The following is a 142884-nucleotide window of genomic DNA, read 5'->3' on the forward strand; positions in this document are numbered from 1 at the left end:
CAGAAACTAATGAACAAACGAACACTAACAGATGGACCCGACACATTAACAAACGGACCGTACCGGACGTTAACGAATACTATTGAACGTGTGCGGCCTCTTTCCGTGTTCATCCGTTAAGCTTGTCGAACGAAATTTTTTGTTCATGTCTGGTTTGTTTATTAAACGAATGAACATAAACGAACTTCTCGCCGAACGGATGGCCGGTTCACTTACAATCCTAGGTTTGGGGCAAACGAAACTGTTTTTTTTTTTCAAATCGGGTAAGGTCTTAAACTGGTTTGAGTCTCCGAAGTTTGAACTGGTATACAATCCGTCGCTCCGTGTCGGGTTGGAAACTGGTTTGGGTTTCCAATGAGGTGGTTTAGGAGCCTGTTTCCAACCGGAGTATGTTTGTAAAATTTAATATTTGATTTACATATTGTAATCAGCATATAACTCTTTATTGCAATGTCACTATGCTATTTTTAGTTAGACTTAATGTTATAACTTATAACCCATTTCATTTTGTTTGTATTGGTTTTACTCTTTTCGTTTTTGAGTCTTATGATTTTCTTATTAGTTGTTAATTTTGTGGTTGTGGTTGCAAATTGTGTTATTATTGTTAACCAAACCAGCCTATTAACAAATGTTATTGTTTTTCATTTGGTCTTGACTTTTGAATTATTACTTGTGTGATCTAAACTGATTAGTTTCATTTATTATTCAAACGTTCGTTAAACAACCGGCTTACATCAATCATCACTCACTTTCCCTTCATCACCCTCCTTACATACCATCAACAATCACAACCAAACGAATACGATGGAATGTGTTTGCTATTTAAATAATAATAAAATTGAAGCCATGCAATGCATCATAGGTAAAGTTTAAAGCTTTTATTGTCAATTCATATGATAACATTGCATAACTGTCAAAATGGACCAGTTGCCTATGCACTTGGATATTTAGTTACGTTTGTACTTGTAAACAATAATAAAATGGCACGTTAATTGCTGCTTCAAAATAAAACATGTGTCACGATCACTATAGTTCATAAAATACGAATTGGAAGTTGGAACAAAGTTATGGTCATTGGGATCCTATTCACTTTTTGACTTCATCTTGCAAATTAATCCATTCAATTTTGTTTCTGACACAAAAAATATATATATTCATTTCATTTGTAAATATGCTTATTCGGTCCCATATCTTGTCCAAATATAGAACGAAACTTTTTTCACTTAAAACACTAAACAAACCTTTTTTTTAGATGATGGCATAATAATATAAATAAAGATACCCATTAATAAATGAGTGTTTCCAGAATATAAACGTTTAGACAAACTAAAATTAACAAAAATATAGTTTTTGTTAGGATCATTTTACTGGCAACCTCTTCTTAAGCACTTAAGCCAATGTAAGGTTAACTATTGTTTTGTTCTATAATCTCTACATGGAATTGATCAACCCGAAAAACAAACCATATTTTTATTCGTGTCAAATATATCAACTTTAATCCGCACACACCTAAGATCATGTAATCCCAACACAACCAATTTAACTCATTTATTTAAACGTGTCATGTGGGCTGAAGAGTAATAATCAAGCTATAAATGTGCCAATCGAGTTGGCGAGTTGCAAAAGAAAAAGAAAGTTGAACGGTGGGTCGACCATTTTAATTAAACTATGTCAATCCCAAAGTATCCCTATTAATTAAACTTGTCAACCCGAACATAATCAGTTTTTTAGAAAAGTTAGATATGTTAACGCAAGACCTATGTTAGTTTGTGCAGTATTTGTTACTCCGTTTTTTTCAACTGCTTGTTAACCAGGATTAACTCAATTGATATAGGAATATCACCAAGCTTATATGCTAGAACATATATCTATATTTTATTAAAAAAAAGGAGTAGATTATACTTGGTAAGTTTATAAATAGATTAAGATAAAAGAGTACATATTTTATACATTAACACCTTTATGATGAAAAGTGAGAATATATCAACTTATTATATAGAAAAACAAAACTTGACCTATACATATATATCATTGGCAAGACCTAAGAATATTTATTTTTAGACAAATAAAATTCTTGATACGACATTACTACATCAAATTAATTGTAACATCATGAGAGCACAATGGCCTGTCTATCAAAAGATTTTCTATTAAAAAAATTTCCTGATTAATCTCATAAAATTATTTTAAATAAGTTTCCCTGAAAGTAAGTAAATTGTTGTGGACGAAAAGAAAATTAAAAAAAGACAATACAGGGAATAATTAGGTACATGTCTAAAAATAATAAAAGGCATCTTCAATGGTTGTGGTTCAAAGATGGAGACTTGAGAGTGCACAAATGATGTCGTGAAGAGTGATATGGCCTTTTAAGTTTTAATTAATATTAATTTTCACTTGCCATTATCTCTAGTCAAACGGTCATAAATTATATTTTATTATTTACATACAAAAACGTATTACGTAGTTCATACAATTAGACAAGTACTAAATATAATCTTAGCCATTACACTTGTGATTTTGTTAGGAAATTATTTAACTATTTTACTGTATTATAGTAGTTGTTTAAAACCATATTTAGTTGTATTGTTAAAAATATGTAATTAAAATATGAAACATGATTGTTTGCGCATAGTTTGGCTTATACATTTTTTTTAAGTCTTTTGTATATGCTTGGGCTTAATGCAAGTTAGCATGGGTTTGAGCAAAAGTTTATCGTTAATTATATTGAAGAGATCCTAACAACATGAAAGAAAGAGTAATTGACAACGGGGTTAAAGGTGTATATCTTAGTTCGCCTTATTCGTCATAATGTTTTTTCTTGTCCGTTTCTATCAGATTTCTTCTGGTAAAGATAGGGTTTGATTTTTATTTATACATATTTGATATTAAGATCAACTTGTATATATGATCTTAAGGGTACTTTGTATGTTTATATTGTTCTACATCATCTTAACGCGAAAGCAGTTGAATATGTATAAACAATTTGGGTTTAATAATTTGGTTTGGGTATTTCATGCGTAAATCCATGACCGATGAAGGGTATATCCTCTTTTATATGGGAAAGTTATCTAATAATAACTAAGTTTTTCAACTTTTTACTAAAATTATAGGTTGCATTAAAGTAGTTATTTTATATATAAATATAAAGTTTTAATTACAAAATTTGGTAACTATCAACAAATTAGGCTAATATCAAAGAAGTTTGTTCTTTTTTTTAGGATTTTCAATTAATTTTTTTCCCCTCAAAATCTCATATTTTTAGAACCATAAACTCATGAATCTTAATCCATGAATCTTATTGGCTCCTTTTATATTTCATAGAAACATCCAAACGATTTACAATGAAGTGGTAGGTAAGCGGGCAACAAGCTGCGCCGCAACCCCCTTTTGGATAGCAAACTCAATCCGACTAAAAACAAAGTTTTGATTCTTATGGGCTGATACGTTACTATACACAACTTTCTGAACCCTATTCAAAAGGTCCACCGCATCCGGAGCTAAGAAACCAAAAGTGTCAAAGGCGAAGGGGATAAACACGTGTTGATTCTCCAAACAAGCTCTCTCGTGTTTAGCAACCTTGCCCAATGCCGCCTTCAATGCTGCCTGGCCTGCTACAAATCCAGTGTCCCTAATCCCAACAAGAGGGGACACTCATGTGAGGTGGACACAAGCGTGTTTTCCCCCTACCCACCCAAAAACAAGTATATCGGTCGATCGTAATGTAGATCTTCCTTCTTGAGGATCCGTAAGAAAATTTACGGGGGCTTCCTTTTTAGCCGAAATTCCGGCTCGTTTAAGAACATCGCATAGAACATCCCTCACCAAATAATGCATGTACTTAAACCCAGGCAACTCTTTGCAGTGAACCGCATGCTCGCCAAAAGAATCCGAACAAACCTTACGGCAAACCGGGCACGGCTCATCTACCAGAAACAAATGGATCATTAACCGATACTTCAGGATGGCCCGGTACTCCAAAGCCGACATATGTTGGCCCAATCATTCAATAGGGAGAACACTTAAGAAATCTTGAGCCCGAGGAGCCCGAAGACACTCAAACACCGCTTTCTGACGAGGGGATAAATCAAACTTCATTCCCATACTCTTGATGATTCCACTATAAAGGACACTCGCCAAAGCATGTTGGGCTTTAGGGGGGCGTTGTCTTTATTAGAGAAACCGCTAATGTCAAAATCGGGAAGTGAAATGTGCAACCGATCTATCGCACTCCTATAATCGAAGTCAAACCCATCAATACCACAACCTCGAAGAATGTGGTCTTGTAATTCCCAAGATTGCTCCCTCGAGGCCACAAACGCATAAGTAGAAACGTCTGAAGCTGAACATAAACCCAAACCTCCAAAACGAGTCGGAAGTGATGCCAACCTCCATTGAAAATCTCCAAAGAAGGGACCACCACAAACCACTATGTCCTCAATCGCCCCCCGAAGGCCATTGTCAAACACAGAAACTGCTTCCCCTATATACACAGGTTGGCATGTTCTGAGACCAAACAACAACTTTCCAACTCCCATACATGAGCGGAGCAAAAGGAGCTCGCATTGAGGGTCCCGCAAATGCGGGAGATAGCTCATCAACTCCACAGCTCGCGAAGCCCTTTTCATAGCAAGTTCACTGATGACCCCGGCATCCCGGCTAACGGCTCCCCCGAGGAGTTTCACACCTAGCACCGGTCTTCCAATCTCACAGGGAAACACCCCCTCCTGCACCTTAACCCCATTGCACGACGGCCAAAATACTTCGGTTTTCTTAATATTAAGTTCAAGGCCCAGGCGGGGACCCTCCGACCTGATAATATTTAAAGCTTTGGCAACCTCTTTAGAGTCCCCAATAATTGTACCATCATCTAGGTACCAAGCATGAAAGAGAAGATTACAGGAACTCTGGACTAGATGAATAAGTGGGTGCAGAACTAAGGCGAAAAGAAGAGGTCCCAAAGGGTCCCCCTGCTGAACCCCAGTGGTGGACCAAATGTGGCCATCCCCCAGATATAGCCTGGCCGGTTGCCCATATAAAAAGTTCACCCATAAGGAAATAGATGGGCATCGGGCCCGAACCTCATTCAGAAGGGCAGTCCTATCCACCAAGTTGAAGTCATTACAAAAATCAATAGTAAGCATAGCCAATGACCTATCAGAATGGAACTTACTTAAAAACCTGTTCGCGCTATGAAGAACGGCCTCTGCACCACTAGGGACTCCCACCCCAAACTGAAAGTCGCACAGGTATTTAGTAATGTCTTTCCCAACACCCCTCATAGCCACCTTAGAGATCAATCTTCTCCAAATGGCACCTACGGCAATGGGTCTAATCCCATTGTCCGGTTTGAGCAACGGTGTGAGAGGAGCCGACGCAATGAACTCTGCCAAAACCCTTGGGCATCTCCCCCCCCCCCACCAAACATAAATTAACCATCGCAGTAGTAGCCTTTAGTAACCCAACAGCGATCGGCGACCCCTCTCCACAAAATGCATCCAAAATATGTTGTGCCCTCAATCCATCTCGTCCGCATGACGTCCCTTTAGGGAAGGATTTAATGCATCCAAGCACACAATCCTCATCAACAGCAAGAGGAGGCTCAGAAAGCAATGAAGCAGGCATAACCGGCGGGGGCAAATTGGGATGCTTAGCCACTAACGCTTTCAAAGTGTCATTGTCGAAAGGTGCAACCCCTGAAGAGCATAATACTTTAATGGCGGCAGTAAAATGCCCGTCCGCCACTTTTCGTAAACATTGTTTCACATTGGCGCATACCGCAACATCATCGTGCTTAGCGAGAGGCTCCCCATGACTCGAGTTCACCCCTATAGGTGTGGCAAAAAGGGATAAAATAAGCGCATCAAAACCATCCTTAGCACCCCAACTTGCTAGTGCTTGTTGAATACTCTGACATTGCAAAGACTTTCTATTACCAGACCTGCGCTCCTGACGTTTAGAAGGTCTGAAAACACGCAGCGTGCACCGCGATAACAAGAAAAGTTTCACCCATGCCTCAACAGAGTCTGGCATAGCAACCAACTTACCCAGAGCCGCAGTTAACGCTTGAGCAAATGCCATACGAAAACTATGAGGGATGCTCTTAACAGTTGTGATAGGAAGAGAGAAGACGCGGTCAAGGAGAACCTCATCCACCACTATCCCTCCCAAGAGAGCAACATCCCTCATAACATGTGGTTTATCAATCCCCACAATAAACTCCTCCACAGCTCCCACGCCCTCGTTGTATTTGGTGACTCCATCAGCATGATGACACGTCCGTTTAAGAGCATTTGGATGTATACACACCCCACATAGCCACTGGTCCGAGGCCTTAAAAGCCTCCCCAACCGAAATAAATAAATCACAATCCGTGAAAATGGCGTCCCGTAGGGTCCCTTTCCGCTCATCCGACGACAAATGAAGTCATTTGATATGCGCCATTAACCGAGAGATCCCCCTTGACCCCGCCCGTCCGTCCGGGCAACAATGGAACCCCCTAAAAGGACATGGCCAAACACCCACCGAACCCACACTATTTTCTAGGGTCTTAGACATAGCACCCTCATTAATTAATCCACCACGAGAAATGATGTCGAACCGACAACCATGTCCACCTCCCGTGCCCACCTCCCCCAATGGGGCTCCTTTGACAATCCGAGCCCTTGTCATAACCCCTCACGACAAAAAGGCCAACAAACAAACTCGAGCTGAGTTTTGGGAGTAAAAACCCGAACTAAGAGGAGAAAGGAAAGCAACCGCCAATTGCTCTCCCCTCCGTAAACCCAAAAAAACCGATTAACTCATTGAGACATTTTATCGAACACCTGGCGGGCAGATCCAAAACCGAGGATTAAAGGCAAAATTGAAATAGCAGTAGGGGTGGTGGTGAGGAGATGACGATGATATGACGAGGAGATGATGCTTGTTACTGATGTGTGACGGCAAGTTGTTCTTTAGGCGAAGGTGTAGCAATGGTGGTGGTAGTGGAAATCTGTTTGGGGGTTGGCTCAAAAAGTTGAACAGTTGATTATGACGAGAAGGTGTAGCAACGGTGATGGTGGAAATCTGTTTGGGGTCGACTCAAAACTTGACATGACACTTTGGAGATAATATACATGTTCCCATGAACGACAAAATTAAAATCAAAACATTAAGCTGTCTTGTTTTATCAAATTTAATTGAAAATCAGAAATGTTCTGATTTTCAATTAAATTTGATAAAACAAGACAGCTAAATGTTTTGATTTTAATTTTATCGTTCATGGGAACATGTATATTATCTCCAAAGTGTCATGTCAAGTTTATAAGCTCGTCCTTCTATTCAACATGTGTATTATTGAATATGTTTGTGGATTCAGAAAGGTCATTCATGTGATCATTATATACATATATTATAAAAAAAAGTTATAAACGTTAAATTATAATAAATGTCATGTTCATTCGTTCTAGTATGTGTCAAGAGGTCGATTAAATGTGACTTTTTTTTAATTAAATAGAATTATAGTTGAAAGTGACCACCAACAAATTTAAACATTTATTTAATCTATTTTTTATGAATACTTATATAATATGATAACTATGTTGTTTTAAAACATAAAAATAATTTCGATCCAAACTCTCAACTTCTTTTCATCTTTTGACTCAATCACCCAAAATCCAAATCTTCCTAAAATATTTAGATACTCTAAAACACTTTAGCGTGATGGTTAAGTTTTAGTATTTTTGAGCTCTTAAATTTGAAACCTGATTCAATGGGTTTTCTTACAGTGATGAGTTTCCTTATTGATGATATTTCTACGTGAGTTATGACTGAAGCATACTCACTCGAGTATTAGAGATACTTTCAAATGCCGTTAAAAAAGAAAAATATCATAAAAATCTTACGTTTTGCCAGGTTTTGGGGGCATTTAAGAATATAGTGCGGGTACGGATCAATTTTGTCAATTATCCTATTTTTCAATCTATTGGGACATGGATATCTTGAAACTTGAATGGACTAGTTTCAACTAAGTGTTGTATATTACTTTTCTACACAAAATGATATTCAAGATTTGTATATAGTTTACTTTATGTGATGGTCAAGTTTCAAAAGTAGGTGTAGATGTGAAATTTAATGTTGTACCTTTTTTCCCCTAGTTAACTACATTTGTTAAGTAGTTTTTTTTACCCTTAACAATTCGGTATAATATAAGTTGTGCATGGAGTTATCAGTTATGTTCAAAATAAAGTATTTTTTTATATTATAAGTTATACGGGTGTCGCACTGTACCGATAGCGTGACGAACTGAAATGATTCTAACCTCACAACATCAGTACTTTTTGAACCATCTGTGTTTTTTTTTCTTGGGCTGACACCAGTACCATGACAAAGCGAATCAATTGCAACCGAACAAAGTCAATACCAGTATCACTATTATCAAAACTAGTATTGGCTATAGTTTTCGTAGTTGTGAGTAATCATTGTTATTTCTAAAAATAAAGTGTTTTTTTTTGTTATCGGAAATTAAACCGGTGTCGATACCAAAACTGAAACCGTTTTTTACCCAAGTCAAATTAAACTAGTGCCGTTACCAAAACTGAAACTAGTGCCACCACCTTATTAAAAGCATAAAATGATGTTATAATATACTATGATTTTGAAAAAAAAATATAACTGTTACTATTTATATAATAGCACTAAATCACATCCAATTTTGCAACAATTATACATTTTTACATCCTTGTCAACATATTTGAACCAATCAATATATAACTTTAATTAAGATAAAAATGATGTCATATCTATATATATGTTTATGGGTTTTGAAGGACAAGTCTAATGTTGAAAACAAAGGAGATTAAATATGATTGAGACCCTGATAGAGGAAGGAGCATTTAACTTTAGGATGATAAATGCATTTGATGGTGAATCATCTTGTTCATTACCATAACTACATTTCACTTATGGACCCAACTGCCCACCCATACGTCATCCACCAATTTTTTTCTATTCTAAATTATTAAAAACAAATACACACATAAGATAGTAAATTACAATGTAAATTCTAGTCTAGCTTCTTTTTAGTCTAGTTATTTATTTATCTACTTCAATAAAATTAGCTTTTAAAAAAAGTAATAGAAATTACAAATTCCGTCATGAGGTATTGGGTACGGTACAATTTTAATTTTACAACTCAAATTAGACATGATCAATCGATCATAATAACCATGTTTGCAAAGACCAAAGATGGTTATATGGGTGGATAGATAGAACTCATCTGTCCTTACCTTAGACCGGAATTGTGCTCCCTCCATCCTGCTGCTATCATTCCGAATTCCTTTATCGGGCAACTAATTTCTTCTTTGTTTTTATCGGGTAACTAATTTTTATAACTTAATTTTTAACAATTTTTTTCCTAAACTTAATAAGTAATTACATGTTCTTAAATATTCTTGAGTTTAAAAAAACAAGCCACTCATATTGATGGGTTAAAAGAATATATAAAGAAATGTTTGTTTTTTACTTTCACAATTCACGTCTTCCATTCTAACCAGTCACTACAATGCACTTGTGGTGTTAAGACGGTCCCATGCACAATTATTTATAATCAAATTCAATTCAAATTCAATCCAAATTCACTCCAAATGCACCCAAGCATTATAAATAAGACTCTATATGATCATCACATAGTTTCAATTCATTACATGACTTAAGTTTATTAAGTTATAATAAGTATATATATATATATATATATCTTGTTATGATCCATGGTGAAAGCTCGGACACTTACCATCAGCCGGAGCGAACGCTTCTTCGGCACCCGCCACGTGGAACAAAACGATGGTGGCGAGTTCGGAGAAGACGAGGTGTGGTCTATGGTTGATGACATGGTCAACGGTGGTGGTCATGATTGGGCCTCACGTGCCACACTAGAAGGCAGCGCGAGGACTCGTACCCGCCGTCGTGCCGGAGGAGTATTACCCTCGGCATCCACGGGCGGGTTGTCAGTCGCGTTTGATGATCATCAGCCTTTAAAGACGATCATAACATCATCGCAGAGGATTGTTCATCAATCCCGAGGTGACAGCATGGTGTCCCCACGTGAACGTCATGTTACTACCTCTGCACCGGTCAACGTGCCTGATTGGTCAAAGATTTACCGAGTTGACTCGGTTGAGTCTATGCATGACTCAGATGATGGGACTGAGGATCAGGAGTTGGACATGGTCCCACCACATGAGTACCTAGCACGTAGCCACAGATCGGCTGCCAAGTCAGTTTTCGAGGGGGTTGGTCGGACGCTTAAAGGCCGAGACATGAGCCGGGTTCGTGACGCGGTTTGGAGCCAAACCGGATTCGACGGGTAGTACGAATATATTAAAATGGAAATTTTTCTATATTTTTCATTATTAATTTAGATAAAAATATATTTTGATTTTAATCTTTTAAAATGTGTTGTTAACTTGTTATGGAGTTATAAATTTTTATAAAAGATGATATTTTAGACATTTTCAATATGAGATGAAATAAAACAAAATAAAATGTGAAGTGGAGACAAAGTAAAAGGTCAGCATCAATATTTAATTAAAGTTTTTGTACTTGAATGAATTAAAAAGAAAGGTGAATGTAATCCGTTCATCTTCACAAAAAAGGTTTTAAGAATCATAAAAGACACAATTAAATTATTTTCACTTTAGGAAAATGATTTCCTTTAACAATAAAGGAAGGCATTAGTTTAGTTTAGTATATCAAAACGAATATGGTCTATAAAGACAAGACCGAATAAGGAATAGGATTCATCGAATAGAGGCTACAAGTCGATGTTTTAAGCTAATACGAGTGTTGGTATATCTAAGATTGAGCATAGCGGTTCAACTAAAATTGAATAACGCCTAGTGACGTCACTACTACTTAAGCATGTGGGTTCTCACAAACTTTTCCTTTAAAAATGCATGACAGTATAACTAAAAAACAATTGTTTTGTCATCATTTTAATACATGAATTGTGAATGAAAGTGTGCGATTGGTTAGAAATGGAGGTAGCCCATAAGATCCCTCACGTCAGCTAATGTCTTGACGATCCTACTCCTTGATGCCCTCTATTTTTATGTAACGTTGTTTAATGTTCTTTTATGATGAAATGACATGGGGCGCCACCTACTACGTCTAGTCTTAAGTAAATAGGAATCAATATTTGAAACTTACCTCCTACTACTACTATTATTATTATTATTATTATTGTTATTATTATTATTTAATGACTAAAACATACTAACTGAAATGATTTATATTGAAATAAATATGACATTGACAACCACTTGTTGAAGTTAAATAGAATGGAAAGAAAATGGAGTTATAGGAGAGTCTTAATTGGTCATAATTGGTCAAGAAAGTGACACCTTTGGTGTTTTCTAATTGGTATAACAAATAAAAGCAAAACAAATCCATGAATATAATTATAACCATGAATTAAATCCCCAAAGATCAGATTTTTAGAGTGCTTTCTTTTCAAGTGTTAAATCACTCGGTTAGATGCCTCTGAATATAATAATATCAAATATGTGCCCGTGCGTTACCCAAACATTTTCCTATATCATCAACATCATGGTGAGAGATGTATTATGCTCTTATTAATGGGAATTTTTTAGGGACTTTTCCTTGTACAATAAAAAAGACACATGAATGCTATTTAATTAAAAGTTTGATAATTTTAATCTTATGAATGATTATATTCAATCAAAACTTGTCATTTGTATAAAGAATGCTCAAATAATGTGCTTTATGATACATTTGTGCTAATGAAACAAGACATAACAAGTTTTTTTTAGCATCCATGATACGTATCCATGTGTTATTGGTTGTCGGTCTAATATACAATAGTTGTAAGAATCTATGTCATTATGTCAATGTCTAATCGTTGAATGAAAATTAATCACATATCAAATATTGATTCCGTTATCTATTGTTAGAAGTGCATAACTTAGAATTAATAAATTAGAAATGTTAATGACTTGTTTGGTAACATATTTGGTTAAAATGATTATTCTTGTGATTTTTATTAAAAGATACAGTTGATTGTAGTATTTTTCATACGATTGCATATTTTTAAATTTATATTGCATAGCTTAAGCATCAAGAAATCATGAGTGATTGATATGACTTTGTCTTAATCAAAGTACAGAGAGGCCAATGTTTATTATGCCAAATAAATTATTTGTCCGATCACGTTTTCCAGACCACCTCATGATTCTAACACCTTCCCGGTTTTAACTAACTAAACAAGTAACCTCGAATTACATATATAAATTTTAGCCATAAAGGTATATTTTTATTAAATTATAAAAAATTATGTTTATGAAAAATAAACGTTATTGTTAAACGTTTGTGTTTTAAGTTGGAAGTAAACACTGTGGATACAATGCTATCGAATAAGACTGAAGTACAAGTACTGGACTGGTAAAAGATTGGGCCTTGGTTACTGAAAAAGGAAAGCCTTTTTACTGCTATTTTAATTATTGAAGCCCAATGGATCAGCAGTTCAGGGCCCAACAAGGTGTCCACCTCCTAAACCAAACTCATATAAATACAGGGATGTTGGGTTGGCGGGTTAAACTGTTTAATGAAATAAGCATGACCTATCTTTTTATTAGTGTTCAAACATCATCCCTAACTTACACATGTAAAAAACTGTACCCAAACATGATTTGTTTAACCCAGTTATCTAAACGTATAAATATGAGCGAAGTTGACAAGTAATAATGAAGTTGTAAATATGCTAATTGGGGTTGATGGTACACACATATCAAAGCCATAGGGTACATTTAAAAATAAATAAAGAAAACATCAAATCAACTCACCCTCACACCCTCCATATATATTCTTAGTCATGGATTCCACCATTAAAAATGAACGTCCACAGACGAGCCTGGGGAATAACTAAGCCGTGGGAATAATCCATCCTTCCATCGCCATGTCCACCGCGTATGAAGGTCAAGGTCTCACGGATGCTTCACTAAAGACTATGTCAATAAAGTTAGTTTAGATTGCCATTTTTTTTTGGGTCCGGAACTTTTATTTTTTTTTAAAATTATATAGAAACATAGATATTACTTTTTTTATTTTATTTTTAAGGTAATTCCTAGAATTAGAATTGAAGTAACTTGAATAATAAACAAGTTATTTTAATGACGATAATAAATAACCAAATCATCATCTCCAAATTAATCATATACTTACGTAGAATCACTTCCTTATAAAACAAGTGATGCATTAAAAATCCAAAAATGCAATAACAGAAAAACTTTACGGTGAAGAAAAAAAAGTGTTAAATCTTTATAACTTTATACATTAATTATGCCAAGACAATGACACATACTGACATACCCTAAAAAATGTTACGTAACATTCATGTATATATAATAAATAATAGAAAAAAACATTATAAGGAATTCCAATATATTATAACATTTTTCTAAAATATATTTTGCTTAGTTTTATCTAAACATTTACTAGACAACTGTAGTATAATATATACACACACGCGTATATGTATCAGATTGTAACGATGTCTAGCTTTCGTTCTTCTATAGGCCGGGTACTGCTTTAAAGTTATTGTCTAATTAAAAGACAACAAGACTACAAGAGGCCGGGTACGTACTAGCAATAAATGTTGCTCATGTGATAATAATTTCAAGGAAGACGAATGTTGCAAATGAAGCCAACAAGTCATTTTTATAAAAACCCTGTCTTTTTCTTTTCTTTCTTTGTTAGTTTTTTTTGTGTAGACTTTGAATAAGCAATGAGCTGTTATTGTATAGTTTTTTGTTATATTGCAATGCGTGGTATACAATGGTTGGTTTTTATAGAGCGAGAAATGTTTTAACTCAATTGAGTTGTCGTCATGTTGAACTAATTGTAATATCTGACATGCTAATACGTTAGTTGCTAAAAGTGATTCTACTGCTTTGAAAACACGCCTGCTTAGATTAACAACGCGACGGGGTCTTAAAACTAGTTACTTACGAGTATGTTACATTTTTGGAACGTGAGCTCTCTTGAGATTTGAGAATAGGTAGTAAGAAGCTAATTATTGAACAATACACAAAAGCAACAAAATAAACAGAAGTACGATTAATAAGACCAAGAATTGAAGAGAGACAGATTAAGCCTACAAGTTTTAACTTTATTAGACAAATAATGTTTGGATTGCAATCTGATCGAAAATATATATATATATGTAACCACAAAAAGTTGGCTACAGCTGGTTGTTAATGACACTCACATTGGCTTAATTTCATGGGACACAATTAACAAAGATTAGAATATGAAAAATGTGTTACCTAGTCAATCACTGCTACGCTAGAAAGGACGTTGATGTAATAAACAACTTGTTTAAGTATACAACATATATAATCCTATATATGCAAAGTAAGTATAAATGTATACAACATAATCAAAACCCAATCATGCTAAGCAAACTACACATAAAGTTTTAGAAACTGAGTTGTACGGATAAATGCATGGAGAAGTTTACTATGTATATATTGTAACCAACTGCCCATTAAAGTCATTTATGCATTTTTTAAGTGACTAATTAGTTTTAATATGGTGTCCGGTTTTGTATATAATTTGAAAAAAATCATCACTATAATTCATATAAAATTCTGAATTTATAAATCTTAAAAACACTGGAACATCTAATTACAAATGTTAAGTTACTTTAAACTAAAATTTTATTGAGTGATTTTAGTATAAAGAAAGAAAAAAAACCATCATTGTATAAACTTCACTATTTTGACATTTAAAACATGAATATGATATATTTCTTTTTGGGTTGTATATTTTGGTTTTAAAATTAAAATAATACTCATAAAATAACTAAATACCATAAAATAAATGAATCAAAATATTGCTCATAAAAAATAATTTAAAACTTGATATTTTAAATATAAAGAAGAAACAAAGCTAGAACTACCAACAACCTCATTTTATGAATCTAATTCAAAACTAAAATTGAAACTGACATAAATATTCCAAAAATATATATTATATGTTACTTTCTCTATATATACTATACAGAGATAACAAATGAAAGCAAGCCAGCCAACCAATATTACAAAAAAATGGAGTCTCAAACAAATGATCTTCATCAACCTCTAATTATAGAACCAGTTGAAGGCCATGGTGGCAGCATAGAGCTAGAGAGAGTGCTTTCCGACACCGAAACACCCTTGATGAAGCGGCTTACAGCCGCGTCTAGGATAGAACTTAATCTACTCTACAAGCTGGCTGCACCTGCAGTCATGGTTTACTTGATCAACAACTCCATGTCTATGTCCACTAGAATCTTTTCGGGCCAACTTGGTAACATGGAACTCGCAGCCGCCTCCCTTGGTAACCAAGGGATTCAACTCTTTGCTTATGGCCTCATGGTGAGTAAGGGTGTAAACAGGCCGAGCTTGAGTTGTGTTTTCAAGCTCAGGGCTTGACTTGCTTGTTATTTATTAAGTAACTTATATACGTTTTTATTTATTTATCTATTTATTAATTTTACGTATTTTGAGGAAAACGTTAAATGAGTTTAAACTCGGCTTGAGTTCGACTATGCAATGTGAAATGATACTTTGAAGTTTAAAATTGGTAAAAACTAAATACACAAAAGTACTCGTTATGGCTTGATAAAATCAACTTGTTTCAAGTAGCTAGTAAGCGGCTCTACTCGATACATAGTTTTAAGTTTATAAAACACAGACAATGATCAGATAAATTTAATGACATGTTATTTGTATATGAATAATGTAAACCAAATTAGCCTTGTTGATAAAGAAAACTATAAATTTGGAGGTTGACTTTTTTTATTTATTTATCAAAGTACTCATTGACTCAATAAAAGCTTGTGCACATATGACACAGTTTCTTGCGCCAAATTCACACGATCTTGCAATGACGTGGCATCTGTTTGTCTTCACATGTCTTGGTCTAGGTCTTTTCAAATAGGTTTGAATAAATTTATGTTTATAAACATTAAAAAAAAACAAGTTGTTATACATTTTATGTAGATAAAATAGTTTTAACTAATTTTACAAGTTAGCTTTTAATTAACTTATAAGTTTGTAAATACCTTTAACAAAAACAAGTTTCTTTTATATATTTTCTAAATATAAATTTTTACATATTTCTTTAAAGGTAAACTTTTAATAACTTAAAGCTTTTGTATATTTAACAATAGTTAAGTTTCAAATATTTTTAAAACAATTAATATTAAATGACTTTTAGTTTTCAAAATGTTTTTATATAATTAAGTTTATATACATTTTTGTCAAATTTTCTGGTTTTTAGAAGTATATTTTAACTAAAAATTGGCACTTTTTAATGAAACTACTAGTTGGATAGTGTCTAGTAACATATCCAACTGTTGATATGATCTAACACTATACCATATACACATGTGATCAAATACAGCTCGGAATGGGTAGCGCGGTGGATACATTATGTGGTCAAGCATTTGGAGCACAAAAATTTGACATGCTCGGAGTATACCTTCAACGGTCCGCAATTGTTCTCCTAGTAACAGCTATCCCGGTCACAATAGTCTATATTTTTTCTAAACCAATTTTAATATTACTCGGCCAGTCACCATCAACGGCATCTGCAGCAGCGCTATTCGTGTATGGCCTCATACCTCAAGTATTCGCGTATGCTATCAACTTTCCTATACAAAAGTTCCTTCAAGCTCAAAGTGTGCTTATATTTCAGCCGGGACACTAGTTGTGCACCTGTTCCTTTCGTGGATCATGGTGTATAAGTTCGGGTTGGAGTTGTTAGGTGCTTCGTTGACACTAAGTTTCTCATGGTGGATTATCGTCGTTGGTCAGTTTGTTTACATCTTGACGAGTGACCGATGTAAGGCCACATGGACCGGGTTCAACTCAAGGGCTTTTGGTGGGATATGGGAGTTTGTAAAACTGTCAAGTGGATCAGCTGTGATGCTGTGTTTGGAGACATGGTATTTTCAGATATTAGTGTTGATTGCAGGATTGCTCGAGAATCCTGAGTTGTCGCTTGACGCGTTATCAGTTTGGTAAGTGTCACATTCATGGCCTTTTTAGATCCCGGTTCTTAATTTCCACATGCGCAGTACAAATAGGCCAAGTGTCTTGTGGTTACTCATTAAATTCCAATTTCCAACTACCCGATCGTATTTATTTCGACCCGATTCATGTCATATTTATTGCACTGACAAGATTTTAGTTTAATATCAAGACTTTATTTTTAATTAAATTTTATGCATGCAGCTCAAGTGTCAATGGGTTGTTGTTCATGGTCTCAGTTGGGTTCAATGCAGCTGCTAGGTAAATTTAACTGTTCACGCCTTAGATTAGAACGATAGTTACATACATTTTCGGTTAATAAAACTTTTGTTAAGGTTAAGTGTTTGGTTAATATATTTTCCATAATTAAAGATATGAAGTTATCACTCAACATATGTAGAATAATGAAAACAGTGTAAGGGTTGGAAACGAGCTTGGAGCAGGCAACGCAAAAGCCGCAGCCTTTTCTGTGTTGACAGTTACTAGCATCTCATTCCTCATTGCTGTAGTTGAAGCGATAATTATATTGTCGGTGCGTGATGTTCTTAGCTACGCATTCACTAGTGGTGAAACTGTTGCACATGCAGTCTCTGATCTTTGTCCACTATTAGCCATAACCATCACTCTAAATGGCATACAGCCAGTTTTATCAGGTACATATATGTATATATGTACATGTAAAACAATCACATGCATGCAGGCTCATGAATATATGTTAATTGTTATGAATGAATTGACGTGATTATGATATGACATGACATGACGAATGAATTAATAATCAAAGGTGTGGCTGTTGGTTGCGGATGGCAAGCATATGTAGCGTATGTGAATGTCTGATACTATTACATTGTGGGCATCCCCCTCGGATTTCTTCTTGGTTTCCATTTCAACCTCGGAGTTAAGGTACCACTAAGGCACTAATTAATACTTATACAACTATAAACTTTTTATAGTATCAAATAAAGAATCATTGCATCTTAATACTAATAGGGATTATGGGCGGGAATAATTGGAGGAACAGCGATGCAAACCGTCATCTTATTATGGTCAACGTTTCGTACGGATTGGAATAAAGAGGTATTGTAAAAAAAATAAAAATATGGGCCTTTTTTAATATTACAAATTTTATAAACTAATTACAGTTTTTATAAAACCAGGTGGAAAAAACCAACAAACGTTTGGATAAATGGGAAGCAAATAAAGAAACTCTTTTGAATGAATGAAAACGAGTCAATGAATCATTTGGATTTATCAGTGACTGAATCATATTTTGTATTTGTTATGTTAATGTCCTCAATAAATATGAAACATTTGATGTTATATATCTCATGTTTTACCTCAAAACAAATGCATTCAATTCAAATTTCAAAATAAGCACCGTATAATACGGAATACTTGGCAAGAAAACAGAAAATAAAGATCATGGAAGCAAAAAGTTACCAGTTATGAAAACAACCTGTGTTTGTTTGGTTCCATCAATCTAAGAAGATTTAGCTTCGGACTTAGATGGCATGGTGTTGCTCACAATCTGGTTCGAGTCCAAGGGCTGCTCGTTTCCGTCTGAGTCAACAGGTTCGTCATTTTGGTCTGAGTCAACGGTCTGGTCACTTTGGTCTGAGTCAACAGGTTGGTCATTTTGGTCTGAGTCAACGGGTTGGTCATTTTGGTCTGAGTCAACGCGCTGGTCACTTTGGTCTGAGTCAACGGGTCGGCCCCTTTGGTCCGAATCCACAAGCTGGTTGGAGTCTACTGGTTCATCATGTCTTGGGACTGAAGGTTTGGATTTCATCTTGTCTTTGCAAATGCTGAAGAAAAACATGGCATAAGTGTCAGGTAATGTGAAAAGCCAATAATTTGCAGTTTCTAACGTCGCTAGTTATCAACCAGAAGTGATTTTTGACCTTTCTTATTATATAGACAACGAAAAAGACCAAAATTATTCGGTTATTGAAGATAACTTACCTCTCAAAAAGTTTTATGGCATGATTATAGTGATCTGACAAACTCGTTGGCGATAAATGCTGATCAAGATTAAGATTGTTAAGCCACCGCTCAGCTCTAGTACATTCATGTTTAACCTGCAAGAAAGAATGCGAGTTACTTTGGCGGTAAGAAACCAATTTCATAATTATTACTCGAAACAGAAGGGAAATAAGCAAGATTATAGTTCTACCATCTCTTTGTTGCTAGCTGGCAGTGAATCAGCCAGCAAACGATATTTTGCAATACAATCTCGCAGAGCTTTTTCCGCTTTTGCTCTGATATTTTCCTGGTATTTGTATTCAACTGACTCTAATAACTATAAAAAAACAAACAAACATGATTAAATGTATGCACAATGTTACATAAAGAGATTAGCAGCTAAAAAATAACCTTTTTGAGATCTTTAAGTTTTCCAGTATAGTCTTGTTCAGACCCATCATCACTGTCTTCATATAGCCAGTCTTCGGTCTCTTTCAGACTGTTAATAATTACCTCCTTCTCTGAATCTGTGGCAAAGGTCTTGTAGGCACCCGAAAGCTAAATCAAACACACTATGTCAGTTTATATGCAACCCAAGAACAAAAACGACAACTTTACGAGGTTACTTATAACAAAACAATTACCTTGCTACGAGAGTCATAGACAAATGACTCGAGTGTGTTTCTTTGGTCCTTAATTTGCTCCACCTTTAAATCTTGCTCCGCCAGAATCTTTTCTTTCTTTCGAGCTTCACATAGCTCATCACGTGTTGTCGTGACGTATAAATTGTCAGAAAATGGAAGATTCAACGAGCGACTGTTGGCCATCATCTTCCCTAGGTAAGTATTAGATTCTAACATCTGAACACACAAACAAGTAAGAACAACATCATAATGCTTTAAGTTAATACTTGACACTTACTTTTACACGGCGGATTTGAACAATTCCATGGCTGTTTAGCATCAGTGTACATTCGACCTCCACATCTTCTGCACCAGCGGGTTCAGACCGACCAAACTGAAAAGATAATTAACAGTTATCTCAAGATATGAATGGACAAAGAATAGCTACTGCAACTTACCCCGAAACTACCAACTACAGGTGATATTCCTGCAGAGAATTCCGTCTCGTTGCTGTATTTGACATCAAAATAAGATATATTGCTTCCGGTTTTTGTGACAATCTTCTCATTCGGAAATGGAATGCCTTTCGGAAACAGAACGACGTCGTCACAGTTTGGTAAAGGGAGTACTATCGAGTAAGGAAACGAATCCTCAACCTGCAAACAATACAAAAAATACATTACACAAATCCTTAACATCATGACGAAACACGGATTGATCAACCTTATATTCACGAACTTGAAGACTCGGGCTCATCATTGCACACATAAGAGCACATCCTCTAGCAACACATTCACTAGCGTTTAACGTCCTCGACGGTTCTTTCTGGAAAACCGAGGCTAAAACTCTAGTTATAGCCGGTATCCGTGATCCAGAACCAACAAGCTCAACTGTATCCACCATATCAACACTCAAACCACAGTCTTTCAAAGCCATAAAACAAGGAATAGTAACTCTATCCAACAGTTTCGACGACAGATTCTCGAACTCATCCCTCGTTATTACCCCCCTAACATCCGTATCCCCAATCAGACACTCGATACTAATCACCGCTTCCGAATTAGCACTCAAAACCCTCTTCACCTTCTCACACGACGCCCGAAGCCTCACACAAGCACGCGTATTAGAACAAACATCGATTTTATACTTCTCATCAAACTCTTTCACAAAATGCCTAAACAAAACCTCATCAAAATCTCTACCGCCTAAATCCGGATCAAACGAATTCGCCAACACCTTCATGTTCCCTTCTTGAAAAGCCGCAACGGTCACCTGCGTGTCACAATGCCCGATATCCACGAACGTCACAACCGTCGGTCGGCTGCCAAAATCAGTAATGTACATCCCATACCCTAAGGCTATTGCAGTACCATCATGCAACAACTTCAAAGGGTTTAATCCGGCTATACACGCCGCGTCAAGGTACTCACGCCTCTGCGTGTTAGTAAAGTACGCCGGAATCCCAATCACGCAGTCATTAACATCAGCTTCTAAACTCTTCTCGGTTATTAACTTCAAATGCTTAAATACCATGGCCAAAATCTCAACAGGAGTAAACGTCCATTTAGTTTTTAAATAATTTAACTCGATTAATATACTGCCACGTGGACCTTCGGTGGTGGTGAATGGTAGTGAGTTAAGGTGTTGTGTTACTTGTTTGTATTGTTTACCGATTAAGTGTTTGATATTAGCAACGGTTGATTTAGGATTTGATGTGGCAAATGCGGCGGCTGTGGCGCCTGTAAAGCGTTGGTTGTCGCCGAATGAGACCACGGCTGGTGTCTCTCGCTTGGACTCGTGGTTTAATATTACGTCGATGCCGCCGTGCTTGGCGACGGCGATGACGCAGCTTTCGTTTCCGATGTCGAATCCGATCACACTCATAATGATAATGAAGAAGCTAGCTAGATGAGTTAGTTAGTTAGTTATGAATGAATATATGTATATTATTATTATAGGTAAGGTAAACTTATATAGAATGCATATGAAGAAGATAACATGCAAATTTAGGTTTATCGTTTAAAACGGTTGAAGGCGAAGAGTACGTGGTTTTTAAACTTAATTAAGATATTATTGTGATCTTTCATTTTCTTTCATAAATATTTGATTGCTTGAAGCAAAAAATAAAAAAAATCTTTTATAAATATAAAAAATTTTGTACTTAATTTATTCAGTTGATTTTATTTACATATTGAATTTGTTTTCAATTCAGAATTACAATCTGATAATCATTTATTTGAATGAAGGGAGACTGAGAGACTCTATGCAAAACAAACTTTGTTACAAAATTTATTTATCTACTTTTTGAAATCCGAAATTATTCGTCTATTAAGTAAACTTACACGTGTGCATGGTATTTGTAGGTTATATTACTTGTACATTACGCATTAGCATTTGTATATAAGTAAAAATATTTATAAAAGCATGAGCCTTTGATATAAAAAATTTAACGGTTTAGTTTTAGTTTAATATTTTCACAATAACTAGATATTCTGATTATGATGCCGGAGTAAAAAAAATGTCTTTCAACATGAAAACCGGGCATATCGCATTATTTTTTTAGAACTGACACTCATTTAACCTACTCGATAATCCGCAACAGGACTCGAAAGAATCTCAACCTCCAGAGAGGGAGCACCTTATATAACACACCAAAGTAAAAAAGATATCCTGATTGTGACATTTAAATACAGCCAAGTCGCTACATAACATGACAAGTAGCATCAGGAACATCTCAGCAGAAAAACAAAAATTCAGAATAAAACAAAGCAGCAGATAATTTACTCAATAATTTTAAGAAGTCTTCATTCGCAGGATCCGGTACAGCTCAGTCTCCCATTCAATGCCATATCACTGCACACCCAAACCTCACTTTTAGTTGAACATTAAGTAAATACGGAAATCGTCACCTCAAAGATTAAAACTGTGTGTTAATCTTACCTATGGCTGTGGTTGCTGTGGTTGTAGCTGCTGTTGTGCCTGTGGGAAGCCACCGTATCCTGCTGCATAGCCTCCATAGTACATACTAGGATCTTGAGCAACCGGTGCGTAGCCATAAGTTTCATATCCCTGTCCATACCCATAGTATCCACCATTGTACTGACTTTGTTCTACCTGAGGCTGAACAAATTCACACACATGAATCACAATTTCTCAGGAAGCAAATATCTGCGCATCATAAAGTTTCAAACAAAACCTGCTTGTTGGAAGGACTACGGCCCCATGAAAGTCTCACGGTTTGTCCACCAAATTGAGTTCCTTGCAGCACTCTTAGTGCTTCCTCAGCACAGCTTCTGAAAATATATACGCATGGAAATAGAAAAGATTTAACAGCAAGAAATAGATTTGTGTTCCTGAATTGAAAGAAGCCTGAATATATCACACACCTATCAACAAATTGAACGAACCCACACCGCTTGCCCACAGGGATCTTCACATGGACTAACTGTCCATATTGGCTGAAAACCTGCTTAAGGTGTTTGTCGCTAACATTAGGATCCAACCCACCAACAAATATCTGCAATGCATATTATTTAAACATTCAGTTGTATAATTTGGATCCAACCCACCGACAATAATGAAAGAAATTACTAACAGTTGTATTATTTGGATCATCATCATTCTGTGTTGCTTGAGTGTTTGGGTAGGAAGCTGCAAATAAAGAAAACATAAATGAAAGATGTTCAAAGGGCAGTAAAATGTTGTAGCCCCCAGTTTAATGTCACATAATCCCGGAGATCAGTAAGTGCAGAGATGGAGGCAGGAATCCAAGAGATTGTGAATGAGATCAAGAAATTGTAATATGCGGATACAAAACCATAAACCCCGATTCAGAATAGGGTTAAAATATCCTATAGCAAGAAGGACCATTCTTTGCAAATGCGTAAGGAATGGGTAGACACAACCAAAACATAGTATTGTATTTTAATTAACTAAAACATAAAGGCAAACAGAACGAGCAATCAGATTAAACCATGCATGATTCCTTCAAGTCAGCTAATAAAGATCAATGTTGTAACTTGTAACTAGCATGCCTTTAAAAAACAAAAAATTACTTGCACCAACTCAGTTCCTTGCATAGTGAACTCCAACTTACTAGTGCTTTTAAGTCTACATGGGAATTTAAAAATGAAAACCTCATCTATCTTGTTAATGAAACTGCCAGAGATGTTTACTTCCCCATATACAAATGTTAGCATTTACTAAAAACTGCCAGGCGCCAACGAAAGATTCCACATGCCCTTCTTTTGGGTTGATCAAACTTTGTCAAGCATCAAATTACATAAAGCTAGAATCAGGCCTTACGTAGACCAAAGATTAGATTTCTTAATTCTAAGACCATGTGAAACACATGCTAGCTATGTCGTCTGGCATGATATTATATATCCAAATAAGAAGCTTAAGTACAGATCATGGAAATTAATTACTCACAAGCTCATCATCATGATAAACTTATATACTATACAGCTTAAAGAGTAATCTAAATATGGTATCGGTGAATTTTAATTGAAAGAAAAGAAAGTAAGCATTAAAGCTAAGGAAGAGGGGTACAGATCCAAGTAAGAAAGTAAAAGAAAGAACGTTTAACAGAATAAAAATTAATTTTATATTGGCTGTTAAAAGAAATAACAACAAATGCGTTGAATGACAATGAATAAAGTAACTTGACTGAAAGGAAAGCTCAATATTAAAAGAACTTGAGAAAAAGAAAGCAACACAACATAACTTTGCGTTGAGGAACTTAAATAAACGGCAGGGGAAATTAATGACATAAAATGAAAAACTGACCTAAGGGTAACAATTTCTGCTGAAATCATTGCCAGACCCTTATATGATAGAACCTCTCGATGCCCTGCTTTGAGACAATAGGAGTTTTATAAGTTTTTGCATGCACAATGTGTTAATAGCATTAATGCCGGTAATTCTCAAAGCACGGGAAAGTAATTACGACGTTAAGCTGGTGTTAATCTACAAGAACCGACCAAAATCGCGAATGGATAAATCATAAGAAGCTTCGTAAGAAAACCAAACATAAAATATCTGATAACAAGATTCCAAGAAATGAATTAAACAAACAGATACAAGAATCATTTCACAGGCAACTATAATCCAAGCAGATAAAATGAGCAAACGGCATTTTGACAGCCAGTAAAAGCAAAAGCATGTACCTTTTGGATATTGTTGACCACCAACATTCTTTTTGTTAGCAGCTGGTCCAATTCGCATAGGTCTGCTTGAGCAAAATCTTCCATTCATTTCAGTCATGGCACGCACTTGCTCACTCTCATCTCCAAATTTCACAAAACCATAACCTTTGGTACGTCCTGTTAGCCTATCAGTTACAACCTTAGCACCCTTAACAGATTGATAATGAGCCCTTAACGTCTCCTGCAAGGTATAGTCCGTAACATCAGCTGCCAAATCCCCAACAAATATAGTGTAATCGGGTGTATCATCTTGTTTTCGTTCACCAGCACCAAAGGAGGGCCAGTTTAGCCTGAAAAGCTGCTCAACATTGGGCATCAAAGTACCATTATATGCCTGCAGATGCCTTTCTGCAGCAGCTCGGTTAACAAACTCAATGAATCCATAACCCTCAGATTGCCCAGATTGCTTGTTACGTATGACTTTAGCAGAAACCACCTGCAAACACAAAGATATTTTATATAACTTCACCATAACAAGCAACAACACACTCCAGTTTCACATAGATATATACAACCAAACTAGTCAGCACGATAATCATTAAACGATATTAACATATTCCTATTATACTATATAAGCAGCAACCAACTGCAAGAACCTAGCAAAGTTGGATTAGCACATTGCAACACTTTACTACTTTGAATTCATCATATATACAATTCTAGTTCTTCTCAAGAAAAGTGTCACAGCCAAGTTACACTCAAGGCTAGCTTTGAGGGCGACTGTCCCTGGTCCGATCACCTCGGTAGGCCCAAAAATCTTTTAAAAATTTATATACTTTTTTTAAAAATATATAACAATATATATAAATTCTTAATGTTTAAACTCAATTACTCTATTCATTAAATCCCATTATTACTAAAAAAATTTGCACAACCCAAATCACTACCAATAAGCCAATTTAGAAATTTAATTGTTTAAGCCCAATAAAAAAAACTGTTTTTACTAAAGGCCCAAACTTTTTGTCGGCATTCGGCCCAAAAAATTTGAACAATTCTCAGGAAAAGCCCTGGTTACATTTATACATATACATAAGTGTTCAATTTGTGAAGTAGTAAAACTTTTCCATAAAGTAACAGGTTGTGAAAAAAATACAATTAAAAAGCAGTTTCCTTTTTAAGGAACTAGTGATTACAGAGAAATTCATGTCATGTCTGCAATTTAGATCAATAAAAATGACACGATACAAAACAAATATCACACGCATTGCAGCAATTAAACACAGACTCAATTATGAATACTCCATCACTGTAATTTCTATAATTACCAGAATGCAACAAATAAAAGTGTAACAAAATAACATAATTCAATTACAAATACATGAAAACAATAATGATAATGAATAAAACACCTCTCCGGTCTGAGCAAAAGAGGTAAGGAGATAGTGTTCATCCATCCAATACTGCAGATCTCCGATCCACAGAGTACGGATCTCATCAGCTGCAGCCGGTGGCTGCTGGTGGTTGTTATTAGTATTATTATTATAAGTATACATTTGCTGCTGTAACTGCTGCTGCTGTTGTTGATTCATCGCCATCCATTGTTGCTGCTGCTGCTGAGGGTCCATTGTTGCAGGTTGCATTACGTAATTTTAACAAAATAGATTATTAATCGGATTGAATTTGGGGATGAAAACGGAACCCTAATTTAACCACAACGGAATATCAATCTGAATCTGAATATAATATTAATATCAATATGAATATGATTGAATGATAGTCAGTCGTTCAAAAAATATGGATGATGTCTATTATTATTATTTTACGTATTGACCCTAGTTAAATCATGTATTTGTTGATCCGTTCATCTAACTATAACGCACACCCCCGTCTATTTTCTCCACTCACAAAAACAACTGAAAAGACGTCTATGTGCTTTGCATGCATGCAGTTTGCGTCCCTCGTTTATCTTCCTTCATTTTTGGCATCTCCGTCGGTGACGGCAATCGAAAACACAACCCGCCAACACCACCGCCGTTGTTCTCCAATTCATTCACATCACTCGTCATATATGGCTCTTTACAAATGGATACAGAGCATCAAACTAACAATTTCTACACATATCCAGATCGTCTCGTTAATAATTCGCGTATCTACCAAACAAAGATAGCATCGGTGCCAATGGAGGTTTGTTATGCTACACACACGTCACATCGGGGCTTATTGAAAGATTAGATCGACTGGCTTTAAACGACTTATTTGACACCATACTTAACAAAATTCGCTAGGATCTATAGCACAGTTGGATAGCAAACAAAGTGTGAACACACGAATTTGAGTACGAATTTGTTCAATTAAAGTTGAAAATCAACAAATTTTGATAGAATCAACGACGATTCCACTTAGAAGAACTAGCTAGTTTGAAGAACAAGGGTAGATGGAAGAAGAAGAAGAAGATAGTGTTTTTATGTACATGTGAAAAGATAACATTGCTCTATTTTAACAGAATAACAATCTGAAAAAATCCACAAATAACACGTGTCAACTCCTGGTTGATTAAAAAATAAGACTTTTTTTTATCAAATTTAAAGCTCAAAAAGAAACAGCTAAGACTTAGCATCTTTAACCGGCTGGTCTAACCCTTGGCACTAAAAAAATGTTTGTAGCTATTTCTTCTCTAAAAAAATGAATGTTTTTTTAACCCAAAATCCGACCAAAGTATGTTGTCCTTAAAACACTTTATTATTATAGATTTATAGTACTACCAACAGAACAGAACAGAACAGAACAGAACAGAACATTAGTCTCTCTGTCTGTCTTGCATTTGAACCCAATAATATTATTGTGTCGGTCGGATCTGTCTTAAACACCACCCCCATAACATTCAAGCAGATCTACATTCATCAAACAACTAAACTACTGTACACCTATCTCTTTATCTTTATAAATATAACTTCATGTTTCATACAATTCTATTGTTCTTGTTTCAAATTCTTAATTATTATTATTATTATTATGTTAAAAGTGTTATGCAATTGGCTCTATGTTCATAACTCTGCTGCCACATTATATATTAATAATTCATGTTTTAGGGTTTTAGATTCACTACATTACATTATTATAACTTTTTTGCCCATTTTTAGGTTTTCGACAACATATATGGATACCCATCTGAAGAAACTATTCATAAGATACCGCCAACAGTTCGGTTCCGGTCCCGGACTTGGTCCGGGATCCGGAGCTTGTTTAACAAATGTCGAAACCATTTCGGTTTCTATTATAAAGTCTCTTTATAGTGCTGCAGCTGCTCTGTATAGGACTGATCCCTGGAAACGAATAAGACCGAATCATCTTTTTGGGCTTAAAGTCGGGAAAGATTCGGATTGGACCGGAAAGAAGCAGCCTTTCCCGTGTGCGCAGTTTGTTGGTGGAGACGGCGGAGATGTTGCGTTGTACATGTTTAGATCGGAAAATGATGCGAAGAAAATGATGGGGTCGAGAGAGACGGTTCGTGCTCCGAACGTTGAGGTTTTGAGGGTCACGTATGAGGTGGAATCGTTGATGTTTATTTTACATAAGAAAATGATTAAGTCTTTGTCGTTGGAGGTCTCGGGTGCTGATCGGTTTCCTGTTTTTGACGTGTGTCGGTGTAACTCGTCTGGTGAGCTCAGGTGTAGAAATCCTACGGTCGAAGAGCTTAGGTTTGTGTATGGTGTCATGAAAGCTGTTACTTTAGTCCACCCGCTGCTTCAAGAGAATTACGATAGTCCGAGACGGTCAAAGTTCGTTTCGTTTGACCCGTTTATTGAAACCGTTGATGTGCAGTGGCCTGCTGAAATGTCAAAAGGCAATGATCTTGTTGCTGTTACATTCTCACATCCGCCTGGTCAAGGATATACCGAAAAAGTCAACTCGAGTGCCTCGTCAACCCCTACTAAAGTTTCGGACTTCAAAAAGGACGAAACTTTTTTTGATTTAAAATCAGTCAGTCTACGACAATGTGCTAAATGTGATAAACAAGTGTTTGGAGAAAATATTGTATTTTGTGACAATTGTAACGGTATAATCTATTGCAGCGCTTTGTGCCAAAAACAACATTGGAAAGAGTCGCATAAAGGCGTTTGTGGGCTTTATAAAGCAATGATGGAGCGTGAAGACGAGTTAGCGATTAGTATCTTTACATTCCCTTGTTCCAACGAGCATCCGTGTAAATATCTTGAAATGAATGGTGTTCATAAAAAGGGTATGTGGAGACGAAAATGCCCTTGTTATTCTCACTGTCCGTTCGGTTTACTCCCTACAACCGACAAATTATCTGAATCTTGGGGTGGTTTAGATGATGATGAATTCCCACACGAGTTTGTCATGCAGAAAAATGGGCTTTCAAACCCGACCCTTCTTGCCAGCTGGACCGAATACTACAACCTTAGATCACTACCCTTGTCTAGCCCGGTTGCCGACATCCTCTCACACCCGTTAACCGTTTATTACATCCTAACGACACTCAGCGTCGTTTCCAAGAATCTTTTACTCAAGGGTAAAGAAGTCATTCTACACTACATTGGACCCGAAGAGGAGCTAGATTGGATGCCAGCATTCGCAGAGATAAGTCATATACTTAATGGGAAGGGAAACGTGCAAATAGTGATGGTGGGTCCCGGGGTCCCGACAAACTTATCCGGTTCGACTTTGGGAATTGGTAGCCGAGTGCGTGTGAACATTGTAAGGGGGATTTACCAAGAGGAAGCACCTTATTTGCCTCCTCCACATGTTGTTGTCGGTTTCAACTGTAAATTTGACAGTTATTCTAGTTGGAATGGAGCTCTTGAGTTGATTAAGTCAAAGGAATTCCCGGCTTTCTTTACTGAGAAATCGGAAATATTATGTGCAAAAGCGAAACAAGTTATTCGTGGTGCGGGATTGCATATTACACATCCTGTTACACCGAACCCTTTTCGTTCTCCAGTGAGGAATTACAGTTTATCTACCAATCTTCCTTCTTATAGCAATGGATTTGTGCTTGGAGTCAATACATAAAACTCAGATTCAGCAAATGGTGTTTCATTGTTTAATTTAAAATCGCTTTCGCATCTTTTTTGCATATTACATCTTTAAGCTTGTCAGTGTAAGCCATATTCGGGAATCGTTTTTATTCTATTTAAACTGGAGTTTGGATTATGTGAATATACAAGAATGAAGATTGTTATATAGCTGTTTTGTTATCTGCCACGACAAACGCAAGGTTTAAATGCTCATAACATTAAAATTTGATATTTTTCAAGGTTATTTTGTAACCTTAAAATCAACACATCAAATCTCCAATCTACACATTAATCAATCCAGAAAACACTAGAGCCTTAATCAACACCAATCATTTGGTTCATACAATCAAACTACATTTCTTGCAAGGAAACAGACTTCTTGAGAACTAAAAACACAAGTGCTTCCGAGCTGGAATCGATCTTAACCATTGGTTATCAGTTTCAAGATTTGAACAGCTTCTTTCAGTCTTCGGTCAGTCTGTTCCTTCAATCTTCGGTCAGTTTGTTCCTTTGGTGCTGCAGTTCGTTGATTCCTGCATATACAAAATGTTTCCATGAATGTGAAAATGCTGGTGTTTAGCAATTAAGAAATAATTAAAACATGATATTACTTATTCTTACCTCTTCTCATTGCCTGCTTTCCTTTTAAGATCTTCAACAAGATTATGCACTCTCTTCACTGAAGCATGTATATTACGCAGTCCTTCAACTCCTTTTTTGTTCAAACATATTTTTCTTAAAACATCAGCTGCAAGGAAGTACGCGTCTTCTTTGTTTCTGCATCCCATAAAAGTAAGAGAAATAAGATTATAACAGAACAAGAACCGCGACAAATGAACATGAAAAGTTGTCAAGAAACATCTTTACGAACCGTATGAATTCCCAAAGAATTATTTGACCCGATCCACTAGTGTCAATGAGTGCTTCAGTCAAATGGGGATAACGTGTGAGGTTTCTAAAAACAGAAAGTGTGTGTCTTAAAACCTCTTGATCAACAATGCTCCGACTAATTGAACGAATTAATTCAAGTAGTGTATTAATGGCCCCTGCTGCTACAAGCTTCTCACAGCATTTTTGAGAGTGTTTTGTAGCCATATCTGTATAAAACATTAACTGTAAATTAAAATATCCCAAAAGTAAACTTCTTAAATAACCAGAATAAGTAAACTAGCTCGTTACCAAGTGTTGCACAAGTATGAAGGATGCCAGTAACACTCTTCATGTTTTTCAGATCAGAAAGCGCTGCAATAAGCCTGTTTATAATTCTCATGCCATCATCCACATTTTCAGCAGCCTTTTGCACCCTTAACCGTATATCGGTTACTTTTTCTCTTGAATGTTTTCTCTCAATATATCCTTTCCAGTATGACTGTAAAAAACAAGTTATTACATTTATTCTGGTACATAATGAACTTAAGGATAAAAGTTTTGTTACTCACTTGGATCACTGCGACACGTTGTTTGTTCTGAGCTGCCCGTTTCCTAACGATCCATCCTCTAACGTTTGACTGAATCAAAACTGCTGATGCTGTTCTTTTCTGGGATTGGGTTAGTAACATACACCGCCACCACCTCTGCAACTTCAAAGCAGAACTCTCGTACAACTTAACTTCATGGTTGCAGCCTGATATTGCTCCACTTTCTATACAATCCAGTGAGTCGATGTCAGTAACATCAAGATAAGCATATATCTGACAGAAAGAACATGCGATGTGACGAGTAACACAAAACACGATTAGCCATTAAGACTTACCTAAAAGCCTCTTTCTAATAATCCACCCCTTGACAAATTTCTGAATTTTGGTAGCAGCATTTTTATGACAATTGAAATCCTTGAAGCATTTTAAACACCGAAAAGCACTTTGTATCCTCTTTGTAGCTTCCTTTTGCAACAAAAACTCCCTTCTCATCAACCGGCTATGCCAAAATCTCTGTTTCAAGAAAATCATCAAACTTATAATGAAAAAAGCAATATCAGAGGAATAGTATAACTAAAACAAATTAGCTATTCTGCATATTTTATTGACATACTTATACACTTAAAAAGTCGAACAATTATAAAGCTAACCTTGCATGAAGAATACGAATGGAGAATTGGCAAAATCTACACATTTATAAGTGTAGACTTATTTATACACTTTTTTATATGTTCTTAAGTCAGTGTGGCAAATACTATTTACGGTTTTCATAGTCAAAGGGATAATTTATACACTTTTCTAGTGCATAATAAAAAAATCTTACTTGGATCAACACGATGGAGCGCTTATAGTTACATGCTACTCTACAAGCAATCCATCTTCTTGTATGCGACTGAATGGTAATCGCTGCCTTGATTTCAAGTTTAGACTGCTTAAAGCTTCTCAAACACTTTATGGCCTTATATGACCTTTGTAGTTTTATAACTGCTTGCTTCTTTCTCAAAAAATTGTTTCTTGACAAACGTTGAATTTTTGTTGCTGCTTGCTTCTGATTCAAGAAACTCTTCCTCGATAGAAATCCACGAAAAGAACTTTGAATTTTTGTTGCTGCTTGCTTTTGATTCAAGAAACTCTCTCTCAATAGAAATCCACGATAACAACTCTGAATCTTTGTTACTGCTTGTTTCTGATTCAAGAAACTCTTCCTCAATAGAAATCCACGAATAGAACTTTGAATTTTAGTTGCTGCTTGTTTCTGATTCAAGTAACTCTTCCTCAATAGAAATCCCTGAAAAGAACTTTGAATTTTTGTTGCTGCTTGCTTCTGATTCAAGAAACTCTCTCTCAATAGAAATCCACGATAACAACTCTGAATCTTTGTTACTGCTTGTTTCTGATTCCAGAAACTCTTCCTCAATAGAAATCCACAAATAGAACTTTGAATTGTAGTTGCTGCTTGTTTCTGATTCAAGTAACTCTTCCTCAATAGAAATCCCTGAAAAGAACTTTGAATTTTTGTTGCTGCTTGCTTCTGATTCAAGAAACTCTCTCTCAATAGAAATCCACGGTAATAACTCTGAATCTTTGTTACTGCTTGTTTCTGATTCAAGAAACTCTTCCTCAATAGAAATCCACGAATAGAACTTTGAATTGTAGTTGCTGCTTGTTTCTGATTCAAGTAACTCTTCCTCAATAGAAATCCCTGAAAAGAACTTTGAATTTTTGTTGCTGCTTGCTTCTGATTCAAGAAACTCTTTCTCAATAGAAATCCACGATAATGACTTTGAATCTTCGTTGCTGCTTGTTTCTGATTTAAGAAATTCTTCCTAACTACCAATCCACAATAATAATTTTGAATTACTGTTGCTGCTTGCTTCTTATACAAGAAACTGTTCCTTGATTTGTGTCCACGATAATGACTTTGGATTTTTACTGCTGCTTGCTTCTGATGCAAGAAACTTTTCCTTAATATCCAACCACGATAACAAGCTTGAATTCTGGTTGCAGTTGATTGTTGAACATATGCAGACCTTGCTGCATGCCCACGAATGCATTTTTGAATAATAATCGCAGCATCAGTTTGATGCTTTTGGGCAATCCAATGCCGTATAGCACGTTGGATGGCTACTACAGAACGTTTGAGCTTGATAAAAGCATATCTGTCAATCAAATATCTAGAAAAACTTTTTGATGGTTTCCTTCCATCTGTAAGAAAACAAAAATGAAGAAATTAACAAAACATGAAATGATGCAAATAAAGAATATTAGCTTGATACCGTATGATTCTTCTTGAATCTTGATTGTATTGAATTTTGCAGTGGCTGATGTATTCTTCACCATTACCCAAACACGAATAACAGCTTGAAGAAAAGAAATTGTATTCATAATTCGTTTGAAGTTTCGGTATTTAACAAACAGCCTGAAATGAGATTGTATGATTGTTGCAGCATTCTCTGAAACAGACACGAAAGTATACATCAGACAGAAGAAACATCTAACAAATGCATAACATTAAACAAAGGTTACGATAATGTTATCAGGCAGCTAACGAAAAATATTATCAAGGTTACTAGATATAGAAAGTTTTAGACTGATAACCTCGCTGGTTATCGTTTGATTGTTTGCCAGGAAAACTATTTAAAACCGTGTAAACCGGATTCACATTAGCCTTGCTGTTGTGCTGAGCCATTTCTTTCCACCAAGCCATTATTGCCTTAAAATTTCTCCCATTATCTACATGAAAAAAATAATAATTAAATAAAATTTCTTGATAAGTACGGGAAACCAAAAGGTTCCAACTTGGAAAAGAAAAAATAAAGCAGTGCAAAGTGGAAACCTTCACTCTCATTCTGACAAGTTTCTACTTCATTTTCTTGAGACCCAATGAGCTGATCTCGCCTGATACATTTTATCTCGGGATTTTGATTATGACCCAAAAGTTTATGAAAATTAATTTGTCGCTGCCATACAAAAGAATAATGTACATTCATGTTAAAGACCATTAATAAAAATGTATTTCAAGTTACGCCTCATAAGGGTAGTTTGGTCATTAGTTCATTACCAAATTTCTCTTGACAACTAGCTGGGATGAGATGAAAACCAACATAATGATCACTCCCCGGTCACTGCAGGCTCCTTTATACTCAAGTATATCACTAACTTGTAAAACCTAAACATTGAGAATGTAAATTAGGACAACTATAAACCAATTTTAATATAACATGCAACTGAAGTTGTAATAATCACTTGTGATGGTGTCGAGTGTTTGGTGAAGTTCTTAATATCTGAAAAAGTAAAAAGATAAAATCAGGTTATATAGCAATAGCATACCTCTGGGAAATTCCCCAATAGTGTTGGTAACTTCTGTGACAACAAGAAGTTATGCACTGCATCAACATAATCTGAAGCTGACATGATCGACGTTCCATTTGTTTCTTTTGGATCCTTGAAGTTCATAAACATATAACAATGAACAACATGATCTTGAATCCAAATGAAACAACTTTACCAGGGTAAGAATGCATACCATGTTAGAACTAGCATCACAATGTTCTTTTTTGAAATAATAATCAAGCAAGCACCATATGGCTTTACCATCAACCAAGGATATGAAGTTCTCAACCTTCAAATCATAATTATCACAAATTGCCTGCATAGATGAGTAGCAGTAAGCATCATTGCATGATTCAACTTCACACGATACAACTATTTTATGCATGGATAATAATTAGAAACAAAATTACCTTAATCCACTCAAGAAGCATCTCCAATTGACTTGAGGTGTTTGGAAGCGACTGCTAAGATCAAGAGAGAAGAGTTATAGATTTAAAACAAATTTCTACTTTATAAAAGTCAAATTATCATTAGTAAATTGGCAATCATCTATACTAATTAATAAATAAAGGTTCATGTCATCACCATGTTAATCCTTACAAAATTTTCCCTCCTCTCTCTCATATTAAATACATTTCTCTTTTTAATATTTTGTTTTCAATTTTTAATAATTCCATCTTAATTTAAAAGAATTAATACCATCATAAATATGTTAATTTGTTTAATATAAAATATATTGCATTAGTTATTAATATTAGATTTTTATAAGTAATTAATACGAAACGGGTGGGTTTCTTTAACTGATTAAAGTATCAAACATTGGTCATGCCAAAACAATTTAAGATTAGAATGACTTTTGGTCCACGAGTTGGTTTAAAAAAGTAGTCATTTTCAACTAAATTTTGATATAGAAAATAACAAAGAAATAATTTATGATTTATGAATTTCTAACAACTTTTTATTTCCAAATTGCGAATGTGTAACTTTTTTACGGTATAATATTATCTTTATATATGTGATACATCTTTTTGTATTTTACATTATGTTATTATTTAAAAAAATTTTACTTATTTTAACCCGTGTGCTACACGGGTAACTAAGCTAGTGTTATATGTATGTGTAGAATGCATACCACTTCAGGTCCACGGATTTTAGTGATTTCATCAGATATAAGCTCATTGTTGATCAAAAGTGGCAACTGCAGATAAAGCACAAAAATCAGATTAATTATAAGGATCAAACATAAATCTTTGCTAAATTTATAAACCAACAATTTAACATGAGTAACATTTAGATTAAAGTATAAATATTCAACTAAACCTGTAGATGCACAAACATGTTCCATAGCAATGAGATTATGAGCTCCTTATCTCCATTAACAATATCTTCCGTTATTATCTCGGTTCCATCTTCGTCAATTAATGGAACTCCAATCTGCTTCAGATATTTTAGGGAAATCTCACAATTAACCAGATTTTTCTTTCGATCATCTGATGGAACAACCACTTTCTGCAAAACAAAGAAAATAATTATAATAACAGAAGGAAGCTTAAAGCACTTATTGACTATTGTTATGTAGTTTAATAGAAACCAGAATCTTTTAGAAGATTCATTTTTTAATAAGCCGACCTTAAGAATAGATGGGTCATGTTGTAAGAGTTGAATGACTCTACAGAGAAGAACTCCATCTTGTAAATCATTAAAAAGATCAGTCACCTTAAACACATACTTGACAAGAGGATTCTGCAATATGTAGCATGATCTTAATCATTGTATATAAGTACAATAAAGTGGCATAAAGTTATAAATTAAAGAAATTTCAACATACTTGGTGGTAAGAAAGCTTGTATCCAATAATTGTGAGTTGTGTAAGAAGATTACCAACTCCATGCATCACCTCAGGTGATAAAAAACCTAGAAAAAAAACGCAAGCATTAATTTGTGAACATTAAAGTTTCTTGAATAATAAAATATTGATAAGGATTCTTCTTTACCGGAAATCACATCAGAACTTGAGTTGATAGTAGCTTGAGATGTGAACAATAAAGGGGACCCACCATCAATCCCATCTATACCATAACAAATAGGCAAACTGCTCTGTGATTTAGCTCGATCAAGTATGAGTACTAGCAATAAAATTCTCTTCAATATAACATTCCCTAACTTTTCATAATAACCCGGTCTGTACAAACCATCAACCAGTTTGTTGTAAATGTAGGCTTTTGCTAGTCCAGAATGTGAGAAAAACAACTTTTCAGAAACCATTTTTAGAAAAGAAGACTCTTGCTCTGAATTTGTGTCTGTGTTTGGTTTTGGTAACAAGGATTCAACGCCAAATATGATGTAAAGCCCAATCCTTAGCCAAATAGGGTTATAGCTCATTAGAATCTTCAAGGCATTCTCCTTCATTCCAACATCAGTAACTATTGGACAGTGAGCCTTCATCTTTAGTCTTCCTTCATCAATATTCTGAAAAGTTAAATAATTAGAAACATTATTGTGAGTTTGTGACCATAGATTTAGACCTATAACTAACACAGGCCCACAAAACACAGAAAACAAACCTTTGTAACATGACTCATGACATCAAGAATCTCATGGCAACTAGTCTGGCTCAAGTAAACCGCCATTCTTTCTTTCAAGTCATCCAAGCTACAAACATCCTCAAGCGAAGCCTGCAACGGACTCAAGACTTTGTTTCTTGTTTTACCCTTATCAACCCACAAAATATCCTTCCTACGCTTGGGCCCACGCCACTCTCGATCAATGTCCACTCCACCATGAGACACACTTTCCCTCTTGGAACCCAAAAACACCACATCTGATGGCACATCAGACGATTCTTCACCCGTAAATCTTGATACATCAACTCCACAAGACCTAAAATTTTTAGAAAATGAGTCAAAACAAACTAATGCCGAAGAAAACAAAGTTTTTAGGGTAATCATGTGATACTGAATAATCATGATCAGCTCCGCTAATCACTTGCACTAACAGGTTATACATATAATAGTGCTTTAGATGTGCTTCTTACAGTTGTAAAAATCAATTCTGATAGAGATGAATCTTTGGAAAATTGAGGTTAAAATATGTAATGTAAAACTGATTATTTCATGCCTGTATGAAAATATACAACTAGCCAGAGTTTATTTAAATGTACCACATAAATCTATAAATATTAATACTACAAACTAAATTAACTAACCAGACTGTACAAAAATACAACATACATCTATAGAAATAAGTACTACAAACTAAATCAGCTAAGGAAACTAAATTAACTAACCAGAGTTTATTTAAAATTATCACATAGAAATTAGTATTACAAACTAAATTTACTAAGAAAACTAACTTAACTAACCAGAGTGTACATAAGAATACCATATAAATCAATAAAAATTAGTACTACAAACCGAATAAACTAAAGAAAAAAAACTAAATTAATTATTAGTACTACAAACTAAATTAACTGAAAACAAATGGCACAACCTAGGATTTTCAAACAGGAAATTGAGCCAAACAGTAAGCGACTTCGCCAACGACTTCAACAACTTCTCTTTATCCGTCTGCGTCTTCCTCGACGACTTCGAATGCTCTAACTCAACCGCTTTTAGTTTCTGAGCAGCAAGTGAAAACCGAGGGCGGTGGCGAACCACCGAGCATGTTGATGATGATTTAGGTGTTTGTTTAGAGGCCGTGAAGAATTGAGGACACGGTGATTCGAATTTGAAGCTAGGGTTTGGTTGAAACCGGCGTTGCGGTTTCGGTGTTTTGAAATTGGAAATGTCTCGGAGTAATGAAGAAGATGGAGATGACGGAATAATTGGATGCTTTTGCTGCTTTGATTCCATTGGAATCGGTGGTTGTGTGATCGGATCTATCTAGGGTTCCGGTGAGTTTGAAGTTGAATTGGGGGTAAAATGATTTGAATTTGAAATAATAAAGTGTAACGTTACATTCCTTTTTTGTCAACTAAATTTAAAATAGGCTTTCGCTGTTAAACCGAATGTTTGGCGGAAAGTTCGTTTAATTAATAAACGAACATGAACAAAAATGTTGTTTGATTAGTTAAACAAACGAACACGAACATAGCATTCGTTCGTTTAATTGTGTTCCTGAACGTTCGATAATGTGTTCATGAACATCTGTTCATGTTCGTTTGTATATGTTGTTCATGAAAGTTTTTTTGTACATTTATTTATACTACCTAAACATTTTATATTCTGTAATTTATTACTCCTAAGATAAAATAGAAAACCATATTCTCACATTGTTTTTGCATTGTTCTCATTTCCTTTTTTATTATTCACATGATGATACACCGATCTCAATCTCTAGGCTTCGCCGATTTTATATGTGTTCGTGAACACATTCATTTCCTGAATAAACGAACACAAACATAAAATCTCGTTCGTGAACACATTATTTTTCTTAACAAATGAACATGAACAAGGCATTGTTCATATTTGTTCGGTTCATTTATAGCCCTGTGTGCGACCTCACCTATATGAACCCTATATGTTCATGCAATCGCATAGATGATAGCTTTTGTGTTAGGGATTGTTGCCCACTTTATACGACATTGGCTTTACGAATCAACCTCATCCGAGTAGTATCTGGTTGTACAAGATCCAATTGAATTATACGACTCGACCACATTATACAAGTATTGGGTCACACGAGATCCATATTACCATATATATATTATACGGGTGGGCACCATACGAGAAGTATTGGTCCATACAAAATCCATTAAAATTTCAATTTGACACTATAACTACTTTAGTTAACCGGAGAAAACAATAGTTTAATGAATAAAATGAAAAGATGTATAGTGTTATATATATATGTTTCGTAGATTATATCATGTCAAATAATAAAGGATGAAATCTTGTTTTCTGTCTAATAATTATAGGATTCTATATCGTGTCAAATAATTGACGGAATACTATATGAATATGACTCTCTTTAACAAAAGTGAAGGATAATGATTTTGTAAATAAATATAAAGTTGCAAACCAGCCCCATCAAGATTGAACAACAAAGTTATACTATGAGCAGTTTAAGTAGGTCTAATATAGTATATATGTCAAAAAATTTCTTAACGTTAACATATGAGAATCTCGGTACAACCCAAATAATTATAATGTCTATGCAAGTCGTATGACTCTATACTACTTGTACAAACAAGTCGTATAGAAATGGTTGTTACAATGGCAGTGTACGAAAACTGATACAGCTCGTATAGCCTATACGTGTCATATAAATGGTGTATCATAAATTGAAGAGTGTGTATGATTATTGATTACCTTGGAATCTCACAAGCAAATTAAATTTTAAGCTTAAAGCTCAATTAAACAATATATCAAACAACATGCAAACAAGTAGAGGTAATATTTTTGAACTTCGGCCTTTAGTTGTCGAGGTTGTCACATATCACATATAGAGGAGTGCTGATTTCGATTAGATCGTTGTATTGTATTATATATAAAATATATAGTTGTATACGTGAATGTCTACACATTTGAACTTCTTTATGCATTTTGAACTTATTTATGCGATAATCTAACCTCCTGTCTAATAAAGGAATCAAATCCATAGACAATCATGCCGTTCTATTATTCTCCAGGGAATTCAGTTTTTTAGGGTTCCTATTCATTAAGATCCAAATTGACCGATTCTTATACCAATCTCATCCACCTAGCATTTCTTTCCTTTTTACATATATATAATATTAATGGGATCGATTAGTAAGGGAAATCATCAGAGATATTTTCAATAAACAAATCACCATCTAGCCATTTTTGTCTTTTCGATTTCTATTTCATATTAAGTATGATTTAATTTGTGTTTATCAATAGTATGAACCCTAAATCTCATCTCACTATCACGATTCGTGTTCATCCCCTGCATCGATTGTATTATATATTTTTCCTGTGAAGCTATTTGTTTCTCATTAATATGTTTCTTACTTCAGTAGGACCTACGATAGAACCAGTAAATATGTTTCTTACTAAGCTTTGTATGATTATTGCATAATGAAATTGTTAGTAATGTTTATTTCCAATGTTGTTTTGTTTGTGTTTCTAATTTATGTGTCAGATCATCGTCTGCTAGAATTAGAGTTATGAATTGCTTGGACTAATGGAACCGTACTCTTTGATTATGTGAATGCTCATGTTTTGAGAGTAGATTGCAAAAATTGACTTTGATTATTAGTTGAATAATGAAACCTTTAAATAATGTATAAACATTTGGTGGTTTGATGAAAGTGTTCTGCTTATTTGTTATTTGGTGGTTTGATGAAAGTGTATTGCTTAATTTTGATATTATTATTATTATTATTATTATTATTATTATTATCTTTGGCATTTGAGAATTTTTATATTGTCAACTTCAATTGCAAAATAAAGATTCAAAGTAGTTAAAATTGTCATGTTTTGGAATGTTTTTGAGTTAAATGTATGTGTAGTGTTATAAACTGGTAAGAAACAAAGATTAAATAATATAATTAATTAATAATGGTTCATATTACGTCTTCGACATATTTGTGTGTTGTGTGGTGTGTGCAGTCACTACTCAGTACAATGCAATGCATACATATGCAATCTTGAAGCTAGCTAACATTTTGCATACCAAGGAACTTGCTCAGAGACTTGAGGTAAGATTATGATTTTATATATTTTCACTTGATGAGTTGATGGTTATTAGTTATTTTACATTACTAATTAAGGTTTCATTTTTTGTTCTGTATAAATTTTCTTTTACCTATGGTAAGGGGTTCAAAAGAAGGACTATGCGATTAGGATCTGATGTGATCGTTTAATGTCGTGCATCTCGGAACAGGTCATGGTTTCATGTTGTTTAATTACATAATTGATTTATGGAAGTGACGATTATGCCCTTAGTGCTGGTCTTTTATTCTATATGTTTCTAAAAAAAGCTAATATGTAGCTGCTCTAGCAATGTATGGCATGCTTGAATGCAATAAGGTGGCCAAGTAAGTCTTTGACTTTTTCTTATGGGTCAAAAGGGTCAGAATTGGTAAACCCGGTGTTTCTGAAAAATATTATGTTTGCATTTAGATATGAATATCTGATGATATAAACAGTGCAGGCCACCGAAGGAGTATTCTAATTAATTAATAATTTTTTCATGGTCTTTTACAAATGTAGCATGATATTTTTAAGTTTAATAAATAATTTGTATGATTTGAGAATGAAAATTGTTATATTTGTTCAATAGTTTGATTCTTTTTAATTAATTGTAGACTGTTAGAAGGTGATATAGATTGACGAGTTGACTCAAACATAAACTAATACATCAAATTTAAAACTTAAATTTTAATTATAAAAGCTACCGTCAATTTCTGATTGAAAACTTTGAAGCACCCCAAAATAAGAAAATGTATTGGAATCACGTCAATAATAAGAGTTTAAATTCAGCACTTGATAAGAACAATTAAAAAGATAACATATTGAAAAATAAATGAGTTTTAACTTGATCACTAGGAAAAGTCTATTTACATAAGATTAATTATGTAACATGAGCGAAAATATCATTCTTTTATGTTCTCTTTTAGATTCTTAGTACTGAAAATATACGAAGTTAAAAATTGTGTGAATTTTAATTTTAACGTTAAGATTTTCCACCCCCACCTATGTAAAACAAGAGAAATAAAAATGGTGTCAACACTCTCACCAATTGTAAATTTATCTTATTATTATGTAATACTTTAATAGATTTATCAATTTTTTTATTATTTTTATTTGAATTTTTTCCAACCCGTGTATTACACGGGTATCGAACCTAGTTGAAAGTAATTGAGACGAGCAAAAAATATTGATATGTACAACTTAGCTATAAAAAAATTAATCAAGACTAATGGTTCACCACTTAAGCTATAAAACGATGACATGGATTGGTTTTTGTTGGTTTATGTCATCTCTTTTGTTGTTAAAACTTAAAAGGGAGGTATAAGTAATGAATGATTAGTGTCTTTTTATATATTTTAATTCGTACGTACTAATTAATGATGATACATATGATAGGGTGTTATAGAGTATGGTGCATATGGAAACACCTTTATTAAAAATGTTCGTCTCGTTTTACTTGTGCATATAGAAACCCCTATTTTGAGACTCTTAGTGGGTATAAAAAGAATTTACAATTCATCCAAATAAATTGGACCATATGAAACATGCATTTCAACACCCTTTTGAATTCGACGAGGGTAAACAAGACATAGAAAGGATATCGGCAAGAAAAGAACTTAATTCAATTCATAAACATCACACTTAATCGATTATAATTATTTAAAAATTTGGTAAAATTATTAATACTAATACTAATCACTCACATTATCTTTCTTTAAAATAAAAGAAAAGGACAATAAACTATGTCACCGTATATATACAAGTCGACCAAAAATTAACGTCACGCTGCAAACCAAAAACAATCATAAAATATTCTTAATCTAGAAAGATTAAAGATTAAAGGTAAACTTTTCACAAGTTTGTTAAGGTGAAACATGTATTTCCAACCCTTTTATTTCTATTGTAATGGTGGAAAAAAGGGAAATTATTTAGTTTATAAATATGTATTAGTTTTTTCCATTATATAAGTTTAATTGTTATGACTTTAATACTGGTATTAAAGGTTCGCTTATATTAGCATCTATATCAAATTCTTTTATGTCGGCCTCATCACCCCAATCATATTTCTCTAACCTAAATGCACATAGAAAATATAGGCAACTTTGTAACAATCGTATTAAAGTCATACCAAATCTATTTAAATTGAAGATAGACAAAACTAACATATTTATAAATTGAAATAATTTTTTTTCCCATGAATACTCACATTAAAAATAAAAGGGTTAGGAATACATGTTTCAGCGCGACGTTAACTTTTTGTCACCTAATTATTCGCGGTAGCATAACGTATCGTCTTTTTTTTTAGAATAAAGAAAGATGATGCGAGTGATAAGGTTGAGGGAAAGGAGATCAAAAAAGAATTTAATATATGCAAATTATGTGATATTAATATTAGTGATCTTATCAAATAATTGAATAACGATAATCGGCTACTATGATATTTTATAAATTTAAATAAGTTCCTTTGTAGCTGATTTCTTTTGAATGTCGCATTTACTCATATTAGATTCAAAATGATTAGAAATGCATGTTTAACATGCCCTAGTTAGTTTTCGATGAAAATACGTTAACGCAAATGTTTTTGGCTAAAATGTTAGCTTTCATCTTCCCCGTTTTAAGGTTTTTGATGTTCCTTGCCGATGGTAATTATTCTAGTGTCGTACACAGAAGGAAACAACCCCTCTTAAGAACATGTTATGATTGTTCTGCTTGCAGCTTAGAGCTAGCTTATTTGTCGACCGAGTTATTAACGTTATGCTAATTGTTTGTTATTGGTGGAATTTTACTAAGTATGATTGTTGTTTTATTGTTATTGTATATATATATATATAATTAACTCTTTATTAAAAAAAAACATACCCGGTATGGCTGGATATCCAAAATCAGCATGAGACTTGCCACTTGAGAAGCTTCAGACATGAGTCGGTCAAGAGAAAACAATGTCGTTAGCTAGCCACATGATATAGGGTATTTTGTGACCAACATCCGATGTGTGAATCAGTATTATGTGTGTTGAAAGTAACGTGTGAGTAATGAACGAGTCTGAACCTGGTTGTTGGAGTTGTATTTTCACCGTACAAATGTTGTCAAATTAACTAACCTTTAGGTACACCGGTTTTTAAAGTTGGGCATGGTTTTTATACACCAGCTGCGGGAAAAGACAAAAAAAATGCATATTAAACTCCCATTTACAATGTGCAAACCGCAACTTATACAACATATAATGTAAAGCGGAATAAGATAAAAATATTATAACCATAAATCATATCATCGTCTCGTAATAAAATTCTTATTACATATGCCAGTAGTATGCACGTGTAACAAAGTCAAAACTAAAATAATTCAAGCCAAACTAAGCGAGCCACCCTTGGCTCGGGTTACTCTTATAAACATAGCCAATTTAGGCGAGCTATGATCTAGGCGGGTTGTGTAAATTGCTTTAAGCAATCTTACCATGTATGTGTTTCTTAAAATCTTACAAGGTAAAACAATGTTATTGGGTATATCTTTTGGGGAAAGCACACTACATCTAACTAAGTGAAGATCACACAAGTACACGAGCTGAGCCTGTACCCCTTGTGAATCGAGATCATAACGTTAAAAACTCAAATCAGGGTGGGCTAACACTTTCTATCAAATATTGAAAGATAAGATAATTCGAGGATAAACTCGTGTAATTATTTCTTGATAGTTATGGTTTCAGTATTCCATGAATTAAGTGTTATATTCGTCACGATTTTAATAAAATTTATCTCTAAATAGTTATAAATAAACTATATATATAATAATGATACATGTAGCAGCATAGAATATTTATGATTATAACAACTCACGTTTGTCTTAACAATAATGCAATATACAATATTACCTTGGGGGTGTTGATCGAACAAGCGAAACCGAGTGAGCCACCCTATGACTACACAGTTATGATTCTTCGACTTGCCGTGAACAAGGAGACCCAAGAGAACTATAGAGACAAGGTGGTCTTTTATAGGCTTAAAAAAACCGACTATTGAAGGCCATAACTCATGATATTAAATCCATTTGATTTATTAAATTTACTTTGACCAAAACTAATTCATATATTTATATAAATGTCTATAAATGTCAAGTCAATTGCATTAAATTAAAAAGGTTACAAGTTACTTGACCTGGTTATAGTTTAAATTCATTTAGAAGGATGTAAATCACATATAAAAAAACGGGACGGAATTGATGAAGTCGTTGTGAAAGAAGCAATTAATTGCAATTACGAAACCTTGTAGCAGTCGTCGCCTTGGTAGAGCAAGACGTAGGAGATGGGCTGTGGAGAAAATGATCGATGAATTACATACACAAATAACTATTTAACTAGATTTCAATCAAAACTACACAGCATTGATGATTAAAATATTAATAAGACGTCACTGAATGAAACACAGTCCAAATCGGTACTTGCTTGGGAATTCAAGTGACAAGTTTTGAAAACATAAACATAATTAACAAAAACTTATAAAGGTGTTTATTCTTAAGAAACTCTTATACATTAATGCATGAGTAACTTGTATATTACAATTAACTTAAAAAGCAAGATAAAGGGCGTGGCTACGTTCTCGTTGTAGAGACCATAACCGAGCGTAGAGGTGGGCAAATAAACCGGTTAACCGAATCGCCCGAAAAACTGAAACGAAACCAAACGGGTTTGAATCCGATTATGTAGAAACCGGTTTGAAACTGTCTGTAATTTTCTCCCTCAAAACCAGTTAACCGAACCAAAGTTGGCCAAAACCAGTCAAGGTCAAAATCCGAACCGAAACCGATCGTAACCTGGTCAAGACGCTGATTTCAACCTGAACCGAACCGTCAACCCAAACCGGTTTGTGCACCTTTAACCAAGCGTGTGGTGCACAAGTTGCCATCAACACGGAATCAAATATGATAACGTGCCCTAAACCGACTCAACCTTGATCATTCTATTCTATAAATCGGCCTTCATATCCACACCTCTTTTCATTCATACCTTTCAATACAATACAATACAATCCTTCATTAAATTCTCTTTCAAGGTATTCATCTATCTAATATCTTCTGAGTATCAATTATTAGATCAATAGGTTTTCACGTACGATCGCTGCTTGCTGCTGTTATAAAATTAATTGTGAACGTTTTGATTAATAGATACATAGATAGATAGATCTGTGCGTCGGTTTATTCAATTATGAGATTACTAATTACATGTACGATCGTTGCTTGATTGATTCTGTTATGAAATTTGTTAGGTTGATTCGTATGTATTGATACGAGATTGGAAACGATTTGATTGCTTAATTGATATATCTGTGATTTGTAAAACAGTTAATACAAACTCTAGGTGTGATTTTAATGACCGGATAATAATTTGTTGTCTTCTGTTGTAGATCTGGTTAATTGTAGGTGTGTAGGTAACATTTTCTTTGTCAAAATTAGGTTATAGGTTTATGATTCAATGAAATTGGGCTACAAGTTTATGATTCAAATTCAATTTGCAGGCTTATTATTGAATTAATTAGGCTACAGGTTTTTGATTGTTGTCGTTTGTTTAAAAATGAATTAATTAGGCTGCAGGTTTATGGTTGTTGTTGTTTGTTTATGGTTGAGTGAATTTAGGTTGCAGGCTTATGATTGAATAAAATAGGCTACAGGTTTATGACTTATGATTGAATAAATTAGGCTACAGGTTAAGGATTGTTGTTTGTTAATAATTGAATAAAGGTTACAGGCTTGTTATTGAATAAAGTAGGTTTATGGTTAATGATTGATGCTTGTATATGATTGAATAAAACTAGGCTACAGGTTTACGATTGTTGTTTTATGATAAAATATATTATGTTACAGGTTTTTGATTGAATAAGATTGGGTTGCAGGTTTATGATTGAATGAAATAGGCTGCAATTTATGATTGAATAGAATTTTGTTGTATATTGTGGATTTGATAATTCTCTCTTCACGTCTTATTTAATTTGATCTTTGTTAGTTGGTAGTGAGTTTGTTGTTTTGATTATTAATTGTGTTTATTTTTGTGTATCTACAGATGCCAATGCAGATCTTTGTTAAGACACTCACTGGTAAGACCATCACTCTCGAGGTCGAGAGTTCTGACACAGTAGACAACGTTAAGGCCAAAATCCAAGACAAGGAAGGGATTCCTCCAGACCAGCAGAGATTGATCTTTGCTGGAAAACAACTTGAAGATGGCCGTACTTTGGCTGATTACAACATCCAGAAGGAATCCACCCTTCATCTAGTGCTTCGTCTCAGAGGTGGTATGCAGATCTTCGTCAAGACTCTCACTGGAAAGACCATTACTTTGGAAGTTGAGAGTTCCGACACAATAGACAACGTCAAGGCTAAAATCCAAGACAAGGAAGGGATTCCTCCAGATCAGCAAAGATTGATCTTTGCTGGTAAACAGCTAGAAGATGGCCGTACTTTGGCTGATTACAACATCCAGAAGGAATCCACCCTTCACTTGGTGCTCCGCCTCCGAGGCGGTATGCAGATCTTCATCAAGACTCTCACTGGCAAGTCCATCACTTTGGAAGTTGAGAGCTCTGATACGATTGACAACGTGAAAGCAAAGATCCAAGACAAAGAAGGGATTCCACCAGACCAGCAAAGATTGATCTTTGCCGGTAAACAGCTTGAAGATGGTCGTACTTTGGCCGATTACAACATTCAGAAAGAGTCAACTCTTCACTTGGTGCTTCGTCTCAGAGGTGGTATGCAGATTTTCGTCAAGACTCTCACCGGCAAGACCATCACTTTGGAAGTTGAGAGCTCTGACACAATCGACAATGTGAAAGCGAAAATCCAAGACAAGGAAGGGATTCCACCAGACCAGCAGAGGTTGATCTTTGCGGGAAAGCAGCTTGAGGACGGTCGCACTCTTGCAGACTATAACATCCAGAAAGAATCAACCCTTCATTTGGTGTTACGTTTGAGAGGTGGGATGCAGATCTTCGTGAAGACACTGACCGGTAAGACCATCACACTGGAAGTTGAGAGCTCTGACACCATTGACAACGTCAAGGCAAAGATCCAGAACAAGGAAGGCATCCCACCAGACCAGCAACGGTTAATCTTTGCAGGGAAACAGCTCGAGGATGGTCGCACCCTTGCAGACTATAATATTCAGAAGGAATCGACTCTCCATCTGGTGCTTCGTCTCAGAGGTGGTATGCAGATCTTCGTGAAGACTCTGACTGGCAAGACCATCACTTTGGAAGTTGAGAGTTCTGATACCATCGACAATGTCAAGGCCAAGATTCAGGACAAGGAAGGCATCCCACCAGACCAGCAACGGTTGATCTTTGCAGGGAAACAGCTCGAGGATGGCCGCACCCTTGTTATAATATTCAGAAGGAATCGACTCTCCATTTGGTGCTTCGTTTGAGAGGTGGAATGCAGATCTTTGTGAAGACTTTGACTGGGAAGACGATAACTCTGGAGGTTGAGAGTTCTGATACCATTGACAATGTGAAGGCAAAAATTCAGGACAAGGAAGGCATCCCACCGGACCAGCAGAGGCTGATCTTTGCAGGGAAACAGCTCGAGGATGGACGTACTCTTGCAGACTACAATATCCAGAAGGAGTCCACCCCTCACCTTGTTCTTCGTCTGCGTGGTGGTAACTGAATTGAAGCTTTTGGTTATTTGTCAGTTTGTGAACGATTTCAGTGGTTCGGTTTCGTTTGATAATGTTTGGTTTGGTTTGGTTTGTATTTGACAATGTTGGTACTTTTAAATAAAGATGTGTTATAATTTGTTTGGTGTATTGTGCTTCTACTGATTTTATTCAATATGCTAGTGTTGGTTAAATGGTTTATGTATGTTATGATGCATGCTGGTGTTATGCTAGTGTTTCCCTTCTGTTTAGGAATTGGAGAAACCAGATTCTCATTTGTTTGGTTTAGGGGATATTATGACCATGATTCTTGAATTTGGTTTAGAAACAGGTTATTACAAGAAGTGTTTTGAGAACAAAGATTTTAGAAAACTTAAAACCCCTGGTATACTATAAATGGTCTCAAGAGTTTTACATAGTTGAACCTGTAACATATTTTGAACAAGCTGATGGAACTTTAAAATCAAAGTAAGATCACCAGAATATATCCGAATTGAATTCAGGCAGATTTGGATCGGATAGAAATATTCCTGATTTGAATCGGATCAAGTTACAGATAATTTTCAAATCCGTAAAATGCTAACCGAATAATCCATTATCGATCCAATAAACACCCCCTGACATAAAATGAAAAGTGAGTGACACAGTGTATACGAGTTTGCTGATACGTTTTTTTCCAATCACCTGTGTTATTAAGTAAAAATATATGAACATACGATACAAAGCAAATGACTGTTCTTTTACTTTCTGTATTAACTTGCTAATTTACTTGTATGGTTTGATGTATATTGTGAGTTATGTACAAACACTATAATTATATAAATCTTAGCTTTGTAATATACATCCTGTTTTAACAAATTTTTATATTAACGTCTTTTAACTTGTAACACTAGATTTTTGTCTCTTTCATTCAAGTCTTCTAAGTTGCAAAACCAGCTTGAACGTTAAGGTTGAAAACATATTTATAACATTTTAATTTACATGGTATTAAAACATAAGTACCGACGCAAATACCAAAATGTAAACTCATATTGTACTACTGTTATCTTTAAAATGAGAAATGTACACAAGGGTGTAGTCTATAGTCATCATTGTCTCTAGGGCCAGTAGATCAACAAGGTTACAAAGAAAAAGGATAATTTGTAGACTAAACAATTTGATGAAAATCTTTCTCAAAATGAACATGAAATTTTGTTTCACTTATAGGCGTTGACTCATTCTATCACGTAGGGCATCTATAGTACTTTCATTAAAAAGTGTAAAACGTCTCGCCATGTAGTTATGGAAGTCTTCACCAACCATTTTCATTCTAATTTAGGCGGGACACCCAACTCACCCCCACCCGAGTAATATTGTGTTCAACAAGCACATTGTCCTCTCCTCTTCCTAGGTGTGAAATTGGGTTCAGATGCGAGTATCAGAACTCAGAGCGGGTTTAATAGGTGTGAAATAAGTTTAAATAAAACTTAATTAAATGAGACGAGCTCAAGCTTTAGAATAAATGCTCGACTACTCGAGCTCTCACAAATCAAAACGAAGCAGCTCCATACCTATTTCACTTGATTAAACTAATAATTATCTATATTTTTTATATATGAAATAAATAGGATGTTTTCAATTTCAAATAGCCACATAGTCAAGATGGTACATGTGTTGTCCCAAATTGAGAAGATGTGATTGGCTACAACATGTCACAACCATCTCTCATTGGCACGTGCCACTCAAAAAAAAACACACCTTTTTTGAATACTTTTTATTTATTGTGCTATCACTACTTGTACCTTAGAGTACATACTTACTTATATATATAATAATAATATCATCCTCATCAAATCGTTATTATCAAACAAACAAACCACAACATTTCATTTGCTGCTGCTTCTTCTTCTTCAAGTTAATCAATCAATGGCTCAAGCTGTGGAAGACTGGTACAAACAGATGCCGATTATCACTCGATCCTACCTCACCGCAGCTGTCGTAACCACCATCGGTTGTTCGCTTGAGGTATTCACGTTAAATTTACATTTTTCCGTTGATTAATTGGTTGCATGATGGTTAATGAGCTTGATTTCTTGTTAAGTTAGGTGTGGATTTGGTTATTAACTGATAAAAATGTTTCATTTTGTGTGGATTGGATATGATTAATATTTTAGGGTTTATATGTTAAGAATAATTTGGGGGTTTCTGCATTGGCGGTATAAGGCAAAGGATTTGTGAAATTAAAGTGTTTAATTGTAATATTGTATAATAATTGGATTTAAAACTAAATTGTTTATTAAAAAAATAACTATGACGGAAACCGAGCTTATGGTTTGGTTTGGTTTTGGTTTCGGTTTTGGTTTTGCATGTAATGAAAGCCGAACTTAACTGAATTTTTATAATTTAATAAATTTGTAACTAAAATATTTTAGCTCAAATGTAAGATAATCAATAAGTTATTAATTAGCAAAGCCTTTGAAAACAATAACGTAGGGAGGTTTTGGGTTCGGGTCCCACAAATGACAGATATTCGCCTTTCAAAAAAAATGATTTAGCAAAAATTCATTATTTTGGATCGAAATTTTCAAGTTCAAATGGCAAAACCGAAAGCTGAAAAACTGAAACCAAACGAAAAAATCGTAATATTGTATGCCTGATTTCACAATTCGATGAAAAACTAAATTGTTTATTAAAAAAAAAAGATACTATGAAGGGGGCATGGGTGTGCGTGAGGCCGAAAAAAACAATAAGAAAACGGAAAGATCGAAGCAAATAAAACCGACGGTTTGGTTTTCTGTTTTTGTGAAAAGTGAAAACTGAACTTACGGTTGATTCGGTTTTGGTTTTGCATGTAATAGAAATTAGAAACTGAAAATCGAACTTAACCAAATTTATAGATTTTCATTATTATTTTTTATTTTAAGTAATTTATAAGATGTTAATAAATTTGCAATGTGAATATTTTAGTTCAAATGTAATATAATCGGTTTGTTTTTAATTAACAAAACGATTTAGGCCCAAATTCTTTATTTTGGCTCAAATACGAAACTGAAAATACTGAAACCAAATGGGTTTCAAAAAATCAAAAACCAAGTTTCGGTTTTAGAACAAAACCGACCCCGGACTGAACCGTGCACACCACTAGAAGGGGGTGACGTTTACAAGTGGAGTATAGATTGTTCTTCATGGAGGCAAAACTAATAGAATTCAAGGAATCTATGCTGATATTAATGAAAGTTTAAAGTAGTTACAGTATGATATAGTGAGTGAAAGCTATATGTTCAACCGTCTATGAGTAAATATATTATGTGTGACATTTTAGGTAAATACGGAAACAGAAGTATAAAACTTGAAATTTTGTAACTTTGTGCAGATCATTTCCCCAAAGCACTTGTACTTGAATCCGATGCTTGTTGTTGAGAAATATCAAATCTGGCGGCTGGTCACCAATTTCCTTTATTTCCGGAAGATGGGTAAGCATTCTTGCACATGTTTCAACCGGTTTTGGTTTTGGTTGTCATAGAAACAAGAACTCAACATGCTTTCGCGTATGTTCTATTCTTATAAACGAGAAACCGTATATTCATGAAGAAAGTCCCTAACATGATAACTTATTTGTTTACAGATTTGAACTTTCTATTTCACATGTTCTTTCTGTCTCGATACTGCAAGCTCCTTGAAGAAAATTCCTTCCGGGGAAGGACAGCGGACTTCTTTTACATGCTCTTATTTGGCGCAACTGTCTTAACCACTTCGGTGATTGTTGGAGGGATGATACCTTATCTGTCAGAATCGTTTGCTAATATTTTCTTTCTTAGCAATTCACTAACATTTATGATGGTAAGTATTCTGCATATACTTTATATTTATCTTCAAATATTATAGAGCTACTTGAATTTATTGCTCTTTATTTTCTGTTTTTTTGTTTGCTTCACAGGTCTATGTATGGTGCAAACAAAATCCATTAATACATATGAGCTTCTTGGGCATCTTCACTTTTACAGCAGGATACTTGCCATGGGTGAGTCTTAACTAGTCTTGCCAATACATGCATCTATAATTTCTAAATATGCTTTTGAGATTAACTTACTCTTGTTATCCACTTGCAGGTTTTATTGGGATTCTCTGTTCTTGTTGGTGCTAGTGTTTGGGTGGATTTCCTTGTAAGTCATAAACAAATATTACTTTATGTTTGTTAAGAATACAACATGAAAAATAATTTATTTGCTGAAAAATACAGGGAATGATAGCGGGCCATGCCTACTATTTTCTAGAAGACGTTTATCCGAAAATGACTGGACGTCGACCCCTAAAAACCCCGTCATTTATCCAAGCCCTGTTTGCTGATGAACCTGTTGTAGTAGCCCGACCAGCCGAAGTAAGATTTGCAGCCGCAGGAGTTGATGAAATCAGACAATGATTATTTTCCATAGTTAAAATGCATATAATCTGATGATGTTTTGTAAAAAAATATGTTTCAGAATTTAGTATAATAAAGCATTTGGGTACTTCTTGCTCATAAATGTCACAACTTTAATATAAAGAAAGATTTTGCTATTTTATTGAATACCAAATATTCAAGACAAAACAATAATAGCCAAAAATAAGGTTCTTCAACAAGCATTACAATGGTGAACAAATGACAATTTAGGTTCTTGAAGAAATTAATCAAAAAGATTCCTCCAATCCAAGTTGCAACTTGCAATGACAATTGAAATATTGCTACCATTATTCTACATCGAACTAGCAACATATATTTGAGTCTGCTCAAATCCAATAACATCAAACACTGAATCGACCGTTGAAAGTCAAAGTCAATGATAACCAGCATACTGCATAGATGCAGGCGGCTACTAACGAATAGGGTGGTACTGAGCTGATACTCTCTTGGGAGGCAGCTTTCGAAGAATGTAGAGCACGAGAGCCGAGGGCAGAATCTCAACCAACTGTTCAAGGGCAAAAAGGAAAATATTATTAAGACGGGTCAACAAAGAAACATGAAAACTGTCAAATTTAAGCGAACCGAACTTAAGAATAGTTAATATAAGTACCATGTAGAAAATAAAGTTCAAAACCGGATGATCAAGTACGTCCAATGAAGCTTGTGAATCAAAAGCAGATACAACATCCTACATTTGAAAAAAAAAATCAAGTTCAAATAAACAAAAAAATCACATAGACAGACAACAGTCTTTATAACTAATATGCACACACTTATCAATCCAAAGAGTCACTATTGCCATACAAAGTTACAGCTGAAGAAGAGTAATAGGATCTTACCACAAAGCCTCTTACAAGAAAACAGGTAAAGCATATTCCCGTCACAGATCCAACCTACAATAAAAAACCAGAATCAGTTTTTCTCTACTCCTTTTACCATGAATTAATCAAAGAATTAACATAAGTTTAAGCCGAACATGTTAAGCACCAACCTCGTGAAGCTTCTTCTGTCTGCCTTTAGATTCAATAGGAAATCGTCTCAACATGATAAATAACCTAAAAGCATTCGATATAAACATTTACAAACTTGCAATAACCTTAAAACTATTTGGTAACAGAAAGTATTATAAATACTCGATAAAATCACCAAAGCGTTTTACAAGTCTCACCTTCCTCCATAAAGCAGGAAACCTACTGCAGCCATAAGTATAATAACTCGTATTTTTTTTTAGTTAAAGATAAACATATATATTAATTATAATAGTTCTAGAATCGATAATTATATCTCAATCTTGAATTTTTGAATCTTGAGTTTTACATTGTTAGAGTAAGCAACAATTTCTAGATGTATATACGTGTAGGATTTTTCATGCATAAAACAATATCAAATGAATTAAATTAACAAGATTGGATATGATTTCAAGATTTATCTTGTTCAACAAATTTTCAAATAAACTAGGAGTTTAATATTCTTTTCATTCAATTCTCAATCCCCTTTAAAACCCCTTCTGCCCCTTCATTCCTCGCTGCCGTATTCACCACAACCACCACCATTCTATGATTTACCGAAAATATGCGGCCAACGCTACCAGTTACCGGAGATAACCATCACCATCACGCCAGTTTTTCGCCGCTGCCATATTGATCTCTTGGATTTAGTAAGAGACAGCCACCGTCATGCGTCCGTTTACTTCCACCGCCCTCGCTTTTAGATACATTCAGTTTGTTCGGATCTGGAGGTAATAGTTATGCTCTTGTTCACCTTTCATGTTCTTGTATAATCTTGAGTTCTTAAATTCTGATACGATTCCGGTGACTAAACTTTAAATCCGAATTTTAAAGGGTAGAATATATTAATAGTGACATTCAATATGTACTCATGTTGGTGTTCTCTGTGTAACTGTGTGATCGTTTTCTTAATTCAAACACACCTCAATTGTTAATCACTAATAATCTGTAATGAATATTATTTATGGTGTGATATATAAATGCAAATTCAATCATAACATGTGGCCACCATCTGTTTAGATTATTTAGAATTAAGAGGATTATGTTAAATAATTGTATAAATCCTTTTGGTAAGAGTCTGAATGTTAAATTCAAAACTCTTGCCATCCATTTAACGTTATATATTAATATTAGTAACAATTACATGACTTTTATGAAATCAAGTGTCGAATTATTATTATTATTTTTATTTATAAAAAGCCCTTGTCGCCGGAAAACCGATCGGTTAATCACGCAATATATTTTGAGTTCAATAAATCTTATGTGAACTATATTATAATGTAGATTCTCAATATAGTTGAAGACAACCTTATCTTTTCTTTTTGCTTTGTTTAAGGTACGGATTCTGTTTTTCTTCACTCATAGTATTGGTTCTAGTCCATTTTATATTCGATGTCCGTCACTTCGTAGTGCGGATTTTTGTTATCTAGTTCGGTTTATTCGTATGATATGGTTATATTAATTTTATAGCATGCAATAGGTTATATATATTTTGAATTCATTATTGCATGTTCCTGTTTAAATATCTTTTAGTTATACGACTTTAGTTCAGTACTCTGTTACCCGAGCATTTCTGACTTGTCGTTGGGGCGTCAACGACATGGCACTTATCGTGACAGTGCGTAATCAAAGTTCACGGCGTCTCTGAAAGTACTCATGTAGTACCTTGGCCACTTAGAGGCGTATAGATCGATCTTAGCTCCGACTCCTGACTTCTGACTTCTGTTTGAGATGGAACAATGTGTGCACGCCACCCACACCGTCTCCTTGGTGCATGGACTAGCTAGCTGTGTACCCCTCTGTTTAGGCTCTGGGTGCTTCCGTATTACACGACCTATTTATTTTAACATCATCGTCGTGTATATTAGTAATTATATTTTGTTTCGCTATATTTCTGGTCCGTTTTGATATGTGTATATGCATTTGGTTAAATTTGAGTATATTCAGATTACGTCCCGATCGTGTATCGGATTATGTTTCGCATCTAATTATAGTTCGGTCTAAAACGTGGTTTTATATCCGCAATAGTTTCAGTTTTATTTCAGTATGTGTTTTGTCTTATGTATGCCTTTACCTGTACTATTGTTCTCTCCGTTACGGGGTAATTTTTGGCTCAGCCGTATTTTCTTGTTTGTGTCTGTCTTATTTGCTAACAGGTAATTCGGGAAATCGGGGAGATCAGTGATGAGAGTGTCGAAGCACGAAATGAATCTTACCTGATCCATGACGATGTTTCCACGGATTTTCGAGATGAACGAACCACGTCTTAATCTTCTTCTTCTTCGGCTGCGCCTGTGACCTGCAATGTCGAGACCTGCAATGGTTTCGGGGGTGTGGAGGTGACTGCTAAGATATCCTGAGGATTTCTTGTTCACAGACACAAAAAGTGGTGGTGGCTCTTATTGAGCATGACCCATGATAAAGAGGTGGAGACCTCCTTATATAGAGTCTCATGGCCACCATCATGGTACCCTAATGGGCCTAGCCCAGTTAGGGTTACCTCCACAAAACCCCCTCAGCCCAATAACATTGTATTAGTCCATGTAATGAAATAAGCCAAACATAATAGATTTAGGGTCGTAGAACCGGGTTTTAGTACCATACCCCTACAAGCCCCCCCAAGTCCAGTGTTGCTCCTGGGCGCGCAAGCGTCTAGGTGGAGCGCTGGACTTTATAAGGTGTGAGGCGGTTTTTTCCCTTTTCTTTGGCATTGTCTTTATTGTATGAGTTTTGGGAGGTTTTCCCCATGATGGTGACAAGCTGTAAAAATAATGAAGCCTGCGCGTGAGGCGGCTTACAAGCTATAATAATAAAGACTGCGCGAGAGGCGACTTGCGAGCTATGAGAATAATAATGCCTGCGCGCGAGAGGCGACTTACGAGCTAAGAATAATAAAGCCTGTGCGCGAGAGGCGTCTTACGAGCTTTAAGAATAATAATTAAGCTGGCGCGCGGGGCGACTTACGAGCTGAGAATAATAAAGCCTGCGCGCGAGGGGCGTCTTACGAGCTGTAGCATAATAAAGCCTGCGCGTGGGGCGTCTTACGAGCTAAGAATAATAAAGCCTGTGCGCGAGAGGCGTCTTACGAGCTTTAAGAATAATAATTGAGCTGGCGCGCGGGGCGACTTACGAGCTGTGAAAGTAATAAAGCTTGCGCGCGAGAGGCGTCTTATGAGCTTTGAGAATAATAATTGAGCTGGCGCGTGAGGCGACTTACGAGCTGTGAAAGTAATAAAGCTTGCGCGCGAGAGGCGTCTTATGAGCTTTGAGAATAATAATTGAGCTGGCGCGTGAGGCGACTTACGAGCTGTGAAAGTAATAAAGCCTGCGCGTGAGGCGACTTACGGGCTGTAAGAATAATAACAGCTTGCGCGCGAGGCGTCTTATGAGCTGTGAATAATAAAGCCTGCGCGTGAGGCGACTTACGGGCTGTAAGAATAATAACAGCTTGCGCGCGAGGCGTCTTATGAGCTGTGATAATAAAGCCTGCGCGTGAGGCGACTTACGGGCTGTAAGAATAATAACAGCTTGCGCGCGAGGCGTCTTATGAGCTGTGAATAATAAAGCCTGCGCGTGAGGCGACTTACGGGCTGTAAGAATAATAACAGCTTGCGCGCGAGGCGTCTTATGAGCTGTAATAATAGTGGAGCTTGCGCGTGAGGCGGCTTACGAGCTATTTTATGTCACGCGCCACGTGCAGATGTTGCATGCGCGTGCGTGTAGACTTTGGTTTTGTGTTATGCGCCACGCGCAGATGTTGCGTGCGCGTGCGTGTAGACTGTGACATGTGTGAGCATGTGATGCGTAAGCATGTGTAATATGCGTGAGCATGTGTAATATGCGTGAGCATATGTGATGCGTGAGCATATGGTATGAGGATTCCCAACCCCTAAGTTTGGCGCGTAGCCATATGGGATATTATGAGGATTCCCAACCTTGAAGTTTGGCGCGTAGCCATATGGGATATTATGAGGATTCCCATCCTTGGCGCGTAGCCATATGGGATATTATGAGGATTCCCAACCTTGGCGCGTAGCCATATGGGATATTATGAGGATTCCCAACCTTGAAGTTTGGCGCGTAGCCATATGGGATATTAGGAGGATTCCCAACCTTGGCGCGTAGCCATATGGGATATTAGGAGGATTCCCAACCTTGCAGTTTGGCGCGTAGCCATATGGGATATTATGAGGATTCCCAACCTTGAAGTTTGGCGCGTAGCCATATGGGATATTATGAGGATTCCCATCCTTGGCGCGTAGCCATATGGGATATTATGAGGATTCCCAACCTTGGCGCGTAGCCATATGGGATATTATGAGGATTCCCAACCTTGGCGCGTAGCCATATGGGATATTAGGAGGATTCCCAACCTTGAAGTTTGGCGCGTAGCCTGATGCGCGCATGCACAGCGATAGAGTGGTGACTCGCGAGTGCGCGTGCATGGCGGAGGTCTCTTGCGCAAAACCCAGATGGTGGTTTCTGCGGCGGCACATGCACGGCTGCGGAGTGAGAACCCACGGGCGTGCGTACATGGCGGCGGAAGTCTGGTAATTTCTGGATCTGCAATTTAAGAGTCAGATCTGCAACTTTAGACCTAAAATCCAGGTCTGTAATCTAGACCTAGATCTGTAAATCAGATCTGGACAGATCTGAAGCCCGGAGCAGATTTAAAACCATCACAGATTCGGAGATCTGATCATTCGAATCACGGATTTTCCTTCTTGCCCAGATCTGGAAGCCTCTTTTTAGATCTATGGATCTTTTTGAGCTTTAATAGAACAAGCTTTGAAGCCTTTTTCTGTAAACTTCCAGATCTGTGTTTTTCTTGGGAGAGATCTGACAGCCGAGATGAAGATCGAAGGGCAGTTCGTTGCCGTCCCACGGATGGCGCCAATGTCGAAGCACGAAATGAATCTTACCTGATCCATGACGATGTTTCCACGGATTTTCGAGATGAACGAACCACGTCTTAATCTTCTTCTTCTTCGGCTGCGCCTGTGACCTGCAATGTCGAGACCTGCAATGGTTTCGGGGGTGTGGAGGTGACTGCTAAGATATCCTGAGGATTTCTTGTTCACAGACACAAAAAGTGGTGGTGGCTCTTATTGAGCATGACCCATGATAAAGAGGTGGAGACCTCCTTATATAGAGTCTCATGGCCACCATCATGGTACCCTAATGGGCCTAGCCCAGTTAGGGTTACCTCCACAAAACCCCCTCAGCCCAATAACATTGTATTAGTCCATGTAATGAAATAAGCCAAACATAATAGATTTAGGGTCGTAGAACCGGGTTTTAGTACCATACCCCTACAGAGAGTAAAATGAAGCTCAAGAATAGGGACTTGATTTAATTTTCTTTTATTTAAGCATTTAATAAATTTGACTTAGAATTTCTTTCAGTGTTTTTAACTCTTTTGGTTGCCATGGGATTCTTTTCATTTCGTTTAAATGGTTTTTGTTTGGTCTATGATATCTGTAATAGTGACACGTCAGCCTGCTCCGGGTTGGGGTGTTACAGTTATGGTATCAGAATTCAGAGAAGACGAGCATGGCGTAGTTTGGTGTGGGAAACGGTTATGTGTTCCTAGCGATTCCACCCTACGGGAGTCGTTAGCCGAGGCTCACAGTTCACCGTTCTCAATCCACCCCGGATCCACAAAGATGTATCGGGATCTTCGTCAACATTTTTGGTGGAGCGGTATGAAAGAGGACGTGGCCAGTTATGTCAGCAGATGCCTTACTTGTCAGCAAGTTAAAACTGAGCATCAAAGAGCTGGGGGTTTACTTCAGACACTTGACATTCCGGTATGGAAGTGGGATGATATCTCAATGGATTTTATTACCGGACTACCTAAAACGTTTAAAAGAAATGATGCTATTTGGGTTGTAGTCGATCGTTTGTCAAAATCGGCTCACTTTCTTCCGATTCAAAAAGGATTCTCAGTCAGTAAGTTATCCGATATTTTTACTCGAGAGATTGTGAGACTCCATGGCACCCCCGTCTCTATTGTTTGTGATCGAGACCCACGTTTCACTTCGCGTTTTTGGAAGGGGTTGCAGGCCGCATGGGGTACTAGATTGAGATTCAGTACCGCATTTCACCCTCAGACTGACGGTCAGTCAGAACGTACCATTCAGACACTCGAAGATATGCTTCGAGCATGTGCTTTAGAGTGGAGTGGAAACTGGGACGAGTATTTAAGTCTGGTTGAGTTTGCCTACAATAATAGTTGGCAAGCTAGCATCGGTATGGCGCCATTCGAGCTTTTATATGGTCGTAAGTGTAGAGCCCCTAATTGTTGGGATGAGGTTGGTGAGAAAATTATTGAAGGGCCCGAGTTGGTACAGATTACAAATGAGAAAGTTACCATTGCTCGTGAGAAGCTAAAAGAGGCTCAGAGTCGACAGAAGAGCTATGCAGACCGACATCGTCGAGCTTTGGAATTTAATGTCGATGATCGGGTATTCTTGCGAGTTTCACCTTGTAGAGGCGTTCAACGTTTTGGAATCAAGGGAAAACTTAGCCCAATATTCATCGGACCGTTTGAAATTCTTGAAAGAGTTGGCGAAGTCTCTTATCGTTTGGCTTTACCACCTCAGTTATCTCATGTGCATAGGGTCTTTCACGTATCTCTTCTTAGGGGGTATAATTACCACCCGTTACATGTTGTTACCTATCCGCTCCATCAGATTCGCGAGGATTTATCTGTTGAAGAAGAACCGGAAGCTATTCTTGATCGTCAAGAACGCAATATGCGCAAGAAAACTATTCCGTTCGTTAAGATTCTTTGGAAGAACCATTCTGAACGAGAAGCTACATGGGAAATGGAGGATACAATTCGTTCCCAATATCCGTATTTATTTCCGTTTTAGCACTTGGTGATTTCAGTTTGGATGGTTTTGATTTCATATGAATTCTGTTTTATATGTCCTAATATTTGTTTCCAAGACTTCGCAATTGTCATGTTTGAATTTATGAACGTTTAAGTTTGTTTCGTTTCCGTTATATCCGAAAGTATGTGTCCCTGCCTTACAATTTCGAGGACGAAATTTTTTTAGGGGAGTATAATTATAATAACTCGTATTTTTTTTAGTTAAAGATAAACATATATATTAATTATAATAGTTCTAGAATCGATAATTATATCTCAATCTTGAATTTTTGAATCTTGAGTTTTACATTGTTAGAGTAAGCAACAATTTCTAGATGTATATGTGTAGGATTTTTCATGCATAAAACAATATCAAATGAATTAAATTAACAAGATTGGATATGATTTCAAGATTTATCTTGTTCAACAAATTTTCAAATAAACTAGGAGTTTAATATTCTTTTCATTCAATTCTCAATCCCCTTTAAAACCCCTTCTGCCCCTTCATTCCTCGCTGCCGTATTCACCACAACCACCACCATTCTATGATTTACCGAAAATATGCGGCCAACGCTACCAGTTACCGGAGATAACCATCACCATCACGCCAGTTTTTCGCCGCTGCCATATTGATCTCTTGGATTTAGTAAGAGACAGCCACCGTCATGCGTCCGTTTACTTCCACCGCCCTCGCTTTTAGATACATTCAGTTTGTTCGGATCTGGAGGTAATAGTTATGCTCTTGTTCACCTTTCATGTTCTTGTATAATCTTGAGTTCTTAAATTCTGATACGATTCCGGTGACTAAACTTTAAATCCGAATTTTAAAGGGTAGAATATATTAATAGTGACATTCAATATGTACTCATGTTGGTGTTCTCCGTGTAACTGTGTGATCGTTTTCTTAATTCAAACACACCTCAATTGTTAATCACTAATAATCTGTAATGAATATTATTTATGGTGTGATATATAAATGCAAATTCAATCATAACATGTGGCCACCATCTGTTTAGATTATTTAGAATTAAGAGGATTATGTTAAATAATTGTATAAATCCTTTTGGTAAGAGTCTGAATGTTAAATTCAAAACTCTTGCCATCCATTTAACGTTATATATTAATATTAGTAACAATTACATGACTTTTATGAAATCAAGTGTCGAATTATTATTATTATTTTTATTTATAAAAAGCCCTTGTCGCCGGAAAACCGATCGGTTAATCACGCAATATATTTTGAGTTCAATAAATCTTATGTGAACTATATTATAATGTAGATTCTCAATATAGTTGAAGACAACCTTATCTTTTCTTTTTGCTTTGTTTAAGGTACGGATTCTGTTTTTCTTCACTCATAGTATTGGTTCTAGTCCATTTTATATTCGATGTCCGTCACTTCGTAGTGCGGATTTTTGTTATCTAGTTCGGTTTATTCGTATGATATGGTTATATTAATTTTATAGCATGCAATAGGTTATATATATTTTGAATTCATTATTGCATGTTCCTGTTTAAATATCTTTTAGTTATACGACTTTAGTTCAGTACTCTGTTACCCGAGCATTTCTGACTTGTCGTTGGGGCGTCAACGACATGGCACTTATCGTGACAGTTCGTAATCAAAGTTCACGGCGTCTCTGAAAGTACTCATGTAGTACCTTGGCCACTTAGAGGCGTATAGATCGATCTTAGCTCCGACTCCTGACTTCTGTTTGAGATGGAACAATGTGTGCACGCCACCCACACCGTCTCCTTGGTGCATGGACTAGCTAGCTGTGTACCCCTCTGTTTAGGCTCTGGGTGCTTCCGTATTACACGACCTATTTATTTTAACATCATCGTCGTGTGTATTAGTAATTATATTTTGTTTCGCTATATTTCTGGTCCGTTTTGATATGTGTATATGCATTTGGTTAAATTTGAGTATATTCAGATTACGTCCCGATCGTGTATCGGATTATGTTTCGCATCTAATTATAGTTCGGACTAAAACGTGGTTTTATATCCGCAATAGTTTCAGTTTTATTTCAGTATGTGTTTTGTCTTATGTATGCCTTTACCTGTACTATTGTTCTCTCTGTTACGGGGCAATTTTTGGCTCAGCCGTATTTTCTTGTTTGTGTCTGTCTTATTTGCTAACAGGTAATTCGGGAAATCGGGGAGATAAGTGATGAGAGTAAAATGAAGCTCAAGAATAAGGACTTGATTTAATTTTCTTTTATTTAAGCATTTAATAAATTTGACTTAGAATTTCTTTCAGTGTTTTTAACTCTTTTGGTTGCCATGGGATTCTTTTCATTTCGTTTAAATGGTTTTTGTTTGGTCTATGATATCTGTAATAGTGACACGTCAGCCTGCTCCGGGTTAGGGTGTTACAATAAGTGATATAACTGAAGCATAAACATCAAACAAGAATACATCAGTAAACTAAACAAGGGGTATTTTGGACATTTGACAAATAGTAAAAAAAGTTAACCTGCAACAAATATCTTTCCGATGAGTTGCACCAAGCTGCTATCATCCAACCATAGATAAAGCCAAAGACAACCCTAATGCAAACAACTTGTTAATTACATCTAAAGATCAAAACAGCACTAAGGTGACAATTGGCTTATTGAACATAACGAATCACAAATAGCTTACTTGTATCAAATAAACCCCTGCATTAACCGACACATAAATAATCCTGAGATTACCCGTTGGTAAATTCTTAGCCTGGTGATATATCTCAGCCCAAAATAGGACTAGAAGAGTATACGTCGAGAAAAACAGTAGGCCCGGTATTTCCAATAGCATCCAAATGCAAACCTAATAACAAAATTTGATGAAGACTTCAAATTTGTTTTCTTATATATAAACTCATTACTAATTAAAAAAAAACATATGAAAGTGAAATACTCACCTTTGGATGCAAATTGAACACTTGTAAGTGGAACCCAAACACAACAGCACGCACTGCAAAAAAACAAGCGAGTAATATATATTATACGTGCCACTATGAATCGTCAAACAGAAACAGTTCATAGACGATTTAGTGTTCTACCTCCATTCACAATGAAATTCATGAGGTGGAAAACCTTTTGCGTTGTCCAACCGTACTCGGGCACTCTTAGCTGAATCCTAATTAACTGAATCTGCAATCATGTACATATTCAAAACAAACAATATTATAACAAATCATCCATCTTTTTATTGATAAATGATTAACTCCAAAAAGACGAAACTTGTCACACAATATTCACATACAACATGCTCAAATCGATATTCCTATCTAATTCTAATCCCTTAAATTCTTAAAAACATCAATCATTTCAACAACTTCTTAACAATTAACACTTCAAACAAGCACCCAATAGTTTAATAAACCTAATCTATCAAGGGCTAAAAAAAGAAAAAAACATAACCAAATCAACAAAACTTAATCAGTGGGTTTGATGTATATTATCTGGGTGAATAAGCTTACAAGAGCAATGGCTGAAACGACGCCGTACAAGGCACAAAGAGTGAAAAAGATTCCATCTTGCCAGTTTCTTGATTCATTAATCTCATCCCACCAATCAGCCGATACCCAGAAATCAATCATCTTTATCGAAGACAACGGAAAACCCAGCTGGAATCTCGTCATATCTTGATCAAATTCAACCCCACAATCACAAATCTGTTGATTGATGGATCGCACAGAGAATCTTGATCAAGAATTGCAATAATAATAATAATAATAATAAAATTGGGTGCTTTAGAGATGCAAGAAAGAGTACATATTGGGGCAAAAGGTGAAAGAAAGAAAGGAAAATGAAAGATGAAGATGAAGTTTATTTGTTGATTAATAAGTGAAAGAAAGAAAGAAGATTATAGAAGGAAAGAGTTTGTTCACTCTGTAATAATATTATTAATAATAATCTTGAATAATAATAATAATAGAGTTAAAGACAAGCTTTATTGTGATTATAAAGTGATCATTAATATTGTTTTAAAGTTTTGTAATTTTCAGGTTAAGTTTTTTAAAACGAACGTGTGCTTTAAAGATTGGTTTTAATTTTGTAATGAAATCTATAAATGTAAAAGTTTTTATAATTTTATCTCATATATTAGGTAACATATCTATAAAGTAACATATCCTGGTTTATTTAGAAAAATCTAGCAAAAGATGATACCTTTTTTTTGGTATAAAGAAAGAACTCAATCATGTAAAATTAAATACAATTGTCTGGTTTGGGTTTTTGGCTTAATAGTTTATCCTAGTTTAAAGTTTTAAATCGGACGTGTAAATAGAACTAGTCATTTAGAATATTTTTATTATTATATGTACAAGTATTTTTACTTATTTATTTATTTATTTTTAGAGCATGTGGTTAATGGTTAGACTTAGACAACACACAATGAGATTTTTGAAGATACATGAGCGCGTCTATGTAACGATTACGGAAGAGGATGTACTGATTACCCCATCGTGTGGTTTGGACTTTGGGGATGGAAAGTCAAAAAAACACGAAGGTGGGTCCTATTAAAAGTTTCTATTTGATTGTGTTATTTTATTTTAACCTTTTTTTTTGCATTTTTAAAATTTAACCGAAGTATACTTACGAGTTTATATTTATTTACAATCGTGTTTGTAAAGTATATAAATGTTGCGGTTATCAAATTTATATATTGAATTTTATTAACTTATAGCAAATTAAGTTGTGCTTGAAATATACAAAAATTGAGTTATGTACTTATGTTAAAACTTTAGATAGAATTTAACTACCTTTTCATAACTTTCTTGACCTTTCTACAAGATTTTGATAATTATGATATATTATTATTGTACTATCTAAACACACGTTGGTATAAACAAATATAAAAGATGATAATTACATCGCACGTTTGTAAGGAAGTTAGTGGGTATTGCATTTTGCAATATATCATGTGAGTATTTATTTATTATAATCAAGGATAAGCACTTATCACATTAAAATGTTATAGCTGGTTGGTTGCTCAAGCAGTAGAAAATGATAATCGGCATATGATGATTGTAATAACTGATCAACAACTTGAGGCTATGATAAAATGCCTCAACTGGGTATCGTTCATGATACCAAATCTTTAAACGCGTTATTGTTTTAGTGTATGTCGGCGAAGAGATACGATGAGGTGAAGCGTGTTTATCTCGAGTTTCCGGTTAAGTATAATATGAAAATTAATCTTGGTAATTATAACACGGTGATCAAGTCGTTTTATGAGTCGGGTGTGTTCAGTCGGGGTGCAAACGAGCCGAGCCAGAGTTTGACTAGGCTTGAGCTCCGTTCGTTTTGAACTCTATTTTCAAAGCTCGAGCCTCGTTTACCATTTATTAATTCTTTTATATATTTATAATTATTTTTATATATTTTTTTCAATTATAATTTTATGTATAAAATAATATATATTATTTAGTTATTTTTATTTATTTTTTCATAACATTATTATTTAGTTATTTTTGTTGCCCGTTTGTTGTCACTTTATTGTAATCGTTTTGTAGTAACTAAATAATGAAATACATAATATGTTTTCCAAAAAATTAATAACTATCAAATATATATATTAAAAAATATATATAAATGACAGTGGCTCGCGAGCCGGCTCGAGCACGATAAGTGAAGCTCGGGCTCGGGCTCGTTAATTAAACAAGCTTACTTTTAGGCTCAGGCTCGATTAAGCTCGACTCGATCGAGCTTTTAACGAATCGATCTCAAGTAGCTCGCTAGCAGCTTGGCTCGTTTGCACCCATAGTATCCAGTTCGTGTTATTCGGTGATTGATGAGATGGTTAGAAAGGGTTGTAATTATGTTTGATCTCTTTAAAGACACGGATTTATGCTTGGAACATGCATGGTAGCAAAATAGTCAAAAGATCAAAACTTTGACGGAGGTTGTGAATATGGAAATGAGGGTTAAATATTGTCATATATTCAAACAGAGTGTCGATTAAGAAATATGAAATATAGCAAATGGTCTTGCTGACTTTTAAAGGCAGTGGTGCTGTGATTCATGCCACAAAGTTGTTGGGAGACCTTGACATTTATAATGGACTCCTGGCTTGGTGCTTCTTATTTCTTACTACCAAGCTTCTGTTGCATCTATTGATGAAATATACAACTGATGATTTAAGGTGTGGGTGAAGTGATAACAAAAATGTGTTTTATTCACATATTGTTTACACAGAACTAACAATATGTGTAGACAATATATAATACAACCTACACGCTACATGTATAAACATGTACATAATAAAAGAAACTTTTATTTTTATTTTATACATAAAAAATGAATATATAATTAACACATTTAATGAATTATGAATGAAAATATCGGTATATAATTAAAATGTCACTTGATTAACTATACTTTTGATTATCTAAAAAAGAGTGATGGGTAACTTCTGGGATGCGCATTTTTGGTATTGGTACTAATTTGTACTAGTATCGATTGGTACCGGTACGTGTATCGAATTCGGTATCGATTTGGTACTGTCGTACCGAATCAGTACTAGGTTTTGAGTTTTTGGTATCAGTACGGTACCGGTACCAAATATTTCTGAATTTCGGGATCAATACCGGTTCCATCCCGAGCTCATTCCTTTATAACTTTGAGTTAACTACTAATAATACATATTAAATGACATTAATTACTCATCTTGATTTTAAAATCACGAGACTAAACTATTATCTTCATTAAAATCCTAGTCAATTAATTTCTTGCTGATTATAAATTTGCCATTTTTATTTTGGAGCATCGATTATATTTAATCAATGACTAAGATTCACTTTTCGCATTTTTCATATTAATATCAGTTGTTGTATGAACCATCCTCTATATATACATGCTTATATAACAAATAACTATATTCAACATAAAATATCATACGAAATAATATACTTTTTCACCATTATAACCGACATAGTTTTCTAAAATTGTTTTTTATCATAGGTTGTAATGACAAATGTAAAAAATCTATTGATTCTTACTATTTCTAGGAAACTTCTAATTATTTTTATTTGAACATCTTTCATTCCATATGTATGGTTATATAACAAATATCTAGTATACTGTATGTACTACATTCGATATATCATATCATACCAAATGGTAATCTAATCCTATTTATGCTTATATAACAAGCATCTTATTTACTATATTTGATATGTAATTAATATCATACCAGATGGTAATCTAATTCTATATATGGTATATATGTCATGAGCACAGCCCTCAACGCTTCTCATGAGGATGGAGAGAAGGCTGGTTTTTTACTTGGCCTAGGATTTGCAGAGATAGGCATCTCGCCTTTCAAATTTCCTCTACACGATGTTGATACTGAGGCTGCCTATGACCAAGTTGTGAACCAGTATGCTGCTTTCTCTCATCTGGTCGTGGAAAAGGTTAATGAAGTTGCTGTTGCTGATGACAGGCTAGCTGTTCTCAAAGCTTTCCTTGAACAGCCGCAGCCAACTGATGGTGCGGGTTCAAGTGGGTTTGGAGGGAGTGGTCCCGAAGCCTGAATCTTGAGATTCCTCCCAGCCGTTAGGATAGATTTGCACTTTTTGTAGGCGGGTAGATACCTAGCCATTTTGTAATGTTTGAACAGCTTTTATCGTGAATATAAATGTTTTGTTAATGCCTTGCCTTATAAACATTATATGATTTGCTCATGCATATTTTAGTTTAACTTAGCAATTTTCTAAGTGTTTTGAATAAGTTAACTTTTCGACGCGTGTCAGATAATAGGTTATGTTCTGTTTCCTCTATCATGATTGTGCGGGTAGGACCGTTACTTTCACTTAGTAGGATGACCAAACTTCATCTATGTCTGACCTGCGTGAAGGTTTTCCTCATCTTTTCCTTAGAAATTTTTACTGTTTATTTGTGTTTATGCGGGTTGTGCCGCTTTCCACACGCAACGACTTACTTCCTCCCTCACTTATTTATGCGGTGAATACCGGCATATCAGTGTGGTCAGATCATAAGTATAAAGGTAAGGCTATCAGCATCAATGTGATAAGGAGAATCATTTCCATTAGAAGTGGCTCTAGGCATGTTCGTTACAAGTTTGGAATTGATCTACATGTAGCATCTGCGTAATTGAGCTCCATTCCATGTTCTTGGGATGGGGGTGCCATCGAGCCTTTCGAGCCGGTATGCGCCCTTTCCCAGAACTTCTTTAATAATGTATGGCCCTTCCCAGACCGGGGCCAGCTTTCCTGGGTGCTCCTGGTTCGAAGCCTCGTTGTTACGCAGTATGTAGTCTCCGACATTGAAGTTGCAGAGTTTCACCCGCGTGTTGTAGTACTTTTGCATTTGTCGCTTGTAGTTCTCTTCACGCGCTGCGGCTAAGTCTCTGCGCTCTTCGGTCAGCATAAGGTCTAACCGTCTTTCCGCATCATTGTCTTCTGGTTGAGTTATGACTCTTGGTGAGGGTAGACCAATCTCGATTGGAACCATGGCTTCAGTGCCATAGGTGAGGCTGAATGGGGTTTCGCCCGTGCTTGCTTTATTCAGCGTTCTGTTTGCCCAAAGGACATGTGGAACTTCGGCCACCCAGCCTGATCTATGCTCCAAGAGTCTTTTCTTTATGCCGTCGACGATGCTCTTGTTTGCTCTTTCCACCTCACCATTACCCTGCGGGTGTGCCACTGAGGTAAAGGTGTGGGTGATTTGAAGCTCTTTCAGCCACTTTTGTAGCTTCTGGTCAGCAAAGTTGGTGCCGTTATCGCTCACCAAATTCTGTGGAAGTCTAAAACGACAAATAATAAATTCCCAACTAAATTTTTTGATATGTTTTGCGGTTGTTTGGGCTAGGGGTTTTGCTTCTATCCACTTGGTGAAGTAGTCGATGGCTACCACTAGGAACTGAACGTTCCCTGCTGCTGTGGGAAATGGGCCTGTAACATCGATGGCCCACTTCTGGAATGGCCATGAAGAAGTGACTGGAACAAGTTCGTTCTTCGGGCGATGCGTGTTGGGTGCGTAGAGCTGGCAGGACCTACATTTTCTGATGTAGGCCAGCGCATCCGTGTGCATCCCCGGCCAAAAGTATCCCGCGTTGTTTAGCTTAGCTACAACTGCGCGTGGACCTGCGTGTACTCCACAGATGCCTTCGTGTACTTCCCTTAGGAGGTAGTCGGCATCTTGGTCGTCAACGCATCTGAGGAGTGGGCCAAGAAAATTACGCCTGTAAAGTATGTCATCAACAAGTTGATAGTTCAGTGATTTACAGCGTATCTTTCTTGCCTGTGTCTTTGACTCTGGTAGTACACCCGTCGCAAGATAATTTATGATTGGCGTCATCCATGTTTCCGTGCCGGTTTAGATGACACAAATTTCCTTGTGCGGGACTGATGGTGCTCCAAGAAGTTCAAAGCGGATGCCCTTTCCCAAGTGGGTGAAGGCTAACGATGCAAGCTTGCTTAGCGAATCCGCATATTTGTTTTCGCTTCGCTTGATGTGCACAAATTTGCAATCGTTGAAATCGCGCATAAGGGTTTTTTCTTGTGCGAGGTATAGGGCCATTGTGTCGTTCACGGCCGTGTACGTCCCGTTTATCTGGTTGGCTACTAGCATGGAATCTACGTGGGCTTCCAAGTTTTTCACCCCCATCTTACGCGCAATTCTTAATCCGGCCAAGAATGCTTCGTACTCCGTTTCGTTATTCGTACTTGGGAAATCCAGCCGAATAGCGTAAGTGTATTCTTGGCATGCTGGGTTAGTTAGTTTCAACCCTGCGCCTGAACCTTCGTTGTTGGCTGCTCCATCAGTATAGAGTCGCCAGACATCGTTAATGTCTTGTGCTGGAGAGGGTTGAGCCTCTTCCTGACACTCTTTTTCCCGCGAAGCGGGGACTTCTGCAATAAAGTCGGCCAAGACCTGGCCTTTTATGGCTGGTCTTGGCTTGTACTTTATCGCGTATTCTCCCAACTCAATTGCCCATTTGGCTAGGCGCCCTGACAACTCGGGTTTGCCTAAAACGTTTGCAAGTTTGAAGTTGGTGAGAATGGTGATTGGGTAGCCTTGGAAATATCGTCTTAGCCTGCGTGAAGCCTGTACAAGCGCTAAGACTAATTTTTCCAGGGTGGTGTACCGGGTTTCCACGTCTGTTAAGACGCGGCTTACATAGTAGATGGGCATCTGGATGCCCTTTCGTTCTACTATTAAGACTGCCCCAGTTGCTCTGTCTGTGGCGGAGAGGTAGAGAATTAATTCCTCCCCCACTTCTGGTGCTGTGAGTGTTGGGAGTTCGATCAAGCGTGACCGAATCTCTTGAAAGGCTGCTTCCGCTTCTGGTATCCAGCGGAAGTGCGTTTTCTTCAAACAATTTCTCAATGTTGACACGAATGGGAACGACTTTTCCGCATGGTTTGCCAAAAAGCGGTTAAGTGCGACTAGTCGTCCATTCAGTGTCTGAGCCTGTTTGATGGTAGTAGGTGATTCCATTTTCATAATGGCTTCAACCTTTTCGGGGTTTGCTCTGAAGCCATCTTTGGTAACGATGACTCATAAGAACTTCCCATCTTCCATCCCAAAGGAACACTTGCTCGGGTTGAGCTTCATGTTTATCTTTCTGAGCGTGTTGAAAGTTTCTTCGATGTCTTTCAACATCGCCTCTGGCTCGAGGCTTTTGATGACCAAGTCATCCATGTAAACCTCCAAGTTCCTCCCGATTTGGGCGTGAAACTCTTTGTCCATTAGGCGTTGGTATGTAGATCCGGCATTCTTTAGTCCGAATGGCATCATTTGGTAACAAAATGTGCCACTGGGCGTCCGAAATGCGGTTTTATCCTGATCGTCAACAGCCATGTGGATTTGATGGTACCCTTTATACGCATCAAGGAAGCATTTAAGGCGAAACGGTGCTTATGAATCTACCTTAAAGTCAATTTCGGGTAACGGGTAACAATCCTTGGGGCATGCTTTGTTTAGGTCTTTAAAATCTATGCACATGCGCCATTGTTTGTTGGATTTTGGTACCATGACGGGATTTGCAACCCATGTTTGATATTTACTAACGCGTACTATGCCTGCGTCAAGGAGTTCCTTGACTTGGGTTCTACACGCGTTAGCCTGCTCAGCACCCATTACGCGACGCTTTTGTATGACCGGCGCGAACGCCGGGTCACACTTGAGCTTATGCTCAGCCTTACTTCGAGGTACACCAGTCATGTCAGCTGGTGTCCACGCGAAGATGTCGACATATTTTTGCAACAAGCTTTTGAGTAAGGTGCGTGTGGGATTAGTGATCGTTGGGCCAATGGTAACGGCCTGGTCAAGGTATTTGCCATTGAAGGCCCATTCTTCTGGCTCAGAGGTGGTTGATTTAGCCATTTTTGGTTTGGGTTTAGATGAGACAGATGCGATGCATACCTGGGGAATGCCCGTGATCATAGCGACGCCCTCAGCTGTTGGCCATCCCATCATACCTTGGACCGAAGACACCACGACATTAAATCTTGCCATCCCATCTCTCCCGAAGAGAATGTCGTATGTGTGGTGTGGCTTCCTCATTACAACGACGTCCACGTCTTCTGTGCGGGAGTACTTCCCGCCCGTGAGAGTGACGGGGAAAGATAGGATTCCCAAGGGGGTGTTTGTGCTGCCTTCGAACCCTTCTATCGAGGCGTAAACTGTTTCTAGGCGTTCTTTGTCTTCGTCGTCTAGCTTGTCGAAGAACTGCCTATACATGACCGTTGATGAAGCGCCATTATCAGCAAGGGTGCGGGAGGTGATGTAGTGCCCCAGCTGGCTTTTGATGACTATGGGGCCTTCTTTGTTGGGCCCCCTGGCACACGCGGGAAGCGCACTTCTGCTTCCTTCCACGCACTTGGCTCTGTCGTTCGGCGTTTTCTTTCTCTGATGTTGCCGTGAACCATGTGAATGCTGATGTCGACGGGCTTCCGTCCATTGCCCTTGTACCGATTGTATTTCCTCCCTCCGTTCTTGATTGACGCCACGAGGTGTGTGAGTTTCCCATCTTTGACGAATGTTTCGACGACATCCTTCAAGGATGTGCATTCCTCCGTGGTGTGGCCTTTTGTCCCGTGGAAGTCACAAGATTTGCTCTGATCAGCGTTTTGACGCTGTCGGATTATTGGAGCCTTTGGCCATGGGAGCTTCTCGGTGGCAAATATCTCGGTGACGCTTTTGGTGAGTGACGTCCATCTGGGATTCCGGTTCGACGACTGCATGTTGTCCCTTCCGTCTAAGAGAGGGCGAGAGCTGGATGAGGTGTCAAAGTTTACCCTTGACTGCCAAATACCAAGCTTACTCTTTTTGTTTTGTCGGGCGGTACGAACGTTATTTTCTCTTGTTCTCTGGGTGTAGAGGTTTGTGCTATGGGGAAGATTTCTACCCAGTTGCTTCTCCGTTTCGGCAAAGCGTTTAGCTGCCGTCATGATGGCATCCCACGTGGATGGCATGCCGTCTTTACCTGTCAACGTGCGGATGAGCTCTGGGTACTCAGCGCTGTGGATGAAAGCGGCGCGAACAAGATCTTCGCTAACAGTGCCCAGACTTAGCTTCTTTGAGTTGAAGCGAGTGATGAAGTCTAGCAAAGATTCGTCTTCTTCTCGGATGCAGTTGAGGATCGTCCATTGCTCTTCAGTATATTTTCTTTGTTGACTGAAGTGCTGGCTGAATTTGTGCTGGAAGTCTGCCCAATCGTAGATGTGGTGGACCGGTAGACGATCAAACCACGCTCTGGCTGCCCCGACGAGCGTCATTTGGAACATGTAACACCATGTGGGTTCCGTCCAATTACTGACGGTTGCCCCCGCTATAAATCTGTTCATGTGATCGTCCGGGTCAGATATGCCATCGTAAGTGCCTATGTTGGACATCTGTTTGGCACTCTTTGGGGCGATTGCTTCCGCAATGTCCCTTGCAAATTTGGACGTTCCCGCATTCGCAACAGTTGGTCTGAAAGTTTTGGAGAAGTCACGTGGGTTTCCCCCCGTGTTCTTTGGTTTGAAAGTTTCTTCGAAATTTCTTCTCGATTGGAAGTCTGCTTCTTTACGCTTCCCTTTCGCCTTATGACGTGGGTTTGCGTCACTGTCAGATTCTTCCCAATCTTCATCATCCACATACTCGCAATCATTGCTCATGTTGAGCTGTTGTCGAGTGCTTCCGAATTTGTCATTGGCCTGTTGGAGTGAACGTAAACGTTCGTCCAACTCGGCTTGGAATTCTTTCTGACGTGCTTCCGCCCAAGCTTTAACTTGTTCTGGTGTTTGTTGGGGAAGTCTCGTCTGTTGTTTCCCTAACTGGGTATTAATGAATCCAAGGAGAGGATTGTTTACTGCACTTGCCCCGGCTTGGGTAACCGGGGTAGTGTTCGTAACAATCGTGTATTCACCGGTGTTCCCCCCAGTAGCTGGGGTTGTGGTTACCGGAGTTTCTTGGTTACCCGGTGGCTTTGGTATCGGAGTAACCTTAACCATCTTTCCAGAAGTTTGAAAAAAAACTGAGAAAAAGAAGAGTAAGTTCTAGCTTAATGCACGGATGGCGCCAATGAAGAAACACTAAATGACCCCGATAGATTAAGGATAATCCTAGGGTTAAGTAGATGTTTCCCACGAGGGTTAGGTCCGGCAAAGATGGTTATTCTTCTCAACCTGCAAAACAGACACCGTAAGCTCGTCACTGAGAATGGGGGGGGTTCCTCCTTGTGACCACCCTCCGGCGTGAGAATCAGACTAGATTGCTCTGAATATAAGTGTATATAGAGAGAAATAGCTAGAGAGAAGATGATGATACCGTTCCAAGGTGTTGGAGTATTTATAGCCGAAAGTAGGTTTCCAAGCAGGTACGGCCAGCTGTATATAATATTCCTTTTCCACCAACTATGGGCTACGTTCGTGCCATGATAGGATTTGGTGGATAGGCAGCGGCTGATAGCGACATTTTGTACTGGAGCGTGCTCCTCCTCGTACTATTGTCAGTGAGCTGTCACCCTGTGATTGGTTCATGGGTTGCTTTTGTCAGATCTTGTCTATTTGTCCATACCTTGGTAGGTATAGTACAAAAGATCTTCTAGAAGCGTACGGACTGGCTCTTTTGGGCGGGAATATTCCTGCCCTGCTCATTCCTTCTTCAGGTGACATTGCTGAAGTATAAGAGTTAGTGCCTTATGCGTGTAGCCTTACTGTTAGTGCGGGTAACCTTCCTTCTTGGCTTGTACCCACAGCTGCGGGGACAGGCAGGGTACTGTACCAAGGGAGGCTTTCCTGCGGGAACAGCTGGCTTACTGCGTGTAAGGTCTTCATCTCTCTGAGCATGGTGGGTCCTGCGGATCCAGTTGGTCTTTGCGCAGACATACCTCTTCAAGGTGAGTCTTGTGGGTCCAACTGGGCTTTGCGGAACCTACCTCTTCAACTATATATCTAAAGATGCAATAAATATATATACATTTAACTTGCAATTAGCTGTTTAATCGTTTATATACTCCAGCAAACCAAATAGACTGTCCACTTTTTCCATCTTTTCTCCGGTGAAACCAAGTAAGTTGTTTTCGTAGAAACTTATGTTTATGTTTTATTGATTTTCAGTTTTTACTCGGTTTGAGTTTATGTTTATGTGTAATTTTGAATTAAAAAACCATTTGGTTGATGAAGATTCAATTACAAATGTATTAACTTATATAAGAGTTTGATTGAATGATTAAATCGGAGATTGTGGCTCTTCATTTTCACAATTTTAGCTGTGATTAGTTCGCAAAATTGGTAATTACTAATTAGTAATTGGTGGCCAAGGTGTGCATGGTTTGGTTTGGTTTGGATTGGTTTTGAGCTAAAGCCGCAACAAAAATCCAAAAATCGTTTTTGGATTTTTGAAACCATCTGGTTTAGGATTTTTGACTTTATCTGTTTTCATTTGACCTTAAAAGTTTTGGTCGCAAATTTTGTTTTTCTTTAATAAATAACTAATTGATTATTATACATTTTGGCTAAAATATTTTAGTTATAGATTAATTAAATTCTTAAGATTTACTTATAATAAAAGATAAAAATGAAAATCTACAAATATGGTTTGGTTCAGTTTTTACAAAAACATAAACTCAAATCATCGTTCCTTGTTTCGGTTTGATTTTTGGATTTTCTGGATTTCGGATGGGTTTTTTGGTTTCATGCATAGCTCTAGGCTGTGGGTCCAAAATTGATGAGATTTAATATAGACAATGACGAAGATACCCCTTGTTTTGCTGGTAGACTGGTACACATGCCAATTTGTATAAATTTTAATTCTAGAAAATGTTAAACTACCATTGTCTACATATGAGGCCAGGACCATGCCTTAGTTAAATATATATTACAACATGATTTATAAATGAATAACAAGAACACTATATATATATATGCTAGAGATAGATACTAAAGAGATCACTACATTTTCAGCTCTCAAATGGCTTCAACAATATTCACCTCCAATGATGACACCTCATTGTTCAACTTTGTCGTGAAAGACGGTAACGGTGTCAAAGGTCTAGTGGACTCAGGCCTAACCGAGGTACCCAGTCGGTACATCCAGCCACCCCACCATCGAATCAACAAGGAACTCGCAGCCGAGTCACTTGCAAACATGACCATTGATCTATCTGAGCTAAATGGTCCCAACCATGACCAAGTGGCCAAGGCCATTACCCATGCTGCTGAAACCCTTGGGTTCTTCCAGGTGGTGAACCATGGTGTGCCGTTGGAGCTTCTTGACTCGCTTAAAGCTGCGGCTCACAAGTTTTTCGCTCAACCGGCTGAAAAGAAGGCGGTGTACCTTAAGGGGGTTAGCCCTAGTCCCATGGTCAAGTATGGGACTAGCTTTGTGCCTGAGAAAGAAAAGGCTTTGGAGTGGAAAGACTATGTTAGCATGACAAACATAAATGATGATGATGCTCTTCACTTTTGGCCTAGTGAATGCAAGTAAGAATCTTAAACTATTTACTTATTTTGACATATCACCAACGCGTTTTAGACGAAATAATTATGGATCAAGAACTCAAAAGCTAATTGTGATTGAGTAGGATTATACTAGGATGGTGACTTCCTAGGCAGTTTTCACTCGGAAAACAAAAAACAAATTTGTTAGCTCATTCTGGACAAAACGAACAATATAGTTTGGTATGAGATGCCGAACGTTACATTATTTTTTCTATAATAATACTTTTATCCATCTTTTTGTAGGGATGTTGCTCGAGTACTTAAAGACATCAACAGAGATGGTGAAAAAACTGCTACAAACACTCATTGGGAATCTTGGAGTAAAAGTCGACGACTCAAAGGCTCGAAGAACTTGTAGGTTTTAGGATGGTCAACATGAACTTCTATCCAACTTGTCCAAACCCCGAGCTAACCGTTGGCGTGGGCCGCCACTCAGATATGGGCACACTAACCGTGCTCCTACAAGACGGCATTGGTGGATTATATGTGAAGAAAGGTGAAAATGCATCACCAGAAGACGAAGAGTGGATTGAGATTCCACCCATCGACGGTGCTTTGGTCATCAACGTCGGCGATACTCTACAGGTTATATTAAAATTTTAAAAAACTGTTCGAGCCCCTGTTGGTTAAACGCACCATCTCGTAAATTATATTAATTTTTAGCGTGTTCTTGTCAGATTTTAAGCAATGGGAGGTACAAAAGTGCGGAACACAGAGTGCGAACCACAAGCACCGAGTCAAGGGTCTCAGTCCCAATATTCAATGCCCCAATGCCTGTGGTGAAAATTGGTCCATTGGCTGAGCTGGTGGTTCGTGACGGGGTGGCTCGATAGAGAAGTTATATTTCAAGAGTACATGAACAATTTCTTTGCAAATTCTCATGATGGAAAGAAGTCCCTTGATTTTGCTTCTACTTGATGAGATCATAATGGGGTTTCTTGTGTGTAATAAAAGACTTCATGCCAAATAAAACTTGTTTTCTTTAAACTTTTATATTACTTTATATGAACTCAAAACATTTTTGTTATACTTATTTTGTCAACATACATGTTATGATGTTATACTTAATAAGCATGTATGTATGGTTAAGTGTTACTTGTTGAGAATTGCTATACTTCATGAGACCCCTGAAACAACTGAATTTTGTGACTTGGTTATTGTTATATATAACATAAATCATACCGAATCCAACCGCCACCAATACTTAATCTTGTGTGTACGTCTGCATATATAATTTTTAGTCTAATCACAAACTTGGTAATAATAATAAGTTTGTAGCCGGCGTTCGATATTTGATGAGATTTAATATATGAACAAAGACTGAGTCTGAGATGCTTACCGTTTTGCTGGTAATTAAAGATGCGATTTGTATTAGTTTAACTTAATTAATTATATTTTTAATTCTAGAAAATGTTAAAAGATGACAAAGTCAAGTTATGAGGCCAGGACCAAGCTGCCTTAACTAAATAAATAAATATTGTAACATGATCTATAAATTAATAACATGAACACTATACACACATGCTAGAGGTTGATACATGACTCAAATGGCTCCAACTCTCACCTTTAATGATGAGACCTCACTGCTCAACTTTGTAGTGAAAGACGGTAACGGTGTCAAAGGTCTGGTGGACTCGGGTCTAACTGAGGTACCGAGTCGATACATCCAACCACCCCACAATCAAATAAACAAGGAGCACGCAGCCGAGTCACTTGAAAACATGACCATTGATCTATCTGAGCTAGATGGTCCTAACCATGACCAAGTGGCCAAGGCCATCACCCATGCTGCTGAAACCCTTGGGTTCTTCCAAGTGGTGAACCATGGTGTCCCATTGGAGCTCCTCGACTCGCTTAAATCAGCCTCACATAGCTTTTTCGCTCAACCGGTTGACAAGAAGGTTGTGTATCTTAAGGGGGTTAGTCCTAGTCCCATGGTCTATTATGGGACTAGCTTTGTTCCTGAGAAAGAAAAGGCTTTGGAGTGGAGAGATTATGTTACTATGCCATACACAAATGATGATGATGCTTTTAAGTATTGGCCTACTGAATTCAAGTAAGAATCCTAAATCACTTGTCCTTTTTGTTTTTTTTTCCGGTCTTTTTTTAACAACCTAAATAGTCTCACTTATTTATGAAATTATTGGAAAAATTAAAAATAAATCTCACATCAACCCGTGGTTAGAAGAGATGTTGTGTTTGTAAGGAATATTGTTTCTTAAATATCACCAACGTGTTTTGAGCGTAATGTTGTGGATAAGAGGAGAACTCCATATGTAGTTTAGTGTTCTCAAGTGGACAAAACATAAAACATAAAATATTGGTAAAAACAATATGTGTACCTTATTTTGAATAAAACAAAAAATATTGGTTGGTATGAGATGCTAATTATTTTCAGACGTTGTTTTTTGTTGTAATCATACTTAAATTTATCTTTTTGTAGAGATGTTGCTCTCGAGTACCTAAAAACATCAACCGAGATGGTGAAAAAACTACAACACTCATCAAGAGCCTTGGAGTAAAACCCGATGACTCAAGGCTTGATGAGCTTGTAGGTTTTAGGGTAGTTAACGTGAACTTCTACCCAACTTGTCCGAGCCCTGAGCTAACCGTTGGTGCGGGTCGTCACTCAGATATGGGCATGCTAACCGTCCTCCTACAAGACGACATTGGTGGATTGTTCGTGAAGAAAGGCGAAGATGCATCATTGGAAGATGAAGAGTGGATTGAGATTCTACCCGTCCATGGTGCTTTGGTCATCAACATAGGTGACTCATTGCAGGTTAAATTGGAATATTGATTTAGCCCTTTAGCTAGACTCAATAAATAAATTCTTATTCATTGGTGTTTCTATGTGCTTCCTTATATTATATCAATTCTTGGTGTTTCTATGTCAGATTCTAAGCAATGGGAGGTACAAAAGTGCGGAACACAGAGTGCGGACCACAAGCACCAAGTCAAGGGTCTCGATCCCATTATTCATCGCCCCGTTGCCTGTTGTGAAAATTGGACCATTGCCTGAGCTGGTGGCTCGTGATGGGGTGGCTCGATATAGAGACGTAACGTTTCATGAATACATGGTCAATTTCTTTGGAAAATCTCTTGATGGAAAGAGGTCTCTTGATTTTGCTTCTATTTGATGAGATTCAAAGTGATTTTATTGTTATGAAACTTTCTATTATGTATATCTATATTAATATTGGTGTTTGAGAATTGTGTAATGAATAAACTTTCCCTTTCTTTAAATTGACCAAACTAATTGTTTTGTGTTTTAAAGTTGGTCCACAAAAGTTTTTTATTTGGGTCCTCTAATATCTAATAATTATTTCTCTATATCCATTGAGCTAACTTACAGGCTGGGTCCTTTATGTATATACATGCTTTCATATTTAGCTCTTTATCTTCAACAACTACACTCGACATCCTTTATGAAAGTACTTTATAACAAATTAGGTTATTTACATAACTAAAAGTTAACTTTATGTAAAAAAATATTGTTAAAAAAAATACTAAAGTTAACTTTAGTTAGCGTAACTTAACTAATTTGTTACAAAACACTTATATAAAGGATCAATGTCTAAATAACTATTACTTCAGAAAGAAAACTTCTACTTCCCGAAGGTTTTCATGGACTTTAAGTGGTCCAAGTTTTGTTATAGATTGATCTAACAATTGAGATTTAACATGGCAACAATTACTTCATTCTATGTAGAATAATATACATATATAATTATCCAACATTTAAATTCCTCGCTCACTGCTTTAAGAGTTCAGGTGAAAAAATCTTCTTCATATGCAGCGGCGGAACTTAAACATTTAAATAATTAGGCCTGGAAATATATTTTAGGTTTGGTCTTTCAAATTAGGTCATTAGAAGGGGCCCAACCAAATATAACTATTATTATATATTTAAACCTGAGGAGCTAATACTCACACATTAAAGAAAAAAATATAGAAAGAGCCAAGTCCACTTCTCGTCACTTTGCAAATCATATGATAATAGTAGTTGTGAATTTGTGATATATGTCCACCTAGCTACTATTGCAAACAATAAAACCAAAATCAACAATCACACAACAAACTAGTTATGAATCAAAAACAAGCTAAAAGAAATTTACAATTAATAATCTGTGTCATTGCTTGGTTAAATAATTTGATCACGAAACCATAAGCATGAGGTTCTGTGGCGCAATGGTAGCGCGTCTGACTCCAGATCAGAAGGTTGCGTGTTTGATTCACGTCAGGTTCATAACATTTTTTTATGTTTTCTATATTATCTCTTTTATTTATGCAATCAATGGCAGCAGTTTAGGTAATACTTGGACACATGATTAAAGGTACACTGGTTTTTCGTTTTTCATATTCTTCTCAAGAGTTATAAACAAGTGGGTCCGGTTAGTGACGTATCAAAACAGGTGTGGGTAGACTGAGTTCTTGTCAAATCATGTCGTTTTAACAAGTGTTATTTAAGTTTGTTTAGGAAAAACAAAGGGGATTTAAAATTAGGTTCAACCGCTATATATTTTTATGGTAGCTCACTAGCTCGTGACAACAACGGATGGAGAGCATGGATGTGGTCGATGCTCATCCATTTTCGCTTATTTTAAGTTGTAAGTTTTATAATAGTGACCTAAACTAACGTGTTATACCTTCAAGTAGAATCGAACGGGAAGTTCATATAACTTAAATAACTCTAAATGAGCGCATAAACATCGTCTTTAATTTACCCAATCATCTTATTTCTTGATCAGTTAACACGTAAAATTTACCAATATTAAATTGTGTTAATATGATTCAAACTTGTTTCAACTTATTATATGGTATGAGGTAAAATTAAGTTGAGTTCTTATATTGACAAAAATTGAGGCGGTATTTTGGTTAATTAATATTATATAATGTTAACTAGAATTTAAGAAAAAAAAATGTTTATTTTTGAAAGGGAGGACGTTTATTTCTTCATATTCACGCACTTAACAAAAAATTACAGAAGACAGAAAAGTAAATAAATATAAATTAAGTTCAACTTGTACAGACATTTATATTATAAAGAGGCAATCTCTCCTGACCAGAGTCCAAGAATGACTATATATATGTCCATGTTTAAGATCCTAGGACATACAACAACTAAACAAATTTAAGGTTACTTTGATCGAAATTAATGGCTTCTGGTTTCAATGATGATAACTCATTGTTCAATTTTGTCGTAAAAGACGGCAATGGTGTCAACGGTCTGGTCGACTTGGGTCTCACGGAAGGTACCAGGACGATACATCCAGCCACCACACCACCGAATCAACAAGCAACAAATTTCTAGTTCACTTGAAAATGTGATCATTGATCTATTTGAGCTTGATGGTCCCAACCATGACCAAGTGGTCAATGCCATTGTTCATGCATTTGAAACTCTAGGATTCTTCCAAGTGGTTAACCATGGTGTGCCGTTGGAAGTGCTCCATTCGCTTAAAGCGGCAGTCCATAGGTTTTTTGGTCAACCGGCTGAAAAGAAGGCGGTGTATCTCAAGGGGGTTAGTCCTAGCCCGTTGGTCAAGTATGGAACTAGTTTTGTTCCGGATAATGAGAAGGCTTTGGAGTGGAAAGACTATGTTAGCATGATAAACGGTTTTCGTGAAAAACCTAAGAAACTTAAAACGCTCAGCCAAAAACCTAAAATGCTCATAAACGGTTTTCGTGAAAAAAAGTAAAAAAATTGATCGATTAACTATCCAAAACTATATATTTCGGTGAACCAATGATTAATTGGATATGTATTGACGATTTCAAGATCTCGTGATGTGATTTCATGGATTAATTTCGTGAATACAAGTATCCTTGTACCTAATATACGTTAAGCAGTTATTATATTCTATCTCTATATTTATTTTTATCGAATATATTGTGATAATCATTAATCAAATTCCGAATTATTCTCTCTCTCTCATCTTGGACCAAGCAAACATCATTTACAATATTTTAACAGAATTATATTAATCAATCTCTTTAAACACATATTCATCATTGATTAATCTTATTATTATTATTAATTGTTATTATTCAACTGTGGCAACTTGGTTTTTAACAACGTCAAAGGGTTGTGCACGAATGGAGATCAAAGACAGGATATGATATGATATGAAATTATGTGTGTCGGATTAATTATAAGCAACATTACAAGATGACTCAACAAGTCCAGAATGAAATGCCAACGGGAAATTATAGCAAACAAAAGATGGTGGCCGATGAGACACGCAAACGCGGGGACTCAGAAATCGTTGCCGAGGTCTACACGTTCCAGGACCTCGCCCCATGCAACCGAAAACTTTAACCCCGACTTGCTTGTGGGCAAAGGAGGGTACGGGAGGGTCTACAAGGGCCGTCTCCGAAACAAAAACCAAGTAAGCGTTAAATGATCATTCGGAGATCTTATAGATTTGCGGAAAATGACCCATGATGTCAATTTGACCAGTTAATGTCGACAAAATGTTCATTTGACCAACCAATTCCTAAAATGTTTGACGGGATTTTTAACCAATAAGATTATGCCATTTGTCCAAAAAATCTCGTCGAAAGCCATAAAACTCTCGCCGGGCGCCTAAATAAACTTGCGGCTCTGACAAGTTTTTTAAACACGTAGAAGAATCTAGCTGGTTAGAAAGTATGGCGACTAATGATTAAAAAGTGACCAGGTCAACGATTTTAGGGTGAATATTAATTATATGAATTGGTTGGTCAAATGGACATTTTGTTGACATTGACTAGTTAAATTGACATTTCGGTCATTATCCATTTTATTTTAGGACCAAGTGGTTTAGCTTTTGACACCACTTGTAAAACTAGGCAACTTGCTTATGTAACAACCGATTTCACGCAAGTTTCACCAATTTTGCTCGCTAGCGAAGCGAAGTCACTTATTTATAATATTTAATTTGTTTTCTTTTTTATGAATTCGCTCCACCTGCAAGTGAAATTGGTGCATATTGCATGAATTCGCTTGTACCGAATTGTGGCTCACGTGCTCATGATGTGGTTTCATGCGTAGGTTGTTGCGGTGAAACAACTTGACATGATCGGAGTACAAGGAGGGAATCGTGAATTCTTAGCCGAGGTTCTAACACTTGGCCGCATTCACCACCCGAACCTAGTCAATCTTGTTGGATATTGTGCGAATGGTCATCAAAGGTTATTGGTGTAAGAATACATGAAAAATGGTTCATTGGAAGAACACTTGCTTGGTATATTCATTTTCAAATAGAATGTATATGTCTTCTTAAGTAACTTTTGTGTCATTTGATGTATAATAATTTTCTTGAAGATTTGGATGAGAAGAAAACGCCTCTTGATTGGCATACGAGGATGGCGATGGCTAAAGGGGTAGCCAAAGGGCTCGTACATTTGCATGACGTGGCCAACCCTCCGATCATTTATCAAGATCTAAGATCGATAAATGTATTACTTGACGACGATATGAATCCTAAGATATCAGATTTTGGTCCAGCTAAGTTTGGTCGGAAAAAAGGAGACGGGCATATTACGACTAGAGTGATAGGTGCTTATGGTTATTCTTCTCCCGAGTATGCAATGACTGGAGAATTAACAACAAAGTCAGATATTTATAGCTTCTGGGTTGTATTCCTGGAGTTAATCTCAGGGAGAAGAGTGATTGATAACAAAAGACCCGCCGATGAGCAAATCTCATCTCATTACATGGGTAAGTTTTATATATGTTATAATAGGAAACGCGCATACATGTGGGGTCCACTAAAATGGGTTTTGTTTATGTATTTGTTGGTGTTATATCTAATAAAACTATAATATAACTTGCATGATATTTCTCGATTGTAGGCAAAACCTTTGTTTAAAGAACATAGTAAGATTCCAATGGTGGCTGATCCGTTGCTAAAGGGGAATTACCCGATAAAGTGTTTACATCAAGCCGTTGCAATTGCATCAATGTGTCTACAAGAAGAAGCAGTCACGAGGCCATACATGAGTGACGTCGTGGTGGCTCTTGAGTACCTAGCCATGGTTCAAGATGACTAAGAACCAAGTAACGTTGATGAATAGTCATTGGGAGTTGAACCAACCATGAACGATATAAATGTACAGCTTTTGACGTAAAATGTACGGTTTAGTGTAGCATAGTCTAGTTAAAAGAAGAATTTACCTTTTTGTTAGGCAAAGACTGAACATATAATAACAAGGTGAATATTTGCAAACATAGATTTTGAAACCAAAAACATATGTGAGGCATGTCACATTATGCCATATTTTTCTAAACCTTTGTTTAAACCTCAAATTGGTTAATATCATCTTTAAGGTTCCGGTAACTGAAGCTAGGAATCTTGGTCAACCTATGGTGGCGACTGTCGGCAACGTCTACCATGGTGCACATTCTAGGCAAAAACCTACCACTACTGCCACCCTTCCTCTTCCCCCTCCGCCACGAAATGGCCAAGAATCCAAAACCATGCCAAAAGTTCGAACCATTTCCATCACCACGATGCTTCTTGTCAGGAGAAGTTTTTGTTGAACACTTGTGATCACCATCTACATCACCACCTCCAGTCTCGAGTCTTCTGAAATACTCTCTCCTTCATGACAAGGTTTCCCACTGTACCTCGTGTGCCTATCTCAATTGGAACATGATCGCCACCGACCGCCTTTTTTGGCAAGATGGTGGTGGTTGTGGTGGTGGTCATGGTGGTTGTGTAGGGGTGGGAAAAGGTTGCTTTTGGTGTATGCTTTGTACATAAGATGCAATTTATTCCATCTCTATTAAAGTAGACATGCCCTTGATAAAGTGCATAATGGGATGGTTTTTCCCTTTTGGCATAAAGTATGCTTTTTGTATGATGTCATATTCTTGTCTATGCAAGTTCTGGTATTCCTTCACTTTCTAACTTCTCATAAAAATATGAAAACTTCTAAATAAGATAATAAAAGTGGGTAATAATATGCTCTATGATCTATATTAATCTATTATTCATATAAAACTAATGTTCATAATACTAAAGTCAAATAAGATATAGAAGGGTAATTAAGGTTTACCAAAAGTGATGTTTCTATAAAAAAAAAATAACCTATCACTCATGAAACTGCTTTTAATCATGACAATCAATTCTTTTTCATACTTTTTCTCATCTTCTAATAATTACTCATTTTGGGAAGCAAGTAGACTATTAATGTCAAAATTCCAATCAGAACTAGATATTAACTACAAGAAAGAAACTGAAGGGGTGTATCCAAGTTTCTTGGTTTTAAGAAAGCTAGAAGAGCTTCTGAGAGTTTTGGTCCGAAAGGCCAAGGCATGAGACGCCTTTCACAGTTTCACATACGTTAGACACATGTTTATATACAGCCAAACAAGCGTTATTTACAACCAAAATCTGCTTACCGTATATTTAAGTATCAACCTGATTATCAAGGAAATCTTTCATGATTTCCATGTCATGTGCCTCAATCGTTCCTTTTTAAACAAAGGTGTGTCGATGACAAGTGACCATAATGTAAATATTAAGTACAAAAATTATAATGCCTGAAGTATTACTATCATTAAGAATACACCTTTGAAGGTGTAAATAAACAAGATAAGTACGAGTTTACAACTCACATTTGCAGTACAACCCTCAAAATTGTAATGTACTTTTTTATTATTATTCTATTCTCTATATACCCAAGCCACAAAAACAGTCTCTTTTCAATCTCTTCTTTATAAGGGCAATCCTTTTATCTATAGTTCCTCTATTATAATGTTCTTTTCTCAACTTATGTCTTGTATTTGTATAATTGTGTTACAAGGTTAAGGTACATGAGGCAAATGACACGAATACCTTATGTTAGGGTGAGATGCAAGAGCTTGTTGTAGAGCAACATTAACTCGAGCTCCACTTGCAAATATCGAATCGTATAGTTGGCACACGAATCTTGACAGCTCATCCTCGTCATCATCCCAAACTAACATCCCTTTATCTGTGCCTTTATCTGTCTCACTATCTTCCCAATCACTTGCCGGGCTTATGGGTTGTTCCGTATACTCATCGTCTCCTTCATCTACCCCGATCTCAAACTTCCCGTTTCCCAAATCGTTCAATTCAGTTGACCCGTGAAATGTAGTCAACTGCATTTCTTGAGGTTCTGACGATGGACATATGACGGCTTTAGCACCCGAGTCTAGGAATGCCTTTATTAGAGCCGGTGAAGGACCGTATAAACATGTGCATATTATTATCCTATCCCTCCAAGCACCAACCTGCAAAATTTATTACAATCAAATTAGACATAATTTATAAAAAAAATCACTACAAATAAAAAATGATTATCTAAAAACATACCATCCAACGCACGTCTTCAGGCGTTAAGTGCAAAGAAGGGACTGTCCTGCGAAACATGTAGGCCCCAATTTCTTGGTCATCTTCCATCACCTTCATAAATCGGTCATTAAATTATTATAACAGAAAATAGATTCTAGAATAAATAAATAAACAAACAGAAGCTATTATAAACATACTTGTGTCTGGCGTCCTATATAACGATGTACAACACCACCTATCTGGAAATAAGGCCGACATGCAACCAATTCAGAAACGCTAGAGATGTTGGTGATTGCTGACGTGTACTTTCTACGTCGGCCTTTTAATAATGATAGCAGACTGTATTTGACATTCTGTAGAAACTTCTCAGCCAACTCTCCTGGTTCCGCCACTACAAATACATCATTTTGCCAACTGTAACAACAAAAACACATCAACTTAGATTAACAGGTAACGTGGTTTTAAAAACTAGTAAGCATTTTCATCAAAGTGACCTTAAAATAGATCCGGTGGTATCGTTTTGAAGAGACAAGTGCACAACTCCAACTTGTGGTGAATTCTGTAGCTTTTCATGTAATAATCGAACAGGAGCAGAGAGCTGTCGGGGTACTGTTGGTGATTCTGGAGGGGAAGCAGTTCTACCGGAATGAAATCCATCAAGGCTTAAATGAGGTACTGATTCAATTCTGCCAGGCCTATGAAGCCCAAGATCGGGACTATAAAGAAGTGGGCTTGATGGAAAGCTTCCGGTGAATAATGGTGATGTGAAGGGTGTTGGGAAAGATGATGTCCCTGGGTCGGGCTTATTATTGTTAAGTGGTCTTGATGCAGCATTCAGAAGTGATAATCTTATATTGTGATCAGAACAATATGTTTGAAGTGCACGAGCATGGTTATAAACTCTTCCCGAATCTGGATTGTGAGAAGCTTCCACTAATAAAACATTACGTCTCCACCCTAACGATGGACTGTTTTCACCTGTGATTTAATATGAAATATAAAAAATGGAGGTTAAAAAATGGAAGTTAATCAGACTTAGAAAGTAGAAACTGTACCAGTATTGGGCCCATTTGCCTTGAAAAATTGCTGAGAGTTGAGATTATCTGGTAGCTTGTCATCGATGTGATTCAGCAGCAGTCTCTCACAGGCCTTTTTAAATGCAGGAGAATTATTCTGAATATATTCATCTGTCGCTGCCTCTAACTTTAGCCAGACTGTGGGGTCTGTTTCATCCAACTCCATATCACACCGATCATCAACTGTAAAAGTCATTTGTATTTTTTTATATAAAGTACTTAAATAAACTAATTGTGATATCAGGAATGAGAATAACAGTTAATATTCCACCTGGATTGAATCGAAAATAGTGTATTTCAGGAACCATCAGTAACAATGTGCTCAATGCTTCTTCAACACGTTCAACTGAGCATGCACTCTCAATCAACACTTGACCGGTGTCCAAATATCGCCACCCACCTTTACGAGCCTAGATTCAAAAGTAGATAATATTTTAAGTTTTAATATGCTTGTATAACTAAGAGATTTTCAATTCACGTGCAATTTACCTTTGTTGGAACAGAACAACAACCAACCGAAACCAAAGTGTCAATTTTTGCATCAGGCCAAAGAAGCTGAGCTTCTCTTATTGCAAATATAGTAGGGTTATTTGCAACGATAGCACCATCTTGCCAGCGAAGAACACCTGCATAGAGATAGATAAGGTTTAATTACAAAAAAAATAAATAAAAGTACAAATTTATTGTGCCAAAAATAACTCTATAGTACCATCAGAGTAATCATCAAGATAATACGGAGCTGCAGATGATGCTCTTATAGCTTGCCATAAATCATGTCTACAACTTCCCATATAAGCACTCCTTTTATACCCAATTTGAGCACCAGTAGTTGCCGTTCCTGGTCCATTCATAGTCATATTTTCTGACATCATCAAAGGGACTTCTGGTGTGCCAGCTGGATACTATAATATGAACACTTAAATCACATTAACAAAAAAAGTGCACCTTGCCTTTTTTCAGGTAGCTTTCTTACGTCTATTCAGCTAATAACACATGAATGTAATAATAACAAGGGAAAACACAAACCTGATAATTACGGAATATAAATGGCTGTGCTGGTGCCACATTTACCAATGTTGATACAACAAAAACTTTGGGAATCCGTTTTACTGATGAATCTATTAACAAATCTCCATCCTCGTCAGCACATATCTCCTTTAACAACCTCTCAAACTGATCTGCACTGTGCTGGACAAATTCAAAACCGGTAGTTTTAGGGTTTATTTTCTTTAAACATAGTAAATTTAAAGTGAATATAATAATGTAAAACAAAGTACTTTAGATCCATGTACAACGACTCTAAAGCTTTGTGACGAGCTCTTGTAAAGCTGATCCAACTTTTCTCTCCAAGTTGCTGCTTCATTATCCTTAGGAACAAGTTCAGCAAAAACAAGTTTTCCTGTAAAATTGTAAAGCAATATATTACACAAATACCCTTTAAAACATTTTTTTTGATAAAATTTCTGTAGATACAACACATTTGAATTACCAAGATTTTTGTATATATCTTCACATTGTTCCAAAGACATAAGCTTTATTCCAAGAGCAACCGCCAGCATGCCGCCAGTTGATGTGCCACATATCAAGTCGAACATCTCATGTATCCGTTTCCCAGTACCATTTTCAATTTCTTTAAGAATCCTAACAGTAGCAAGACCTTTCATCCCACCACCATCCATTGCAAGTATCCTTAAACCTTGTTTAGGGACCTGTCTTCCTTTGATAGCACGCCTTAGACTTTCATTCTCTCCTATATAAGAACAAAGTTTTACCCACATTTAACAAATTATGTACACTTAAAACCTTTTTATTTTAGAAATTTTTATCACCCAGAACCAACCAAGAATTGCTAGAGCACGAGCTGCAGCTTTGCTCACACGTTGCTTAGACGAAAGTGTGAGCCTCAAAAGAAGATCTCTTAAACTTTCAGAAGTAACAAGGACTCTCCGATTCTCCAGACAAAAAGCTACATCCCCAACTGCTAATAAAGCTAACCTTTGTACCTAGTAATAATTGTAATGATTTTATCATTTCCTTTATAGATAAAGAGGTAACATTAATTGGAACTTATCGGGCATACATACCTCTGGATCCTTATGGGCACATAATAGTTTTAAAGATTTCATCACATCTTTGCTAAGCATTTTTTGGGCCACTGTATCAGAGACAAAACCCAACTTGCCCACAACTTGCAAAACCGATTTTAGTTCTTGAGGACCAACAGAAGTAAGTACTCTTTTAATTGGCTGCATGATGTCACATTTCATCAACTGAAGGGCCACAGATACATCTGAGCCAAGAGAAGTGAGCGCAGAGCAAGCCTCCACAACCTTAATAACAAATAAAATAAATAAACTACCGGGAATAAAATTTAACAAGACAAACAAATATTAAATCATAAAAAGCCTCATTTACCACATGTTGGTCTTCACTGCTTATCATGCTTATGAGCTGTCTGACAGCGTTTTCATCTTTACCAATAACTACACGGTTTCCTTCATCCTGCATGATCTTTGCTAAAGCAGATGCTAGCAAAAGATGGTGACATGAAGAGAAACGAAATATAAGAGAGAAAAACGCACTCAGCTTGTGCCTTGATGCAACAAAGTAAGAACTATTCTCCATCTGCAATTTCATGAAAAAGAATTGTTAAAAATTGAGTAAAATATATGAAGAATATTATCATTACTCAGTACCTCAATCTGAACATTGACTGATCTAAGATGGTCATCTGACACAATACGGATATTTGCAAGAGAAAGGTGGCGGAGTTGATGCAAAGGCAAAATATCAGGAAGAAACTCAAGCGGATTACCAAACAGCCTAAGGATCCGTAATTCAGCCATGGCCCTGCATGAAAGATTATGAAAAACAATAACTTTAAATGGAATTAAGCATAGCCGTCACTATAAGATGATAACAACCAACTACCAAGAAAAAAAAGTTGCAATTTATGTAAAAAGTGAATAACCTGAAATCAAGAAGAGGGCGAATTAGCTTATTATGTTCAAGTGATAATTCCACAAGTCCAACACACTGCTTCAGTTCAACTGTGTAACGTTCAGACAAGACACAAAAGACGAGTAATAACTCACAAGCTGTAGAAAACTGTTCTAAACATAATCAAACAGAAAGTGTCTTCTCATAAACTTTACCTGGTACTGAAACCAACATATTGTAGTCAACTGTGAGCACTTTCAAGTTTTTCAAAGCACCAAGCTCAGGCGGCAAGGCTGTTAGCTTATTGTTATCAAGATATAGTTTTTCGAGAGATGGCAGTTTGGTCAACTCTACTGGTAGCGTCTGCACACACATTCAATATTTTATTAAATTACAAGTACTTTGCACACAACTTGCTTTACAAATTTCATATCTTTCACATATAGATCCTTTCAAGTTCAACCGTCATATGGCAACAATTATCTCTCTAACTTAAGTCCTAGGGCGTTTAAGTATTCAACACAAGCAACATTATAAAAAAAAACATATACAAAACAACTTACTAATAATCCACAGTTATTAAGACTAACAACAGTAACATTCATCCAATGATCACCACCCCCGGGACCCAACTCCGCAGCGAAATCCGACTTCAACAGCTTCGCCAGCACTCCCATCCCATCGTTCCCGGGACACGACACCCCAACCCGCGACATCGCCACCGCCTTAACCGGCTCCCTCTGCTTCACAACCTTCATTTCCACCGCCACATCATTCCCATTCCCATTTTCCTCAACCGACACCAACCGGATCACAACCGTATCCTGCGGCAACGGCAACGCCACCATAACCTGAGACTGCAGCCTCAGAGTGACCTGATCCTCATCGTCGCCCGCGTTCCATTCGAGATCAATCCGAAACCCTAGCCCCGGATTATTATTATTATTCACATTCTTATTATTATTATTATTACTAATATTATTATTATTATTGTCTTGATCTTCTAGTGCTTCATCGGAACCGTAATAGAGGGATAAATGAAAGACATCAGAGGGGCGTTTCCAGCCTAATCCCCACGACATTACAATTCACAGTTGATCATCGGTTGAATTTAACAATTTTGAAAGTTGAATTGAAGGAATTAGGGTTTAAGGAAGGTATTGGTGCAATGTAGGGTTATACGACTGGAACAAAATTGGGGGAAATTAAATGCGTGTATAGAATAATAATAAGCGGATATATGTATATATATATATATATATGCATACATTAATTATAATATGCATTCATGGATCTGAAGAATTGCTGATGATGTTATTGTGAAAGAAAGAAATAAATAAAAATGAGGTTTTTAATTTGGGGTTGGTTCAAGGAAGAAGACGGGTGATACGACGACGTTGAATACCATCTGCCTACCGACTTGTTTCATTTCTAACACTTACGTTTATTGAATAATAATAATAATAATAATTAAATTAGACAAAATGACAAAATACGCCCTTTATGTTTGCACGGTTTTTCAATAGTCGTCCTTTAGCAAACTTAATAACAGAAAACATCCTTTGTGTTTAAAAAACGTTGCACGGTTCGTCCTTTTCACTAACGAGGGTTAGTTTTTCTCGTTAAATTCAGTCATGTGCACATCATGTGAGGGCAGTTTTGTCTTTTTATCCTCTCAGGGGTTTTATGTGTATTTGACTTAAAATTTTTGGCTTTAAATAAATAAAAGTTTTTTTTCTTTTTACCCCATCATCTTCTTCCCCAAATAACCATAACCCACCACAACCAAACACCAGCCACCACCCATCATCATCATCCCATCCAACCTCCCACCACCATTGACAAAACCCACCTATCTTTCACTTTATCTCCCGTCTCTCTCTCTTCGTCCCCTCTCTAGTCTCTACTGTATCCATCCCCCTCCTTGTCTTACACCACCAACCACCATCTCTTAATCCTCATACTCCCAAACCTATTAACTCCCAATTTCAACACATAAAATCTTTGATTAACAAATCAAAGTGAAACAAATTATGAAATAAAAGATTAGGGATGTGTCAATTGTCAAATAAGGTCACCAACTCCACCAGTTATCCACCGCCACCACCATTCACCACCTGTCGTTAGGTAAGCAAAAACCGATAATGATTGGCCAAACACGTATTTCTTCCATATATACCCTAGATTTCGAAATCCTAGAAGTGCGGGTTGGAGACAAACAGAAGACTTGCACATTTGGGGCTTTTCTATAGAGAGGGAGAAAGACGACGGGAATAGCGCTGAACTGAATATCGCTATTTGTGGTCGTCGGAATAGCGAACTGATTTGAAACCCTAGCCGCCGCTAAGGGTATGACCTACTAAAGTCATCTGCCAGATTGTCTTCCTCGTGTTCACTCATATTTCTAATAATGGCGGCTGAAGACGACACTCACTGCTATGGTTGCCGTCATATGGTGGTGGAGTTGTTGTATTTGGTGGTCGTCAGTTCCGAGCTGTTGGCCGGAACGGGTGTTCGTTAATGTTAGGGATAGGGTGAGGTGTGTGTGTGTGTGTGAGAGAGAGAGAGGGAGAGAGAAAGAGATTGTTTAATTATAAATTTCTAAGAATTAAATTAATATGTAGATTTACAAAATTACCCTCATGTGTCTTGCACATGACTGGATTTAACGAGAAAAGTTAACTGAGTTAGGGGCAAAGGACGTAACATGATATAGTTTTTGAACATAAAGGATGTTTTCTGTTATTAAGTTTGCTAAATGACGACTATTGAAAAAATGTGCAAACATAAAGGACTAGTTTTGCCATTTTGTCATTAAATTAACTGTTGAAACAACTCCGGCAAAGCTTTGATTGTTGGTGCTTGGAGCCGGATTGTAAAAGTTAACTCGGTTCTAAATGAGGTGGGGGTGATCTAACTTTGAGTTTTCGTCGTTTGGTAAAAAGCGGCGGGGAAGACTTGGTTTTGGTTAGATATTTGGAATGGGTGGGGAATGCGAGTTCGTTTCCCAAATTCTATTTCGTCTTGAGAAAGCAAAAGGCTGTTCGGTAGCAAATCGTCTCTTTATGCTAGATGGTTGGATTTGTGGGTCAATGGGAGTGGGTTAGTGAGTTTACTGGAACAGTTGAAATATACAGGGAGTTGAAAAGTTTACTCCAAGTTTGTGAATGGGTCCGTTTATCGTTGGGGGAGGACGAGGTCCCGTGTGATTTCGGTGGTTCGGGGGAATTCTCGGTTAAAGAGGTGATTGATAAGCTACGAAGTAACTCGATTCCCGTCTCAGGTTTCATTTTCTATTAGAATAAGCTGTTGCCGTAAAAGGTTGGGTTTGTGACTTCCAACCTTTGATGCTCTGGCTAAACGAAACGTTCAAGTCAGTTCGTCATTATGTCCAATATGCGGGGAAGTGGAGGAGTCAATTGAGCATTTGTTAGATCTAGCCCATATCATGTGTAGTGTAGTTGCTCAATGGTGTAAGTTGTCTACTTTCCTTATGTTTAGCTTCCAGAATGTTTTGGAACTTCACAAACATTCGTTGTTATCGAAGGAGAAAGCAAATGTGTTCCAAGTTATTTGTTTGATCGCGGCTTGGAGTTTGTGAAAAAAGAGAAACGTGTTAGTCCATTCGGGAACTCCGATAAACATCATGAATTTTGTGGAGGAAATAAAAGTGATGGGGTTTCCATGGATCAAAAATAGGGGACGAAAACGGAGTCTCTCGGTTGTAATGGGTTGGTTACGTGTTTAGCCGAATAGGTTTTGTTCGCGCTATATCTCTGTTTGTATTTGGTGTTCGTGGTGAACTGGTGTATGCTCTTGACTTTGCTAGCTTCTTGCTAGTGTTTATATATTATTCTTTGTTGATCGTAAAAAAAAGTAGAAGCTTGTGATATGATGCCATATTGTGTGGAACCTGCTTCAATGTGTTGCGTACAATGTTGTAAGAATCGCTAGTCGGACGGTGGAGTGAGGACTATCGATTAGTCAGATCGGACTCTAGTGTATAATTTTCAGTTAACCGAACTAACCCGAAAATCGAACTTGTTTGAAACCGATTATGTAGAAACGGATTGGAACATATTGAAACCGAAGGTCCGGAACCGTTTGTAATTTTTTCCACCAAAGCCGGACAAAATCGTGCAAAAACCTGGCAAATCCCGAACCAAAACCAATCATAACAATTTTGACTTTTGATGACCAAACCAAACCTGTTTTAACTTTTAAACCGGTTTGCACACCTATAATAAAATCCCGTATCCGTCTCATACCCGTAATACATCCCGACTTAACTAGTAAATAGTATATATGAATATTATGTAAAGTTGAAGGGCATTAACACAAAATTACTAAATAGTAACTCATTCATTCATTCATCTTCCCTCTGCAAACCGCATCTCCCCTGCAACACTTTCAAGACATTATTATGAACACACTCCTCAAATCACCTTCAAAACCCTAACCCTAATTCCACACACCCAATTCAAATTGACCCGACCCGATGGACGACCCGTTGTCTAACACCACCAATCCGAAGTCATCAACTCCGATTCTGGACCGATTCAAGGCTCTATTGAAGGACCGAGAGGAGGAAGCTAGGGTTTCAATTGGGCCAAATGACGATTTGCTTAGTACCGGAGAAATTGTGGAGCTTTATGAAGTTGTCTTGTCGGAATTGGTTATTAATTCCAAGCCGATTATTACTGATCTCACGATTATTGCTGGAGAACAGAGGGAGCATGGTGAAGGTATTGCTGATGCGATTTGTGCTCGGATTATTGAGGTAATTGTGTTAATTGAAGTTTATTAAGTGTTATATTGGGTCTAGGGTTATAAAGTTTGAAACTTTGTTAAATTGTTGTATGCATAGTATGTGTTTATAATATTGCAAGGCGCAGAGGTCGAGCCTTGGGCCCGAGATAAGCAAGGCGTATAACATAAAGATGTCATTTTTGTTAGGATTAAACGCACACACGAAACCGAACACACACACGAAAGCAATAAACGAACACGAGGATTTAACGTGGTTCGGTCTAAACTGACCTACGTCCACGGGTGGCAATTAGGTATTTCTTTATAGAGTGACAAAATATTACAAGTACATAATGTTGTTTATATAGAGACTGAACTAGGGTTAGTGAATTATTATGCAAGAAATCTAAACCGGGCCGGGCTTGGGCCCGACCGCCCACACCCGTCTCCTCTTTTGACTTCATATAATAAACCGGGCCAACAAGGCCTACGAACCCAACAATCTCCCACTCGGAGGCCTTGAGTACTCTCGTCTGCACTCCTGATTGTACTTCTGTAATCTGAACATTAAACTTCTTCTAGTTGCCACCGCTTTCTCATCAATTAACCTGAAGGCCCGTTGAAGCTCCCCGGAGCTCCAACACGTCAGTCACGGCTGAAACTGCCCCTGACCCGTTCTCTGTCCCTACCGGCTCCCACTGTAACGAACTACCGGATCCTGAGATAACCTGAGAACAAACACTCTCCATATTCAGCAAGTAATTCATTGGAGAGACTTTTACAGCTGGAATACTGGTTTTCTTAATCCACTGTCGACCTGGAACTGTAACTGAAACACGACCTGTGCTCCCACTGTCACGATGTCCCCCAACTGATTTAACCTTCCTAGCTCGTTCATCCTGAATCTTCACTTTGGCTCTGGGTTTGTTACTTGCAAAACGAACCTTCTTCTGCCCACGAGATTCTGTGAACCGGATTTTGTCTTTCACCAAAACTTGATCCACTCCTTTCGATGACATATCGACCATATACAACGAACCCATTTTCTTGCCACGAGCAACCACGAGATTCCCTTTGACTACTTTCCACTGCCCATTCCCGAACTTAACATCGTGCCCCTGGTCATCCAACTGCCCAACTGAAATCAAACGTTTTTTCAAACTTGGAATAACCCTCACGTCTTTCAAAGTCCAAGAAGTACCGGCTGAAGTTATCAAATCAACGTCTCCCATACCCGTAACCTCTAAAATATCATCATTCGCTAGTCGAACCTTTCCAAAATCCCCAAATTTAAGATTCTTCATCGTTTCACTACAGTGAGTGGCATGAAACGATGCACCAGAATCCATCACACAAGCATCAACGCTACTCTCAACACTACAAACCAAAGCCTCATCACTACTGACCCCGTCATCTGTGTCGTCTTCTGTAACGTTCACCTCTTTCTTACCATTCGGACACTGATTCCTGAAGTGTCCTTTCTCTTTACAACCCCAACATTCAATATCCTTACGAGTCTTAGACTGACTTCTCTTCCTGCTCCCACTGCCTCGCTGTTTTCCCCTACCTCTACCTTCTGTGACTAGCATATTGCCTGATGATTCACCTGAACTTCTGCGTCTTGAATCTTCTCCCAGAATCAGATCTCGAATCCCATCGAAAGTAATATTTGTAGACGAACTACAAACTGCAGTCACTGTTTGCGACCAACTGTCGGGCAAAGAGGATAATAACAAGAGGCCTTGAACTTCATCATCAAACTTAATGTCAACTGACACTAAGCGGGACAAGATCGAATTAAGATTATTGATATGAGTTGTAACTGACCCACCCTCTTTCATTCTTGTTGTCACTAGCTCTCGGATAAGATAGACTTTATTCGCTGCCGAAGGCTTCTCATACATGTTGGATGGTGCCTCCATCATACCACGGGCTGTGGTTTCTTTCATGATGTTAAACGCCACATCTTCCGACAACGACAAAGTAATACAAGCCCTAGCTTTCTTGTCTAACTTCTTCCAATCTGCTTCTGACAGCTTTTCTGGTTTTTCATCCTCAAACACTACATCCAAGTCTTTCTGACAAAGTAGTGCCTCAATCTGCATCTTCCACCAACCGAACTTCTGTCCGTCAAACTTCTGTATCGAAACCTTTCCGTCTTCTGCCATAACAATGACTAAAACGAAAAACTGGATAAAAACAGAGACAGACACAACAATGGCACGAGCCTGAACTTAACAACTGTTCTACTAAACTCTGTTAAAAAATCAACCTATTTATACGCAGCGGAATATCGAACTAAAAATCAGAAACCGAAACTTTAAACTGAAACGATAAACCTGACAAACGCGGTTGGCACTGGTTCTCCGTTTCTTTAACGCTTCTTCTGACTTGACAACTGTTCTTCAAAAAATAGGCTCTTGATTCAATTGTTCCCGGCTCGTACTTTTGCAATAATATATGATCTCCACCCAATATATAAATATTTTCTATTTCTTAATCCTACCAAAAATATTGAACTTGGGCAACAGCCTAAGTCACGGACCAACAGCAAACCAAAAAAGACCACTTTTAATTTGCTAGGCCCATGTGGAATCTGGTCCAAAGAAACATAAAATATCTCGGTCTCCAACCTACTTGGAAATCACACTCCAAGTCAAAACAAACATATCTTCACGGGACGGCGCATACGATGAGATACCAATGGTGATGGTCTGATTAATAGCTTTCAACAAAATAAAAGAACATCAAACTAACCATTGATCGTTGGCGACAACAATTCTAGCGATGGCGGAAACTGCCAACCGTTGGTTACTGGTGGTGTATGGCGGTGGACTGAACCCTAGTCGCGATCGTCGGGCTGGGTTTAGTGGCGGCGAAACAGCGGCGGCGTAAACCCTAACGACAATCGGAGAACCGTAGCGGCGGCGGAACCCTAGCGCAGTAGGGTGGCGGCGGCTGGATGGTTTGGCGGCGACTCGGCTGGTTCAACGTGTTCTTCGTGTAATCCCAAACCTAAGCTCTGATACCACTTGTTAGGATTAAACGCACACACGAAACCGAACACGACAAGAAAGCAATAAACGAACACGAGGATTTAACGTGGTTCGGTCTAAACTGACCTACGTCCACGGGTGGCAACTAGGTATTTCTTTATAGAGTGACAAAATATTACAAGTACATAATGTTGTTTATATAGAGACTGAACTAGGGTTAGTGAATTATTATGCAAGAAATCTAAACCGGGCCGGGCTTGGGCCCGACCGCCCACACCCGTCTCCTCTTTTGACTTCATATAATAAACCGGGCCAACAAGGCCTACGAACCCAACAATTTTTTGGGGTTTTAGACATGTTTTAAGTTTATGAAGTTTTTAACTTTATTAAATTATTGTATGCATACTCATGATTTGTTGTTAGTTATTAGGCATGAAATTTGTTGTCTTGGTTGTTAGTTTTGATGTGTTTGTAATACTGCAAGGCGCAAAGTCGAGCCTTGGGCCCGAGATAAGCAAGGCGTATAACATAAAGATATCATTTCTTGGGGTTTTAGACATGTTTTAAGTTTATGAAGTTTCTAACATTATTATTTTTGTATGCATACTCATGATATGGTTTGATGTTAGTTATTAGGCATGAAATTTGTTGCCTTGGTTGTTTGTTTTGATGTGTTTGAAACATTGCAAGGCGCAAAGGTTGAGCCTTGGGCCTAGGTGCAACTTTGCAAGGCTTTTAAGCAAGGCGCATAACGTAAACATAGCATTTTTTTTGGGGTTTTAGACATGTTTTAGGTTTTTAAGGGCTAGTTTAGGCTGTTTTCGGGTCTTTTTGGATGTTTTAGACCAGAGGGAACATGGTGAGGGGATTGCTGATGTGATTTGTGCTAGGATAATTGAGGTAATTGTGTTAATTAAAGTTTTCTGAATGTTATATTAGGTCTAGGGTTATAAAGCTTCTAACTTAATAAATTATTGTATGCATACTCATGATATTGTTTGTTGTTAGTAATGAAGCATGAAAGTTGTTGTCTTGGATGTTAATTTCGATGTGTTTGTAATATTGCAAGGGCACAAAGGTTTGAGTCTTGGGCCTAGGTGCACCGGTCTTAAAAAGCGAGGGATTGAGATAAGCCAGGCGCACAAAATAAACATAATATTTTTTGAGATTTTAGACATGTTTTAGGTTTTAGGGCTGGTTTAGGGGCTGTTCACGAGTCGAGCCAGAGAGGGTTTGAGCTCGAGCTCGAAATTAAACGAAGTAACTTGGCTAGGCTCGAGCCAAAGTTCGAGCCAACGAGCCGAGATTGGGTCGAGATTGTCTCGGTTACAAAAATGAGCCAGCTCAGCTCAAATCATTTCAAATTAAGTTTTTTTTAGCTAATTTTATTCGAGCGAGCTTCGAGCTACGTGCTTTTTGAACAGCCCTAGTTTAGGCTGTTTCCGGGCTATTTTTGGATGTTTCAAACCAGTTTGCCCAGAATTTTCAGGATTTGGGCAAAACACGCGAATCTGACCAAAATCTGGCCAGAATCTTGCTCAAAAGTCGCCTCATCGCCTGGATGGCAGTGAGGCTTTATCTATGCGCCTCGCCTGAGATCCTTGGCGCACCTGAAGGGCTTTTGAGTTTTGACAAAGTTAACTTACACTTTCATAAACATTAAGTTTGCAATGTTTGGTTTTTTGTTTATTATGGTGTCATTATAACTCTATAACATTTGATGCTTACTACACCTACTTCTCCATCTGTCACTATTTTTGTTGTTTCATAAGCATGAACGTTTTGCACTTTCTGAAGTTTATTTGACCTTATTTTGTTTACTCTGCCATCTAGGTTCCTGTTGAACAAAAGCTTCCATCTTTGTATCTTCTGGATAGTATTGTTAAAAATATTGGTAGAGAATATGTAAGGCACTTTTCTGCTCGTTTGCCTGAGGTTAGTAGTAAACAATATTTATACATTTGCAGTATTAAACACATTACACTTTCAGAATTATGATGTTTTTTAATGATTATTTTCTAGGTATTTTGTGCGGCATACAGGCAGGTTCACCCAAATCAACGCCCTTCCATGCGCCATCTTTTTGGTACTTGGTCAAGCGTGTTTCCAGCTTCTGTTCTTCGCAAGATCGAAAGTCAACTGCAGTTTTCCCCTTCTTCTTCTTTAAGAGATTCTGAATCTCCAAGACCTGCTCATGGTATACATGTCAATCCTAAATACTTGGAGAAAATTCAACACGCAAGAGCAGTTTCAGCCCCAAAGATTCTTGATGAATATGAATCTGATAACAGGATTGTGGTCCCTTCACATATTGGAGCTCAGTCAATGGGGTCAACTAGTCATGTGGGCCGTACGCCTTTTAGTCTTGGTCATAAACGGCCTCCATCACCAGCACTAGATGATTATCCTATGGTTGATTCTCCCAAAAGGGTTGTTGAAGGAGCATCCCCATCTCGTCACGGATATGATTATCGAACAGGCGTCATGACAGCTGGCGATGAAGATCTACGTGACTGGCGGAGACCACATGGTGTAAGTAATGGATTCGATGTTCAGAGACCTAGAGCGCTGATTAGTGCATACGAGACAGATGAAAGGATTAAAACAACGAGCCAAAAACTTCACCATGGGAAAAACTTAACTGTAAATGGGTTAGGGTTAGGTAGTAAGCCTGGTGTGATGACATGGCGGAACTCTGACGAAGAGGAATTTGAGTGGGAAAATATGAGTCCCACTTTAGCAGACCGTGGTCGTGGTAATGATTTGTTTTCATCTGTTTCGTTACCTGGTAGCTCTAAAGTAGGTCAGCCTCTTCATGTCGACCGGTCAATGCCTCCAAAGACTGATTTTGGCAGAGGTGATTGGTCTAATCATGAGCTGCTTCCTTCAGTTACCCCCAACACTGCAGTTTCATTGGTTAGTGTATATTTTTCTTATATCTGTTCCTCTTCAATAATCTATCTGGAAAATTAATATCTTATTATTTTTTTGCAGGCTGACCGTGGATTAAAGCGGAAAATGCCTAGATTTCAAAGCGAGTTACAAGATTCATTAAATCTTTGTCATGGTCAACATCACTACAATTCTCATGGTCAAAGGCCCCATCTCATTGACAGCTTTCCAGGTGGCAGTAATCTACCACACCACTTATCTTCATCATCTTGGCGGCCCCCACTAAATCTGCAAATGCCGTCTCACCCATATCAAAAACAAGTTAACGACACTTTTAGCGAAAGGAGAGAATCCAGTCAGCAAATCCCAGTGCAGAACACTAGGTTCCCACCACAGTTATCACTGCCTCAAGAAATTAGACCAAATATGATACCACCTACTTTAGGTTATAACCCGTCTCATTTAGTAACCCGACCCATGATTCGTGGGTACACCCCTCAAAGATTTGACCCATCTGTTGGTGCTTCATTGCATCCAGTTTCTGGCATGCAGTCATCTATGCCTTTTCATTTAGGCCCACCTCCTTTACCCCCAGGCCCACCTCCAGTTCCTCAATTCCTTTCATCGGTCGCCTCCGCCCCACCAGCTGGCGGTGCAATTTCTGGATTATTAGGTTCTATTATGGCTCAAGGTTTTCTCTCACTCAATAAACCGTCTCATGAACAGGTAGATATAGTTTATTAGACTACAAAAGTTGTATCTGTTGCAAGTTTTTCTTAGTTATGTAAATTATATGTATAGGATTCAGTTGGGCTTGAGTTTGATCTTGATGTTCTGAAGATACGCCACGAGTCAGCAATAAAAGCTTTATATGAAGCTCTGCCCAGACAATGCAAAACATGTGGGCTCCGGTTTAAGTTGCAAGAAGAACATAGTAATCATATGGATTGGCACGTGACTAAGAACCGAGTATCAAAAAACCGTAAGCAAAAACCGTCTCAGAAGTGGTTTGCTAATGTTAATGTGTGGCTGAGTAGTGCAGAGGCGTTGGGAACTGATCCGGTTCCAGGGTTTCTTCTTCCTTCTGAGAATGTTGTGGAAAAGAAAGATGATGATGACATGGCGGTTCCTGCTGACGAGGATCAGAATGCTTGTGCACTTTGTGGAGAGCCGTTTGATGATTTTTACAGTGATGAAACAGAAGAATGGATGTATAGAGGTGCTGTGTACATGAATGCTCCATCTGGAGTAACTGTAGGCATGGATAGATCTCAGTTAGGCCCCATAGTTCATGCTAAATGCAGGTCTGAGTCTACTGTGGACCCTCCTGATGATTCTGCAAATTATGGACGGGTATGTAATTGTGTTGCTTGCATTTATGTATGGATATATATAGATCCTTGCTGCTAGTTATGTAATTTATATATTTTTTAATATGTAAATTAGTCAATTATGTTCCAAATTAAATAGGTGAGGTTAAGTTACTTTTTCTGATTTGTTGTTTAATTGGTTTCGTGTACAAAAAAGGTATAACCAACCTGTAACCAAAAGAGGGGGGTAACTATAATATTGTTTGTTTTAGATAACACCATGTAATCACGAATTAGGGTGAACCAGGGACACAAATAGAATCTTGCAATTTGCAGAGAAAGTTGGGTTTGAGACAATGAGTTAAAGTTAATAAAAAGTAAGATTTAATCTTGTGCGAGGTACGAAAACACTGCCTATGAAAATATTTAGCTCCCATAATTTAAAGAAACGATTTCGTAGACGTACGTCTTAAAAAACAAATAGACAGTTAGAAGATAAAATAAAAGGTAAATAAATAAAAAAATTAATCTTTTCGGGTATATGGTTATGGTAAACGGGTATTAGATGTTCAAGTGATGCAGTGATAATCTTCTTTCAAAAGATTGGATCTTCGAGTTGTTATTTACTTTTCACTCGTTGACTTGTTGTTTCAAACATGACCTCCTCTGCAAATTGCGAATTTCAACCTAGTTAATGATTATATGGTGTTATCTTGAACAAAACAATATTTTGGTTATCCTTGGCAATGTCCTTTTTGCACACGAAACCAATTAAACAAGTTAGAAAATGTAACTCAACGTCACTTATTTAATTCAAAATATAATTAACTGAACTACTAAAATATAAATTATATGAAGTGATAAAAAATGTCTACTAAAACTTATTTGACTGGTACTTCTTTAATGCCTGCTGTAAAAGTTAGGTTTTCATTTTTTTTTTGTGATTTTCAGGCATTTACCGAAGAGAGGATGCGTAGTTAGCTGAGCTGATTTCGGCTTTTAGGTCCATTTCTGTAACCTAGAAACGAGTTTCTTCATTTTACTCTTTGTTCTCACATCTGCTCGAATGTATGCAGTGGCAGTCTTGTACATGTATAGTTGGATTAAATTGATATGGATATCCCCTGCATCTAAATGACTGAACTACCCCTTTCAGTTTTTTGCTTATTTTTTTTTTCGTAATTCCATCTTTCCATGGGCGGATTCTTGATTCTTAAGACTTACCCGTACCATAATTCACAAAAAATATTAAGATTGGATGCATCTTATAGGTCTTTTTTAATTAGATGTATGCATTTTGTTGCCAGCTGTTATTTGCAGGGAGGATTACATTGCTGATAAAACTGCATACTCTTGTTGAAGAACCCTGGTCAACCCGAGCTCAACATATTTCGACTTATATGATCAATTGTTACAGCAGTTAACTGTATTTCCAGCTTTGTTCATTTGATACTTTTAAAACATGCAATTTAAATGTTTTGTTACTTATAATGGGTTGATATGCACCACAATTTTATAACTGTCCATAACACTTTACTTTGATCATGCTTTATTTGACTAAGATAATGTGTTTGCTAGATTACATAAGCATAATCTTTTGCAAGTTATTAGCTTGAATCTAGATACAAAATGTCTTTTTAACTAAATTACATTAATGGAGAGAAATCTTACCCTCAAGATACACACAACACATGTTAATTAGTAATAAAACATATAATATAGTAACTAATGTGAAATATTTAACTTCAAATATAACAAATTGTTAATTAGTAACTTATATACCTAATTTCAATTATATCTTATATTCGTTAGCAACACATGTTTGTGAACATGCTAACTTTAAAACATTTATTAAAACATTTAATTCATACTCAAAACAATCAGTGACCCTTTAGACCAGAGTGCCAATTATATCACATTAGTCAAGTCATCACAGCTCTATAGACTGACTCAAGAGACGAGGACCTGGTATTACGCGTGGCGGGGTATGCTTACCCTTTGCTCTGCCCACATATGTAAGGATCCAAACACAAGTATAACTAGCCTGCATGCCAACATATACTATAGTTTTAAGGATACATTATCCTATGTAAACTTTGGTTTCTGGGTAAATGACTCGATTAAAGAGTTTTATAGATATGAGCGTATTCACCTTTGTTTTGAATCAACGCTTTCGCTGTTTTATGTTCTGAAGTTACCTCGGACCTATAGTACGAGAATAACCTTGCATAAATATCTAGCTCAAATGGCCTAGCTTCAGACCTTTAGTCTGTTTTGCATAACCTTTATATTGATAAATCATTTGTTTATATAAACATTTGGACCTTTAGTGCTTTTTGCTTATTTATCATTTATGTGGCACATTTCTTTTGTTTGAAGAAACACATATATGCCAGGATTCTTTTTCAGGAAGAGACGTTAATTTGACTATACCTTCCGCATAATAAACTTCATGTTTCTAAATTATAAGAAACAATATTTTAACTATACCCCTAGCTTATAAAAAGTCATATTTAACTTTATGTTTGATCAATGTATGGGCTATACCTCCGACTAAGATCTAAGCCAATAATAATAAAATATTTAGGCAAAACCCCTTATGCACACACTTTTGAATGAAATGCCTAGGCTTTAACCGGGTGTCACTCGTACTAGTCGTCGGGTATTTAAGAGAAAACAACGTCGAAATTTGCACGTACTTCGAGAAATAAACCCGTCGGATCATCAGGAATCGAGCCTGAGACTAATTGTGTGAGTGAGAGAATGAGTGTTGGGATGAAAAAATGCAGAGCCCGAACCTCCTTTTTATAGGAAAATTTTTGAAGTTCTTTGCGTATCGTGATGGAGTGTTAAACCCTCCATCGCGCCATGCGATGGATTTTAACCGCCTTTTTATTATTCGTAATGTTGAACTTAATTGATACATTTGTTTGATCTTTGCAATTAGTATCTAATGCCAAAACTCCATTGCTACGTACGTACCTTGAAGTAATTAAACATTGGCATAATATAAACCCACTACTAAAAGCCAAGAGTAGGTTGAATGTAAAGTGAGTTTAGGTGGGAATGAATAGAAGCATGTGCAAGAAGTAAGACTTGCCAAGTGCAGGTGCAACAACATGAACAGCAACATGTGGGTCTTTGTTCTCCGGTGAAAGAAACAATATTGCATCATGACATTATTGTATCTCAAACAGGGAACCATAAGTTTTCTTTATCTTAATGTTGTCAATATATATATATTTATCTAAAATGGAGGATCTAATAAATGTAACATTTTTCTATATATTTTTTTAAAATGATTGTCTCTCAACACTTTGCTTTTTGTTCATGTAGAAAATGTGCTCCGCGGCAAAGCACAATTGTGATTGAACTAACGATCATATCCTGAAGTTCATATATTGAGCCTTAGACTTCAGTTATTCTTTCTAAATGGTTATTGAACAACCGTGTGGGAAAGTGTCGGTAGGTTTTCAGGTTTCAGTTGAAATCAATAGAGCATGTGAACCAAATTCATTAAAACCTCCTTTGTAATCGATCTAGTATTTATGTAATAATAAGTGATTAAGCGTATATACACACCCTTCAAGAAACATGGATCATAAGGGTAAACGGAGTGGGCTTCAAAGAACCACCAAGAAGACCATTGGTCTAGTCGGGACACCGCTCTGAGTGTCCCGCTTAGCTAGTTAAGTTGAGATGGCGAAGTATAAAGAATAAAATGACTATAAATATAGTTTTTATTTTTTTTTTATTTCAATTTTTAATTCAAAGCCGTATGCCTAGACAGGTCACAGGTGTAGAACCACTTATCAAGAAGTGGGCCCGTACGATATTATTTCATGACAAAAAGGTTGGGCCCGTCTAGTAATGAAACGATGTAAACAGTGACCACTTATGCTCGATTTATGTGAGCCCAAATTTACCAATTTTCTTTTTTTTTTTTTTAAAAAAAAAACATTGTTCATGATTTATTGATCATTAAATATTTCTCTTAATTACCACTTGTTTTCAAAAATTTAATTCCTAGATGAATGTTTTAGTGAAAACTTTTAAACTTTTGCAATCCATATTATCTGTGACCCTGAGTACAAGATTTTCGGCATCAGCACATTCATTTCATTTCAAATCAGCTGTATCATATATCTTATACAGCTATATATAGTGATGTACATACATATTAATTTACATAAATAAATTACACAAATATATCAAAGCAGTTGAGTTAATTGAAAAATATCAAGATATAGAATCACTTAGAAAGCCTTCATCATTATGTGTCTGTACTATGCGTAAACAATACATAAATGAACTACTTAAAGGTTAATATAATATTCAAATAACGTACCATGAAAAAACAATTTAGGAGAAGAGGTCGACTAGAGTTTATGTATTGAGGGGGACGACAATTCAGGGAGGGAGTCAGGAGTGGTAATTGGTAACCGGCGTAGAATAAGGGACATGAGAGAAGCTTTGCGACAATTGTATTGTGGTAAAACAGCAACATCTGGCATGGTGAAAAAGTATATAAAACCTTGTATATGTGTGTACAAGTGTCCCGAATTAGAAGAAGGCAAGAACCATAAGGCTCTAATATCATATAGAATTATGAAAACACCGTAAACTTTAAACTTTGATAATATATTCTCTCTAATTAAACGAACACATATATTTTTTTTTGTATTAGTAAGTGGATTAGGAGCAAAACTTGTACTTTATATTATTTTTAACCTCTTGTACTTGTAGGCGTTTCACTAGCCCTATAAGCGAACTCAACAAGTTAGATTAAGTGACAAACGAACTCCATATACCTTAATGAAAACTGGTTAAGTTTATGAGAAACGACTTGCAACCCAATTGAGCTTGTCAAGTTGGCTTACTTATAACAGACTGTCTATAAAAAAAAAAAAAATCCAAAAATAACACCTGCTAATAATTAGAATTAAGTGTCTTTCCTCTACAACCTACTTCCAAAAAATATTTAATGCGAACCAACAGACCGGATAACCTTGTGTGGTTTCATTTTTGTTAAGAAAAGGACAATATCACGTGTTTCATTAGCTGTAGTCTCTGTCCTAGTGTACGTCCTTTTTAAAACGTGTAAAATTATCTCTATGAATTGCATTATATATATAGAGAGAGGATCATGATAGAACTCTATTTTATAGAGAGAACTAGAGAATAATAATAAAGTATTTTTATTTTAATTAAAAAATTTTTTTTTCTTTCATCCTTCTTATGTGTTGTTATTCTTCACCACACAAAAAAAAATAAAACTAAAAAAAATAAAAAAAATTAACGAGTAATGCATATATGCAATACACCGACTTTTTTTATAATGCATATGTGCAATAGTGTGCATTTTGATATTTGAAATAGTGTTGAATAACATATATATAGTTGTTTGTATTGTTTATTTGCAATGGTGTTATATTATATACAAAAATTAAAAAAAATCGATATAGTGCATATGTGCATTAGTGTTGTATTACATATATGCGATAATGTGTTTTGAATACAATTATTAGTGTCCTATTTGCATATATTCAATAGTGTGTATTAGATAATGCAATTGTGTTGTATTATATGCAATAAAACACTATTGTATATATGCAATAGGCATTAGTGCACATATGCACTACAGTACTACACCGACAAGTTATTTTATTTTTTTTAGAGTCAATATCATCTTATTGGAATGAGGAAAGAAAAAAAATCACAAAATATTTTTTTTTTAAAATAGTTAAAAATAATTCTTTACTAATTCTCTCTTTAAGAGGAGTTCTCTCTAGATCCCACCCCTATATATATATATATATAGGTTTAAGTTCAAGAAAGAAATCAAATTATTACAAGAAATGAAAGAAATGAATATAAGCCACTAGTTTTATTTTAGCTTTTAAATATTTAAAAATAAATAAAAAAGATATAAATGCAACAATAAATGCACTCCCTCTTTCCAATTAATACAACTAATATAATCATAATAAATCTCTCTCTAATTAATATATCAAACTAATTTAACTATAATAATTAAAAAGATAAAAACACTACTTTAGTTTTATTTTTTATTTACATATTTTTCATTTTATTCAATATAAATACAATTTATTCATATAATATTATTCTTTATATTAAAAAATAATTTTCACTTAATTTATTAGCATGTTTTTTAACACTAAATATCAAAACATAATATATATATATATATATATATATATATATATATATATATTTTTTTTTTCAGTTGGTATGCCTATAAAAATTATTGTTATAAATAATAATAAAAAAATATCATACAAATGTATCCATTAAATGTAAACGATAAATATATAACCTACACAAAGTTATATAATCTACACTTGTTTTGAGCGATAAAAACGTACAACATACAAAAAGCATACAACTTACATATGTAATTCGACATCAACAATTATATAAACTACACAAAGATACACATATCCTACACATGCGTAGGTTATATGTTTTTCGTATGTAGGTCATGTGTTTTTTTATTCTTAGAACAATGTAAGTTATATGTTTTTGTGTAGGTTGTATATTTTTTATTAACATTTAATGCAAACATGTGTAAGATAGTTTTTTTGTATTATTCATCACAATGTAACTACGTGTTGATGTATACTGATATGTTGAGTTTGAAGATATTGGTTTTGAATAAAAAGAAATTAATGTATGAATAAATTGTATTTGTGTAAGATAAAATTTTCGTGTGTAGGTTATATGTTTTCGTGTGCGTGTTATTTCATTGATGATAAATTTTGTGTGTAGGTTATATGTTTTTCGTGTGTAGGTTATATGTTGTCTTATTCTTAGAACAAGTGTAGATTATACGTTTTTGTGTATGTTGTATGTTTTTTATTGATTTTTAATGCAAACACATGTAAAATAGTTTTTTGGTATTATTCATCATAATGTAAGTATGTTTTGATGGATATTAATTTATTGAGTTGGAAGATATTAGTTTTGGATAGAAAGAAATTTTAATGTATGAATAAATTATACTTGTGTAGGATAAAAATTCAAGACACAAAAAATAAGTTATAAAAATAAATGAGTTCTTAATATTTTCCAATTATAATAATTTAATTAGTTATATTAATTAAGTAGATAAGTATTATGGTTTATTAGTTATATTAATTGAAGAAAGAGAATGATTAAAACTTTCTTTATTTAGCTTTAAACATTTAAAACTTAAAACAAAACTAGTAGTCCATATTCATTTCTTACATTTCTTGCAATAATATCATTTCTCCCCCCTATATATATATATATATATATATATATATATATATATATATACACACACACCTCTAAAACCTTAGCCACTACTCACCACATATATCAATTTATAACTTTAATTTTCTCTAAAGATGGCTTGCAATATTACTCAAGCCTCTCTCTTCCTTGTGTAGGAAATTGAACCACCAACTCTCAACACAAACCTAAACTACATAATTAGTAAATCAAGTTCAAAGACATTAAGTACTACGGTTTCCTTAGAGAAAGCTCTATATTTTGAATAATAAAATACTTGTGAGAGACCAAGTTTGACTCAGTTTTCCTTGTATTAATATTTTGTTCTCAACTATTGTTTATGACCACTTAAATTATTTCTATGATTTCACGCATGTGTTTTGTAACATTAATACAATCATGGAAGTATTAACGGTAATCTTGATGACGTGAGAACTGTACGTAATAACAAGTGGATATATATCTCATGAGTTCACACTTCACACTCCAATTGTTGTAGTTTCTTCTTTTATATTTACATAAGTAGAGGATATATATATATAGGTAAATAGTATTGACCAAAGTGCTTCTACTCTAGTATTGACCAGGATTCCTCTCCATTACTTTGAAAGTTCAAACCCAATAGTAGACATTGTTATTTCAGAATAAAATTAATGGACGTGTGATTTAACCGTTCTAAAAAAGACAACTAATTAAGGATTATAGCTTTTTACACGTGCTACATTTTTATGTCTATTAAAGGTGATTTTATATAAGGGTTTGGTCACGTTTTCTTATTTTTCATTTTTTCTCGTTGAATTGAGTTGGATTGTCGAATTTGTTTGGTCTCTGAGCATAAATATAGGGCATTTTTATAATTTGATTTGAGTTGTTTTTTTAAGATGATTTCAATTTTTAGATTTTTTTTAAAAAAAAATTTGTTTGCGAAGAAAAAGTTATGTATTCACGTGTAACTAATATATAGTTTGTATTCAATAGGACCACACTCTACACTAGAAGTGGTCACGATATTTTTTCAAGCCAACAAGGTTGGACCCGTCTCATAATGAAAATGGTATAAACAGTGACAACAATGCACGATTTTTGTGCTTGCAAATTTTATCATTTTTCTTTAAGAAAACAAGTCATAATTAAAATCTGCACAATGTATTCGAATTCATTTAAGATTTCTCTAGCTTACCACTTGTTTCCAAAATTTAATTCCTAAGAGCTTTTCCAACCCGTTCTCCATCATCATCTTTATAATTACACTACAAAACATTGCATTTCTCTATTCTGTTTAATTAAATAATATTATTTTATATCTTTATCATTACAGTTTTCGCTCTACCCAACTCACAACCAATTCAACAAATATTAAAAAAATAAATAGGTACACACAAAGTTTCTTCAAATTTATAAAAAAATAACTATATATCTCTCTACACCCTAGAATTTACACTCACCCACTCAAAGCCCCACCCTATAATTTACAAACTTTTATCACATAAATATAAGGGATGGGTTGGGAATGCTCTAAAACAATGTTTTATAAAAACTTTTAGTTGGTATGAAATAATTGGAATAAAAATGTCTAGACAAGTAATAGGTGGTTTGTTTGGTAAAGGTTAGGAGAGCTTAATGAACCATCGATACATTAACCGTTAGTTATTACATACCATATTTGATTTTATTATTATATTTTTGCTATATTTATGTTATAACGTTAATTTCGTTTAAAAAATAAGCTTACATATTTCATTACTCGTTAGGATCTACGAATCTTTTTATTTTGACTCGACTGATCAGGTATGTAAATTTTCGGAGATGGCGCTGATTTTAATTGTGAAAAAAAAATTTTTCTCCTGTAAGGCCCCGAACCCGATAGCCTTACTTTAGCGTCGGATTTACTCATAAACATAGTTCTTACAAATCAGAGTTCATTAAAACTTTCGCGGAATATAAAAACTTTCATGAAACGTTACAACAATCCAAAACTTGCCTTAATTAAACATTCTTGTCTTTCAAAATAAACGTCAATTACATTAAAACATCTTGAGTCTTCAGATGCCAGTCTCCTATTCGCCCACCATGTGCCCGCTCAAGCTAGTTGTCTCATTCTACTCACTTGCGTGCATACTAAAAGTCAGCTACGCTGAGTGAGTTCTAGTTAATCGGACGCCATACAATACATACACATACATACATATCCGAAGATACATATCCATACCTAACTAGTTACCCTTCTGTTCTACAAACATACTTACTACCATACATACATACATATCTACAATCACTAACCTCAGTCTACCGAGAGTACGTTCATAGTCCGCCGTCTATACCTGTACTCAAGGTCGTGAACACGTAAAAGGTCCGCAGTCCTTACCTATGTTCACCATTTATGGTACGTGCAAGGTCCGCAGTCCTTCCCTATACCATCCTACATCCACAACACGTACAAGGTCCACAGTCCTTCCCTATGTTGCAACCTAAACCATAGCACGTACGAGGTCCGAAGTCCTCCCCTATGCTACCACAATACAAATACAGCACGTATAAGGTCCACAGTCCTTTCCTATGCCATCCTACATCCACAACACGTACAAGGTCCATAGTCCTTCCCTATGTTGCAACCTAAACCATAGCACGTACGAGGTCCGCAGTCCTCCCCTATGCTACCACAATACAAATACAACACGTATAAGGTCCACAGTCCTTTCCTATGCCATCCTACATCCACAACACGTACAAGGTCCACAGTCCTTCCCTATGTTGCAACCTAAACCATAGCACGTACGAGGTCCGCAGTCCTCCCCTATGCTACCACAATACAAATACAGCACGTATAAGGTCCACAGTCCTTTCCTATGCTGATGCCTATCTATAATACGTATAAGGTCCGCAGTCCTTAACTACGCCATCACCAGCCGAGTCTATGTCAGACAAAAGCTAGAGGGATTTGTCATCCTAACTTACTATGTCGAACGTAGAACTCACATACCATTCGTGTACCTGTATACACATACTTCACATATACAATAATTACATTATAGCATAAGAACACTCTAGGCGTTCTTTACATCATTCATTTAACACCCATACCTCTTGTCGATACGTGCAATATCCGAAGATCGTTCACGCCCCGACAAGTATTCATTTGTAATGTTCATAGATCTTCGATATATAATATTCGTACCTTTATTTTTGACCTGACAGTACGCGCAATATCCGAAGATCGTTCGCGTACCGACAAGCAATCATTCATATCCATCACATATATCACATATGGCATACACTTATCACTTAGGATAAATGTATTAACAACACATCGAGTATGCACACAGCCCCGAAAACATAACAAGGAATGGGGCTAGAAACTCACATGAACTCTGCTTCTTCCTCCGATAGTTGTAAATCCCTTCTTTAACTGAGCTCGGCTGACTGTATAAGTTACACGTATCAATACTCGCCTGATTTAATCTGGTGGCCTAGTATTAGCTTACTTTTACTTATCGTTTTTAATTTATTTTCTAATCGAACTTGGCTTTAGGCGAAGTTAAACCTTAGGCGAACTTAGCTTTAGGCGAAGTTAAACCTTAGGCGAACTTAGCTTTAGGCGAAGTTAAACCTTAGGCGAACTTAGCTTTAGGCGAAGTTGTCATCAGGCGAACTTAGCTTTGCAGGCGAGTTCATCAGGCGAACTTAGCTTGCAGGCGAAGTTGTCGGCTGCAGCTACTGTTCGTCCTTAATCATCTTCGTTTCTTAACCAAATAACTCGATTTAGGTATCCACGGAATCGTCTGACCAGCGCCTACAAACCCCAACCATCAAATCGACCTAACATCGATGTTTAAAGGGTGCGATTTAGGCATAAAGGTTACGTGTTCTTTTATCAATCGATTAACCCATCAAATCGTAACCATTTTCAGTAAGTTTAGCTTTGTTGGATTCGTTTTTACCATACAAACACAGATCTATCATTTCTATACTAATCCAACCTAAACGAACAAGTTCTCGATATAAACGTACTGTAAATGAGTCGAACTACGAACACGAGCTGGCCTTGTTGCTTTGGTTCGTCACGACGATCTAGCACCAACGAGCTCGGGTCCTCGCCTTTGGATCTTGGTTCGGGTTGTGTGTTTTGGAGCGTGTAGAGATTAGGATGGATAAATGGATGGAATGGAAAGGATTGGGGTTTAAAGGGGTATTTATACTCCCTTAAGCCCATGGACCGAAGGCCCATATTTCCTTTTGGTCCATATCTAATCCCATCTAATTATCCTACTAATTCTTCATATTTTGCTATTATTATTATCGTTCCACTAACTCGTTTATTTCACCCGACAAAATAATATATTAAATATTACTTTAGAAATTTAGGGATGTTACACGCCCAATTGAACTTGTCAAGTTGGGTTACCTACGTATAGCAAAATGTCTAAAAATAAAAAGGTTCCAAAAAACAGTTAAAACACCTACTTGTATGTCTCTTTCCTAAACAAACTACTCCAAAAATAATTTAATGAGAACCTTGTGTGATTTCATTTTTCTAAAAAGAAGAGGACAAATATTACATGTGTTTCATAAGCTCTAATTAGTAGTCTTAATCTTTCCTTTTAAAACGTGTAAAATCACCTCTATGAATTGCATTATATATATGCTTCTAAAACCTTAGCCACTACTCACCACATATAGCAATTACAACATCAATTTTTTCTAAAAATGGCATGCAATTACACAACCCTCTCTCTTCCTTGTGTAGGAAAGGTGGTACCAATTGAGCCACCAACTCTCAACACAAACCTAAATTACATAAGTAAATATAGTGCAAAGACATTAAGTACGGCTACTGTTTCGTTAGAAAATGCTCCGATTATCGGGAAGTTTGGAAGCTTTGGAGGAAAATTCGTAGGCGAAGTCCTCATGTCTCCGTTGGCAGAACTTGAAGCTGAGTTCAATTCGGTTTTGCTTGATCACGAGTTTAAGGTTGGTTATAAAATCTTTCTTCACGTACGTCCATTTGCCTTCTATTTCGATGTAAAAGTTGATATATAGTTAAGAAATAAAAATCGAACGTAATTATTTATTTTCCTTTTGTTATATTCACTGATCCTTGATCTTAAAAAATATGAACATGTATAGATGGAGTTAGCAACAGCAATGAGGGATTACGTAGGACGTGAAACGCCTCTTTACTATGCGGAAAAGCTTACCGATCACTACAAGAACATTAATGGGGAAGGTCCTGAAATATATATTAAAAGAGAGGATCTGAGCCATGGAGGATCATACAAGATGAACAATGTTGTTGCACAAGCCATTTTGGCAAAACGGATGGGCCAAAAGAGTATTATAACCGCAACAAGTGCCGGTCACCATGGCGTTGCAGCTGCCGCTGTATGTGCCAAGTTTTCTCTAGATTGTACTGTTTATATTGGAACCAAAGATATGCTGAGAAAACCCTCAAATGTGCAACTCATGGAGTTGCTTGGAGCTCAGGTAATTTTGTTTCCCAAATTAGTATTTGTTAAAAAGTGAAGTTTCCCATGAAATCTTTGTAGTTATATGCAAATTTGTTTATATTTTTATTTAAAATATAACATGGATACAAAATAACAGTATAAACATATATTTGAAGAGCTAAAAGGTTAAAAAGGACCTTCTTAGATATAAGTTGAGAATCAAGAAAAAACAATTCCAACCCATTAATACAAATTCAACCACAAAATAATTAATGATGGAAAAGATAATTAAAAACTGTCATTTTTATTTCTTTAACAACAAATCAATGTTTAATACACTTGTCTTTTTCTTTTTTTTTTTTTCTCTCCAATAAATATCCAAATTGAAGGAAATAATTAATACTATTGACTATATGTATGTATAGGTTAAGCCTGTTGATGGAGGTTTCCAGGCAGCAGCCTCAGAATCAACTAGGGGATGGATAGAAAACTGAAGAAACACTAACCGGTCCCCGGGCAGATTACGGGTAACCTGGGGGTTGGATAGCTGTTTCCCACGAGGGGTTAGACCCGGAGAAGATGGTTCTTCTGATAACCTGCAAAACAGACACCGTGAGCTTGTCACTGAGAAGGGGGGGGGTTCCTCCTTGTGACCACCCTCCGGTGTGAGAATCAGACTAGATTGCTCTTTAAATATAAATGTATATTAAGAGATTGCTAGAGCAGATATCAGGTATAATATGATAAGATATGTTGAGATAAGATGATCATACCATTTGTGGTATTTATAGCCGAAGGTAGGTTTCCAAGGAGGTGTGGCCGGCTGCAACAGTGTTCCTGTTCCACCAACAGTGGCCTACGCACGTGCCCTGCTGGTAGTTGGTGGGTAGGCAGCGGCTGATAGTGACCAGGCCTGCTGTGTACTATTCCTTTTCCACCAACTGCCGGCTATGCACGTGGTATGGCAGTAGTTGGTGAGTAGGCAGCGGCTAATAGTGACATACAGTACAGGAGCATGCTGCTCGCCATACTGTTGTCAATAAGCTGTCGTATCTTTAGTCAGATCTTTTTCCCATACCTCGTCAGGTACAGTACAGAAGATCTTCCCGTATCGTACGGACTGGCTTATTTGGGCGGGAGTATTCCCCCTCCCGCCCTTGTGCGGGATTGTTCCCGGCTTTGCTCATTCCTTCAGGTGACACTAAATGATTGAGAGCTAAGTGCCTTGTGCGTGTAGCCTTGCTGCGCGGGTGGCCTTCCCTGATGGCTTGTATCCGAAGCTGCGGGAACAGGCGGAGTCCTTCACCATCGGGAGGCATTTCCTGCGGGAACAGCTTGCGTACTGCGCGTAAGGACGTCACGTCTCTGAGCATGGTTGGTCCTGCGGATCCAGTTGGTTTCTGCGCAGACGTCCCTCTTCAAGGTGAGTCTTGCGGGTCCAACTGGGCTCTGCTGGGACCTACCTCTTCAAGTTCCCCCAGTCCAATGTTCTTCTCATGAGTGTTTAATAAAGTGAGGTGAACTTTTGGACTTAAGCAAAGGGTTTTGAAAAGGGTTTTTTAAGGTTTTCCATGGGGATTCCTCCCGCGGAAGTCCTTGTCACTTGCAGAAATTCCCGAGTTTCCTGCTTGGTCTTTGGGTATGATGCGGGTAGGTCTGTAACCTCCTCGCAAGTCAGGAGCGTTGAGTCCCACTTGTGTGGATTCTCCATGAGGTTTTGGTAGTTTTGAACATAGTGATCAATTATGTTAAAACCACCAATTCCATCCTGGAGCTTCAAACAACGTAGTTCTCGACGTTCCCGCTATGCGGGGATGTTATTTCCGTTTCCGCAAGCATTGCCCAGAAGATCCTTCTTGGTTTCAATTCCCAGCGGAGCGCTAGGTATGTGAAGGGTTTTGCCTTAACACTGTACCCGCGCTTGTCTTACGGTTACTTTACTTCCAAGGTATTCCTGGCGTCAATTCCCTGCGGGTGCTAGGTATGTGAAGGGTTTTGCCTTTACACTGTACCCGCACCCGTCTTACGGTTACTTGTTTGCCAAGGTTTACTTGGCTTCAATTCCCTGCGGGTGCTAGGTATGTGAAGGGTTTTGCCTTAACACTGTACCCGCATCCGTCTTACGGTTACTTGTTTGCCAAGGTTTACTTGGCTTCAATTCCCTGCGGGTGCTAGGTATGTGAAGGGTTTTGCCTTAACACTGTACCCGCATCCGTCTTACGGTTACTTGTTTGCCAAGGTTTTCTTGGCTTCAATTCCCTGCGGGTGCTAGGTATGTGAAGGGTTTTGCCTTAACACTGTACCCGCATCCGTCTTACGGTTACTTGTTTGCCAAGGTAAGGGGTATTTTCCCGCTTACTTTTTTGAATTTTGAAATTCGAAGAGTTGGTGGAAAGATAAGAACAGTCCAAACCTCTGAAACGTCGTGCGACGGTTTCTTCTGACTGTGTCAGGACGTGCAGGAAGTTATGGTGACGTGACAGTACATGGTCATTCCAGACGCTTTTTCAGGCGCGTGGGCGCGATTTTTCGGGCGCGTGGCCGCGAAATTAATGGTATGCGTCCTGTCAACAGCTGTTGCCAGCTTGCTTTTTGCCACGTGTCATAGTTTCATTGCACCTTCGTTTTCTCTCTCTTCCGCATTAATTTCATCGCATTAATTGCGATTAGTATATAAAGGGGGAGAGGGTTCTTTGTAATCCACACTTTCACTCTTCTCTTCATCTTCTAAGCGATTTCCGGCGAATACTCACCTTTTCAGGAAAGCATTCTCCCGAAATCGTTTTCTTCTTCTTTTGCAAGATGTCTCGTGATCTCGAATCTACAGCCGATGACAAGAGTACTGCTGGCGAGTGCCAGTGTGCTCTGCCTGTCGATCTGTACCAGTACGTCGTCAGGAAGTTCATGCTCGAGTCTCTCGAGCCTGAGTTTCCTGAACCCCATCAGACTGTGTACGATGCCCCCAGAGGCAAGATCGGGGTATATGCTGCATCCTTTGTCTATGGGAATCTTAGGTTCCCATTGACAAAGTTTGTTTACCGTGTCCTTGAGAGGCACGGTGTGCACCTGACCGAGGTGCATCCGATGGCGATTGCCAAGGTTCGCCACTTCGAGTGGGTGTGCCGGATTCTGGGCATTGAGCCCTATGTTGACCGCCTGATGACCTTCTACACTTGGAGGTGCATCCAGGGGTGGTATACCCTGATAACCCGAATCAAGGGTTTGAAGATTTGCGCAACCGAGCGCAGTCTTCGCGCGTGGAAGCGGGAGTTGTTCTACATCTCCGCTCGCGCCATCCCCCTTGCCATGAAGTTTAAGAATGGGCAAGCTCTCCCAAGCCTTCACGCCTCCAACTACCAGGAGGCGGAATGGTTCTCGAAGATATCTCGGGTCCAATCTCCGGTTTACCGGTTTGCGGAGTCCGGGATGGTGATGCTGGGGATGAGCCGGGTGTGGAAGGCTGCGGATGCGCATAAGATCCCAATCGTCCTCGAATACGGTTCGAACTCTGTTTCTTACGGTATGCTTTATTTCTTATTGTTGATTTTGAATTTCTTCTAACTTCTTTCCTGTTTATTTCAGAGGGGAACGACTTGCAGTCGCTCCTGAACCCGCGGGAGGCTGACGGTCCCGCTCGGATGGGTACTCGTGCTCTAGACGAGAACGAGTTGCCCATCCTAGAACAAACGGCGGATCGGTTCGTGGAGGTCTATCCGCTAGGCCATGAGATCCTTAGCGCCAGGCGGCCAGGTAAGGCGCTATTCGACCCTCGACCCCTCAATGTTGAAACCTCTGCTGGAATTCCTCTAATCGTATGTTCTGATGAGGAATCCGCAGATGGTCCTCCGTTGGTGCGGAAGAAGAAGGCTGCCGGCGGGAAGGGGAAGGAGAAGGTGGCCTCCACTGCCGATCCAGCGCCTCGGTCTGATTCGGAGACCGAGAGCGAAGAGGTTGCGGGGAATCCCGGTGGTGATAAGACCACCGCTCCGGAGGCTGCGACTGTCACCTCCGGAGAGCCCAAGAAGACGACGGTGACCGGCGCAAAGAGGCCGGCTCCATCGGGTTCGTCCCCGCCTCTCCGTACCTTTAGGCTCAAGAAAACCCGTAAGTACAAACTTCCTTTTTCTTTAGCTTCATAGTTTAATATTGTTTAACACTTATCTTCTTTGTGCAGGCGTGAATGTTGACGCATTCCAGGGTGGAGCGCAGAGGAGTACCTCTCCGCCAATGACGGTAGGCCCGGTCAGCCTACCTGAGGCGATGACCCAGGCAGCTGCGCCTGCTTCCGCTGGTTCAGTTGCTCACTCCTTTGAGCCGACTGTTCCAGCTGTGATGACGTCACCGCCGGCTGTGAGTGCGATTTTTACTGCATCTTTCACCGAGCCGGCGGTTACTATTGCTGCGGATTCCGCGGCGGCGACCGCGGCGGCTGCTACCATGCCCCCGCCATCGGCAACGACGGCCGATCCATCAGGTACGCATGGGGTTTCTCGCCAATCTCTGCCACCTTCCCATCTGCCTGACCTCTTGGATGGATTTCCCTTGGGTTCAGGTGATGGGTTCGGCGGCTATCGGCCTGTTATTGACCCTACAGGTGCGTAGGGTTCTTTTGGCCTATTTTATATATATATATATATATTTTTATATATCATCTTTTCCTAACTGCTTTATGTTTTTTGCAGTGTCGGATTCCAATGAACTGTATGTTCCACGATGGAACATTCGCCGAGGAACAACCCTTCGCACCCCTGTGGAGTGCGTGGAGTGGGCTCGTCACGCTGCTCCTAGTGGTGCGTTGGGGGAAGCCATGGCTAGCTACCAGGAGGGTAGGCTAAGCAATGAGCTTCGGGTTCTCCTGGCCCGGATGCAGCCGCGCGTCGAGCTGCTTTGTCGTGAAAACGACAAGTTAAAAGCAGCTCGCGTTAAAGAAGTAGCTCAGGCGCAGGCTGTCCGGGAGGAGAACCAAAAACTTACCGCAGTGGCTGCGGAGAAGGAGAAGGCCTTCAAGGCCCTCGAGGTTGAAGTTCAGGCCCGGCTCGAGGCCCGTTCCAAGGCTGCCCAAGCTGTTAATGAACAGCTTCGGCTGGCTAAGGAAACTGCAAGGAACGCAACCGAGAGGGCCACCAAGGCTGAAGCTGTTGCTGAGCCTCTACGCGTGGAGAATGAGGAGCTTAAAGCCAAATTAGAGGCTCTCCAGCAGGCTCATGATGCCTTGGCGATGGAAGACGCCAAAAAGCTCCAAGAAATCCTGGACCAGAGGGGGGTGCTTGACCATGCTGAGCGTAAGCTAAAGGGCGTCGAAGAGGCTGCGGCTAAAGAAGTGTTGCTTGCCAACCTCAACAAGAGTGAAGCCGATCGCGCCCGTAACGAAGCTCAAGCTGCCCTCCAAGAAGCCCTGGTTGCCAAGGAATGGCTTCTTCGAGAAGCGTTGTCTCAGGTAATCTTTTCTTGTCTTTACGCTTTTCTTTGTAAATAGAAAAGGTTTTTGACACTTGTATATTTTCTTTTGTAGGTTGTGCATCGAGTCTTTGCTGAGACGTCGTATGACGATGCTATGAGCGCAGCCCTCAACGCTTCTCACGAGGATGGGGAAAAGGTCGGCTTCCTGCTTGGTCTAGGGTTCGTTGAGAAAGGCATCCCGCCTTCCAACTTCCCTTTGTACAATGTTGATACTGAAGCTGTTTACGACCAAGCAGTGAATCAGTACGCCGCCTTCCCGCATCCGGTGGTGGAGAAGGTGAATCAAGTTGCTGCTGCTGATGATGGGTTAGCTATCCTTAAAGCTTTCCTTGAACTGCCACGATCTACTGATGGTGCTGGTCCTAGTGGAAGTGGCCCTGAAGCCTGATCCTGAAGATCCCTTCCCACTGCTAGGATAGATTTATCTTGTATAGATTTATTTTCTTGTAGGCGGGTAGTTACCCGGCCATTCTTGTAATGAATATTTATGAAATATAAATCTTTGTGCGGGTAAGACCGCTACTTTCTCTGGATTCCTTGCTTTATAAACGTTATATGACTTGCATACTTTAGTTTAAATTAGCAATTTTCCAAGTGTAGAATAAGTTAACCTTTGAACGTGGTAGATAATAGGTGTGAAATTTTGCTTCCTCTTTCGTGATTGTGCGGGTAGGACCGTCACTTCCACTTAGTAGGATGGCTAAACTTTACCTACGTCTGACCTGCGTGTAGGTTTTCCTCATCTTTTCTGAGGATAAGTTAACCTTTGAACGTGGTAGATAATAGGTGTGAAGTTTTGCTTCCTCTTTCGTGATTGTGCGGGTAGGACCGTCACTTGCACTTAGTAGGATGGCTAAACTTTACCTACGTCTAACCTGCGTGTAGGTTTTCCTCATCTTTTCTGAGGATAAGTTAACCTTTGAACGTGGTAGATAATAGGTGTGAAGTTTTGCTTCCTCTTTCGTGATTGTGCGGGTAGGACCGTCACTTGCACTTAGTAGGATGGCTAAACTTTACCTACGTCTGACCTGCGTGTAGGTTTTCCTCATCCTTTTTGAGGATAGTTAACCTTTGAACGTGGTAGATAATAGGTGTGAAGTTTTGCTTCCTCTTTCGTGATTGTGCGGGTAGGACCGTCACTTGCACTTAGTAGGATGGCTAAACTTTACCTACGTCTGACCTGCGTGTAGGTTTTCCTCATCTTTTCTGAGGATAAGTTAACCTTTGAACGTGGTAGATAATAGGTGTGAAGTTTTGCTTCCTCTTTCGTGATTGTGCGGGTAGGACCGTCACTTGCACTTAGTAGGATGGCTAAACTTTACCTATATCTGACCTGCGTGTAGGTTTTCCTCATCCTTTTTGAGGATAAGTTAACCTTTGAACGTGGTAGATAATAGGTGTGAAGTTTTGCTTCCTCTTTCGTGATTGTGCGGGTAGGACCGTCACTTGCACTTAGTAGGATGGCTAAACTTTACCTATATCTGACCTGCGTGAAGGTTTGCCGTTTTTTGGGTTTATGCGGGTTTTACCGCCTTCCCCATGCAACGACTTTTCACGTAATTATGCGGTGAAAACCGGCATATCCGTGTTGATAGTTCATAAAAGTATAAATGTAAAATCATCAGCGTCGATGTTTTAAGGAAAATCATTTCCATTAGAAGTGGCTCTTGGCCTTTTCTTTACAAATTTGGAATTGATTTACATGCAAACTGTGTAAATGAGCTCCCTTCCATGTTGTTGGGATGGGAGTGCCATCGAGCCGATACGCACCTGGTTCGGGATCTCGTTCTTTACGCAGCATGTAGTCTCCACATTGAAGCTGGAATTTTATTCGTGTTTTCCCCAGCTGGGGTTCTACACGCATCAGCCTGCTCAGCGTTCATTGCGCCACGAGGTGCGCGAGCGTCCCATCTCTGACAAATGCTTCGACCATGTCTTTTACGTTTATGCATTCTTCGGTGTTGTGGCCTTTTGTCCTGTGAAAGTCACAGTATTTGCTCCGATCAGCATTGTGACGATGTCGGATTATTTACCATGACTTTTCAAATCTTCAATTTAAAATATCGAGTAAATGAGCATTGAAGGTTGACCATTCATGTATCACCATGACTTTTCAAATCTTCAATTAAAAATATCGAGTAAATGAATATTGGAGATTGACAATTCATGTATCACCATGACTTTTCAAATCTTCAATTTAAAATATAAAGTTAATGGTAATTGAAAATCAACTATTCATGTACCACCATGACTTCTCGGATTCTCAATCCCCACAACAAACGAATATGTAAGTAAAGAAATAGATTGAAATTTAACAATAAAAATCGAAAGATCGCGAATAAAACATGAAATCAAGTGCTGCGTATGCGCAAGCATATTTTATAAGTATCGAGTAAATAACAATTAGCGCGCAAACATGAGATATTTCTCATGCGCGAGAAGGGACTCTTAGGTAATCTAGGTCGTTACGTCTAACCACCTATCCTAAAGTCACGGAGCTCTGATACCAATCTGTAACACCCCGACCGATGGCGGATTATACATCGGGGCGCCACGTATTGTTTCATTACTCGCGACACTATTTGGGTGTCAATATTTAATAAATACCTTTCCTTGCGCACGCTTGGCCATGGGAGCTCCTCAGTAGCGAATATCTCGGTGACGCTTTTGGTGAGCGGCGTCCATCTGGAGTTCTTGTTTGACTGTACGTTATCCCTTCCGCCTAACCGATGCTGCAAGCCGGATGAGGTGTCAAAGTTTACCCTTGACTGCCAAATGCCTAGCTTCCGCTTTTTGTTTAATCGGGCGGTAAGGACGTTGTCTTCTCTTGTTTTCTGGGTGTAGAGGTTTGTGCTCTGTGGGAGATCTCTACCCAGTTGCTTTTCCGTTTCCGCAAAGCGTTTAGCTGCTGTCATGATGGCATCCCATGTGGATGGCATGCCATCTTTACCCGTTAAGGTGCGGATGAGCTCTGGGTCGTTCGCGCCCTGAATAAAGGCAGCGTGAACAAGATCTTCGCTAATGTTACCCAGACTTAGCTTCTTCGAATTGAAGCGAGTGATGAAGTCTAGCAAAGATTCGTCTTTTTCTCGAATGCACTTGAGGATTGTCCATTGCTCCTCGGTATACTTTCTTTGCTGGCTGAAGTGTTGGCTAAACTTCTGTTGGAAGTCTGCCCAGTCGTAGATGTGGTTGACCGGTAGACGATCGAACCACGCTCTAGCAGCCCCGACAAGCGTCATTTGGAACATGTAACACCACGTGGGTTCCGTCCAACTACTGACGGTTGCCCCCGCTATGAATCTGTTCAAATGATCATCTGGGTCGGATATACCATCATATGTGCCTATGCTGGACATTTGTTTGGCACTTTTTGGGGCAATTGCTTCTGCAATGTCCCTTGCAAATTTGGACGTTCCTGCATTTGCAACATTTGGTCTGAATGTTTTAGAGAAGTCACGTGGACTTCCACCTGTGTTTTTTGGTTTGAAGGCTTCTCCAAAATGCCTTCTTGGTTGGGAGTCCGTTTCCTTACGCTTCCCTTTTGCCCTATGGCGAGGGTTCGCGTCGGAGTCGGACTCCGAGTCATCGTCCCAGTGTTTTTCGAATTCGTCAGCCTGTTGGACGGAACGCAAGCGTTCGTCCAACTCAGCTTGGAATTCCTTTTGACGTGCCTCCGCCCATGCCTTAACTTCATCGAGTGTTTGGCGGGGGAGTCTTGTTCGTTTCTCTAACTGGGTATCGGTGATTCCCAGTGAGCGATTATTTACTGCACTTGCCCCAGCTTGGGTAACTGGGGTAGTGTTCGTAAAATTTACTTCACTTGCCCCGGCTTGGGTAGCCGGGGTAGTGTTTGTAAAAACTGTGTTGCCGGTATTCCCCCCAGTAGCTGGGGTTGTGGTTACCGGAGTTTCTTTAACCATCTTTCTAGAAGTTTGAAAAAACTGGAGAAAAATGAAGTTCTAGCTTTATGCACGGATGGCGCCAATGAAGAAACACTAACCGGTCCCCGGGCAGATTACGGGTAACCTGGGGGTTGGATAGCTGTTTCCCACGAGGGGTTAGACCCGGAGAAGATGGTTCTTCTGATAACCTGCAAAACAGACACCGTGAGCTTGTCACTGAGAAGGGGGGGGGTTCCTCCTTGTGACCACCCTCCGGTGTGAGAATCAGACTAGATTGCTCTTTAAATATAAATGTATATTAAGAGATTGCTAGAGCAGATATCAGGTATAATATGATAAGATATGTTGAGATAAGATGATCATACCATTTGTGGTATTTATAGCCGAAGGTAGGTTTCCAAGGAGGTGTGGCCGGCTGCAACAGTGTTCCTGTTCCACCAACAGTGGCCTACGCACGTGCCCTGCTGGTAGTTGGTGGGTAGGCAGCGGCTGATAGTGACCAGGCCTGCTGTGTACTATTCCTTTTCCACCAACTGCCGGCTATGCACGTGGTATGGCAGTAGTTGGTGAGTAGGCAGCGGCTAATAGTGACATACAGTACAGGAGCATGATGCTCGCCATACTGTTGTCAATAAGCTGTCGTATCTTTAGTCAGATCTTTTTCCCATACCTCGTCAGGTACAGTACAGAAGATCTTCCCGTATCGTACGGACTGGCTTATTTGGGCGGGAGTATTCCCCCTCCTGCCCTTGTGCGGGATTGTTCCCGGCTTTGCTCATTCCTTCAGGTGACACTGAATGATTGAGAGCTAAGTGCCTTGTGCGTGTAGCCTTGCTGCGCGGGTGGCCTTCCCTGATGGCTTGTATCCGAAGCTGCGGGAACAGGCGGAGTCCTTCACCATCGGGAGGCATTTCCTGCGGGAACAGCTTGCGTACTGCGCGTAAGGACGTCACGTCTCTGAGCATGGTTGGTCCTGCGGATCCAGTTGGTTTCTGCGCAGACGTCCCTCTTCAAGGTGAGTCTTGCGGGTCCAACTGGGCTCTGCTGGGACCTACCTCTTCAAAAACCTACAAACAGGCTATTACCTAGCAGGGACGGCTGTGGGCCCGCACCCAATCCCAACCATGGTTCGTGAATTCAATTCGGTGATTGGAAAAGAAACAAGAAGACAAGCAATGGAGAAGTGGGGTGGTACTCCAGATGTTTTGGTTGCTTGTGTAGGGACTGGTTGCAATGCATTAGGTTTGTTTCATGAATTTATCGGCGACAAAAAAGTTCGGATGATTGGAGTTGAGGGTGGTGGAGTCGGAACTAACACCGATGAGTTACATTCGGCGAGTCTTGTAAGAGGTGAAGTTGGTGTTTATCATGGAGCCATGTGTTATTTGCTACAAGATGAAGAAGGCCAAGTTATAAAAACGAAATCTGTTGCTAGTGGGTGAGTATTATTGTTGGTTTTATAACTATTGTTCAGTCTTATTAGATCCTTAAATACTAATTTGTTTCTTTTGCAGTTTGGAGTTTCCAGGAGTAAGTCCAGAACTAAGTTTTCTAAAAGATGCTGGCAGAATTGAGTGTCATACAGTTACTGATAAAGAAGCTCTTGATGGTAAGCATATATACATATAAGAACGAAAAATCCCAAATTGTCCATTTTACCGCAACAAGTAAAAATAAAATGACTATTTTACCAAATCCGTCGGACCTGACTGTTATAAATGTCAGGTGACGGATTGGCAACCTATTATAAATAGCCACGTATCAAAATTAATAATATATGTTGTCAAGAAAATTCCATCGGAACTCACATAAATGTCGTCAAAACTCACAAAAAGTTTGTCGGATCTCAGAAATACTTTGTACCCCATGAGAACTATGTATACATGGCTGCTTGTTGTAGGTGTAGAATACCGGCGTCTATTGGGTTTGACAAATTTTAGATATACATTTGAGAACTTTTTGGTCAAGCTGACATTTTTTTTAAAGTAAGATGAACATTTTGGGGATTTCCCGTATAACAAAAACTACTACATATATATACATTATAAGTGGTAGAAATGTCTTGTAGTGCTTGAACCTTATTGTCTTTGTATTGATGAAATGCAGCATACAAAATAATGTGTCGTCTTGAAGGGATAGTTCCAGCATTGGAGGCGTCGCATGCCTTCGCATATCTTGAAAAGCCTTGTCCTACGCTGCCTAATGGGGCGAAAGTTGTAGTTAGCTGCAGTGGCAACGGGTACAACGATGTCACTACAGTCGTCAACAGCATTCCTGTCAATGAAATTTGATACGCTTAGTAGCGTAAAAAATGTGTATACATATATGAGATCCAAGATGAACAAGATGGTAGATATAGAAGTAATCTTATGTTCCAAACAAAATCACGATGGTTAGCAATAAACGTTTCGTTTGATGTGAAAGTTAAAGAAAATGATTAGTTTAGTTTGAATTAAACAAATATATAACCGTTGTTGCTTGACTAAGAAACATGAAATACAAAGCACGGCGGGTGGCAGGTGGTTTTTGTGTGGCCATTTTGGGGATTTTTTTTCTTCAGAAGGATGGTAGTTTTGGAAAAGGTAAGGTCAAAATGGCCATTTTGAGGATTTCCCCAAAATCTTAAGATATATTAGAGCCTACAATAAATAAACCTTTGTCTCGCAACACACGCAGGTGTTTAACATATTAATATAGTACACGTACCTAGCTTTGGTTCCTGCGTTCATATTGTGGACTTGTTGGCTCTTTATAATCCAATTCCTTAATTTTATTTTCATCTCATGACCGGGCTGCAAATCTCCAAAAGCCTAAAATAAATCAATGATCACCACATTAGTTCAAAATCAGTTAACTTCTAATAATTTCACCAACATTGAGTTTTTTTATTACTTATTCAAGTTGAATTAGATTTAATGCATCGTGACTACTGATAATTTGTTTTATAAGGGGTCACATCTTTCTCATACATATATATCCCCAAGCCTTTTTACGACCACTAAGATATCAAGTAGAGGTTTGACATCAACAACCATTCCCTGCAAAAATCCCACATATTTTAAGCTATTGATGGGGTCTCGGTGTAGGATGAGATGTAGACAACCACACATCTATCTCAAGGTACAAAGAGATTGCTTCCAAAGATAACCTTAGCCTCTGGAAAAGACCTGCATCACAGGCATGATTCAAATTATAAAGTATATAGTGCTAGGGATGGTTTCAAAACTTATAACAATATATTGTTAGTAAACAGGGCCGGCCCTTTGGGGGTGGCTGGGTGGTCGACGACCAGAGGCCCGACACTCCGCTAGGCCTGATTTAAAAAAAAAAAATTATATATGTGTTTTTATTAAAACAATATGTATATTTAATGTTAAACTCAATTACATAATCACTAGTTTAGTCTAGTAGCAAAGGGGTATTACTCCCAACCAAAAGGTAATGGGTTCTAGTCTTATTTGAGACGTATTTAATCATATTTTTATACAAAAGTTTTTTACACAACCCAAATTATAACCAAGTAAACGCATATAAAATTAAAATTTTTAAACCCAACAAAATACTCCTTTCACTTAAGGCCCAAAAAAATTTACGTCTTCGGTCCAAAACTTTTTTTGCTTTCTCGGAGCTAGCCCTATTAGTAAACTACCAATAATCATAACATGATACCAAAGTATAATAGTAGTAGACAAGATATCAAAGGAAGATAACGGTAGTAGAAAGCTAACATGCAACAATTACTAGCACTCTAAGAAAAGCTACGTCCTCAAGAGAAAACTAAGATAACTTTATACCCTCCCCCTAGAGATCTTTAACCCTAATCCTACGTCTTCACGAAGCCCCATCTTCGACCATGACCTAAGAAATGTGAAAGTCTAGCAAATCCTGGCTAATCCGTTGATCCTTAGTGAGTTTGGGTTTGCCTCTATCCCTCTTCCCCTCCATGACGAGGGTTTCCACGGCTCTAACCGGTGTTGTCATCCTCTTCACTTTTCCAAACGATCTCAATCTTCCTTCTTTAATCTGCAATACTAGCTGCCCCAACCTTGCAATACTAGCAGCCCCCAACCTTTCCTAGATATTCTATTCTGATTTCTTATCCGGCCCAATCTCGTGTGCCAACACATCCACTTAAGCATCCTCATATATGCTATCTCCAACTTACACACTTGTGTTTTTTTATAGCCCAACAATCTATTTCGTATAACATAGCCTGTCGAACTGCAACCCTATAAGAAATGTGTTATTGCACAATACCCTGTAGTTGCTCTCCACCTACACCATTCTGCCTGGATTCGGTATGTCACATCACTATCTCCATGTAGCTTTGTATAAACGGTCCAAAATATTTGAACCTGAGGTTAGAGTGATATTAAAATGGTTTAGCGATCACTTTGTTTTAGGACACCTCACCATTTATTGTGTGCTTTGTGTATATAAAAAAGTGGCCACCAAATACTTTGCCAATCACTTTGTAGCTTGTCAAATTAAGGGGGAAAGTCGCATAAATATTGAGTCGTATTAAGTTCTTCGATTTCTTTGTCCAAATTAAAGGTTATTGATTGAACCAATGATTATCTTTATGTTGTTATGATTATTCAACAGGTTCTTTATATATGGAAAGTTTATTTTTTCTTTCTATATTTATTGTTTTTGGAATTGTAATAATTTGTTGGAGAACAAAGTCAAACTTATGAAGGTTACATTAGAGAATGCATTAGGAGATTACCAAATAATTCCGAAAGATATTATTAATTGTTGCACCCAAGAAGTTTCATAAAATTTTGAAGATCATAGTATAGAAGTGTGTTTCCTTACTAGTTAATGAATCAAGAAATATATTTACACATGTTCAAATAGTCGTGGTTGCAACGTATGTTGATAAATGTGAGATTGTTATAAGAGTTATTTATTAGTTTTGTTCAGAAACATTGGCATTTAATTTCTCCTAAATTTTCTCTTGGTGATTTATTTGCCTGATTTGACGAGTTTTACTTAATTGTAAGCAAATTAAGAGCTTTACATTTGAAAGAAAATCCATCAGCATATTATGTACATGATTTTTTTATCAAGAGAAAATTCATGTTTGCGTCCATGTGGTTTCATCGCGGGACATATTGAATCCAAGTGGTTTCATGGTAGGCTGGTTTAAGTCCCTTCGTCTATTAACACCGTAAACCACCTTTAATTTGTGGGGCAATATGGTATTTTCATTCCTATATCAATACTCACTTGTCACTTTGCATCTCATATCTCACTTTGCATCCTTTACTTTCTCCTTTATCCCTCCCTTACACCGACCACTCACCACTCGCTGTCACCACTCACTACTCTAGGTGTCGTTCATGGAGGTCTCCGGAGAGGTTCAAGCTACATGATGAATCGGTTGATCTAGCGGTAGATCGAACGGTTGAGATTGATCTTTTACGAAGAAAGTTGACACATAGCAATGGGAATAAGTTCAAAAGGGGCTCTAATTTTATATATGTTTATTTTACGAAGAAAGCTACACTCTCTCTTTCTCTCTCTAGAATCCCAATTCACCGAATTGATTGGATGAAAGATTGAGTATTCGAAGATGGAGGAAGAAAGATATCTTATTAGAAAAGATATTATTACGAAGGTTAATAACTTCAAGTTTTCTGCACGTAGAAATCTCGGGTGGGATAATATCATTTAAATTATTATTGGAAAAGATAATTTTTTGAGATTTGAAGAATATTCCGGTGACTCTAAGGGTGTGGGACTCGTTTGATGTTCTCAGCTCACACAATATTCTGGCGTTGAGGTTGTTCTATCGACGGTGGTCGCTGGAGACGACTAAATTGTTGAGGATTTTTAAGAGGGTGTGGTGATCGTCGGCGTTGAGGTTTAGGCATCTGTGAACGATGAGGATTAGTGTGAAGAGAATGAGTAGTTAGAGGTGCGTGATGGTGGGCCGGTGGCCATTAACGGTGGTTTGCAAGATTTGTTAAGATTTAAGGAGTTTCGAGATTGAAGTAATCATGTGGTGTTGGCAGTGGTGGTGGAGATGGAGAGATAAAACTGCACACTTCAAAACTACATACTCAATTAAAACATAATTAAATGGCATAAAAGTCATTTAAGATTTTTTGTGGACAGAAAATAGAAAGGGGGAATCAAATTGGCCCTCCATATATGAAACCACAAGGACTTAATCAGGTTATTTTATGTATCAAGGACTCTATGTGCTCCCGTCATGAAACCATAGGGATGAAAACAAGAATTCTCGCTTCTTTAAATGCTTGGGAAAGAAAAAAAGAAAAGCATGGACAACATTATAGCAAGAATCAGAAAGATGCAATCAGATATTTAGAAATAAGCACATGAAGTGGTTTATATCTTGAAATCTCTATCGCAAGAGTCAGAACACGTTGGATTTCTCAATATAAGATAGTTACTCGTTTGGTTGGTTTATATTCATTAGTTATTGAAGTTCGATCTTGAATATATTGAAATACATGTACCATCGATAGGATTTGAAAACATTTGATTTTGTGTTTTACACACACTTGATAATGCATGTTTTAAAAGTCACAAATACATTTTCCTAATGTCTTCTAAGGAAAGATATGTTAAATGCAACCTTTCTCATTATATTGATGTAGTTCCGACTCTGAAAGTTTAGATGAAAGGGCTTTGGTTCATTTCGAAGTTGTCAACATGATTGACAATTGTATTAACCCAAAAAATCCAAGACAATTTAAGGACAAACGTCACATATCGCCACGATTATGATTTTTTACTTTTAAACACACTACTAAAAACACAAAACCTAAGAGCTCAGATTCCACTTTAAAGAGATAACATCGGAAATACTTGTATGTATAGGTAATTTGAGATTGATAATTTTCGTTTGGTATACGAAAGACTTATGACTAAAAACCTCACCTTGAAAGGGAATTAAGTTTTGCTAACTTGAAAAGTTTATCTACTCTGTAAGATTGAAGCTAGATATAAAGAGAATTTTCATTTACGTTCGTCTATCATTTATTTTGAAGTTATGATTAGTTTTATTGGCCATAATAAAAATGGCAATACGTGTTTTTCTTCTCAAGAACCAAAAAGACTGAGCTGAGGGGAAGCCTTAAAACTCACTGAAACTAATTTCCCCTATGGTGTAATATGAAAGAATATATTTCTTTCTTGTTTGAGTAATAGCAATGAAATTCCCAATATCATGCTAAGATTGAATCTCATAATGACTTGGTCATTCAGAAGAGATTCTTTTTCGATCGGAATAGTGGAATGGAAGGCACTACAAGAAAGACATACTACTTCAAATCGCCACACAAAGATAGATGCTCAAGTACTCACTAAATTATAGACCACTTCAAATCTTCGTTTTCGAGAGGAATGATCAACTCCGTAAATATCGATCGAAACTTTGCAATGAAGTAGGTAAAGTTTAATTTGTGTATTTGGATATGTGATAAATATATGAGCAAAAGTAATATCTAACAAAAGAAGAGTTAGCTTTGGTGATTTATTGAATATGCTAAAATTCTTTAGTTATATGCATTTTTGATATCCATGGGTGCATCGTCAATGAGTTAAAGGGTTGAACCAATAAAGTCACATATATATTGGCCAAAGTTTATGTATGTTTCCATGAAATTTTCTACCCTTAAATGCTATTTCTAAGGATGTATAGAAACAATAAAGCAACATGCGAGTCAAGTAAAAAACAGGTATCTAAGGTAAAACCAAGCCAATAATTGCTAAACATCGAACAAAACTATAAAGGCGGAAAGAGTTGTTGCTAGTAGCTTCAAGCATGCTACCATTCTATTCTTGTTCAAAGCACATAAAACTAAAAATCCTAATGAAATCTTAAGCAAAACCAAGTATTTGGAAGTTATAATACCATGTAATAATGAAAAAGGTTTCAAAACACTGCATTAGATTGAATCACCATCCTCAGATGCCCAAGATTCATCAAGGTGCGTTGTTGACGTTTTCCATCAATTGACGATACTGCAACATAAACAAGCACACAAATATCATAATCTTTGTGTTGACCACAATTTACAATTATAAGTAGTAATGGAGCTAAATAGGGCTAGTAGTTATTCTCACCATTCCTCTTTTTTTTAGACTAGAAAAATATAAACTCTCACTTTTAATTCATTTCCTCATGCTTATATGTGAAAACTAGGAGTGCATGCTTTAAATAGAATGTAATTAAGCGATGTCAATAAATGGCTTACCATGTTCTATTTAACAAGAATCTTTCTCTTTGGGTTATGTAAAAACTTTTCGTTAAGTCACCGTGAATAAACGATGATTTAACATCGTGGTAACGGACCTCCCAACCCTCTTAAGTTGTATATGCTAATATTAACCGAACCATTTCTACACGAGCAACTGGTTTCAAAACTGATCATATGTTTTTGCACATAACCTTTCTTATCCAATCTTGCCTTATGCTTTGTATCGTTCTAGTTTCATCCCTTTTAACTTAAAACCCCACCTTAAACCGATGTGTGTGGTTTCTCCTGATCGCTTAGTAAGGTTCCTAGTCTTGTTTTTCTCGTGAATCAAACTTATTTTTATATGCAATCCTGCCAAACCTCGTTACTCACGACTTCTTTGAAATTAATAAATTCATCGTCGGCTAACATTAGCATATCCTCATCAATATTTAAGGGCAATGTATTTTCATACACGTCTTCAAGTGACCTAAATCCTTGAGGTGATGTGTGGTCGAAGTTTGAAGATTTACCCGTGTATGCCTTAAACGAGCTTGATGAGCTCTTGGATGAAAGTTGTGTAAATTGCATTGTTTCCTGAAGAATTTGATCATATTGGCAAAGAATGATCCATTTTGTTGGATTCGGTGTTCTCTCAGTTTTGAATTCTACTGATACTAGACCGCTTCCCATCGGTCTAGATTCGCTTTTCTAGTCTGACAACCTCTTGATCTCTAATTTTGAATTCTACTAACACTAGACCATCCTTATTCTATTTCTCATTGTTACTTTACTAGTCCCGTTCCTTGATTAATTTGCATACCACATCCACTCTTACAGCTACTTTTCCCTAAACTAGCAGGCTTTGCTTATGGGTTTGATTCCAAAATGAATCATTGCCTTGGCTCGTTCAATAATTTTTGCTAGTTGTGTCGTGGGGACTTTTACATCATGTGCTCGTCAAAATATTTTAATAATCAACATTTGAATTTCTTTCATTCAAAGCTTCATAGGGAGTTTCATCCAGGTTCACTATGTAAAACGTGAAGCAAAGGCTGCACACAAGAAATTTTGAGCGATTCTAAGGGCATTCATTAGACTTTTGGTCATTAAAAGAACTGACTGGTTTCAACATTTAACCACCCCATTTCTTTTTGCAGTGTGAAGGGTGGTTAATTGTCGTCTTACTCCTTCACAAAACTTTGAGAACCTCGGATAATTCTCAAATTTTGTATCTTGGTTGGAATATCATTGATTATCAATTCTTGGAATATTTTGATGGCTAATAAAGCCTCATCTTTCCATTTGATTACCAATACCCACATGTGCCTCATGTAGGGCTATCATCATTACTAATTCTTGTAAAGTTTTGAAGGCTAAGACCATCCGTAGTGCCACAAAATTAACTTATGTGGTTAGTATTTGATATGAACCTATCAAATAGTTTGTTGGTTTGGTTAAGAGAGGTAAATTTTATCTCCTATCCTATAATTACGCGCATTGCTGCCTAGTACAAAATGCCTTCCTCCATGGCGTACCGTTTTAGCAACACTTTTCTTCATTCGGCAAAAACTAAATCTTGTTTCTCTTGTACGCAAACTATCTTTATTAGGGTCAGCTAATCCTCTTGAGCTTGGATATGGCTACTCTCACCCTTCTTTTGCTTAGGATTTGTACATTTGGATTCATATTGTCCATATGCATCACAATTAAAATACTTTATGACTCTTGTCTCTCCAGGAATTATTGGAACTCGGTGTAGTATTACGGAGTGTGAGGAGGTACTCCTTCCACCTATTCCACCCACATTCCCTCATCTGTGTCGTCTACCCCGAGCATGTTATTATGGTCTGACGAGCCTTGTCCTCGTCTTTTTGTTGATGACTCCTTGCATCCAGCTTTATTGTTTCGACCTTTGACTCATAATGGATAAACAACTACTAATGATTATTAGTGCTTCCATCTTTGTTCAGATATGTTCGCCCTACTCCTTTAGCCGCCCTATAGCTTCCTCAAAGGGTGTGCAATCAAGATCAGAGTATTGCTTGATTTATGGCACAAGTTGAAGAAACTTGTTTGGCACGAAATCAAGTAACTTTATCGTCAATGCTACATCTTCAATTGTAGAGCCAATTTTATTAAACTTTGAAGCCAATTTGCTTAGTTTGCCTACAAACTCATCAACTGAAGGCCTTCAATTTCTTTCTGAATGTATTCCGGTTCACTTCTTAGCATTTGCAATCAAGTCTTTTGTACCCGATTCGAATCCAAAATATCGAGCCTTCAAATCTCTCAAGCATTCTTAGTGTTCTTACTCTTTGTGATCTCTGACAAGATCTCTTCACACACCACTTGAACAATAAACGCTCTCATTGTTGTATTCTATTTCTCGTCCAAAACTGCTCTGTATGCAAGCTTGATGGCTTCTCGAACTCTCTAGGCATCTATTATTGCTTCCATCTCGATTTCTCATGCCATGATGTTGTTTAACGTTAATATAGAATAATTGAACAACATCCCACTAGATACTTTTGTAACCACATAAAGGGTAAAAACAGTGAAGATCGACATCGTATTAAACCATGGGTCAATCAATCAATCATACCCAGTGGAATCTCACCAATAGCAAAGCTATAAGTAGGGTCTGGGGAGGGTGAGATGTATGCACACCGTACCTCTATCCGATGGGATAGAGAGGTGGCTTCCAGGGAGACCCTCAGCTCAAGATAACATTGTATGAGAGAAAAAGAAGGGGCATCAAAGTATAATAGTGATAAAATTGATAATAGCACGTAGTAAAATTAATAATACTAATACATGTATAGATAACCATATAGAACTAAATGAGAAGAGAAAACATAATGGTGTGTGACCAAAATCAGGTAACGAAAAACCGCTAAGGTATTCCTTATTCCTTAAAAATCCTTAGCCTTAATTCTAAGTCTCCAAGAATTCCTATCCTCAACCATGTCCTCTGAGAGACTTGGGTCTAGCAAATCATGTCTAATCCTCTCATCCCAAGTCAATTTAGGTCGGCCTCTACCCCTCCTCCCCCCTATAGTAATGTTTTCTACTGATCTAACAGGGTTCGTCATCTGTTTTCTCTTCACATGTCCAAACCATCTCAATCTCCACTCTCTTATCTTGTCAGATATGTTAGCTACCCCTAATCTCTCCCGAAACACCTTGTTTGTTATTCGGTCTAACCTTGTGTGCCCACACATCCAGCGTAACATTCTCATCTCTGCTACCTCCAATTTCCGCTCTTGTGTCTTCTTGATGGCCCAACAATCTGTTCCACATAACATTGCAGGTCTTACTGCAACCCTATAAAATTTTCCCTTTAGTTTAGTTGGGAAACTCTTGTCGCACAATATACCTGTGGCTGCTCTCCATCTACACCATCCTACCAGAACTCGATGTGCCACATCGCTGTCTAATTCCCCATTGCTCTGAACAAATGATCCTAGGTACTTGAACTTCGTTACCTGCGTAACCACTTGCCCTTCGATGGTGATCTAAACGTCCTCATTATCATTTACCCCGCTAAAATCACAGTGTAGGTACTCCGTCTTAGAGCGATTAATCCTTAATCCTTTTGTCTCTAAGGCTGTACGCCACTCCTCTAGCCTCCCGTTTAGTTCTCGTTTACTCTCAGCAACTAACACAATGTCGTCTGCGAACATCATGCACCACGGGAGTGTCTCTTGAATTGACTTTGATAACTCATCCAAGACAACTGCAAAAGGAAACGGACTTAACGCTGACCCTTGGTGAAGGCCTACCTCCACAGGGAAGAAATCGGTATCCCCCACAGGCGCACGAACACTTGTTGCACTCCTGGTATACATATCCATAATTACCTCTATATATTTCCTCGGAACCCTTCTACCCTGTAGGCACTTCCAAAGAACTTTGCGTGGCACACTGTCGTACGCCTTTTCTAGGTCAATAAACACCATATGGAGGTCGCGCTTCTTCTCCCTATACTTTTCCATCAATCTTCTTAGAATGTGTATTGCCTCTGTGGTGGAACGCCCCGGCATGAATCGAAATTGGTTCATCGTAACATGAGTTTCCCGTCTAAGTCTAGCATCCATCACTCTTTCCCAAAGCTTCATAGTATGGCTTAGTAGTTTGATTCTTCGGTAGTTACCACAACATTGGGCGTCTCCTTTATTCTTATAAAGGAGCATGCACTCCTAGATTGTGTTTATTAATATTCTTCTATACCTAAAGTTTCAAATACTTCTAGTAACTCAAAAAAAGTGGAACCTGCTTTTAAATACTTCTAGTAATTGTTTATGTCCAAGTACCCTCGGTAGTTTGATTCCTCGGTAGTTACCACAACATTGGGCGTCTCCTTTAGTTATCTCGGTAGTTACCACAACATTGGGCCTCTCCTTTAAACCATGGGTACTTGGGCATAAACCTATCAATACTCTGATACCAATTAAATCAAACTATCAAACATAAACAATTACTAGAGGTATTTAAAAGCAGGTTCCACTTTTTTTGAGTTACTAGAAGTATTTGAAACTTTAGGTATAGAAGAATATTAATAAACACAATCTAGGAGTGCATGCTAGCTTTAAAACAGAATATGATCAAGTGAGGTTAATGATTCTCTTACCGGCCATAATATTCCTCATCAATTGTTAGAAGATAGTTCATCTTTGATCCTTTCAGCAGTGGTCTTTATTAAGGTATCAACTGTTGCCACCGAGCCAATTGATATATTAGCATTGGGAGTTGAATCGACTAAAATTTGGAATGCAACGGTTATTAGTGATCCGCCACTTCCAACTTCAAGAACTCCTGCTCCATGTTGTATAGGTCCATCAGGAAGTATGGCAAAGCCAGATTGTAACAACGCCACATAATCTGGATTACCCCCATTTAATACAACATTCACAATCTAGGAGTGCATGCTAGCTTTAAAACAGAATATGATCAAGTGAGGTTAATGATTCTCTTACCGGCCATAATATTCCTCATCAATTGTTAGAAGATAGTTCATCTTTGATCCTTTCAACAGTGGTCTTAATTAAGGTATCAACTGTTGCCACCGAGCCAATTGATATATTAGCATTGGGAGTTGAATCGACTAAAATTTGGAATGCAACGGTTATTAGTGATCCGCCACTTCCAACTTCAAGAACTCCTGCTTCATGTTGTATAGGTCCATCAGGAAGTATGGCAAAGCCAGATTGTAACAACGCCACATAATCTGGATTACCCCCATTTAATACAACATTCACGGATGCAACATCCACAGGTGCATATATAACATATGATCCCATGGAATCGTTTGAACTCTCTTGAAGTATAAGCATATCGCTCTGACTTGAGTTGGTATTCTACAACACAGACAGGTTAGAAGTTAAAAAGAATCGTTAATTTCATTTTGTTTAATTTTAGAACATACATCGACTCGCAGAAGAGAAACACAATTTCCTGGATCACGGCCATTGGCAATATGTGCCATTTCTTGTACTCCATTGGCTGAAAAGATGTCCCACTGGAGATCGAACATATAATCAATGAGCTAACTTCATAATTATGTTTAAGTATATGATATTCTTTATTCTTTAAGGACTCTAATATAAAGAAATTTGTTACCTTAGGCCTATGGTGCTCACTGCGAAGAAACTCAAAGACCTGGTTAGGAGGAACTGGTAGCCGAAATGAAGTTGCAGCACTTAGCACCATACCAGGTGGTTTGCCTGGATCATCCATACTCATTCGGCTCATTACCTGAACGTCATCTGACTCACTGCTAGTTAAACTTGTCCATGTGTTGGTAGTTGAAGCAGCTACCCCGCTACAGAAGCTCAAAACCATTCTCGCAGCTAACTTCAACATACTCCTTCTCCCTTCAAGGGTGGTTATAGCTATCAAATGAATTAACAAAATCATTTACAATATCAAATTAAGCATATTATAAAAGTCATTTCTATAAACTAGAAAACAATAGAATGTGAACAAGTAGATATATATATATATATATATATATATATATATATATATATATATATATATATATATATATATATACTTGCCTCCTACATCTTCTACTGGAATATAACTAGCCATTGCTCTCGCTAGTCTTTCACATTGTCTCTCTAAAGTTGCTAACCATCTTTTTGCACCAAATGCTAGACCAGAGTTTACTAGCACCTTATAAAGATCATCAACAGCCCCGTCATCAACTTCGAGATGTTCAACCCATGTGACCTAGAAATGGAAATTAAACACGAATTCATGAAACTGATGTACATTCACATATGCATTATTGCATCATCAAAAGCCAGTAAATTTTTAATGTAAACCTAGATTAATTTATAGTTTCATACCTTTGAGTACCCATTGAGCATCCCATGAATCAAACAGCCAGAAGGCCTTCTTCTGCATCTTGATCTCATTGATCGTAGATCATCCAAGGATACATCAACCACGACCCACATTCCGTCGTTTTGTTGTTTACAATACCTAACAAAGTAGGTCTCTCTTGTTGGGACGAGTGGCGTCGGAATTTGATACTCAGCTGCCATCTGAAAATATGGACAGTAGTTTTTACTTTTTAGATTAAATAGATACAATCAAATATGGGGTTTTAAAACCTAATGTATAACTTCACAAGACATTAAATGATTGATCCCCTTACCACTTGCATAGCTCCATTGTAAGTGCCAGCCACACCGGTTGAAAGTACTTCCACAGTCCTTGCTCTTGAAACAATGCCGCAAAAGACATTTGACCAACGATTCTGAAAAATCATTGTTTGTTTATTGAATTCACAATTTAAAGGACAATTGACATAAAAAGATTGTCTAACAGTAAACACATACCACATTCATTAGAATTTCCACCACATTCATGTGGTTCATCATGACAACCTTGGATGCCCTTGAAGCTTCACATTTCAGTCCAGGTGGTTTCGGTCCGCTGCCTCCAAGAAATGACCGTGTATACATATCTTCATTTAACGTTTCGAGAGATGGGGCATCTGAGGTTGGAACCCACAGAGGTGCACCAACCATGGCCATTTTGATTATCACTTCCATGGCTGCAACAGCAAGCTTGACAATAATAGGCCTCTCACTTGCGGTAGGGCCAACCATGTGCCGAGGAAGGTCACTTGCTTCAAGCATCTCTCTTACCATTCCTTGATTTCGGTTATAATTAGCCGCAGGAGAGTCAAGGGAGTGAGATGGTCCTTGAGATGATGAAATATCAGTGTAACTGACTACTTGCTTGCCATAGTAGTTGGAAGTCATTTCGGATATCCGATCAATCTGTTAAAAACAACCTTGAAAGTTAAATTTGAACAAATTATAGAAAGTACATAAATTCCACTTGATATGCGAGGAAAATATGTTTTCTTGTGTTTAAATTTAAGACATACCTTGTCTCGTAGACACGCATTTTCAGCTATTAATTCGTGCTTTATGGACATCTCCCTAATATCAGCCGGCCCACCACAGTTTAGACAAGTGGCGTTAGTGAGAGCTTCCGTCAGTCGTTTGTGCTCTGCCTGGAGTTGTTTGTTTAAATTCCTCAGCTCTGAATTGTTAGAGCGTTCATGCTGAGCCTAATTTAGAACAAAAATAAAAAAGAAAAATTTGAGTAGTTATGTGGCTTATTTGGTATAACGCGTCGCTTCTATATAAGCTTATGGACGAGCTCACGTAGTTTAAAATCAAAGAGGTACGTCTCAACTCTAATTCGGTATGAGTATTGTTTTTGTTTTATACTTTTATTACTCATCAAAAAATAAAAAAACAGTAAAAGGAAGTTGAGCCACTAACACAGTGTTGTTATTCTTAAAGATGAAAGATGAGTATAGTCAAACCAGTTGATGTTAATTGATTGTCAAAGTAAAACATTATTGCATATAAACATATAATTTATATAAAACTCAAGATTTCACGATACAGTATCACTTGACTAAGTGTGCCTCATGTGTGTATTAGGATGATATATATTGGTCCTTAATATTCATACTGCAAATGTGCATTTTTATGTAAGTTACCTTCATTTGGGTTCGTTTATTTTGGAACCAAAACTTGATTTGCAACGGATCCAAATTTAGCCTTCTGCCAAGTTCATCTCTTTGCATATTACTTGGATGCGGGTTTGTATTATAAAACCTACATGGAATATAAACAATAAATATTGATAAAGCTTTAAGGCTAATCTCAAACTATTTTTCCTCAAACGAAAAATCCAACTGATTTGAGGACTAAATGATAGAAATCAATTGAATATTTGATGAAATATTAGAACACTCAACAAATTAAGGGTAAACTAAATAAACATAATAAACCTATGACTTAGGTGACTTCAAACTCTTAGATAATCTTGATTTGTAAACAACTGCATCTATCTTCTATTTGCTTTTCTTTGGTCACGTTTATTGCTAGTAATCATCATCCCGAATTTGATCTAGACTTGCAAGATCTTTGATACCGAATTTCATGGATTTGTTCTATAGTATGACGATGGTAACGCCTCCTGTTGTTTGGAATGTCATTTGGATCTTGATTATCATTGTCTCTGGAAGGAGCTTCCGCAATATCAGTCTCGGATTTTCTATCTTGCTCATCATCTCTAGGAATATCAAGATTCTCAAACATATTGTTGTGAGACATATCTTCCTCTCAACACTAATCCTGATACAAGGGATAGTTTAACTTCAAATAGAAAATACAAATTACACAAGGGAAGATCATCTAGAAAATTTGATTAATAGTAACTTATAACCTTTTTTCCTAGTATCATAAATCATATTTGATCAAGGGTATGAAATAATTAAGAAATTTTACAGTTATTTATTTTCGTCTCATGGTTTTGTATTTACTTTCGAACAAATCTTTCAACAAATGATAAATTTCATCAAATTTTAATGACCAAAACATTCCATGACACGCAACTAATGGCCTTTTTCATGTTTGTTTTTTCATACAACACAACTAATATTAGTGGCGTACCCTAGAATTATTTTCATTGTGGTCGGAAAACTTTAAGGTTGGTCGTCTGTGGCTAAACATTAATATTTTTCCGATCTGGTGTCGATTCAAGTCAAATCATATCGGGTCACAAAATAAAAGGATTAAGAAACATAAACATTTTAGTTCGGTTGTCTATCAACAAAATTATATTTTGTCTTCTACTACCGACC

At 37.3% G+C, this 142884-nt stretch overlaps 10 protein-coding genes, 1 non-coding gene and 8 pseudogenes across 16 annotated transcripts; 13 read left to right on the forward strand and 6 right to left on the reverse strand.

Moving 5' to 3' along the window:
* Window positions 1-9732: 9732 nt before the first annotated feature.
* LOC143585031 (protein S40-5 pseudogene) lies at window positions 9733-10430 on the forward strand (annotated as a pseudogene).
* Window positions 10431-15062: 4632 nt separating this feature from the next.
* LOC143585017 (protein DETOXIFICATION 40-like) lies at window positions 15063-18454 on the forward strand (annotated as a pseudogene). Its single transcript, XR_013144478.1, has 6 exons — window positions 15063-15410; window positions 16441-17059; window positions 17274-17330; window positions 17484-17722; window positions 17854-17972; window positions 18060-18454. The product of XR_013144478.1 is annotated as a protein DETOXIFICATION 40-like (transcript).
* An 8-nt stretch (window positions 18455-18462) lies between these two features.
* Window positions 18463-21568, reverse strand: LOC143585016 (heat shock 70 kDa protein 16-like). Its single transcript, XM_077066913.1, has 8 exons — window positions 20378-21568; window positions 20113-20310; window positions 19953-20048; window positions 19676-19861; window positions 19443-19589; window positions 19243-19368; window positions 19032-19147; window positions 18463-18874 (listed from the first exon to the last, which is right to left on the reverse strand). The coding sequence occupies exons 1-8, from the start codon at window positions 21536-21538 to the stop codon at window positions 18550-18552; spliced, it is 2355 nt and encodes a 784-aa protein (XP_076923028.1). The 5' UTR covers window positions 21539-21568; the 3' UTR covers window positions 18463-18549.
* A 720-nt stretch (window positions 21569-22288) lies between these two features.
* Window positions 22289-26452, reverse strand: LOC143585018 (polyadenylate-binding protein RBP45-like). 2 transcript variants are annotated; one of them, XM_077066914.1, is made up of 7 exons: window positions 26211-26452; window positions 24823-25297; window positions 23250-23305; window positions 23041-23171; window positions 22851-22947; window positions 22595-22774; window positions 22289-22507 (listed from the first exon to the last, which is right to left on the reverse strand). In XM_077066914.1, the coding sequence occupies exons 1-6, from the start codon at window positions 26439-26441 to the stop codon at window positions 22595-22597; spliced, it is 1170 nt and encodes a 389-aa protein (XP_076923029.1). In that variant the 5' UTR covers window positions 26442-26452; the 3' UTR covers window positions 22289-22507. The 2 variants fall into 2 exon arrangements, with proteins under 2 accessions (XP_076923029.1, XP_076923030.1); XM_077066915.1 differs by lacking the exons at window positions 22289-22507; window positions 22595-22774; window positions 22851-22947; window positions 23041-23171; window positions 23250-23305 and adding an exon at window positions 23970-24506.
* A 1504-nt stretch (window positions 26453-27956) lies between these two features.
* On the forward strand, window positions 27957-29881 carry LOC143585033 (uncharacterized). The gene has a single exon (XM_077066922.1). The coding sequence runs from the start codon at window positions 27958-27960 to the stop codon at window positions 29833-29835; it is 1878 nt and encodes a 625-aa protein (XP_076923037.1). The 5' UTR covers window position 27957; the 3' UTR covers window positions 29836-29881.
* Window positions 29882-30245: 364 nt separating this feature from the next.
* LOC143585026 (uncharacterized) lies at window positions 30246-38487 on the reverse strand. Its single transcript, XM_077066921.1, has 21 exons — window positions 38081-38487; window positions 37156-37471; window positions 36586-37060; window positions 36420-36505; window positions 36221-36334; window positions 35912-36100; window positions 35724-35789; window positions 35002-35052; window positions 34785-34907; window positions 34589-34702; window positions 34320-34427; window positions 34095-34218; window positions 33857-33991; window positions 33535-33711; window positions 32082-33463; window positions 31594-31771; window positions 31280-31482; window positions 31020-31209; window positions 30712-30937; window positions 30462-30617; window positions 30246-30373 (listed from the first exon to the last, which is right to left on the reverse strand). Exons 1-21 carry the CDS (start codon window positions 38440-38442, stop codon window positions 30262-30264), a joined length of 4887 nt encoding a protein of 1628 aa, XP_076923036.1. The 5' UTR covers window positions 38443-38487; the 3' UTR covers window positions 30246-30261.
* Window positions 38488-47082: 8595 nt separating this feature from the next.
* Window positions 47083-49083, forward strand: LOC143585019 (polyubiquitin-like; annotated as a pseudogene).
* Window positions 49084-50756: 1673 nt separating this feature from the next.
* LOC143585020 (derlin-2.2-like) lies at window positions 50757-53412 on the forward strand. Its single transcript, XM_077066916.1, has 6 exons — window positions 50757-50893; window positions 52242-52341; window positions 52494-52708; window positions 52806-52889; window positions 52978-53031; window positions 53109-53412. Exons 1-6 carry the CDS (start codon window positions 50795-50797, stop codon window positions 53286-53288), a joined length of 732 nt encoding a protein of 243 aa, XP_076923031.1. The 5' UTR covers window positions 50757-50794; the 3' UTR covers window positions 53289-53412.
* Window positions 53413-53533: 121 nt separating this feature from the next.
* LOC143585022 (tobamovirus multiplication protein 1-like) lies at window positions 53534-64968 on the reverse strand. The gene is made up of 10 exons (XM_077066917.1): window positions 64660-64968; window positions 64240-64330; window positions 64099-64151; window positions 63840-64004; window positions 63673-63745; window positions 54478-54523; window positions 54301-54364; window positions 54149-54202; window positions 53920-53997; window positions 53534-53814 (listed from the first exon to the last, which is right to left on the reverse strand). The coding sequence occupies exons 1-10, from the start codon at window positions 64819-64821 to the stop codon at window positions 53722-53724; spliced, it is 879 nt and encodes a 292-aa protein (XP_076923032.1). The 5' UTR covers window positions 64822-64968; the 3' UTR covers window positions 53534-53721.
* Window positions 64969-76470: 11502 nt separating this feature from the next.
* LOC143585027 (scopoletin 8-hydroxylase pseudogene) lies at window positions 76471-78051 on the forward strand (annotated as a pseudogene).
* Window positions 78052-78680: 629 nt separating this feature from the next.
* LOC143585023 (scopoletin 8-hydroxylase-like) lies at window positions 78681-80297 on the forward strand (annotated as a pseudogene). Its single transcript, XR_013144479.1, has 3 exons — window positions 78681-79189; window positions 79577-79915; window positions 80031-80297. The product of XR_013144479.1 is annotated as a scopoletin 8-hydroxylase-like (transcript).
* Window positions 80298-81310: 1013 nt separating this feature from the next.
* Window positions 81311-81382, forward strand: TRNAW-CCA (transfer RNA tryptophan (anticodon CCA)). Its single transcript has one exon. It is a non-coding gene; the product is annotated as a tRNA-Trp (tRNA).
* A 967-nt stretch (window positions 81383-82349) lies between these two features.
* On the forward strand, window positions 82350-82924 carry LOC143585028 (scopoletin 8-hydroxylase pseudogene; annotated as a pseudogene).
* Window positions 82925-83305: 381 nt separating this feature from the next.
* LOC143585034 (putative serine/threonine-protein kinase PBL23) lies at window positions 83306-85194 on the forward strand (annotated as a pseudogene).
* Window positions 85195-86830: 1636 nt separating this feature from the next.
* Window positions 86831-92885, reverse strand: LOC143585024 (phospholipase A I-like). The gene is made up of 18 exons (XM_077066918.1): window positions 92020-92885; window positions 91672-91819; window positions 91488-91566; window positions 91213-91366; window positions 90932-91141; window positions 90601-90846; window positions 90357-90519; window positions 90006-90266; window positions 89794-89915; window positions 89543-89704; window positions 89226-89418; window positions 89006-89142; window positions 88788-88926; window positions 88496-88699; window positions 87935-88418; window positions 87638-87854; window positions 87462-87551; window positions 86831-87379 (listed from the first exon to the last, which is right to left on the reverse strand). Exons 1-18 carry the CDS (start codon window positions 92536-92538, stop codon window positions 86930-86932), a joined length of 3978 nt encoding a protein of 1325 aa, XP_076923033.1. The 5' UTR covers window positions 92539-92885; the 3' UTR covers window positions 86831-86929.
* Window positions 92886-95879: 2994 nt separating this feature from the next.
* LOC143585025 (polyadenylation and cleavage factor homolog 4-like) lies at window positions 95880-104538 on the forward strand. Its single transcript, XM_077066920.1, has 6 exons — window positions 95880-96236; window positions 101035-101136; window positions 101224-102117; window positions 102196-102819; window positions 102895-103446; window positions 104355-104538. The coding sequence occupies exons 1-6, from the start codon at window positions 95955-95957 to the stop codon at window positions 104382-104384; spliced, it is 2484 nt and encodes an 827-aa protein (XP_076923035.1). The 5' UTR covers window positions 95880-95954; the 3' UTR covers window positions 104385-104538.
* A 10811-nt stretch (window positions 104539-115349) lies between these two features.
* LOC143585029 (tryptophan synthase beta chain 2, chloroplastic pseudogene) lies at window positions 115350-116616 on the forward strand (annotated as a pseudogene). Its single transcript, XR_013144480.1, has 3 exons — window positions 115350-115646; window positions 115803-116159; window positions 116548-116616. The product of XR_013144480.1 is annotated as a tryptophan synthase beta chain 2, chloroplastic pseudogene (transcript).
* A 9944-nt stretch (window positions 116617-126560) lies between these two features.
* On the forward strand, window positions 126561-127911 carry LOC143585035 (tryptophan synthase beta chain 1-like). Its single transcript, XM_077066923.1, has 3 exons — window positions 126561-126925; window positions 127002-127096; window positions 127594-127911. Exons 1-3 carry the CDS (start codon window positions 126612-126614, stop codon window positions 127776-127778), a joined length of 594 nt encoding a protein of 197 aa, XP_076923038.1. The 5' UTR covers window positions 126561-126611; the 3' UTR covers window positions 127779-127911.
* A 10297-nt stretch (window positions 127912-138208) lies between these two features.
* On the reverse strand, window positions 138209-142361 carry LOC143585036 (homeobox-leucine zipper protein PROTODERMAL FACTOR 2-like). 2 transcript variants are annotated; one of them, XM_077066925.1, is made up of 11 exons: window positions 142173-142361; window positions 141736-141853; window positions 141109-141294; window positions 140552-140998; window positions 140368-140469; window positions 140057-140254; window positions 139763-139937; window positions 139323-139594; window positions 139129-139221; window positions 138775-139060; window positions 138209-138515 (listed from the first exon to the last, which is right to left on the reverse strand). In XM_077066925.1, exons 1-11 carry the CDS (start codon window positions 142352-142354, stop codon window positions 138352-138354), a joined length of 2223 nt encoding a protein of 740 aa, XP_076923040.1. In that variant the 5' UTR covers window positions 142355-142361; the 3' UTR covers window positions 138209-138351. The 2 variants fall into 2 exon arrangements, with proteins under 2 accessions (XP_076923040.1, XP_076923041.1); XM_077066926.1 differs by lacking the exon at window positions 138209-138515 and having other exon boundaries at window positions 138698-139060.
* Window positions 142362-142884: the final 523 nt, after the last annotated feature.

Source organism: Bidens hawaiensis, unplaced genomic scaffold (genome assembly GCF_021521415.1).
Source record: "Bidens hawaiensis isolate Kalapana, Puna unplaced genomic scaffold, B.hawaiensis_p1.1 tig00033540_1, whole genome shotgun sequence".
In the NCBI taxonomy this organism is placed as follows: Eukaryota; Viridiplantae; Streptophyta; class Magnoliopsida; order Asterales; family Asteraceae; genus Bidens; species Bidens hawaiensis.

What these genes read in the sequence shown, in the direction of transcription:
- LOC143585016 (XM_077066913.1), bottom strand. Translation starts at nt 21,538, where the DNA reads ATGAGTGTGATCGGATTCGACATCGGAAACGAAAGCTGCGTCATCGCC. An exon ending in TTCAAGTTCGTGAATATAAG is followed by an intron (nt 20,311 to 20,377) that starts GTTGATCAATCC and finishes TATTGTTTGCAG; the next exon opens with GTTGAGGATTCGTTTCCTTA. An exon ending in TCTATGACTCTCGTAGCAAG is followed by an intron (nt 19,590 to 19,675) that starts GTAATTGTTTTG and finishes TGTTTGATTTAG; the next exon opens with CTTTCGGGTGCCTACAAGAC.
- LOC143585018 (XM_077066914.1), bottom strand. Translation starts at nt 26,441, where the DNA reads ATGCAACCTGCAACAATGGACCCTCAGCAGCAGCAGCAACAATGGATG. An exon ending in ATGATCCAAATAATACAACT is followed by an intron (nt 23,172 to 23,249) that starts GTTAGTAATTTC and finishes TATGCATTGCAG; the next exon opens with ATATTTGTTGGTGGGTTGGA. An exon ending in GTAGTCCTTCCAACAAGCAG is followed by an intron (nt 22,775 to 22,850) that starts GTTTTGTTTGAA and finishes GAATTTGTTCAG; the next exon opens with CCTCAGGTAGAACAAAGTCA.
- LOC143585033 (XM_077066922.1), top strand. Translation starts at nt 27,958, where the DNA reads ATGGATACCCATCTGAAGAAACTATTCATAAGATACCGCCAACAGTTC.
- LOC143585026 (XM_077066921.1), bottom strand. Translation starts at nt 38,442, where the DNA reads ATGGAATCAAAGCAGCAAAAGCATCCAATTATTCCGTCATCTCCATCT. An exon ending in TTGTCAGAATGAGAGTGAAG is followed by an intron (nt 33,992 to 34,094) that starts GTTTCCACTTTG and finishes TTTTTCATGTAG; the next exon opens with ATAATGGGAGAAATTTTAAG. An exon ending in AAAGCAGGCAATGAGAAGAG is followed by an intron (nt 30,374 to 30,461) that starts GTAAGAATAAGT and finishes TTGTATATGCAG; the next exon opens with GAATCAACGAACTGCAGCAC.
- LOC143585020 (XM_077066916.1), top strand. Translation starts at nt 50,795, where the DNA reads ATGGCTCAAGCTGTGGAAGACTGGTACAAACAGATGCCGATTATCACT. An exon ending in CAGCAGGATACTTGCCATGG is followed by an intron (nt 52,890 to 52,977) that starts GTGAGTCTTAAC and finishes ATCCACTTGCAG; the next exon opens with GTTTTATTGGGATTCTCTGT. An exon ending in GTGTTTGGGTGGATTTCCTT is followed by an intron (nt 53,032 to 53,108) that starts GTAAGTCATAAA and finishes TGAAAAATACAG; the next exon opens with GGAATGATAGCGGGCCATGC.
- LOC143585022 (XM_077066917.1), bottom strand. Translation starts at nt 64,821, where the DNA reads ATGACGAGATTCCAGCTGGGTTTTCCGTTGTCTTCGATAAAGATGATT. An exon ending in TCGTTTCAGCCATTGCTCTT is followed by an intron (nt 64,331 to 64,659) that starts GTAAGCTTATTC and finishes ACATGATTGCAG; the next exon opens with ATTCAGTTAATTAGGATTCA. An exon ending in CGGAAAGATATTTGTTGCAG is followed by an intron (nt 54,524 to 63,672) that starts GTTAACTTTTTT and finishes AAAAAATACGAG; the next exon opens with TTATTATACTTATGGCTGCA.
- LOC143585024 (XM_077066918.1), bottom strand. Translation starts at nt 92,538, where the DNA reads ATGTCGTGGGGATTAGGCTGGAAACGCCCCTCTGATGTCTTTCATTTA. An exon ending in TTAATAACTGTGGATTATTA is followed by an intron (nt 91,820 to 92,019) that starts GTAAGTTGTTTT and finishes ATGTGTGTGCAG; the next exon opens with ACGCTACCAGTAGAGTTGAC. An exon ending in GGCAAATGGGCCCAATACTG is followed by an intron (nt 88,419 to 88,495) that starts GTACAGTTTCTA and finishes ATTAAATCACAG; the next exon opens with GTGAAAACAGTCCATCGTTA.
- LOC143585025 (XM_077066920.1), top strand. Translation starts at nt 95,955, where the DNA reads ATGGACGACCCGTTGTCTAACACCACCAATCCGAAGTCATCAACTCCG. An exon ending in TTTGTGCTCGGATTATTGAG is followed by an intron (nt 96,237 to 101,034) that starts GTAATTGTGTTA and finishes TCTGCCATCTAG; the next exon opens with GTTCCTGTTGAACAAAAGCT. An exon ending in CCAACACTGCAGTTTCATTG is followed by an intron (nt 102,118 to 102,195) that starts GTTAGTGTATAT and finishes ATTTTTTTGCAG; the next exon opens with GCTGACCGTGGATTAAAGCG.
- LOC143585035 (XM_077066923.1), top strand. Translation starts at nt 126,612, where the DNA reads ATGGTTCGTGAATTCAATTCGGTGATTGGAAAAGAAACAAGAAGACAA. An exon ending in ACGAAATCTGTTGCTAGTGG is followed by an intron (nt 126,926 to 127,001) that starts GTGAGTATTATT and finishes TTTCTTTTGCAG; the next exon opens with TTTGGAGTTTCCAGGAGTAA. An exon ending in TGATAAAGAAGCTCTTGATG is followed by an intron (nt 127,097 to 127,593) that starts GTAAGCATATAT and finishes GATGAAATGCAG; the next exon opens with CATACAAAATAATGTGTCGT.
- LOC143585036 (XM_077066925.1), bottom strand. Translation starts at nt 142,354, where the DNA reads ATGTCTCACAACAATATGTTTGAGAATCTTGATATTCCTAGAGATGAT. An exon ending in ATGCGTGTCTACGAGACAAG is followed by an intron (nt 140,999 to 141,108) that starts GTATGTCTTAAA and finishes TGTTTTTAACAG; the next exon opens with ATTGATCGGATATCCGAAAT. An exon ending in TGGAAATTCTAATGAATGTG is followed by an intron (nt 140,470 to 140,551) that starts GTATGTGTTTAC and finishes ATGATTTTTCAG; the next exon opens with AATCGTTGGTCAAATGTCTT.